Raw genomic sequence first — 141,850 nt, forward strand, 5'->3', positions numbered from 1 at the left:
ATTTTTTTTTTTTTGGCTGGGGCTGGGTTTGAACCTGCCACCTCCGCTATATGGGGCCAGTGCCCTCATGAGGTGCTTTTTATGTGCCAACTACTGCTCTAAGAGCTTTATGTACATTAACATTTAATTCTGACAAAACCCCTAATGAGATGGGTTCAATTGTTACATTGATTTTAAGTAGGAAGCTATCACAAGAAGGACTGCAGAGTAATAATAGATAGCACCATACGTACAATTAAAAAATCCTCGTATGAGGCCAGTGCAGTGGCTCACGCCTGAATCCCAGCACTTTGGGAGGCCGAGTGGGTGGATTGCCTGAGCTCACAGGTTTGAGATCTGCCTGAGCCAGAAGGAGACCTCGTCTCTAAAAATAGCCAGGCATTGTGGCAGGTGCCTGTAGTCCCTTCCACACGAGAGACTGAGGCAAGAGGGATCACTTGAGCCCAGGAGTTGGAGGTTGTTGTGAGCTATGATGTCATGGCACTCTACCAAAGGCAACAAAGTAAGACTTTGTCTAAAAAAAAAATCATCATATGAAAATATGATGTAGAGGTGAGGTTCCTGACTCCAAGTGTGAATAGGAGTGAGGAAATAGAGGAGTTTCACTTTTGTTGTGTGTGTGTGTTGTGTGTGTGTGTGTGTGTGTGTATATATATGTATGTTTGTTTAGATATTTCACAATGAGTATGCATTACTTTTATGGTAAAAAAAATTACTATAAATTAAAAATTTCTTCAAATTACTCCCCAAAATAAGGTAATAGAAACTCAGTGTAAAATTTTTGGAAGATGAAAACAAGCAAAAATGACAATATAAAAATGACATAATCTTACTGCACAGTGGATGTAAGCATTTAGGTGTCTTTCTCTTTCTTTTCTTTCTTTCTTTCTCCTGGGTAGAGTGCTGTGGCATCATAGCTTACAGCAACCTCAAACTCTTGGGCTCAAACCATCCTCTTACCTCAGCCTCCCTAGTAGCTAGGTCTACAGGTACCTGCCATAACACCTGGCTAGTTTTTTAGGAACAGGGTCTTGCTCTTGCTTAGGCTGGTCTTGAACTCCTGAGCTCAAGCAACCCTCCTTCCTGGGCCTTCCAGAATGCTAGGATTACAGGCATGAGCCACATGCCCAGCTCATTAGGTGTTTACCTTTCACCTGTTTTTTCTTTGTATAGATACATAGTTTTATCTTTACCCCTCAATTGGGCCGCACTGGGATGCTGTTGTAAAACTTTTTTTCAGCTTCAAACATTATCATGGATGTCTTTCCATGTCATTCCAGATCCTTCTGTGAGGTGGCACAGTATTGCCTTGTATGACTGTACTGTATTTTAGTCACGTTCTGCTAAACTATTCTTTTTCTATTGGAAGTGCAACATGGTGATGAATTGAACATTTAATGTGGTATAGTTTCATGATTGAGAAATCAGCCCTATCTGGTTTGCTGGGCTGTGGATTCTTCAGAAAAGAATGTGAAGCATTTTCCCCACATCCTCCCTCCCGAGAAGGCAGCCAGGGGGTCAGTCCAGGAGGTCAGAAAGGATGGAAGGTGGTTCTTCACTTGGGAAGGGAGAGTGGCCTTACCTGTGGGCAGTGACCACCAGCACCTGGAAAGAAGATGGGAAATCGTGAGCGTCCACAAATGGCAGAAGTAGGAATTGGAACTCCTCCCCCAGCTCCAGGGAGGCACATCCCTGGATGGAGTCAGGAGCAAGGAGGCTGGAGGAAAGGCCAATAGGTGGCCAGCTGCCGGGCGAGGCCACTGTGAGTGGGCAGCTCCCCCGCCTGCCTGGGAGAAGCTGTGTCCACAGATAGGGAAGACCCAGCTGAGCAGCTATTAACAGGAGTGTGCACCACCAAATCAGGACCAGCTGCCCCAGTCTTCTAAGACAAACAAAACAAAACAAAAAACCCTTTGTCTGCTTATTTGGAGATTGTTATTTCAGTTTTTGTAAAATCCAATGAATCAAGGGAGGAAGCCCTAATAATACTGTTAGACATCTCACCAACTGTAGATGGAGCTTAGGACCAGGTTAAATAACGAAAGCTGGCATTTTGTTCCCATCACGTGTCATGAAGCTATTCGTTCCTCCTTACACACACCACCATGAGGAACATTCCCATGGCTAAATCTCTGTGTTCCTGCAGAATTCACTTTGGAGTGATTGGTCATTTCATGCATCTCCTTGGCCCTCTCAGGGGTGGCAAGGTCTGTGGGGTCAGCCAGCTCCATGATTAAGCACACTGGATTCAGAGACTGGAACTGGTGGGAGAAGCTGGGTGTAGTCCCGGCTTTGTCACGAATGTGGTGTGATAGCTCCAAGCATGCTTTGTACCTTTCTGTGTTGGTCTGTAAAGCTCTGTAAACCAATAGCTATTTCCCATTTGGGAGCCCCAGACTACAGAGAGTCAAGATAAACTCACACATCCATGGAAACCGTAAGGTGCTCCATGTTCTCCCACATGCTCTTGTCAAACCTGATTGCTGGCCATGTTCCAAAATGTATCCTAAATTTCACACATCCATATTTTTGCTCTGGCTGTCCCCTTCATCTAGGATAAACGTCCCTCATTTCTGCCTGATGATAATAGCCTAGTCATCCTTTATGATTCAACAGAAATGACTCTCCTTCACCGACCTCATTCCTTCCAGGGGATGCGTCCTTCATCTTCCTCAGGCATCTCATGCCTTTGGCTACAGCCATCTGGGCACAATTTGCAAGCTCCCTGCAGGCAGGGCTGGGCCTCATTCATCTCTTCATTCCTCAGGGACCCACAGGACCCTGAAAGTTATAGTGCAGCCAAATGTTTGTGGAACTAAAATTGGGACCCGGGCCTAGACTTGGATGAAGTTTCAGGCTATTTCAGGCCCAGGAATGGGTGTGGTGATGAAGGGAATGTTGGGGCTGGAGATAAAAGTCCTGAGCCAGAATGTGGCCTGGGCTTGCTGACTGGAAAGTCCTCTCTGCCCCCACCCCTGATGCCTCCTCATCCAGCCCTTACCGGAACAGGAAAACACTGTGTACTTGTGCCTCTCTTCAGTCAGCCCCACGGGTCCCCTCAGGGCCTCACTCCACCCAGTCCTGTCCAGAGTCCCTCTAAGGACTGTAAAGGCCTATAGTGGTCTGCAGAAAATGGCTGGAGGGGGTCTGAGGAGAGGCCAAGGGCCAAGCTTCTGGCCTTTGGCTTGAGCTCAACTCTTGTTCTAGGTTGCAAATGTTGTGTTGACCCTCTGGCGGGTCTCTGTTTGGAGTGTGGAGGTGGCATGAGCTCATGCTGGAGGCTGAGGCACTCTGTCCTCACCGCCGCAGAATGGGACAAATGCTGAGGGTGGGGGTGATGGAGGTTAACTCTTTTCCCAGGCAAGAGATCAGGCTCACATTGGGTATGGCGGAGCTTTCAATCCTCAAAAGGCTGCCCAAGCGATCCCCTGGGTGTCACGGAGCAGAAGGGGGGTTTTCAAGATCGGCTCAGAGCAGGATGAGGGCAGCCTTGAGAATCCAGGTTGGTTGCAGGGAGGGCTAGGAGGGTGAAATGGTTAATGGTTTGTTGAAAAACAGTGAGAACCTCCTCCTCCAGGGGCCCAGCTGGCTGCAAAGCCAGGAGCAGAGGCTCCAAGGCTGACGCAATGGGGCCCGCCCTGCACACCAGAGAGGGTGAGAAAGGCGGGCTGCCACCCAGCAGGAGCCCACACATCCCAGCCTACCACTCTCTCCTCCATGACTCCAACAGACCATATCTCCTCCAGTTCCAGACCACTTCCAGTCCTGGGGGCAGCCCCTGACCCCGGCAGGCTGGCACCTCCACCTCACCTCCACTCGCCATTGTCTTGGAGGAGGACACTTGCCCAGGAAACAGTGTCCCAGAAGCTCCTAAAAGACTCAGGGCAACTTCAAGGGTGGGTGAGTGTCTCTGAACTCTGGAGACAGACTGCTCTTCCCTCCCCACCCTGAAGTCTGACACAGTCTCAAGGGCAAGGGGAGCGTGCACGCAGGACTGCTGAGGGTGGGGCACATGGAGACAGCAAGAAGGGGCTCTCTGAGGGCATGGGGGGACCTTGAGTTTCTGACACAGCTGCGCTGTTAAGTCTAAGCCCCATGAGGACAGGAACTGTGCGTGTCCTGTTTGCTGTGCCACCCGTGGCGCCTAGCACAGCTCCTGATGCAAAGCCGATGCTCCAAAAATGAGCGACCAGGCAGAGGCTGAAGTCCAAGGGCCAGTTGCACAATTTCTGCTTTTCTGGTAAACTCCTCACCCCCCAACACACACACGTGCACACACGCTACAAGGACAGAAAAATATGTAAAGTCACACAAAGAATCGTCAGAGCAGATCCCTTGAACACTGTTTACAATGACCAAATGTCTTCTCCGCCTTAATTTTAATGCACTGCAGCTTTGGGAACTGAAGAACACTCTATCGAGATTTCTGGTAGAATCCAGAAAAAAGCATTTGAGGAAATTTCAAGGGGCTGCTGGATACATGGTAGCCAGGCCCTGGGGCCATGCCAGGCCAGGGAGCTGCGGTTGCTCCTGGCTGGGGCAGTTTCAGCCTCCTTTTCAAGGAAGCACAACCCAAGCGTAAACAAGTACTCAGAACCAGCAACAAGGATCCTTTCCTGCAGCAAGCAGGCTTCTGCTTGTTCCTGCCATTCTGGGAAGCAGGGCACCCAGAGAGAATTCTCAATTCTCGACAATAGGTCCTTTCCTCTTCAAATTTTTTGCCTGGACCCACATCTTAATAACTTACGTTTGCCTAATATTTACAACTTGTTTAAGGCTCTTGTGTTATTTATTACCATGTCAGATTAGGTCATCACAAGCCCCAGATGGAGAGCTATTACCCTGTTTCGTATAAGGAAGTAGAAGTCCAGAATCCTGGTGGCGGAGATGGTTACAGAGCCAAGATTGGAGCCCACATCAGCCTCCCTCGGAGTCAGCCCTCAAGAGTTCCGGGTATAGGACCTCAGATCCCCTATGGCCAAAAAATGCCTTATTCTTGCCCTTGTTTACATCCAGCTCCATTACTTACAGTTTTGCTCCTTGTCTCTGCCAGAACCTGGTGCTGTGACCCATCTTTACCGTTTTGCTTGAAAGCCATCCTCACACGTACTCCCACTCACCCCCCCACTGCTCTGTTACATTGCACTAAGTTGGAAACAACCCAAATGCCCAACAATGGGGAAATGGTTAAGCAAACAAATGGTTAAGCAGTATGATGGAATGCTTGGGAAACATGAACAATGACAAATACGCCAAGGACCTCTCTACCTCTATGGGCAATGTGTTTTTGAAATGTAACTCGATCAAAGCAGAACACAAAATGACATGGATCTTCTGATCACAATGTATAAAAACAAGTTTCCGCAAATTGATAAGAACCAGAAGTGAACTTAGAAAGATTAAGAATTTTTTAATCTCTTGGGCGGCGCCTGTGGCTCAGCGGGTAGGGCGCCGGTCCCACATGCCGGAGGTGGCGGGTTCAAACCCAGCCCTGGCCAAATTAAAAAAAAAAAAAAAAAAGAATTTTTTAATCTCCATTGATCTTTCTTTCCTAAAATGTTCAAAGTAATAAGTAAAATAATAATAAAGATGATGATAAGGAACAGAGGGAGAGCTAGAGAAGGAGGAGGAGTGTTTCCCTATGGAATTGCAGAAAGGGAAGGAGAAGAAGCCGAGAGTAAGCGTCAGGGAGCTCAGAGGGAAGCAGGAGCCAGGAGGCTGGAGAGCCAGCACCCAGAGGGCCAGCAAGGCAGGTGACCCAATGTCAATGATGCCTCCCAGAGCTGTGCAAAGTGGTGAGTCCGGGACAGAAAGAAAGAAGGCTGGGGCTGGGAAGGGTTTGCCCATTTTGGAGAGCTGGAGACAGAGCCACTGCTCTCTTCTACTTTTGCTAGATTGCCATTGTCACCCAAGATCTCTGCAGACGTTCAACACGTTTCATTACAGAAGGCCTCGCCAACAGGAAGTGAAAGGCTTCCAAGGGGAGTACAACCTCCCTCTGGTGGGGAGCCAGGCTGGCAGGAGTAGGTGGATATTAAAGGCACCAACCTGGGCTCCCCTGAGACTTAGGACCAGTGTCCTCCACAGATGTAACAGACTCCACATGTCTCAAGCCGAATCCTTATTGCAGCAGCCCATTCCACCCAGGCCTGCTTCTCCTCTCATGCTCTCCAGCACATTGAACGTGACCAGCGCCCACTCAGGTCTTAACCAGGCCTTGCAGGATCTGGCTCTGGCTTCGGTGCCCACTCTTGGGAGGCCATCTTAAGATTGGGCTTGGGGTGCAGGGGATTATCAGTGGTTCTCTCGGATGTTATGCTGTTTCACTCCTTGGCTGGGTAAGCCTTTTGATCTCCAGCCCACACATGGTGGGAGCAGTGGCAGCCACCCATGCCCTCTTCAGTGGCTGGTTTCCAGGAATGCCCCAGGTCTGTGGCCTGAAAAATGTCTTTCCAACAGGGCAAGTGGTGTCACCTCTTCCCCCTTCCTTTCCAGTCAGAGCTCCCTGATTCTCTGCGCTCAGCTCACTAGCCTTCCCTCAGGCCAGGAACTCAGGTAAGTGGAGTCTGACCCACTAGTCTCCTGTTTGCCCAAACTGCTAAAGTACTGCATTATCCTCTAAGCCCCGTGCTGTTTTCACTATCTTCAGCAGGAGCAGCAACGGCAGCCAATGCCATGTGGCTGGTGCTCAGGCAAACCTGTTACTCCTGGTCCAGGAGGAGTAAAAGAAAGGCTGGACTTCAATCTCCAGGAAGACAGTCTGGATGCAAAACTGCATGGCAGAACTGTGGGACTGAGGCAGAAAGTGCTTGGCTAATGGGAGTTTTAAAATTCAAATCCAAAAGGCAAAAACACTGATGCTATTTTTAAAAATAAAAGTTTTCTTAAGTCACATGTTTTTCTATTTAAGGGAATTGGAGTTTTCACCCCTGGTTCCAATAAGCTCTGCCTCTGGTCTTTGAGCAGACAGCTCTGATCCCTGGGCTCTTCAATGGCTCGAGCAAACCTACAAAGCTGAAATTACTGTGGGTCTTATGTCCAGAGTCCTGAGTGGGCCAGAAATGTAGTTCATGACCCCCAGCTGGGAGATGAAGAGAAAGATGCCAGTCTGGCCCCTTATGGATGAATCCAGTATTCTGGTCTCCATCTCTCTGCCCCTTCAGCTACTGGAATGCCCCAGCCAGGGAAGCCTGAGTATTCAAAAATGTGGACAGATGAGAGTCCTAACAGTTCAGGATCAGGATCTGCAAAATGTGAGTCCTTCTAGACACTTCCACAGACAGCCTCATGAGGTTGGGAGGTTGAAACATGGGCCTTCTGACCAAGACTCTGGGACCCCGGAGGTGAGCATTTTGTGATCTCCCCAACTTTGAACACAAACCAGTGGAGAAAATGTCACTGCAATGACTACTTCCTTCTTGAAAGGGTAGGCCCTGTTAAAAACCTGGTGAGTTTCTGAATATAAAAAGGTGGTCTTGGTGGAGGAATTTAGGACAAAGGGCATAGGGAAGACTTGAATTGCTCAGCACAGTAGAGAAGAATCTGGTTCCCCAGAGATTTCAATCAAGGAAGGAAGGGGAGAGGGATGGGAAGGGGGTAGCAAGCAGAAGCTAGATTAGATGGCAGTGGGATAGGGTGGTGTGGGGCTGTGTGGCCACGGAGAAATCTTGGGGTGGTGAGATGACCAAAATAACTTTTCAGAACATTTCAGAAATGTGATTTTTAAATTGTTTATTATATGATGTAACCTCTCCCCTGTGACCCACAAATCTTTATTAAAAATTTTGCTACATCTTATAGCCTTATTTTTGTGATTTCTTTAGAACAGGGGTGGGGATTGAAAGGAGAAAGGGCTAAATTGACAGCTAAAGAAACAGTCACAAGACCAGAATAGTGAATACAATTCTAGAAAGGGCAAAAACTAGAGCCAGAGGCGACCATGAAAATCCAAGTTCTCCCAGCAAGTCACAAAAATCCTGGGGAGGGCACTGGACTTTCCACAGGACATGGGAATTGGAGCCAATGTCATTTGAATCACAAAGGATAAGCTAGCTCAGCTGACATGAGGTTACAAACAGGCTCTGCCTCTCCAGCTAAACTAAACCTTGCAAAATATAAAATGTGTCACATGCACCTTTGCCACCCAGGGCCGTAGCACAGGGACTGCACACAGTAGGACCCAGTAAGTGAGTGAAAGTCTATGAATACCCTGGATGCCTCCTGGGAGCTGCCAGAAGCTAAAGTGTAGGCAGAGCCTGCAGCAAGAAAGCCACCTGGCTGGGGGCTTCTCCAGCCCTCCTGCTTACTGCCCCTCTCATCAGCCCCATTCCAATGGCCATTGGACATTGGCCTCAAATAAGGCCCACGGCCAAGTGGTAGCAGAGGAAGTCACACGGGTTGTGCAGAAACCAGACATACTGCTCTGACTCAGTTCTTCCCCTGTGAAATCAAAGAGGCAAACGATGTCCCTTGGGAAGGAGCTACTGGTCCAAAGGGCCTGGGTCGGAGGCAGTGAGTGATTGGAACATCTTGGCATCGCACTTTTCCTAGGAATGGCCATAGGATGTGGCATGTAGAGAGCTCCGGTCTTTGTACCCGAGCACCCTTTCTTACGCCCCTCCGAGGCCTTGCCCAGAACCCCGCGGCTCAAAGACCCTCTGCTCCGCGGCTTTGCAGGAACTAGGCGCTACTCATAGGGCTAATGACGCCACCTGGTGGCGCAATGGGTCTTGCCACCCTGGGAATTTCACACGCCGCGAGCCGGAAAGGAGGAGGAGCGACACTTCTGTGGCTCAGCCCAACGTGGTGACGTCAAGACAGAGCGCCGGTTCTCCCCGTTCCCCCCAGCTGCCAGTACTTGACTTGGCGTCGCTGCCTTCTACCCTTACTTTGCGTGCGTGTTTGCGTGCAGCGGAGGTGGCGGCGCTGGCAGGTCGGATCTCGGCGCTGGTGTGTTTGGAGCTCCTGTGTTGGCTGTCGCTGTCCGGCTGTCTTGGGCTGCCGAGTAGAGGAGGCACCGGCCCAAGCACCTCGGCAGCCGACGGAGCTGGACGCGGGGCGTGGCTGGAGGGTGGGCGAGCGCGTGGCGGAGGGTGCCGCGCGGGCAGGCGGGAGGGCGCCCGTGAGGGAAAGAGGCGGGGGCGGCGGGTCAGCCGCGGGCCGGGCCGGCCAGGGGATGTCGATGCCTGACGCGATGCCGCTACCCGGGGTCGGGGAGGAGCTGAAGCAGGCCAAGGAGATCGAGGACGCCGAGAAGTACTCGTTCATGGCCACCGTCACCAAGGCGCCCAAGAAGGTGCGGGGGCTCCGGGTGGTGGCGGGGGCCTAGGACCTGGCCTCGCGGAAGCGGCGCGAGCAAGCCCGGGCTCGGGTTCCGGCTAGTTTGGGACTTAAGGGGGTATGGTTTGGGGTGTTCAGGAACAACTGACGTGGTGGGCGGGGGAGGCGGCTGAGCGGCCCCCGGCCTAACCCGGGCTGAAAAGGCCGACCCTGACCTCCCTTTCCTTTGTCCCTGGGCCCTACTTCTCCGTGATCTTTCTGAAACGCGACAGGGCCAGGCCTCAAATTTGCAGCTGACTTTTTCTGGTTGAATGGCCTTGAAGATGAGAGTGGGAGGGGGTGAACCAACTCAGCTGACCCCTGTGACCAACCCAGGGGATGGGGGTGTTAAAGAACATCTCCTTTCAGGTAAGTAGGTAAATCTGGGAGAACTTCCGTCAAATCTTTGGGGGCAGTGGCCGGTTTATCCAACAGCTACGTGATAGCTGAGTGGCAAGAGGAAAGAAAATATGGAGCTAGCTTTATGCAGGTGAAGGCAATGAGGGCAGCATGAGATTGAAAAGCTGGGATTTTTCACCTTGTATGGTCTTCAGTTGCATGAACATATTTAAGAAATTGACATTCAGAGGTTTGTGACAGCAGACACTGTCATGGATACAAGTTGATCCTAGAATCATGTGAATAGATCACTTAAGCATCCCTTGAGAAGGGAGCTTGGGTGGGTTGGAGCAGTGGGTGGTAAGGAACGATTGCTCATTCTTTACTGCACTTACTGAGGCAGAACAAGTTTAGTCTATTGTGTTGTGGGCTAGCTCAAAGGACACTCTGCCATTGCTCTTGTAAATGGTAACCTTTGGAGTTTTTCATATAACTAGCTCTCTGAGTGGTGGAATTGAGATCTCCAATGGTTTTTGATCATTTACTGCCAACCACATCTTGACTTTCCACATACTTGGCACCCAGTTAACAGATCAGAGAACCTTTGCAAAGACATGACCTTCCTGAAGCCAGTGAAAACCCAGATAAATATTTCCCTCATGTATAAAGACAAATATTTCGAAGTTCTTTCTGCCTGCAGTGTTTAATGGAATACAGGGATTGTATAAGGTTAACAGAGCAAGATTTGCTGGAGGCTCTTACACCTCAGCTAATTAAGCTGCCTTGAGTGTGAAAAATGCCTTTTTTTTTTTTAAGTGAATTAATGTACCACTCCAGAAATCAAAGGCAAGATTGAAAAGACAATCACCATGTGTGATGTAGTTGTTTTCTCACAAAATTAAGTTATTACCAACAATTTATTTAAAAGATTGTGGAAAGTCCCTTGATTCTAAAAAGGTCTGATTACTTTACGTTTAATGCTCAGTTCAGCTGACTGCTTTGTTATGGGAATAACCTTTTGTAATCTGCACAGTTCTTTGGAGAAATAGTCACAGTCCTCATAAGCAGAATGCTTAAGAGTGGTGCGTGAGATGAATTATGGGGAAGAATGTGAAAGCCCTGATACCCTGATTCCCAGACTTTTTCTCTCCCCCATTAACCCATCCTCTTTTGTCTTGTTGCTTCAGAGGACTGGGCATCTTTATTGTTGCTTGCCTTTATTTTAGTAAGCTTGTATTCTTCTAAGTACCACCGTTGATAAGACAGAGTCTGTATTATACGTTGTAAACTCCCATAAAGGCAGGAACTTTTGTTCACTATTGTATCTGATGCGCCTAGCTTTATACCTAGCATGTAGTAGAAACTCAAATATTAATTGCCCACCTGGCTAACTAGTAACTGAGATGTGAGTATGGCTCCCTACCAGGAATAAATATTCCTTTTCCTCTCTTCTACCAAGGGGGAATATTGCTACCGTGTATTATTGTCAGGCCAAGTGCTAATGATCTTAGACCCATACTCCATTAGATAAAAGAAGCAGTCTCTGCCAAGAGTGTGAGAAGACCCCATTGTAAGTTTCCATTTACTGGTAAATGTGCCCTTGTGTTTCTTATTGATCTTGCTGTGAGCTTTATCGTTTAGTGTTTATTATCACTTTCTATTAAAGAGGTTTACGATGACTAATTACCCTTCCCCTAGTGATGATGAAAGGCATTTATTTAGTTAATGGATCGGTTGAGGACTAGTCAAGGTCACATAGCAAGTCCTAGGTAATCTGTTTTTCACTTCAGTTGAATTGAACATTATGACTTAACTCATTTTTGTACTTTTGCCATGTGTTCATAATGTGAGAAATCCTGGGAAAAGAGAAAAAAGTCACTTGACATAGTACTGAAAGGCATGAGGAAAGAAACTCTTCAAATGCTATAGTCCTTTACCTATGAGAATTCCAGTCTTGCTCTAGACCAAGTAATCCGGGATCATTTCAAAGCCCTGAGGTCCCTCAGGTTCTGAAGACATTCCTAATGTCAGAAGATAATTCAGGGTGACCTTGATGATCCTCATTTAGCTCAGATCCCAGTATAATGTTTAGGTCAGCTTTTATTTACTTTGTTTGCTTTGAGATTGAGTGGCTGTCCGTCAATTAAAAGCATAGATATCTGGGTTCTTCAGCTATGATCATGACTTAGTTTTGTATGCCATTGGGTCTACTACAGTGCTGTGAACATAATAGGGCTTACTGGTTTGAGTCAAGGTTTGAGATGTCTGGGTGTCAAGCCATCTGAATGGGTACCACCTTAAACAATTAGCTTCTGTGCTTCAGTTTCGTCATCTGCCAAATAAATGCCTAATGTGGAAGTGGAGGTAGTGACATGTTGGGAGTTAAGATAGCAAAAGTGATTTTTTAAAAAATGGTCAATAATTTATACTCTTCTATTGAGCATTTGAGTTGGCTTATAACACAAGGCAGATATATGATATAAATAGGAAGTCAAAACTATAGAAGGAAAAGTTATTGTTAATCCTGAGGGCTAAGATAGCTGATGAGATTGATCATCACATGCAACTCTTAACTTCCTGGCAGCCACAGAATAAAGAGAAGCAGTTACTCTCCTTAACAGGCATCCCAATTCCTCAGAAAGATGACTTTTCCTGACACAAAGTTCTGAAAAAATTTTCACGGGACCTTATTAATGATTCACATGGTAAGGCTTGTTCATGACTGTCACTAGTGATTTCAGATGGTATGGACAGGAAAATTTGAGGTGAGAAAAGGAGACCTTGAATTGTAAGAAAGTGTACACTGTACCACAACTGAAGACCTTTTTTTAATGTTGACCGTTATCAGTCAAAACAAATAAGTCATCTAGTTCTCCAGGGGTGATAACTGTCCTTGACCTTTGGAAATTGACACTGTCAAGTTAGTTCTTTTTTCTTAGAGTAAACCCAAATCTCCAATTGGCTGATGAAACCTCCTGCAGTAGGTATGGAGTGTCTGTTGAAACATTTGTGGTTCTCTGAGCTTCTGAAGGTTGAGAGGACTGTCTGGAGCACTAGATGGGGCATTTGACCTAAAATCTGTGCAATCAGACCCTTACCACCAGGAAAATACAGAGAAGAATAAAAAAGAAACCACTTTTGTTTATGGGATATTCTTTATTTGAATGAAGCATATGTGGCACTAGTTCATCAAAAAAGTCAGCTGTAGGGTGGCGCCTGTGGCTCAGTGAGTAGGGCGCCGGCCCCATATGCCGAGGGTGGAGGGTTCAGACCCAGCCCCGGCCAAACTGCAACAAAAAATAGCTGGGCGTTGTGGCGGGCGCCTGTAGTCCCAGCTGCTCGGGAGGCTGAGGCAAGAGAATCGCGTAAGCCCAGGAGTTGGAGGTTGCTGTGAGCCATGTGACGCCACGGCACTCTAACCGAGGGCGGTACAGTGAGACTCTGTCTCTACAAAAAAAAAAAAAGTCAGCTGTAAGTTAGAAAGCCCCTAAATAGAGCCCCAGCGAGTACTGCATAGATGTTAACCTGATAGATGAAATCCAAGATGCTCCTTTGCTCATTGGGGCTATTGTATGGCTAATTTTTGGTGTAGTTTTATTTATGGAATAAATTTATGGAATTTACACCAGTACTTCTCAGGATCACTGAGAAGAGATTGGATAGGTTGACATTTCCTGTATTCTCCACATCATTAATATCTCTTGATTCTCTTTAAAATGCCAGTGTTTTAGTAGCAGACTCTGAAATAGGAATTGGGTACAAGAAGATCCTCTGTTTAAGATTTCTTCATAATGTTGATTACCTCTCTTTTTCTTGTTTTTAGTTTAGTTGCACTCTAGTTTCCCAATTACTTTGTTCCAAGTACCTTTAGACCAGCGGTTCTCAACCTGTGGGTCATGACCCATAGGAACTGTATTAAAGGGTCATGGCATTAGGAAGGTTGAGAACCACTGCTTTAGACATTTAACTCATAACAGAAGTCTGTTCATTGTCTGATCTTTTGTTGGCAAGATTACAAACGTGTACCTTTTGTCAGGAGGGTATCATTTGGATCCAGAGTGTATTAACCAATATAATTTCTTGTGTAGTCATCTGTAAATACCCTTTATAGATATTATAGGGGTTGTTTTAAAGGAACTACTTGGTAAAGGAGAATTATATCTGTTTGTTTTGCAAGTTTGGGGATGTATTAAATTTTTATTTGAAAGGACCATCTTTTTTATACTGAACCTATAATTCATAAATGAATAATAATTCAGAACACATCCTACTGAGGTGGGTCAGAAGCGTCCTCAGTATGTGTGAAGGATAATACATGTACATAGACCTCAGTTTTTTCCAACCTGAAATGAGTATCCTAAGTTGAAGACAGATTCTTACCACAATTTTTCCTTTGAATAGCTTACTATGTGAAAAGCACTAAAAATTCACGTAGAATTGTGTTTGCCTTTTGATTATGGTTTCCTTTGACTCGGCTAGTTGTCTTATTGCCCCACTGTTGCTTGGCTGTTATGTAAGACGTCCTTAATGTCTCCTTTTTGTTCCTAAAACTATGAGAAGTAGTACAATGTAAGTTAAGCATTTGATTTTTGGAGTCAGGTTTACCTTCAGTTTCTATCATCTAATAGCTGTGTGACCTTAGACAAGTAACTTAACCTGTTTGAGCCTCCATTTTCTCATCTATAAAATGAGGAATAATGGATTAGTTGAGAGGATTAACATTTAGTAAATATTAGTGTGTTTATTTCTTTATACCTAGAGTGACTGTATATCCTGATTTGCCTGGTACAGTTCTGGATATTTATCCATTATCCTAGCATGCTGATCGATGAGTGCCTTCTTACACTCTGAAAAGTACCCTGGTTTATGTGGTCACCCTATTTATAATTCTCTGGATGATGCAGTATGGTCATTCAAATGAGAGTATCTAATTTTGAAATATTATTGAAGAGCCAAAACAAAGATGTTTTTATTGGAATGTCTTTTTCAATAGGAGAACTTTTTTTCTAACAAAAATGTTATTTTATGTAGAACTTATTTGTTGATTACAAGGGAGTGCGGAGACAGTGAGAGAGCTTAGAGCAGCGGTTCTCAACCACGGCATTAGGAAGGTTGAGAACCCCTGGCTTAGAGCTTGTGGTGGAACTGAGATGTGCTCTACCTCACCACTCCCTGACCCCACCCCCCGTAATACATATGTACTTGTAAAATGTAGGTGTTTGTCAGACTCAAAGCTAGGCTCTTCTGAACTGTGACTTACCATGTTACATAGCTACTTTCAGATCCTGTCCCTATGTATGCCAACTCCCTTGCCCAGGTACTATTTCACATTGCTCTTAACAGCCTGCTCCTAATTATGTACAACTGATTTCCTCCTGCAGAAATATGTGGCCTTTGCTCCATGCCAGTTACAGAAATCCGGTGGAGTACCCATGCCTCTGTTGAGACTCAGACCGCTTTCATTTTTGTTTCCATCTCTGTTCATTTTACTAAAGGATTCACCCTGGTACTTTAATCTCAGAATGTGTAAAACAATACTTGGCAGTATACAGTGGAGCTTAATAATGTACTGCCCAAATAGGACACATGGTAAAAGGTGGTATTTGGAATCCTGGGGAAGAGATTGGGAAAAGGACTTGGAGAGAACCACAAGTTTAACCAAGCATGCTTCTGCTCTCTTGCCATGGAAGCTTCAGTGCCTCCGCTCGTGTGCCTGTGTCCTTAACCTGTGAGGCTTAATAGGCTTAGCATGTTCTCCTATACCAGCTCAAGCTAGTTTACTGCTTTTAAAATGAACACCCTGTACTTAGCCGTGTGATGAAAATGAGGCTTAATAAATTGGGGGGCGGGGGGATTGGAACTGCTCAGTGTTCCATGCTGTTCATCTTGGACTTGCCTCAGGCTGAGTTCTTCACAATCTGAAGAGTTGCCCAGCAAGAGCACACCCTATTGCTGAGATGTTTTTGTCTTCTTTCCTGAACCCGTGCACCTATGGTGGCATCAGTGGAATCCCGCAGAGCCTATGTGCCAAGGCAAGTGCTAATGTGCTGAAGCCGATGTGCTAATCCACAGTGTGCATGCCTCATGTGAGGTAGATGGTAATTTCATGAATGGCAAAAGGCAGCTTCAGCTGAAGGCCTAGAGGAGATGAGTGTAGCTCATTTCCATTCATTTAGGTCTCCTGAATGAAGCTGTTCATAATAAACAATGGAAGGATTTGGGAAGTTGTGATTTTAAGAAATGGCTCCAATCTCATGGTACTTATTAATTGTATTAAGGTGAACCTTTTGGGCACAGAGTTCCATGGACATAATGGGAATTACTTCATCCCTTTCCTCCAGGCCTAGCTTGACCTCAAGTTAAAGCTTTTTGGGCCAAGACCTGTTTCCTTTATGGTCCGCAAAGCCTGACATTAAAAGAGAGCAAGATATACCTATCAGATATGTTAATAGTACAGAGATTCTGATCTGCCCTCTTTGACCAGTGCCACTTCATCTCCTTCCTCAAAGACTTTAAGGAAAACTTCTTTGGGCTTTTGTGACTATAAACTTTATTTTGGAGATGTAGAAAAGAGACATCACTTTGAATTTTTAAAATGCACACTCCCATCTCTGTTTCCAGTTTCAGAAGAGAGGTCAGTAAATAGATAAATCTGTGTACAAGGTAGAGAATTGAAATAGACTTATTATTTTTTTTTTTTGAGGCAATGCTTTTAAGAGTCCCTGGATTAGAGACTCTAACAATGGTTCTTAATCTCTTGAGTAGCAGATCTTTTGAAGACTTTTATGAAAATCATAATTCTTTCCTCAGAAAAATTCAGGAGCACAAAAATTTGCATATACTTTTAGAGGATTTGTGGGACTCCTGAAACTCACTAATAGATCCTAGATTTAAAAAAAACCCTGATTTAGAAGGCCAGGCTTCTAAGCCACAGTCGCTCTTTCTAGTGCATGTCCGGAAACTGCTAAGAGATTAAGTTTCCAGCCTGCAGTTTGTTGCGGGGTTTGGAATAAAGCTGAGGTTGTTGGTATTGTCATCCCCCTCTTTGGGATGCTCCTCAGCTTCCCAAGGGACTCATTATAAATGCCTTGAGGGTTCAACTCAGGCACATTCAAAACAGTATTTCAGCCACTTTAGGGGCTTTTGTACTGTCTCAGGACTGCTGCTCTTCACATGAAGTGTGGATGCCCCTAAACCCCCCACAAAGTTTCCGTAAGAGTGTTTGGAATACTAGACTGAGTATCAAAACTAAACAAAATAATTTGCTTTCCTGTGCCTCTTAAAAATAGATTTCACTGTAGTATTTCTCAAATTATTTTAAGGGCTAACCTGATACTTGACTGAATCTTACTCTTATGATTTGATTTCTCTAGATGGAATATATTGAAGGCAAGAAACATGTCTCACATACATACATATATATATATATATACACACACACGTATGCACACAGTACTATCACTGTTTATTGAATAAAGTAATGTGGATGATCATCCCTAGGAGAAAGTAAGTTGGGCTGGTGGTGGCTTTGATTCGCTGGTGGTGGTGGCTTTGATTCGCTTTCCCTGTCCACTGGCATGAAGTGTTTTTCTTAGATCCTTCTCACATGGGTGATAAGAGAGTACCAAGAACTACAGGTAAGAAATTGATGAGAATTCCCAACACTTTAGTAAATCAGTTTATAATGCCAGAAGCAGGAGATAAGGCAGAAGACTTCTAAATACATGCCTCCAGCTGCTTAGCCCAGTAGTAGTAGGTTTAGGAATATACTTAGATGTAATGGAGAAGGGAACTTGAATTTCTCACCACTGAAACAAGTTTTTTGTTGTTGTTGTTTATTGGTGATTCATCGAGGGTACAGAGAACCAGGTTGCCCTGATTGCATTTGTTAGGTAAAGTCCCTCTTATAGTTGTGTCCTGCCCCCAAGAGATGTGTCACACACCATGACTTCCCCACCCCCCTCCCTTCTTCCCTCTCTCAACTCTCCCATTCTCCCACCCCCCACATGTACAAGGTCATCAATTGTCCTTATATCAGAATTGAATACATTGGATTCTTGCTTCTCCATTCTTGTGCTGCTTTACTAAGAAGAACGCGTTCCACTTCCATCTAGGTTAATACAAAAGATATAAAGTCTCCATCCTTTCTAGTGGCTGTATAGTATTCCATAGTATACATATACCACAGCTTGTTAATCCATTCCTGGATTGTTAGGCATTTAGGCTGTTTCCACAATTTGGCAATTGAAAATTGAGCTGCGATAAACAGTCTAGTGCAAATGTTCTTATAATAAAATAATTTTTTTTCTTCTGGGTGGATGCCCACAAATGGGATTGCAGGATCAAATGGGAGGTCTAGTTTGAGTTCTTTGAGGATACCCCATACTTCCTTCCAAAAAGGCTGTATTAGTTTGCAGTCCCCGCAGAATTGTAAAAGTGTTCCCTTGCATTGAAATAAGTTTTAAACCCTTAGATTAGAGATACTGCTCAAAGTTGAATCCAGTGCTCTGTTTTACACAAACTTTGGATTTAAGAAACAAGGAGGTTTTCACTTAGGGTGTTTGAGAGTTAGGGGCCAGTGATTAGTTGACCAGTTTGATCTTGGAAGGTATGTTGGAGCTCTGAAAGTATTAACAGCTCTGCCCAACAGTGCTGGGCAAACTTGTGGTTCATATCCTACAACCCTGGCTGCCCCTTCTGCGCCAAAGGCTAAGCTCAATGCTCAAAAGCTATATGTGCCCTTGTCTTTGAAACATACCTTCTTATAATTAGTTTTCTGGGAACTGGGCCAGTGTTTGTCCTAGCCAGAAGCTCAGGCTTTAGTTGGCACTACATTTTTTTGTGTTTTCTTTCCTTTAAGTACATCACTTAGGCAGTATTTAGGGGAAAGGGAGACCTTCAGAATTTTCCTGCTTTAGAAATTGAAACAGGTGATTTCGTAGAGACTTTTCTGGTAACTAATTCTGTTTCCTGTCAATAGGTAGTGGTATCCAACTTCTAATTCAGTACTTGAATTTTTATTGCCCAGCTTCTGAGCACCAGACTTCTTAGCAAGCAAGACATGAAGATTCCCAGCGTTCACTTATGGAGAGTAGCCCAGCTGGCTTGTCATGCTGGACTAGATGAATTGTGAATGTTAATTATACTGATCAATACAGTGGCCTTGGTAACAGACTTGTAGCTGCTGTAGAATCTGTTTACTTCAGGTTTGTAACTGAAAAGAGACCAAGCTGGTTGGGGACATGTTGTTCTCAGTGTAATTAGCTGCATTGTTAAGTCCAAAGAAAATGTGTCTTGGAGGGGCTAACCTTAGTACACCCCTTCCCCAGGATTTCCCAGAGGGAAACCATTACCATTACTCTGGGGGTAGTTTCTGTTCTTGTTTGCCAATTGATAATGAATTGAGGTTGGCAAGGGCTTGGTTCTTAGTGGAGGCAGGGTAAAGGATGTTTACAAATCATAAAGGTTAGAAGGAGAGTGCCTTTGTTGAGAAGCACCTTACTTTCATTTCCTTACCTAGTTTGTAATTAGGAGTGAATAGTCTATGAGTTCAGCCTATGCATTCAAGAGAAGGAACTCCTCCTATTTGGGGAGTAGGGGTTTCATAATTCTGCACATTCTTTTCTGACTCTACAGCAAGGGGATTAGCTGAGTTCTGGGCATGTTTGGAATGAGAGCACTTTGCCAGTTTTTACTGAATTTGGACTAAGCCATTATAAAAATGTAGTCTGTGTCTTCCTCAGACAGGCTCTTTGTCGTGTTCTCTTAACCCCTTGTGAAGAAGCTACCTGATGGATCGTCTGTACCTGACAGATGGAGTTGGTAAAAAAGGTAGATTCTCCACTTAACTTTGTCTTGTTTGATCTCTGAACAAGGCATATCTAACCCACATGTACCCTGTCTTCCTCAAATCACTTTATCATGAGCCTGGTAAACTCTGTGTTTGTGTTTGCTTTTTTGGATCCTGCTTAGATTTATTTCTTAAATCATTACTTCTCATGGGGTGAGAACAAATGGAAGGTATCAGTCACATAGGGAACTTTTTCAAAATATTTATTAACTGGGCTCTAAATTAGACCAACTTAATCACAGCTGGGGAGAGGCAAGTGGAGAATGGGTTGGCATTTTGAAACAGCTACCCCAGATAAAAATCCCAGATCCCAGATTTGGAACTACTCTTTTAGATTATCTAGCAAGGCTGCCCAAAGTTGTTACAAAATCTGATACTGGGATGGTAATAGAGCTACCCACTAAGTTAGATGACTTTGATCATGAAAAAAAATCTTGTGCCTTGTGTGAAAGGTCCTGCGTTTACTCTTTTTTTAAGGCATTCAGAGTAAGCCATGACCAGAAACCATGCAGCCCTGCCCACTTAAGACTGAGTACCTTCTGTGTTTTAGGACCTGTCTTAGGCACTTATGATGCATTAGTGAACAGAACAAAGATTCATACTGTGTAGAGCTTGCATTCTTACCAGATTAGTATTTAGATCATTTAAATCTGGTGTAGTGGTTCTTAACCATTTGGGGTTGGGAACCCTGTTAGAGATATGTTCAGATTCCTTAAAGATGCATATATAGTCATGTGCCACTTAACAGTAGGATAAAGTCTGAGAAATGTGTCCTTCAGTGATTTCATCATTGTGAAAAGATCACAGAGTATACTTATGCAAACCTGATGGGATGGCCTACTGCACACCTGAGCTACATGGGGTCTATCGTGCCTAGGTTGCAAACCTGTATAGCATGTTACTGTGTCAGTTGGAACAAATGGTATTTAAGTATCTAAACAGAAAAGGTACAGTAAAAATATGAGGGCCCATAGCTCAATGGTTAGGGCACCGGCCACATACATTGGGGCCAGCAGGTTCAAACCTGGCCTCGGCCTGCTAAACAACAATGACAACTACAACAAAAAAATAGCTGGGCATAGTGGTGGGTGCCTGTACTCTCAGCTACTTGGGAGGCTGAGGCAAGAGAATCACTTAAGCCCAAGAGTTGGAGGTTGCTGTGAGCTGTGATACCAGGGCTATCAACCAACAGCAACATAATGAGACTCTGTCTCAAAAAAAAAAAGAAAGGTCTGATAGTTAAGTTTGCAAACTCATCCTAGAAAAATACGTACCTCATTGTAGAATATCACTATAGTCACCTTCGAATTACTTTGGAGTACTCCCTTGGGAAGCTGTGCACTGATGCCAGTGCCTAATCCACCCTTAAAAGCAGTTTTGAAACCCTTTTTCTGGAATGGCTGTCAGAGCTGTTGTCTTATTACCCTTGATGTCTTGAATGTCATCAAAATATCTTCCTTTCAATATTTCCTTTATCTTTAGGTAAAGAAAAAAGTCACCAGAGGCCAGATCAGGTGAATTGGGTGGGTGTTCCAATAGTTATTTGTTTACTGGCTAAAACCTCTTTACAGACAGTGCTGTGTGAGCTAGCATGTTGTCATGATGCAAGAGCCACGAGTCTTGGGGCAAGATTTTCAGTTAATATTTTCCTAAGTGTTTCTCTCTCGCTGTTTGCTTGGTCTGCTGTGCCTCTCCCAGTCAGCTGATAATTTTGTCAGTTCTGCTGGTTACTGACCTCTTTTCATCAGTGACTTTCTCTTCCCTCAGAAATCCATATGTACACTACTGTTTTCTTCAGGACATCATCTCCATAAACTTGGATTAACATATCTCTGATTTTACTTCCACTCTTGCCAAGTTTAACAAGAAATTTATGAAGGTTTATTCCTTGCTCTAACTGAAGCTCCAACATTCCCACAGTGGCACACAAAAACACACAACAATGAATGCCACTAAGCAAGACACCACAACGCATCTACACGAACAAACACTGAGAACTGATAGACCAAGTTCATGAAACCTTATTGAGTTTTTTGTACAAGTACTGCTAACGTAACTGAACAGTGACAAGTTCACAAAATTGTCAAACCTTGTATGGTATAAAAGATAAAAAGTGGGCAGCACATGGTGGCTCATGTCTGTAATCCCAGCACTTTGGTAGGCCAAGGCAGGAAGTTGCTTGAAGTCAGGATCTGGATGCCAGCTTGGGCAACATAGCAAGCCCCCTTCTCTACAAAATAATAAGCTGGGCGTGGTGGCATGTGCCTATAATCTCAGCTACCCAGGAGGCTGAGGTAGGGGGATCATCTGAGCCCAGGAGTTTAAGGCCGCAGTAAACTACAATTGTGCCACTGCACCCTACCCTGGGTGACAGAGCAAGACCCTATCTCAAAAAAAAAAAAAAGAAAAAGAAAAAATAGTATGCCTCTATAGGGCACTTAACTATGAATGGAGCTTGTAGGACTGGATGTTACACTGGGTGAGTTAGTGGTGAGTGAATGTAAAGACAAGGATATTACTGTGCACTGCTGTAGGCTGTATCAGTGCTGTCTATGTGGTCTATACTAAATTGTTTTTAATTTTATTTTTAATAATTTACTTTAGCATGCTATAACTTTTTACTTTATAAACTTTTTAATTTTCTTTAACTTTTTGACTGTTTTGTAACAGTACTTAGCTTAAAATACAAACACTGTACAGCTGTACAAAAATATTTTCTTTGTATTTTTATTCTATAGTTTTTTTTTTTTTTTTTGCAGTTTTGGTCAGGGCTGGGTTTGAACCCACCACCTCCGGCATATGGGGCTAGCGCCCTACTCCTTTGAGCCACAGGCCCTACCCAAGGTTTTTGTTTTTTTTTTTTTAAGAGACAGAGTCTCATTATGTCGCCCTGGTTACAGTGCCATGGCATCATAGCTCACAGCAACCTCAAATCTTGGGCTCAAGCAGTTCTCTTGCCTCAGCCTCTCAAGTAGCTGAGACTATAGGTGCCCGCCACAATGCCCGGCTATTTTTTTGTTGGAGTTGTCGTTGTTGTTTAGCTGGCTCAGGCTGGGTTCGAACCTGCCACCCTCGGTGTATGTGGCTGGTGTCATAACCACTGTGCTACTATAGGCTTTTGTTCTTTTATTTTTTTAGAGGCAGAGTCTTACTTTGTTGCCCTCTGTAGAGTGTTGCGGCGTCACAGCTCACAGCAACCTCCAGCTCTTGGGCTTAGGTGATTCTCTTGCCTCAGCTTCCCGCGTAGCTGGGACTACAGGCGCTCGCCACAATGCCCAGCTATTTTTTGTTGCAGTTTGGCCAGGGCCAGGTTCGAACCTGCCACCCTTGGTATATGGGGCCAGCGCCCTACTCACTGAGCCATAGGCGCCGCCCTTTTTTTCTATGTTTAAAATTTTTTATTTTTATTTTTTAGACTTTAATTAAAAACTAAGGTACATCTCAGCTTAGGCCTACATGGGTTAGGATCATTAGTATCCCTGTTTTCCATCTCCACATACCGTCTCACTAGAGGTCTCCAAAGGTGACAGGCATGGAGCTGTCATCTCTAATGATAACAGTGCCTTCTTCTGTAATACTCTTGAAGGGCCTGCTGGGGTTGTTCTACAGTTAACTTTTTTTATAAGTATACTTTAGAATATTGATTAAGCTGGGCACGGTGGCTCACACCTATAATTCTAGCACTCTGGGAGGCCAAGGCAGGTGGATTGCCTGAGCTCACAGGTTCAAGACCAGCCTGAGCCAGAGTGAGACCTGTTCTCTAAAATAGCTGGACATTGTGGCGGATACCAGTAGTCCCAGCTATTTGGGAGCCCTAGGCAAGAAAATAGCTTGAGTCCAAGAGTTTGAGGTTGCTGTGAGCTATGATGTCACAACAAAGTAAGATTCTGTGTCTCCAAAAAAATAAAATAATGATTAAAAGTAACATATAGCAGTCACACCAGTAACACAGTCATTTATTATCATTATCAAGTGTTATGTACGGCACATAATTGTGTGTGCTAGACTCTAAACAACTAGCAACACAGTAGGTTTACACCAGCATTACCACAAATATGGGTAATGCAGAATGCTACAATGTCACTAGAGATGCTAGGAATTTTTCAGCTCCATTATATTCTTATGAAATCACTGTTATATATAGGGTCTGTCATTGACTAAAATGTCATTGTGGCACATGTGACTACATATATAACAATTCACATGTAAGGGGGGAGTTGGCAGCCTAAAGCCCAGCCACGGACCCTGCCCTAAGAACCTAGAATCTTGGCTTAGCACCTGTAGCCCAGTGGTTACGACATCACGCCAGCCACATTCACTGAGGGTGGCAGGTTCAAACCTGGCACAGGCCTGCTAAACAACAATGACAACTGCAACAAAAAAATAGCCTGGTGTTGTGGCAGGCTCCTGTAATCCCAGCTACTTGGGAGGCTGAGGCAAGAGAATTGCTTAAGCCTGAGTTTGAGGTTGCTGTGAGCTGTGACGTCACAGAACTCTACCGAGGGCGACATAGTGAAATAATATGCAGCCTTAAAGAAAGATGGAGACTTTACCTCTTTCATGTTTACTGGATGGAGCTGGAACATATTCTTTTTAGTAAAGTATGTCAAGAATGTAAGAAAAAGTATCCAATGTACTCAGCCCTACTATGAAACAAATTTAGGGTTTTCACATGAAAGCTGTAACCCAGTTACAACCTAAGAATAGGGGGAAGGGGGAAAGGGAGGGGAGGGAGGGGGGAGGTGGGTAGAGGGATGGGGATTGGTGGGATTACACCAGCGGTGCATCTTACAAGGGTATATGTGAAACTTGGTAAATGTGGAATGTAAGTGTCTTGGCACAGTAACTGAGAGAATGCCAGGAAGGCTATGTTAACCAGTGTGATGAAAGTATGTCAAATGGTCTGTGAAGCTAGTGAATGATGCCCCATGATCATATCAATGTACACAGCTATGATTTAATAAAATAAAATAAAAAATGAGACCAACTATGGAAAAAAAAAAAAAAAACCTAGAATCTTTGTCTAGAATTGAGAACGTTGGTGACTGAGATAAAGCCAGGACCTGGCTTGGATGTTGTGACTATTTTCTCCTAGCCACCCTGGGTTGTTGTTTCTTGATCTATATACAACTGAGGCAGTTTGCAAGGAAGTCCAGGGTGTCTCTAGGAAAAAGAGGGAATAGTCAGGCCTCCGCTAAGCCAACAGCATTTCTCAAGTCCATATTTTACTTGAAATGCTGAGAATCATTTCGACTCTTAGTCTTCATCCCCAACTCTAGTTTCTGGTTGGGTCTGCTTCCTGTACTCAATAGATTGAAAATTGGGTCAAAAAAGAGACTTCCCTCTACTATGCTAGTTTTTTTTCCTACCTTGCTAATGTATATTATCAGTTCCTGGACTAAAGTGATAGTAAAATTATGAAGATCATGACACGATGTTTTAGTGAAATTCTGGCTTCAAGAACACAGAAAATCATAGGAGTTGATTGAGGGGCTGACTAAATAGCCAAAATATAAAGATTAGAGGAAAAATGATAGGAAAAAGGAGGGTGGGGGGGCAGAATTCAAAAAGGCAGTTGACTAAGCTGGTAAGTCAGGTGGCCAGGAGAGGAAATTTCTCCTTTAGCCAAAGTAAGCAAACGTAAGGTCCAGACACACAATTCCTAAGTCTTGGGGGGGCGGGGATCCGTCATTGTTGCTTTACTACCAAATAGGACCCAAGATAAAAAAGGGGAGGGCAGATAAGGGTTAGTTTGAAGTATACTGATATTAATATGTCTCTGTCCCTAGAAAAGCCGGTGTTTGACTTGAAAGAAAGGTCAAACCCTGCCTGTCAGTAGTTGTGTAACGTGTTGGAGAAACATGAATGAAATTTCATTTGGGGCACTGGAAGAGGGAATTATATAGAAAGACAGCTAGATTTAGAGGTTGGAGCACATAGAGTCCTGTACCAAGTCTACCTTTATCTCCCTGAAATCTAGTCTTTATAACCACAGGCCAAGACCTCTTTACCTTGGTGGTCTTTACAGGGATATTCTTGTTTCTTTGCCAGAGATCTTAAAGGGGACCTTTCCATACTCACTGAAGGATAGCTGAATAAGGACTGTATTCAAGGCCTTCTAGACTAAACTCACATAAACTCAAACCTCATTACAACAGAGTTCATAATCTTCCCCTGAGGAGTCAGAGGTTCCAGTTATAACTGCTCTGCAGCATATAGAAAAACAAATCCGCTAGGAAACTTTGCAACTGGTTGTTAATACAAGGACATCTCATTGTTTGCTCAATGATGCCTTGAAGCTGAGGCTGCCTAATCTAGGGAATATAATCATGCCAATTACCTTGATATTCTGTTTTTAAAGAAACCTTTAAAATGATCAAAGGCATTACAGACCTTGGAATTTTGCAGTCCTGTTCAGCATGTGAAACATGCTTAAAATATATACTTAAAATATGTCTCAGTTTTTGTAAAAATTCTATTATTAAAAACCATATAATTGGAAATTTTTCTTCATTAAATCAGTACTTTATTTTACATTTTTCAGCTTTATTAAAGATAGTGGACAACTAAAGGTTGTATGTATTCAGGGTATACAATGTGATGTTTGATATATGTGTACACTGTGAAATGTTTACCCTAGTTGAGGTAATTATGCATCATCCACTGTACTCCAGCTAGCCTGGGTGACAGAGCAAGACACTCTCAAAAAACAAAAATCCATCACGTCACAGTTAACTTTTCTGTGTGGTGAGAATACTTAAAAATCTACTCACTTAGAAATTTTCAAGTATACAATGTATTAAGTGGGGTCACAGTGCTGTGTGTAAATTCTGCCCTTTAACCCGTATCTCCCCTTTTCTCTATTCTACTGAGTGCTGACCCTTCATATCTACCCTTCCCCTCCCTGTTTCTGTGCGTTTGATTCCACATATAAGTGAAATCATTTGAGTACTTTAAATAATCTGCCATAGTTATGAAACCAAGATTCAATAACCACATATGTTATTTAAATCCAGAATGCTTTATTAAAATTAATAGATTTATAAGAATTTTTTTTAGTCAGTACAATCAGCAAGGTGGTACCAAAAAGTGAAAATACATTAATAAGGAAATTTGTCTTTTTTTTTTTTTTTCAACTTGGGGGTCCCTATAATTAATGTAACTCTTTTGTATTGAGAAAATTTGACTTCACTAGATCTTTTAGATGAGTTATAAGAAATGACTTGGAGAAGGTGCTTTTTGAGTGGTATACAACAGAGGAGAAGGGAACCACCTAGTGGAATGTTTTCAGTTTACGAGCATGTTCTGTGATTGTGGTATTAGTGTGTAAATGAAAGAAAATCCCCCATTACCATTCAGTACATAAATTCCTTTTAAAAGGAACAATAATATTCTCTTGGCCAGGTGCAGTGGCTCATGCCTGTAATCCTAGTACTCTGAGAGGCCAAGGTGGGAGAGACCACACTATGCAAGAGTGAGACTTTGTCTCTACTAAAAAAAAAGGAAAAATTAGCCAGGCATCATGGCAGGTGCCTGAGTCCCAGCTACTCAGGAGGCTGAGTTAGGAGGATTGCTGGGGCCCAAGAGTTTGAGGCTACTGTGAGCTATAATGATGCCATGGCACTCCAGCCTAGACAACAGAGTGAGAGTCAGTCTCTCTCTCTCTCTCTACATATATATATAATTTATATATATAAATATATATATTATTTTATTTATATATATTTTACATATTTTTTTCTCTGTTTTTAAAGTATGGCAACTTCACATGAAAATAACCAGTGAGTTTCCCAGGTAGACCTCCCCATCCAGAATATATTGGTCAGTTTAACCATACCAAATTGAAAATCTCCTTATATAAATATAGGTGGAATTGATTCAAATAGGAAATTCTGAGTGAATTTCTTTTGTCCTAGTAAAAAGTTCAGAATTACATTGCCCATACATTCTTAAAGACAGTGGAATTGTCTTCCAGAATGGAACATTTTGCTTCCACAGTGTTTGGGCTCTACTATTCACTCCCCAACCTTTCCAAGCCTAAGGGGCAGTATCTTTCAATGGTGATTCATTGGCAACTTAAAAACATTATATTTTTGTCTGCATCATTTCACTTCTGTCAAAATTAATCAAGATTTCATTCCCTAAAGCTTACAAATGTTTATCCAGGATTGTAAGCTCGGAAGGCTTTAATGCAAAAGAAGATTTTTCTGTAAACAGACCCTTTGTAAATAAAGAGGAAAGCTCCTGTTTCCCCAGCCTATTTCAAAAGAAGAAAAATAGTACAGGGCCCATGGGTGCTTTTTGTGGTTTACTTTTTAAATCTCAGTGTTGGTAGCAAATTATCTTAAGCAAGTCATTTATCCCTCACCCCTGTTCTCGCCTCTGTGAAGTGTAGATGCAGCAAAGGTCTCCAGAATGTTTGGGAACTACAGGTCCTCTGTAAACTGTAAGTCACCAATGTTGAGGCAGAGCCCTAAAACTAGAAAGTCATAAAAATCCAGGCATTCAGGATCTTGATGATCACCGTGCTAATAAATGTGGATTTCAATCTTGGTTTCGAATCAGGTTTAGGTAAAAACCTTGATCTAATACTTCCAGGTGGTTTTCCCATTGAGGCTTGTTCTTTGTATGCCAAGAGTTCAACAAAAATGGTTTGAAATTGCATGACTAAATCAGTGATGTTCTAGCACTGTTATTTGTATTTATTGATAAAATTTGCCCAAATAACTTCCTATACAAAATTTAACTTTGACTTTGGGTTTGCCATATAGTATATAGCAAGAAATGTTTATCCTTATACTTCTGTCTATTTGTCAGAAAATAGCTGTTTAGAAAGTCATAGGTCAGGAAAACATAAACTTTTGTATTCTGGTCTTGATAGGTAAAGAGGATGGTGGGGAAGGGGTATCGTTGTTATTCACTCATTCTTGAGCAGTAGGTAACTCTTAATTTTAGATAGCTCCAGAGATGTCACAGTCAACAGTTCTTTTCAACCAGCTTGTTTCTTGTAAGTCATCTGAGGTCCTGATTTTATTCTGATATTTTACTCTAAAGTTGAACATATACATACTGAGCTGCTTTGTATATGTTTGCCTGTCTAGTCAAGAACGGCAAATAATGCCTCTGTGGAATGAAAAATATAATTAATGTTTAAAAAAATAGTTTGACTTGACTGACTGATAAATTGTTTTCTGTGTATCGTGTCTGTAGTCTCTTCTTCTAGAGGCCTAAATTTGGGGGTGGGGGTCACCCTGGGTAGAGTGTCACAGCTCACAGCAACCTCAAACTCCTGGGCTCAGGCTGTTCTCTTGCCTCAGCCTCCCAAGTAGCTGGGGCTATAGGTGCCTGCCACAATGCCCAGCTAGTAGATATGGGGTCTCACTCTTGCTCAGGCTGGTCTCCTGAGCTCCAGCAATCCCCCCATCTTGGCCTCCCAGAGTGTTGGGATTACAGGCATGAACCACCATGCCCTGCTAATATTTTTTGTTTTGATTTTAAGAACTGTGGAAACTAAAGTCAGCTGCAACTTATCTTTAAAGGGTGTTTTGCTTCTTCCTTTGAACTTGAAAATATTCATTCCCATTACAGAATGGATTTTGAAAGCCCCATTAACCCAATTACATTTGCAAACAATACCTATTACTGTATTGTCACTATTTAACTTTAGGATCTTGAAGTCAGATCTATTTAATGTTGAGTTTTGAGGGGTTTTTCCTTCCCTAAGCCCATACTTTATGGGAAGCAATGGATGGTGACTAAAAAAACTGATACAGTTCTCACTCATCAACATTTGTTGGATGTTAGCTTGGGGTTCAGAACTCGGACTGTCGTAGACTTAGCTGCTTGTGGTTCTTCTGCCAACCAAGTACTGCTTGGCAAGGACTTCCCATGTCTTTTACCTCTAGTTAGTCATAGCCTTGTCTCATAGCTGGTATTCACTCAATTATGGAAATATGTGAATTTAGTTTGAATTTATAAAATATAATTGGCTTTCAACCTCACTTGAGCTAGACTTCCAGATCTAGGAAGAAAGAACTGTATTTCTATGTTGCTAAGCATGTTCCTTTTTCATAATATGAAGAAATTATACAGATGGCATTTGCTTAATCAATGTGGCCCCCTGCCAAAATGCCAGAGATCTCATATAGAGCTGTCCACTGCTTGTGTTTGGTGTCAAATTTTCTTCCCATGGACAGATTTGCCTATTTATAAACAATTGACAAGTTACCATCTTGAAAAAGAACATCCCAGGATACCTTGAAGAAGTAGAATTTATCACTTCTTCTGAGCTTCATTTAAAATCAGATTGGAGCTGGCCTCTGTGGTCCGCACCTGTAGTGCCAGCTGCTCAGGAGGGCAAGGCCAGAAGGATTGCTTGAGCTCAGGAATTTGAGGCTACATACAGTGTGCTATTACTGTGCCTGTGAGTAGCCACTGTACTGTAGTCTGAAGAGCATCCACCCACCTTGGCCTCCCAGGATTACAGGCATGAGCTACCATGCCCTGCTAATATTTTTTATTAGAAAATAAAAAAGAAAAATTCAAGGTTGGTGTTAGAGAAGAGTACAAATTAAATCTAATTATCTCTTATTACAAACTTAGAAAGTACACATAGTAACTTGCCTTGGTCTATCCCAACAATCAAGAATTGTTATTCTTACACCCCATGAACCAATACAAAGTGATTTCCAAGTGAAAACGATAGGTACAGAATATAATAGCAAGCAATCTTTTGAGTAAGAGAGGGAAATAAGAATATGTTAATAAATACTGATTTTCTCCCACACACACACACAAAATGAAGCAACAAAAGAATAAACTAGAAAGCAATGAAAATGGGGGGCTGGATGTTTAGACACCTTAGAGCAGTGGTTCTCAACCTTCCTAATGTCACGGCCCTTTAAAACAGTTCCTGTGGTCACAACCCACAGGTTGAGAACCCCTACCTTAGAGAAATTGTTGATTTTAGGTCTGGAGCAGAGAAAGAACAAGGTGAGCCTGGTATATTGTGTCAAAATACAGAATAGTGGCTTAGCACCTGTACTCAGTGGCTAGGGCACCAGCCACATTCACCGGAACTGGTGGCTTCAAACCCAGCCAGGGCCTGCTAAACAATGACACTACAACAAAAAAATAGCTGGGTGTTGTGGTGGGCACTTATAGTCCCAGCTACTTGGGAGGCTGAGGCAAGAGAATCGCTTTAGCCCAAGAGTTTGAGGTTGCTGTGAACTGTGATGCCACAGCACTCTACTGAGGGAGACATAGTGAGACTGTCTTAAAAATACATATATATACAGAATAGTTTGAAGGAAGCTCTCAATGGCCCGATTTTGGACAACATGAACATTCAGCGCACTCTGTGTATAATTGAATATATTAAATAGCAATATAAATGACAAGAGAGAAGAAAAGCTTTTCCTTACAAAAGAATGCCAGCCAATATATGTGGAAAGAAGGATAGAAAAACATAGCTGTGATTTTTTTTTTTTTTTTTGACAGAGTCTTACTTTGTTGCCCTTGGTAGAGTGCTGGAGCGTCACAGCTTACAGCAACCTCCAACTCTTGGGCTTAAGCGATTCTCTTGCCTCAGTCTCCTGAGTAGCTGGGACTACAGGTGCCTGCCACAACACTGGGCTTATTTGTTGTTGTTGCTGCTGGTTTAGTTGGCTGGGGTTGGGTTCCAACCCGACACCCTCGGTTTATGGGGCCGGCACCCTACCACCTGAGCCACAGGCACTGCCCCCATAGCTGTGATTTTATAACCCCCCAATATTATTGATTCAGGCAAGGTAAGTCACTAGGGAGAAGGATAGTAACATGATGACAAATATCACCTCACAAATTAACCTTTACTTGCCAAAGAGAAAAATGTACCTTTCAATGTAGAGATCGATGGTCTCACTTTAACTAGGGTTCAATCATTGTTACTAGTGGGACAACTTGACATCCTATGTTCCCCAGTATGATGTAAGATGAAATATACATCATCTATGAAATACTTCTGCCAAAGTTTCATTTATGTATGTATTTATTTTGAGACAGAGTCTCAAGCTGTCTCCCTGGGTAGAGTGGTAGAGTGCCATGGCGTCATAGCTCAGAGCAACCTCCAACTTGGCCTTAAGCGATACTCTTGCCTCAGTTTTTCTATTTTTAGTAGAGACAGGGTCTTGCTCTTGCTTAGGCTGGTCTCGAACTCGTAAGCTCAAGTGATCCACCTGCCTCGGCCTCCTGGAGTACTAGCATTACTACCACCACAGCTGGCGCTGCCAAAGTTTTAATTACTTTCAAGTCTCAGAACAATTTAAGAAGGAAACAATATGAAAATTTCAAGATATTGGAGATTCCATAAAACAACTGGCCTGAATTCCTCAAAGAAGAGTCAATATTCCAAAGGGGATGAGAGAGTGGAAGGACTATACCAGATTAGCAGAGGCTAAAGAAACCTAACAAATGCACTTAGTGAATCTTGGTTCCAACCTGGGTTGGAGGGAGACTGTTGAACCCACAACTATAAAAAACATTCTTGGGAAAATTTGAGTATAGTCTGAATATTTTATATAGAATAATTATTAATATTCTTAATGTGATATGTCATCATGGTTCTGTAGGAGAATATCCTTATTGTTAGAAGATACATTCTGAAGACTTTATTGGTGAATGCTTGCAACTTTGTCTTTTTTTTTTTTTTTTTTTGCAGAGCCATGTGAAAATATGCATGTGTATGTGTGTATATGTACAGAGAAGAAAACCTAATATGGAAAGTGGAAAGATTCGATCTAGGTGGAGAGTATACAGGTGTTCATTATACTATTCTTTTAGATTTTTTTTGTATGTTAGAAATGATAATAAAGTTAAGAAAGTAAATAGGAAGTGTTAACAGTTGGGGGAGGGACTTCAGTGTTTCACAAAAAGTAATGGGTATGTTTCAGGAGCCAAGATTTCTTCAGTCACCGGTATGAATTTGTTTTTTAAAACCTAGAATTGGGCTGGGCATGGTGGCTCACTCCTGTAATCCTATCACTAGGAGGCTGAGGTAGGATTTCTTGAACTTACAAGTTTGAGACCAGCCTGAGCAAGAGTGAGACCCCGTCTCTACTAAAAATAGAAAAATGGAGGCAAGAGAATTGCTTGAGCCCAAGAGTTGGAGGTTGCTGTGAACTATAATGACACCATGGCACAGCTTGAGACAAAAAAAAAAAAAAAAAAACAGTTGATGACAGTTTATTGTTTAGGAGTAAAAGGGAGATGATTGGCATGTTTTTATATAATATTGGCAGTAGAATTGAGGATGAGGAAAGTATGGACAGGCCAGGTAACTGGCCAGGTAGATAGCTAAATAGGCATTGACACATAGTCTGGATGTGTGCTACATTCTGTTGTAAACTATGGTTTTCAGAACATTAGGAAGCCCTTTCCTACTTATCACAATTTTTTTTTTTTTTTTTTTACCTTTTAATTTTACCCTCTAGTTGGGAGGCCCAGATCACTCATATCAACTAGAGCACTTCAAACAATAATAGAAAGCCAGTGAAGTGTTTTGTTTCACAGGAAGAGAAGGGGTATAGCTGTCAAGGGTAAAACCACTCTTAGTAGACGTTTTCAAACTCTTAAGTTCCTTACCTTTTAAGTGACTCAGTAGCATGGGGCCTGGTATTGCCTCACCCCTTCCTCTCATCAGCATTGACTAACAATCAAGTTGAGTCCCACTTTGAAAGGAGTATTTCTTCTGACTGGAATTGGATTCTAGCAACATGTGTGTGTTATATCCTGTTACTGTTCAGACACAGAGAAGGGTAGAGTGGGGGAAGGAGATACGTGCTGTGATTAGTCAGCCTGCCACCACGCCCCCCCCCCCCCCCCCCAGAAACTTAGGCCCCAACTGGGGAGACTGAGAACTTAAGCAACTTGAGATAGGGAAGGAGGGAAGGGAGCAGCCAAAACCTGCTGAGTCTCAGAGGACTGGTTTCTGCACTAGGGAATGGAAGAAGTGACTGAAGGCGGCTGTGGATTCCACTCTGGCCTGAGATCGATTCCCCTGAGATAAGTTTTCTGGTGGGTGTATATGAAGGGAATCCCCTTCTTTGGAAAACTTCTTTTATCTAATTGAGATGAAAGGTATTCAGACTTATGTATTTCTTATACCAAGAAATTGGTACTTATTGTTAACTTTGGATTCATCTGAAATGGGAAATCAGCCTGATCGCTGGTAAATGTCAAGAAAAGATTGTTCAGGCAGCCAGATGCTCTTCCTTTCCTCTGCAAAGGAAATGGGTGAGTACAATCTGTAGAAGAAAGAATGTATTAGTCAGAAGACGTGTGAAAGAGGGCTCAGAAAAGATGTAGGAATCTTGGAAAGTGTTCTAGCACGCTGCTTAGTAATTGACTTTGTTAAAATTTCTAGCTTCTTACAGTCACTTTTTTGCTTAGTTGTTAAGTGTAAGCTAAGAAATATGCTGCCCATAATTTCTAAACAAAAATCTCTACACACAGTATGCTAGAGGAGATAATGAGGCAGAATATATAAAGTTTGGAATGTCCCAGGAAATCAGAGTACTAGAAGAGGGGATACTAGCCCTTCATACATTCCTTGGTGGTAAGGAAGACTGATTACTCACCCCTAAGGTATGCTTTCTTAATGATTTGTTTTCCTAATAATTGCTATTTTCCTTTGAGCCTGGTTCTTTACCCTTAGGAGGAAACCTTTCTGAGGAAATGAAAAGCTATTAGATCAGCATGTTAAATAACATGCTGATTTTAAATAAATAAAATTTAATAAGATAACTAGCCTAACCTCTGATATTTGGAGGCCTACGTTAAATAATATCCAGATAAGACCATGCAGACTATAATATCTAGTGTGTTCCTGAAGGAGCAGTAAAAGTCCATGGACAGAGCCATTTGCATTATCATTACACTGTGGCTCAAAACACATCTACAGATTTTAAGGGACCATATTTCCTTGCATCAGACTTTCCTGGAATAGCACTGGGTTCTTGGTTGTTTAGCAGTATTTGACTTTTCAGCTTACCCTTGTCACCAGACTTACTACTGTATGGTGGATATGCTGTATCCCAAGTTATTTGTTCAGTGGAGCTTTTCATTGCCATTCTCATACCACATGGAAGAAAGTCAACCATTGTACCTGCTAAGCTATTTGAAGAGTTGCTTTAAAATAGCACATTCACCTGGCTTGATAATTGAATTTTTTAAGTACAGCAAGTAGACTTCTGTATTTGGGTGTGCTATTTGAAGAATGGGTCAACCTGACCTTCTAGACTTTCTCAGATGTGCTGTTCAAGAATGGAACACTAGTTGGTGCCTATTAAGTTTTGGGTAAGACCTTTTATGGGTGATGAGTAACCAACCACAAAGTTGTTCTTTAACGTAAAACTTTTTGACTTTAAGGTACACTTTTTGGATTTCAGTCATCTTAACTCCTTTCCTCCCCTTCCCACCCCTACATTATATTTAGGCTAAGTATTCCTTGTAGATCTAGATTTGAAGAAACACAAAAGCATGACAATTGATACACATGATTGGAAGAAATCATGATGATAGGAATTAATATGAACAGAACACCTTTGCGTTCATCTTTTGATTTTCTTTTTACCCAAATTATTAATTTTACTCAAATGCAGTGAGTTCAACACAATCACAAGGCTGCAACTGAGATTTGGTTTCACTTGACAGCAAACTAGTGAAAAGTTACTTTTGGCACAGTATACTTACAAAGTAAAAGTGAACAACACTCCAGGGGAAAATAGCTACTAGGTGTGAATGCCACCTGTGCAGCTAGCAGCCCTGGAGGAAAGCTGGAGCATTCCACAGTAGCAGTTTGGTTAGAGGTTCTGTTTAGCATGTGGTTTGGGGTGGAAGAGAAGACCAGGTTATCATGCATCTTTGTATCTTGGGGCCACCTTTTAAGCAGTGAGAAGATCAAAGAGCTGCAAAAATAGTCAACCACCCATCCATGTTATGACTTAACATTCTGCCCACTTCAAATATGGACCATACTCATTTGAGAGATGGGGTAGCAGGAACACCACACAGATTAGTAAACTGCTTGCAACACAGTCTAATATTTTTAGATGGAAAAGATTTTGCTAAGCTTTGGTTACTCACGAGCTTTATTAATACAAGAGATTATGACTATTAAGTTCTTAAGTTGCTGAAGAAACACATTCTACCTTGCCACAGCCACCTCTCTATTTTTTATCTAAAAAACTGCAAATGTTATTGGAGTTCCCTCCCCTGCCTTACCTTCCACATAGGTGGTATCTGGGAACATGCCCAGAGCCTTTTGAAAAAGGAAAAAGAAAAAGATGAACAGGGAAAGGAATTGTAACAGTCATGAGAGGAGACTAGCTTCTGGATTGTCTGCCCATGCCAGCAGCAGGAAGGCTGGTAGAGGAGGGGCTGCCTCTTGTCTAGCAGCTATTAAGAGGCATTGATGGAGCAGGGCGTTGTGGCCTGTCATCCTAGCACTCTGGGAGGCCAAGGCCTGGAGACCAGCCTGAGCAAGAGCAAGACCCCTGTCTAAACAGAAAAATTATCCAGACGTCATGGCCTACTCCTTTAGTCCCAGCTACTCTGGAGTCTTAAGTGCTAGAGTTTGAGATTACAGTGAACTAAAATGATGCCATTGCACTCTACCTGGGGCAACAGAGGGAGACTGTCTCAACAATAACAAGAAAAGTGTTGATGGTCTCTTTAACTGTGCATTTTTCCCACTACCAAAATAACATCCTGGGTTGAAAGTCATTACTTTGGTCCTGGATTAATCTCTTCAGTAAAACTAGCTTTGCTGATTGAAGAAGTCATGTGATCATGCAGTGGGAAATCCTGTCTAGAAGGGCAAATGCTGACCTATAGCCATCTCAGTGACTTTTTTTTTTTAAGGTAGCTCTTTTGATGTTTAAGCTATTTAAAATTAAAGTTTTAGCACTGAAACTTTAAAAAGCTGTTTTGGGTGTATGTACAAAGATATTTGTTAATCAAATTCTTGTACAGTATATGTGGTTTAGCTTGAGTCTTCATTATTTACTCATCTTTGAAGCCTGATTGACTTGATCTTACTTCAAAGGACTTTGAAAGGTTCATTTATTCTACAGATACATGATGAATGCCTTCTTAATGTGTATAAGACCCTGGGCTAGATGCCAGAATGTGTAGCTCTTGCCCTCCCATGCCTTTAGGAACTGTTCTTAGACTCAATAAAACAGTCTGTGGACTCTGCTCCTAGCTTAGAGTGGACTCCACCCACTTGATGTTGAACCGGATGAGTTTGAAGTAGAAGTATTTCCAGCTTTTTTCTCTTGGGCCTATGATACAAATAGTATCTGTGGCTATCACTGCATGACTGCGCTCTGCTTTTATTGGTGATATGAACCATGCTAGATACAAAGTTGAAAATACAAACTTTTAGGGTCGGTGCCTGTGGCTCAAGGAGTAGGGTGCCGGTCCCATATGCCGGAGGTGGCAGGTTCAAACCCAGCCCTGGCCAAAAACCACAAAAAAAAAAAGAAAATACAGATTTTTGTTCCCCCTGATTACTGCTTCATTACCTATCGAGTTCTGCTAATTCAGTTTTCAATTTGTTTGTGTTAGCTGCTTGTGTCCAGGGTACACACTCAAGCCTGATTCTGATACAGCAGGCTGGTGCTACCCTAAGTGAGAGTACGTGTGATAGAGGAAGGGGAGGTTTTGCAGCTGTAGCTTATAGGTAGTTTGCTGTTCTGGCTTGCAAGTGGCTATACAATGTTGCTAGCATTATATAGAGATTTTAATCTGTAATGGTGTACATTAGCATATATAGTTTGCTAAGGACTTAATGGATTCTTTATGGGAACTTTGTCAAATTTAGGTTGTGGGGAGAATCTTAATTCAGATTCTCAAAAACCATCCAGCTTATTCAAGTCATTATTTTCTCCTTTAAGTTATGCTGAATTAGAATTTACTGTGGTGGATGTGGATTTTTCAGTTTTTCTGTATCATTGTATTCTGGTATTTAAAATTTTTGCTGGGTACAGAAGTTCTACATTGGCTTTGGAAAGCACTGACTTATGGTTGGGCTCTCAGTATTGGTGAACTAATGCCCATTATTATTTCTAGGCATCTCTTCATATTCTTTCAGAAAGCAAGATGATTGTCATCTTTAGAATAAGAATGTGCTACAGGGGAATACTCTGAAAATAAACTCCAAAAAAGCTAAGAAGCACCATGAGATGGTTTTTTGAAAGAGTTAGGAGGAAGGATAAAGAGTTTAATGAGTTAAAGTTGTAAGAGAAAGACAACTTTGTGGAATGTGATAAAGATTTGTAAAATTGGACAGATGCTAAAAGAAGTTAGGTCTTGACTTATCCCTGCCCCCCCAGATCCTGTTGGAATGGGAAGAGACAGTAGCTTCTGCCTTTCCTCATCTCTGGTGAGAGAGTTGGGGGCTTAGTAGGAGACTTGTAGTTACACTGGCTTTTAGGGAAGACAGTATATGGCCTTAAAAAATGGAACATTTCATACAATTCCCTTGTAAGTTGTAACTTTTGTCTTTCTTTTATAGCAAATCCAGTTTGCTGATGACATGCAGGAGTTCACCAAATTCCCCACGAAGACAGGCCGAAGATCTTTGTCTCGCTCCATCTCACAGTCCTCCACGGACAGCTATAGTTCAGGTGGGTATGAGTGAACTTCATGTCCTCTATGCTGTCTCTTCCCTGTCTACTGCCTATTGCACTTCACTCATCCAGACTCTGAAAACACCTCCTGTTAAGACTGTCGATCTTTATGTTGAGAGCTGTTTGTTAGCTCTCAATGGCAGCATTCCCAGTCTGGCTTATAGCTGGGAAGCTTTTGTCATCTGAAGACTGACCATCTCTGTGTGTGGTCTGTGGCCAGTGGCCAGGGTCCAGTTGGTAGTACTGGGCCAGTTTCCATTCCCACATTGATCCACACATGTTTCAAAGGGAGAGAATCAATGCTATTTTGGCTGACAAAACTGACCTTGAAAAAGAAGTATACTTTGAAGCATAATTTCTTTGTATAAAATATACCCTGTGGACTTAAGACTCAGAAAATATACATAGGTATATACATCTTACCATCTATCTTTTTCTTTCCTGTGCCCAAGACTGCTTGAATTGTAATAAAAAAAATTAGTATTTTGGTTCCTTTTATTTACTAGATTATTTTTGATGTTGAAATATCCTCCCCTGTTAAACTCATGGAGTAGGAAAGATTCAGGCTACTGTGATGTGACTCCAACTCTGTTTCATTTTAGTTCTACCCTCCTATGTTCGTCCTCTGTAAGAAAAGTCTTTTTTTTTTTTTTTTTTGAATTATGCCCTGCCCATCTATAGAGAGGATATTAAAAAATTAGCATGGAAAAGGATATAAAATCTTAGGAACTAAGTACTGGAGAAAACATTAGGGGCATCTGATACAACTCTCCCATTAGTCAATTGAAGAATCATTGTTGGCCAGGTGCAATGGCTTCTACCTATAATCTAGCACTCGGGTAGGCTGAGATGGCACATGACTTGAGCTTAGGAGTTTGAGACCAGCCTGAGCAAGAGTGAGACTCTATCTCCACTGAAAATAGAAAAATTAGCCAGGCATTATGGTGAGTGTCTGGTCCTAGCTACTCGGGAGGCTGAGGCAGGAAGATCCCTTGAACCCAGGAGTTTAAGCTTGCCATGAGCAAGGCTGAAGCCGTGGCATTCTACCCTGGCCAACAGAGTGAGACTGTCTCAAAAAAAAAAAAAGAGAAGAAGAATTGTCATCGTTAACAGATTAAAAGCCATGCCCAAGATCACAGACTGCTATTAATGTCAGCGAAGAGATTTGTACCAAAAGCCACTCATTGTCCTTTGCCAGAATATCATTTGCATTCTATTAAGATTAAGGACTCTTCTTGAGGTATAAGGAATGTAAAAAAAAAAAATTTTTTTAAGAAACTTATTTTCTCCCTTGTGCCACTGATAACCTAATATAGATAGGAAGATAAGAACAAACAGTGGTGTATAGGGTTAACTACTGAAATAAATGAATATATGGGCTTACTGTGGGCATAAGTACAAGAAGTAGTTCCAAGTGTAATGGCTATCATAAATGAAAAGGTTTCATGGAATGAGAGATAAAAAAGGCAATGGGCTAATTATAACTGAGAAAAAGAAAAATTAATTTTGAAAAATTGAATTATAAGAGGAAGAAAGAATGAATAAAGAAGGCTTTAAGAAGTCTTCAAAGATCTTTATGGCCATGTTACAGAAACCTATTAAGCCTTTTATAAAGCTTAATGATAGAGTTAAATTGTCAAAGTGGAGAACATAACCTTTAGTTAGCTGGATAAGAGGACCTACATACACAGGTGGAAGTCAGTGAGAGAGACCTGGTGCACTGGCAGAAACAGTAATGAGGAAAACTCAGAGAGGAAAGAGGCGATTTGGGAAGTAAGGAGTAATGATTGTTATATATCCTTTTGCATATCAGAGGGATAGTTTTAGCTTTTATGAGAAGCTGGGGTGGTTGGTTTTGTTGTTTTTCTTTGAGGTTTTTTTTTTTTTTTTTTTTTTCTTGAGACAAGGTCTCTCACTCTGTAACCCAGACTGGAATACAGTAGCCCAATCACAGCTCACTGTGATCCCTAAATCTAAGTAATTATCTTGGCTCATCTTCTTGAGTAGCTAGGTACACATGCCCCCAATGCATGGCTTATTTTTTAATTTTTTGTAGAGCCAGAATCTTGCTGTGTTGCCCGGGCTGATCTCAGACTCCCGAAACTGTTTTTAAAAGTTGATCATCTTGACAGACTTCTCCAAGGCAGGCAGTAGGACCAGCAATACTTGCTTTTTGTGTCCTTTCTTTCTGCTCTGTATTCCCTAAGCACAACTACTATAAAATCCCTTGTAAGACTGTCATCCCTTTCATCTACCATGTATATCAATGTTTTTCAAAGTGTGGTCCTCTGACCCACAGCATCAGCAATACCTGGGAACTTAATTAGAAGTATGAATTCTTGGGTATACTGGATACCAACACACCACCACATGGAAAACGTTAGCCATGGGGTCTAGCTATGTGTGTTTTAACAAACCTTCCATGTGATTCTGATATGTGTTTGAATTTGAGAACCAGTGATAATATAGAAATAGCATGCCTTCTCTGCCCTAAATTATTCTTCCATTATTGTCGAGTCTAGTTCCAATCCAGATTAGGAACAAGTGCCTCTGTTATCTGGGGTGACTATTGTTGGTTCAGGATTAGGATCTGTGACCCCTATCACAGGCACTAATGGCACAGTATTGTTAGGGTAGGCAAAAGAACTGCAACACTAGAAGATCCACAATCAGTTTCCTTCATGCCATCCTTTAGAGCCTGGAGGAGTAGAACTGGGAGGGACCAAGAAGGTAGACGTGTTCACCAATTAAGAGTGTTCACTTAAATAGCCGGGCGTTGTGGTGGGCACCTGTAGTCCCAGCTACTTGAGAGGCTGAGGCAAGAGAATCGCCTAAGCCCAGGAGTTGGAGGTTGCTGTGAACTGTGATGCCATGGCACTCAACCCAGGGCAATAAAGTGCAATAAACACTCTTTTAAAAAAAAAAAAGAGAGTGTTCACTTAAATTAGGAACTGTACTTTATGGAGTTGGGGCCATTGAGGTTTTCTATCCTCATTTTTTTCTCGGCTCCAGCTGCATCCTACACAGATAGCTCTGATGATGAGGTTTCTCCCCGAGAGAAGCAGCAAACCAACTCCAAAGGCAGCAGCAATTTCTGCGTGAAGAACATCAAGCAGGCAGAATTTGGACGCCGAGAGATTGAGATTGCAGAGCAAGGTAAAGAAAAGGAGTGGGTAGAGGACCAGAATCAGCCCTTTTCCTGGTTATCGGTTTCCACAACTACTTAAGGCCTGAAAGCTAACTTGAAAGTATCCTGGGAAAAGGTACTTTCTTGGATTTTTAGATAAATACCTCTCTATGTATGAAGCTTGAGCTTCACGATTCTTGTTCATTGCTGGGTGTGGTAGCTCACTGTAATCCTTGCACTCTGGGAGGCTGAGGCAGGTGGATTGCTTGAGCTCGGGAGCTCGAGACCAGCCTGAACAAGAGAGAGACCTTGTCTCTAAAAAAAAATAAATAATAACCAGGCATTGTGGTGAGCATCTGTAGTCCCAACTACTTAGGAGGCTGAGACAAAAAAGGATCACTTGAGCCCAAGAGTTTGAGGTTGTTGTGAGCTATGACACCATGGCACTCTGATAGAGTCACCCTATCTCAAAAAAAAAAAAAAAAAAATGGCATTAGCCGCATACACCGAGGCTGGTAGGTAAAAACCCGGCCCAGGCCATGTAAACACAATGGCAACTGCAACAAAAAAATAGCCGGGCATTGTGGTGGGCACCTGTAGTCCCAACTGCTTGGGAGGCTGAGGCAGGAGAATCTTTTAAGCCCAAGAGTTTGAGGTTGCTGTGAGCTGTGACATCATGGCACTCTACGGAGTGGCATAGTGATACTCTGTCTCGAAGAAAGTAGAAAAAAGATTCTTGTTCTTAGTTTCTCCCTTCTTCCTCTTCTCAGCATGTGGTAATTACACGTGGGTAGTTTTCTCTTTTCCTCCTTCCTGATACCATATTCAAAGATCTACCCTGCAGAATCAGCAAGTTCTTGATCACTACATCATAGTTAGTTATGTGGGATCTTACTGGAGCTATCAATCACAGAGATCCAGATTTTCCAGAAGCAGCTGACGTGGGAGAGTTTAAAGCTAAGGATATGGTGACCTAGGATCTTGTTTGGTTCTGAGCACCCTATGCTGGAGCAGAGCAAAAGTGACTGACAAGAGGTAAAATCATGGTTTCTCTACTCCACCCTGCCCCCAGTAAGGTGTTTTTTACCCTTTTTTGTTTTCATGTTGAGGGCATGTTCTATACTGAGAGTAGAAAAACCAAGCAAACTGACAGGATAGGGTCAGGCAGCATAGAAAACAGAAGCTAGCAAGTTCTTCTGAGGGTGAAGTCTTTTCTTCCTGGTCTGATATGTGAGTCCATTAGCCAATGCCATAACTACTTTCCTCTCCTCCCAAGTGAATGGTGAGATTCACCCTCCATTTTGATTAGTTTTGAATATTTACTTCATTCTCTGTTGAGTTTTCTGGGTATAAAGCTGAAGCAGGGGAGGAAGAGAAATTCTAGATGGTTGTATGACAACTCCCTATTGTTATACTGCTGTTGAAGCTGCCAGATCATCATGGAAATATGCTTATAGTTTCTCTGACTCGTCTTACCATATCTCCACAGATCCAGACTGGCCCCAGATGCTGCTGGGGGAGGAAATGTGATACTGCTAGTGCAGACCTAGCTCAAATCCTCTGTTCTTTCACAGACATGTCTGCTCTGATTTCACTCAGGAAACGTGCTCAGGGGGAGAAGCCCTTGGCTGGTGCTAAAATAGTGGGCTGTACACACATCACAGCCCAGACAGCGGTGAGTTTGCTGTAAGAAAAGGGAAGGGCTTCGGATAAGGGGAAGAATGAAGCAGAGTTTTTGGTTGTTGTTTTTTACTTTTCCTTTCTCTAGCTAGCCAACCTCCAAATGCTGACTTTAGATGGGATCTTCCTGTTACACAGTAATTGGGTTTTTTGCTTTTGTTTGTGTAAATAAACCCACTTTTAGCAAACCTGACCTAGGAAGATCTAGATTTGCAAAAATATGGTTGTTATTAAAATGTTACTAAGACTTTTTTTAAGAACCCATCTTTTGGGTATAAATACCAGTCTGCCATCTTATTGACATAGACCCTTTTATTACTTTCCAGTGTGGCACCTGTTGCTGCAGAATTGATGGGTATTGTTTTCTTACTGAGGTTTGCTCCCCACTCCTGAGTGGCCCTCCTCTTCCTCACCCTGTCTTCCCACACATCCACACAGGTGTTGATTGAGACACTCTGTGCCCTGGGGGCTCAGTGCCGCTGGTCTGCTTGCAACATCTACTCAACTCAGAATGAAGTGGCTGCAGCACTGGCTGAGGCTGGTAAGTTCTGTGTATTTCTAGCAACTTTAGCCTAAAATAATTGTCTAAATATGTTGTCTTTACAGTGTCATTTATGTCTAGGGACTGTACAATTTGAAAGATAACATCAATAGGAAGAAAATAAAGATAATAAAATTAAGGTCTACCTGCACAATGGAATATTATGTAGTCATTAAAAATGATCTTTGAAAATAATCTAATGAGGGCAACGCCTGTGGCTCAGTCGGTAAGGCGCCGGCCCCATATCCCAAGGGTGGTGGGTTCGAACCCGGCCCTGGCCAAACTGCAACCGAAAAATAGCCAGGCGTTGTGGCGGGCGCCTGTAGTCCCAGCTACTCGGGAGGCTGAGGCAAAAGAATCGCTTAAGCCCAGGAGTTAGAGGTTGCTGTGAGCTGTGTGAGGCCACGGCACTCTACTGAGGGCCATAAAGTGAGACTCTGTCTCTACAAAAAAAAAGAAAATAATCTAATGACATGGAAAAATGCCCAATTCTAACAAAGAAGAATATTGAACTTTATAAACTGTGTAAATGTAAGCTTATTGATCTCTTTTCACCAACAGTCTTGTCATTTTTGAGAGACACCACAAGTAAGAAATGCCTTTTATATTGATAGTTTGTTAAATAATTTGGTATTCAGTATGGCACTGAAAATATATGGGCTACTGATGACTTTTACTAAAGATAATTTTTATTGTTATGTTCAAAAGAAAATCAAAGTTGCTTTGAGGACTTCTCATCTTCCTAGGATTCTCAGAAAGCAACTTTACAGTACTTTGTTGTTTTTTTGTTTTATTTTTTGGTACGCGTTCATTGCAGAAAATTTAGAAAGTTCCAAAACAAAAAATTCACACTCCCACTGCACAGAGATAGTATTTGATAATTTTTCCCCCTTTTTCCTATCTGCTTTCCAATGACGAAATAACTCTTAGTATATATACAGTTTAATAATCTATAAAACATTTTCAGAGCTAGATTTCTATGTTACTGAAAATTTTGACAGCATCTTTTTTTTTTTTTTTTTTGAGACAGAGTCTCACTTTGTAATCTCAGTAGAGTACCGGGCATCATAGCTTACAGCAACCTCAGACTCTTGGGTTCAAGCGATTCTCTTGCCTCAGCCTCCCAAGTAGCTGGGACTACAGGCACCTGCCACAATGCCTGACTAGACAGCATCATTTTTAATACTCATTAATATGCCTATGCAATTTTATGTCACTGTTACCTAATGTTGAACATTTAATTGTTTCAAGGTGTTTACTTACATAAATAATGCTCCAGTGAACAACTTTATAGTGATTCCCATTTCATTTTATCTACTTAGGGTTGTAAATATAAAGTGGCCCAAAGAGAGTAACGTTTTAGGCTTCAAAATGCCTTATTTTTGGAGACAAGAGTCTCAGTTTATTGCTTGGGCTAGAGTGCCATGGCGTCATCATAGCTCACTCCCACCTCAAACTCCTGGACTTAAGTGATCATCTTGCCTTAGCCTTCCAAGTAACTGGGACTACCAGTGCACTGCCATGCCTGGCTAATTTTTTTTTTTGTATTTTTTATAAAGACAGGGTCTCACTATGTTGCTGAAGCTAGTCTCAAACTCTGTTTGCCTCAAGTAATCCTCTCATCTTGGCCCCCCAAAAGTGCTAGGATTACAGGCATGAGCCACCATGCCTAGCCACCAAATACTTTTAAAAACAAAAATCCCTTAATTTCTTAAGTAATTTCTAGAAATACTATATGAGCTGTATATGTGTATTTTGACATTTCTTAAGTTTTTTCCTTTGTGGGATAGTTTCCTTTCCTTCTTTTTCTTAGGAATCTGCGAAAGTGGCATTGGTATAGCACATTTTTCAGAGGAATAATCAGCTGACTTATTTCTTTCTGTCTCCATAGGAGTTGCAGTGTTTGCTTGGAAGGGCGAGTCAGAAGATGATTTCTGGTGGTGTATTGACCGCTGTGTGAACATGGACGGGTGGCAGGCCAACATGGTAATAATGTATATCCATCCTACACTTTGACAAGAGATTTATTTCCTTTTTTTCCCTCAAAGCATGGCTCCCTAAATATGTTTTGGATGTTTGGTCTCATGCACTGACTTCGTTGCTGCAGTGTTTAGCTTGATACCTATTCAGAGCAAGTCTGAGTACTGAATGAAAAAGTGGGGGAAGGGTAAGACTAGCCAAACACATGTGGCTCAAACACAACAGAACAAAGAAGGAGGAAATGATGTGGTACCTCTTTGGAATAGGATTCTGGTTTCTTTCCTTCTTGCCCCAGCTCTCCTTTTGCATTCAAAGGGGCTATGTATTTCAAGACTCCAGACATAGAGTCTGTGATTAGCCTAATATTCTTCACTGTAGTCTAGAACAAAGATAGGATTCCTTTTAACCATTTTACACCAACAAACTTGACTATATTTCCACTATCTAAGCCTGCTCTAAGGAGCTCCAAGGAGTGCTCTTCCAAAACATATAGGGCTCTCTTACTAGTGCAGAAAGTGGGTTCAAAGTTCCCCCCAGCTCTAGCAGCCTGAATGCCCATAGAAGTCTTCTGGCTGTTCTATAGATCCTGGATGATGGGGGAGACTTAACCCACTGGGTTTATAAGAAGTATCCAAACGTGTTTAAGAAGATCCGAGGCATTGTGGAAGAGAGCGTGACTGGTGTTCACAGGTAACAGATTCTGGAGTAGCTGCCCCTTGTGTCCTTGCCTCAGCAAATTCTCCTAGTGTCTGTTAGGCTTCAGGGCTGTGTTTCAAACTTGTAGTAACTAAGTGGGAGTTTCTTCATTAGATAAAAAATTACGTGTTTTTACTTTTGAAAATCAAGTCGACCCTAGAAGGAAATTATTTCAGGTTCTAGTTCACGCATTCTTCTCTCCCATTTATTCCACTGAATGATTCTTAACTAGTGTTTGGGCATGAGGGGTAGGGAGTGATTGTATCTTGAAAAACTGTATTCAATATTGTATTATAATTTTATATTTGAAATATGAAAACAATCCTATTGTAAAACTACATATTGCATATACTACAAAAAATAAAACTGGGCAAAATATTCTTGGCTTGTTGGAATACCTAAAAGATATGTGAAAGTGTTTCTCAGTTGAAGGCATATTGCACTTGCTTGCTTACATACACACGTGCGTTCACACACAGGGCACCATATCAGAATCATTAATAATCTTTGCTTATCAGAAGTGGGCATGGGTTTTTAAAGATTGAGAAATGTTGGTTTAAGAAAATAACATATCTTCTATGGAAGAGAAGTAAATTTCTTCAGTTGAAAAGGGGAGTGTTTTTTTTTTTTTTTCCTTTCAAAAGAAAAAGGTAGGGGGAGAAAAAAATGAAAAGACTTGTGTTTACCAATGTCCATGGCCAATAAATAAGACTGGGGAGGGTGGCATGGAACTTGAGAATTAGGCAGATTTTGCCAGATATTATGTTTTACCAGCTAACTTGGTTTTTGTTTTTTGTGGCCTCTTCTCCCTTTAGGCTATATCAGCTCTCCAAAGCTGGGAAGCTCTGCGTTCCTGCCATGAATGTCAATGATTCTGTTACCAAACAGAAGTTTGATAATTTGTACTGCTGCCGAGAATCCATTTTGGATGGGTAGGTTGAAATGTATATATATTTAAACTTAAAGGGGCATACTTGGGTTGGGTTACAGTGTGAATTGGCCATCATTCTGGTCTTGTCCCCTGGTCTTCCTTTGACTTTAAAAGTTTGCTAGAGGGGTGACCTCATGTTGAGCTCAGCCAGTTTCCAATGGAAGTTCTCATTGGCATTGTCCCACACTGTTAACTTTGTGCAGAGGGACTGAATTTGAACTAATAATATTTTGAATTGAGCCCTTGTCTGTTTCCACAGCCTGAAGAGGACCACAGATGTGATGTTTGGTGGGAAGCAAGTGGTGGTGTGTGGCTATGGTGAGGTAAACAGCTGCGCCTCAGTCCCTTTATTCTCACAGATTTACTAGAAATGTTGGATTGAAGGCTTGTACTGTTGATCTAAAGTCACTTATGCAGGGTTTTAAATTCTTTTAGATAATATATCTCAAAACAATAACAAAAGTCCTTCATTCACATCTATGAATAGAGACATGCAGAATGAATTGAGTTTTCAGGTTTTACCAGTTTGTGTTATGGAATGGAATTTCAGCATCATTTCCCTCCAATTATAATAATAACCTTTACTGAGACATATTTCAAGTGAATATATAGCATTTTAGTCCCAGAGGTAACTTTCAGTAGAATGAAGGGTAGAATCTGAAGTGGCATGTAGTTCAGTATCTCTAAACTGGAGTAGGTTATAGGAGATTCTGTTGCCTTCAGCAGTTCACCCACAGAAGTTTCCAAGCTGCTGGGCTGTCCCTGAGTAGCTGTACCTTAAGTGAGAGGTAACAGGTTTTTTTGAAATAAGAAATTAGAGGCTCTCAATCCCCAACAATTTAAAAAAAAAAAAAAATTAGAGGCTACTAAGAGCAAGTTGCTCTTACCAGGTCTTGTTTCCCTAATGATAACATTTTTATCCAAAGTCCCTGCCCTTGCTATGACATGTCTGCTAAATTACCTCTCTGATGTTCACAACATAATCTCGGGGTCCAAACATCCTGCAGGTAGGTGCTCACTACATAATTGATGATTTCATGAAGATTAATTCCTGTCTCCCAAAGAACCTGCCTACCCCTATGTCCATGCCTTAATGAACCTGACAACCTGACCTTTCTTATGTTTGGCAGGTAGGAAAGGGTTGCTGTGCTGCTCTCAAGGCCCTTGGGGCAATTGTCTACATCACAGAAATTGACCCCATCTGTGCTCTGCAGGCCTGGTAAGAACAATGTTATAATACTTTTAGATTCACTCCAGGTACTTTGTTTTTGAGAGTTCTTGATTTATTATATTGATCATTTTTGCAGAAATCTAGAGGAAGAAAAGGTTAGAATTTCCCTGTCACCCTCTCTCTAACCCTCGGGTTCTCCTAGAACCTCTTGGCATTTTCCCCTTCCTGAATGGAGTCTTGGGGACTCTGGAGAGGCCAGTGTATATAGTTTAGCACAGCTTATCACTTTCCATCCCTGTGAGGTAGCTTCGGATCTGACTTTACAAGGTGGTCTTGTCTCATTTTGTGACCAGCTTCCTTCACACTGCTCCTGGCTTTACTCATAATGTTCCTTCCTTTTCTTCCAGCATGGATGGGTTCAGGGTGGTAAAGCTAAATGAAGTCATCCGGCAAGTTGATGTCGTAATAACTTGCACAGGTAAGTATTGACACTTTGGTGTGCCTGGAGGAGTGATAAGTCAGAGGTTAAATCTTGAAAGTGGTCTGATGATTCTCATAGAAAGTAAGACCTGTACTCAGTGTAAAGGTCTCAGAACTTGAGTAAGCTGCCAGAACCTTAACGTTTTCCAGAGTAAAGAGCCTTTTTCCTCTGGTGACTTTTTTTACCTTGTGTGATCTTAAAACCTGGAGCTGTTACTAAGAGTTATGCACTTCTTTTCTCACAAAGTATACACGTTCTTTAATGACAGCAAAACTCCTTTCTCCCACATTCTAACTGAAAGCTAGTCAGTGCCTTTGTTTCTGACGTCTTTTTCGTCAGCCACTCATCTTAACTTTTAGGAAATAAGAATGTAGTGACACGAGAGCACTTGGACCGTATGAAAAACAGTTGTATCGTATGCAATATGGGCCACTCCAACACAGAAATTGATGTGGTAAGGCTTCTCTCATTTGTTGTTAGGCATTGTTCCTCTACTTTGTATTTTAGCCACGGTCAACTGTGCCTTCTTCCTTTTAGACCAGCCTCCGCACCCCAGAGCTGACATGGGAGCGCGTACGTTCTCAAGTGGACCATGTCATCTGGCCAGATGGCAAACGTGTTGTCCTCCTGGCAGAGGTACATACAGAAGGATTCTGACAGCCACTCAAGCAGTGTAGTTAGACCCATGGCAGGGAGGGGTGGTAGAGAAAAAATACTGGGCCTGTGTTTCTCTGATTCTGTCTTTGGACAGAGTATATTTCTCAAATGGGCTGGTCCTCAAAACAGTCACTCAAAAAAAAAGTCTACTTTTTACTAAATAACATTAGTAACATTCCTGACCATAGATGATTATTCAACCTTTCAGACTCAGAGTTGTAGAAAAGAGAATAAAACCTTAGAGTCCTGATTTTTAAACTGTAATTCTTCTTCCAACTGAGTGGAAGGCTTCTTAGGGGATATAAAGTCCTTTCCCACATTGGCTTTACTTGGAATCTGAGACAAAGAGAGAATAGCTCATCCCAAAGTTTCCTCTTAACCTTTCCAGGGTCGTCTGCTCAATTTGAGCTGTTCCACAGTTCCCACCTTTGTTCTGTCCATCACAGCTACAACACAGGTATGTGACAAAATGGCTGTTTGCCCTACACAGCAAGTTGTGGAACTGGGGTTCTAATGAATGGGGTGGTGCTTGTGGCTCAAGGAGTAGATGGCTCATCAGCCCCATATACCAGAGGTGGCAGGTTCAAACCCGGCCCTGGCCAAAAAAAAACTGCAGAGTTCCAATTGAATGAGGCTATTCTGTTTTCATGTAATAAGTTCTTGAGACTTGGGCTTTCTCAAGTACAGAAAACACTAGGTAGTGTTTGCGTCTCTTTGTCTTGGCTGTTTTAGTTTAAAATAGGTGTTCCAAAAACTGAACTGAAACACCAACAAATCTTCTTACGGTGTTTAACCTTTATCACAAAGTCCTAGGTGCTGAACTATGGTGGATCACTATAGTACTTACCCCACACCCTGTTAAACTTAGCTTTATTTTTATCTTTCTAAGAATTATATTTGTATTTCCCGGCCCTCTTTTCCCAACTTAGGCTTTGGCACTGATAGAACTCTATAATGCACCTGAGGGACGATACAAACAGGATGTATACTTGCTTCCTAAGAAAATGGGTGAGTGAAAAACAGTAGAAACCTATGTTGATCCCTAGCTGTAGGGTCTGGTAAAATGACTTTCATGAAGAGCATTGGACTTAGAGTTTTAATTCCTATTTTAGTGCTTGTGGTCTGACTTCAGTCCTAATCTCCATGAGCTTCAGGTTCTTGGTCAGTAGAGTAAGAATACCACTACATACAGTGCAGAATTGCAGTGAGAATTAAGCTAGTGACTAATAGTGCTTAGCACAATTGTTTAGGGTAGATGCTCTTATTCTAAATAGACTTATGAAATTCAGTAAGCTTCCTAGCACAGCTGAGTTGTGGACAAAAATGAGAGAAACAGAAACACATACAGGTTGTACTGTCCATTCTCTGTGTAGATATGCAGTTGACTTCCTACCCAACCTGCTGTCATTCCACAGGACAAACCATGCTGTGTTTGTGTGATGTAATACACCATCGCTTATCCTTTATCTTTCTGCACAGTGGTCCCCACCTCTCCTTGGCCCAAAATCCCTGACCTCCTAAAGCTAAAATTCTTATTATTGTCTCTTCCAATAGCTTGCCACATATTAGTTTTTAAAAAAATTCATAATTGTAGGAACATATTCTTCTTAGTAAAGTATCTCAAGAATGGAAGAAAAAGTATCCAATGTACTCAGCCCTACTATGAAATTAATTTATAGCTTTCATATCAAAGCTATAACCCAGTTATAACCTAAGAATATGGGAAAGGGGGAGAGGGAGGGGAGGGGCGTGGGGAGGATGGGCAGAGGGAGGGTGATTGGTGGGACCACACCCATGGTGCATCTTACAAGGGTACATGTGAAACTTACTAAATGTAGAATGTAAATGTCTCAATATAATAACTAGGAAAATGCCAGGAAGACTATGTTAACCAGCGTGATGAAAATATGTCAAATGGGGCGGCGCCTGTGGCTCAGTGAGTAGGGCGCCGGCCCCATATGCCGAGGGTGGCGGGTTCAAACCCAGCCCCGGCCAAACTGCAACAAAAAATAGCCGGGCGTTGTGGCGGGCGCCTGTAGTCCCAGCTGCTTGGGAGGCTGAGGCAAGAGAATCGCGTAAGCCCAAGAGTTAGAGGTTGCTGTGAGCTGTGTGACGCCACGGCACTCTACCCGAGGGCGGTACAGTGAGACTCTGTCTCTACAAAAAAATAAAAAAAAAAAAAGAAAATATGTCAAATGGTCTATAAAACCAGTGTATGGTGCCCCATGATTGCATTAATGTACACAGCTATGATTTAATAATAAATAAAATTCATAATTGTAAAAGTCAGAAGAGCTTATCTGTAGAAAACTAACAAATTTGTGTAACTATCTGACGACTCCATGAATCTGAGATTTGAAGCCTTTGTGGATCTTATCCTAGATAAATGTTAATGACACAAAGGTTTTGTGAACTTGTGTCCATTTTGATTTGTAATTTGACTATAATTTAATCCAGTTAAAGAGGTTGCTGCAGGAAGGTGGAAATCGTATGTGACATGTTAGCCACTGAGGTGAATCCAAAAGGTTGCCAGAGAAGGATAAGAAGCTATAACTCCACCGCCTTTTGTCACCCTGATAAATGGCTTTCCAAACACACTTGGATATACTGAGAGAAGTACCCTGCCAGAAAGTCAGCTTTCAGGTTTTTCTTACTAAGTGAATATTTGAAGTTGTGGATTTTTTCAGTTATTCCATTCATTGTCCTCTTTCCCAAAAAACATCAAATGAAAATGGGGGGGTGGTGGGGGATTATAACCCAGAGGCATATTTTAAAGTGTTGCATTCTTATTTTGTTCTTCCTAGATGAGTACGTCGCCAGCTTGCATCTGCCATCATTTGATGCCCACCTGACAGAGCTGACAGATGACCAAGCAAAATATCTGGGACTCAATAAAAATGGGCCATTCAAACCCAATTATTACAGGTAACTTGGGCGAAGCAAGTGAAAAGGTCTTTTCCTCAGTATTAAACCAAGCAAGCAGCCTAGACAGCTAAAATTAAGACCAGATGCTGCACCTGATTTTGAATAGTACAAGAATTCTGCTTCACATTAACAGAGTAGGCAGAGAAATTGTTTATTTACTGGTAGATGTAAAGAAATTTGAGTTTTCTGGAATTTTGGAGCTTGGGCCTCACCCTAAGATTCTGATACAGTTGGTCTGGGATGGGACCAAGCACAGTTATTTTGTAAAAGCTCCCCCAATTATTCTAATGTATAATCAGGGTTTGAAAACCACTGACTTTTATTATCAGGGAGCAGAAGTTAACACCAGAAATGTGGAAGAACAGGATGATGCCTTGGCCTGGGGAATGACTAGAGGGATCCCCAGCCTGGGCCAGGGAGGGACTCTGGAGAAGGGGCTCTCTTTCTAATTCTTCTCTTGGAACTCTCTTGTGGAAGATGCAAGTGTTAATCAATCAATCTCTTTCTTTACAGATACTAATGGACCATATTACCAAGGACCAGTCCACATGAACCACACGACTCTAAAAGAAATATTTTTTAAGATAACTCTTATTTTCTTCTTACTCCTTTCCTCTTGATTTTTTTCTATAATTTCATTCTTGTTTTTCATCTCATTATCCAAGTTCTGCAAACCACACAGGAACTTGCTTCATGGCTCTTTAGATGAAACTGAGGTTCAAAGTTCCTCACCCTAGTTACTAAAGAAGGATTTTACTCCTAGCCCAGAAAGCTGATTCTTTCTTTACTATTTCTGGGGACTTTAGTCTTAATTTAGGTACCTTATTAACAGGAAATGCTAAGGTACCTTCTATGTGGAACAATCTGCAATGTCTAAATCGCCTTAAAAGAGCCCATTTCTTAGCTGCTGAAATCAGTGCTCTTTCACTTCTTCAGAGGAGCAGGGATGCTACCTACCAGCCAGGTAGGTTAGATGTAGGTGGTGCATGTTCATTTCCCATAGAAGTTCCAAGCCCTGTTTCCTGTGTACAGTGGTATGTCTGGTTCAGAGATGTGTACTAGTGAGTGTTGCTCATTAAGATTCAGAAGGCTCCCTTGGCTTTATAGTACAGCCCTGCCACCATTCCCACCAGACTCTCATTTTTCTAGTTGTTAAGCACATTACACTCGATTAAGTTGAAGGTTGTCCCCTAGCATTTATTTCTGTTGTACAAAAAAAAAGGAAAAAAATTTAATATTAACTCTGGGACTGCTTGGGTGGTTAGTTGTTACCAATTTCTCTTTTGAACCTTTGGAACTAAGGTCACCAAGTTGAGTTCAGTGGAATGAAAAGTCTCAAACTCTACTAAGTCCCTCTGTTTCTAGCCCATAGTTTATAGCATCAATGAACTGGAGCCATAATAGCAAATTCTATCAGCTCTGACCTATACAGCTTGTGCTGAAGGCAAATTTATTAAGCCATTACTCAATATAAAGCACTGAGCTCTATCTTTAGGATTATCCTTTAAGAGCAAATTTCTGGTCAGCTGTGCTTCTGCAACCTAAAATACTTAAAGGAAGGTAGGTGTGGATGGGAGGAGGAATAATGCATTGGGCCAGGGTGAGCGAAATGTAGCTTCATACAATTTAGACATTAATTTTATAGCAGTGATACACTTTTGATTAAAACATACCACAAAAAGTTTATGAACTAAGATCTTAAAGGGCAGTTTATGTGTAGAGAAAGTAATCAGTACATCCTGGCTTGTGTGTTGAAGGAATCCCCAGAGAGTTTCTCTCGAAGATCAGAGAGACACGTTCTCATGCCATGCACCCTGCTTACCAGCATTTCTGCATGGTCAAATGAGCATTACGCTCATGAGATTTAAGTATGTAATTACCCAGGATTTGAAATCCTCAACTTGTTCTAGCTTGTGATCCTTCAAAGTTGGGTCATATATTACTGCTGGACACTGGAAGTTTTCGTTTCTCTCGTTCCATTGATTAGAGAGGCAGTAAAAAACAGGAACATAGAAAAGCTTTCACCCTGCAGCTTCCTAGCAGGGTACAATTGTCTTGCCAAAACGTTCTTCCCTTGTCCCATTTCTCCCTACCCAGTCCCCTCCTACTCCTTGCCTGTATGACCATGCTTTCTTCTCTATAGATGCTAACAGTCAAAGCCCTTTTTCCTAGGGCACTTAGCCAGCCAGTCAGAACACCACATCTGTTAAGGGAGGTAACCTGGCCAACAGTGTATCCACTGTGTCAGCTCTATTGAGGAAGGGGCCTAAGTTCTGCTGCCTCTGGCCTGCTCCCTGATTCCATGTCTGTTACTGTGTCCATAGGAATAATAGGTAAGGGCTCCGTCGCTGTCAAACCATGTAACAAAGGACACCTAGAAAAATGTCTGGCATCAGAGGGAGCATGTGGAGAGCAACTTGGGAGGAACACGTTCATTTTGTATTGAATGATTTTTAATGAATGCAATATTAATCCTTGCAGATGAGCAATAATCATTAAAGTCAATTAAAATGATAAGACCTTATTGGCAGTCTGTGTCATTCTTGGATGAACGGCAGAACTTCATTAGAACCTGTTTTCTAGTGGGGAGATAAGTCATAGGTCAGCAGTATTTATTTATTTATTTTTTATTTCTTTTTTTTTTTCTTTTATTTATTTTTTGGAGACAGAGCCTCAAGCTGTCACCCTGGGTAGAGTGTTCTGGCATCACAGCTCACAGCAACCTCCAACTCCTGGGCTCAAGCGAGTCTCCTGCCTCCGCCTCCCAAGTAGCTGGGACCACAGGTGCCTGCCACAACGCCTGGCTATTTTTCGGTTGCAGCCCTCGTTGTTTGGCAGGCCCGGGATGGATTTGAACCCGCCAGCTCAGGTATATGTGGCTGGCACCTTAGCCGCTTGAGCCACAGGCGCCAAGCTGGTCAGCAGTATTTAATAGAGATTTGTCGAAGACCTGTTAATGTAGAGGCTGAAAGCAGAGTTCTTCATTAATACCTTAAATTTTGTATGCCTGCTCTGTGTCCAGCATTGGGCCTAGGCACTTTCACTCTTCCTTTAAGAAGCAAACTTGAGGGCGGCGCCTGTGGCTCAGTGAGCAGGGCGCTGGCCCCATATACCAAAGGTGGCGGGTTCAAACCCAGCCCCTGCCAAACTGCAACCAAAAAAAAAAGAAGGAGCAAACTTGCTGCTTAAGCTTCAGGTCCCCTCACTTGCATAGTCCCCTTCTAACACCCTATACCTAATTTCTACAGAATGTCCCCAGAATGTCCTCAGCCTTCCCCACGTATCCGTGTCAGAAGTTGTCTCAATGTCTTCTGATGCAAATACATCTATCTTAGTCTGTTTTTGCTGCTCGAGCAAGAACAAACATTTATATTCTCAGTTATGGAGTGAAGAAATCCAAGCTCAAGATGTTGCTAGATTCAGTGTCTGGAGAGGGCTTCTCTCTTGGCACCTCTTACTGTGTCCTCACATGACAGAAGGTGGAAGGGCAAAAAGGTCCTAGCTAGTTCACTTCCGTCAGCCCTGTTACAAGGACATTTGTCCCATTTATGAGGGCACTGCTCTCATGATTTAAATCACCTCCTAAAGGACCCGCCCCTTAATAGTATTATCACACTGGCAATTAAGTTTAAGATGATACATTTGCAGGACATAGTATTCTACCCCTTGTTCCCCAAATTCATGTCCTTCATGATACATTCATTATATCCAAGTATCCCCCCAAATCTTGTTCTAGTACCAACTCAGAAGTCTAAAGTCCAGAGTCTTGTCTTAATCAGATATAGGTGAAACTCAAGATACAGTTCATCCTGAGACAGTTGCTCTCTGGCTGTGTACCCGTGAAATCAAATTACGGACTTCCAAAATACAGTGGTGTGCTACACATAGGACATACTGAGAGAAATAGGGAAGAAGAAAGGAGTTACAGGTCCCAACCAAATCTAAAACCCAAAAGGGCAAACACAACATCTTAAGGCTCCAGAATAATCTCAGACTCCAGGTCCCCACCTTCTGGACACGGAGGGGTTGGGCCTCAAAAACTTTTGCTTGGCAGCTCTCATGGAATTTTGTGTCTGTAGTTCTCCCAGGCTGCAGTTCCATACAGGCGGCTCTACAGTTCCAGGGTCTTGAGGCTACAGCGCTCCCACTGCTTCACTAAGCACTGCCCTAGTAAGGACTTTAGTAGACCTGGGACTCAGGGCTCTCCCAAGTATCCTCTGAAATCTAGGTGGAGGTAGACATGCCTCCATCACTTCTGCACTCTGCACCTGCAGAGTTAGCACCCCATGGACACTGCCAACATTTATCACTTGTGCCTTCTGGAGTGGCAGCCTGAGTTGCATCCAGGCCTGCTTTTGAGCCACAGCTGGGGGTGGTTATAGAGTGCTGCCCTGAAATGTGGAGAACAGAAACTTAAAGCAGCCCTAGGCAGCAACTCTAAGGCCCCATGGGTGCACTGGACCTCTCCTTTGAAATATTCTTACAGGAAGAATGGGGATCGAAGACTCCATTCTTAGCAGGGGAGGGCACCCCCAGAGAAAGGAAAAATTAAAAAGTAAGCTGAAGGAGTTGGAACAAAGAAAAGTCAGCTAGTTTACCTTTAAACTAGCCATTACTAAATTTCTTACCTAAACAAGTTTCGGACCTTTCCGGGAACTCCGATCTATTGGAAATACAGCTTAAACCAATACCCTGCTAAGTCTGTAAACACTCTGAGGAAGAAAATGGTCATAAAAAAGATAACAAAACCTGGAATAGTTACACCTTCTAGGTCCTTCCTGCCCATTAAAGCAGATACCCATTGTAGAGATTTATGTTTGGCTAGGGCAGAAACCAAGGAAATAACTGGAACCCTGAAATACAGGAGGAAAGCTTAACACCCCTTATCACAGAGGAAAATCCTCTGTGGCAATGATGAAAGAAAAATCCTCTCTCCCATTGATGGCTCAAAAGAGATTAACACCAGTGGTGTTTTGCTCCACAGTGAACTAACAGAGCTTAACACCTCCCTAAAAATCTGTGTGTGTGACTCCAGACAGGAGGCTTCCCACACACAAAACTCAAGTTTCAGATATTCTAAAACTACTCAAATCTTTAATGTTAATAATAACAAAAGCTGATATACTCACCCCCAAAAAACTGCTGGTGTCTTTGTTCCCTCCCTCAGCTTACCACCTGGGCAGATAGATTTCAATAAAAGCTGTGTAGAACAAAAACTCAGACCACTCACTGGAACCCACCACCTGTTCCCCTGAGCTCCCACCTCTGAAAATTCTATTCTGTGTGTCATGTCTCTGTCTTTATCATCGTTCCTAACTTTATATTTCTTCTGTCAGTTGCGCCAGTTCTACAGGTCTTAGTGGACCCTGCCCCTGGGGCGGGACCCTGACATTTGGCGCCCAACGTCTGCCTTCAAGGCCCTGGCACTCTGGGCCTCTGATGGGCTTGGCAGCCTTGGAGATCTCTGAAATGCTTTCAGGGTCATTCTTCCATTGTCTTGGTAAACAGCATGTGGCTTCCTTTTAGTCTTCCTTCCAAAGTTCACTTGGCCATACCCTTAATAATTTCTCCCCAGCTCTCCTTTTTATTCTTTACATCCTGGCCAGGCCAAGAGTTTTCCAAATCTTTAAGTTCTGCTTCCCTTTTGATTATAAGTTGCATCTTTAGGCTTGGTGCCTGTAGCACAATGGTTATGGCGCCAGCCACATACACCCAGGTTGGCAGGTTCGAACCTGGCCTGGGCCAGCTAAACAACAATGACATCTGCAACAACAACAAAAAAAAATAGCTGGGTGTTGTGGCAGGTACCTATAGTCCCAGCTATTTGGGAGGCTGAGACAAGAGGATCACTTAAGCCCAAGAGTTTGAGGTTGCTGTGAGCTGTGACACCATGGCTCTCTACCAAGGGCAACAGTGAGACTCTGTCTCAAAAAAAGAAAAAAAATTGCATCTTTAGTTCATTTCTCTCTTCTTTCATTTTATCATAAGCAGTCCAAAGAAGCTATGCTACACACTCAACACTTGCCAAGAGATTTCTCTTACTAAATGAATATTCTAGTTCATTGCTTACAAGTTCTACTTTCCACAAAACACTACAATAGGGACAGCAAAGGGCCTATCTAGTTCCCTCCAGTCCTTTTATAAAACATTATTCCCAACCTAGTCACCTCCTGAAGGCCCAAGTTCTTATAACTGTTATATTGGGATTGAGTTTTAGAGGGAACATAAACATTCACACTATAGCAGTATCTTTAAGAATATTCTTAGAAAGTAATACCCTTTCTATTTTCTTTTTGTTTGTTTGTTTGAGACAGTCTCAAGCTGTCGCCCTGGGTAGAGTGCTGTGGTGTATAGAGATCCTCTTGCCCCGTTTTTCTATTTTTAGTAGAGATGAGGTCTCATTTTTGCTCAGACTGGTCTCAGACTCCTGAGCTCAAGCAATCCACCCACCTTGGCCTCCCAGAATGCTAGGATTATAGGTGTGAGTCACCGTGCCCAGCCTCTATTTTCTTTTACTAAACTGGTCCCAAATAATGCTGGTGACTTTTATGTAAAATGGGCAAATGGTATCTTTAATTCTATGAGGCATTATGCATGCACTTAAATCCAAACTTAAGATAAATTTCATATTGCCCAGAGAATTTAAACTTTAATTGTCTTGGGGTTTTTTTGTTGTTTTGAGGCAGAGTCTTGTTCTGTTGCCTGGACTAGAGTGCTATGGCCTAGCTCACAGCAACCTCAAACTCCTGGGTTCAAGCCATCCTCCAGCGTCAGCCTCCCAAGTTGCTGGGACTACAGGCCTCTTCCACAATTTCTTTTCTTTCTTTCTTTCCTTCCTTTCCTTCCTTTCCTTCCTTTCCTTCCTTTCTTTCCTTCCTTCCTTCCTTCCTTCCTTCTTTCTTTCTTTCCTTTCTTAGTAAAGATGGGGTCTTGCTTTGCTCAGGCCAGTCTTGAACTTCTGAGCTCCAGGAATCTTCTCATCTCTGCCTACCAGATGCTAAGATTATAGGTGTGAACCACCACACCCAGCCTGTCTTATTAATCTATTTGATAACATTCCTGTTAAGTTGTCTATAATGGTGAGAGAATATCTTGAAGTTAAATATTTGAATACAAGGTATTTAAATGAACTGTAAACCTTATGGTTTCATAAAATTGATTCTTCAAAGGTTTCTTTTTTAATTGACTACTATGTGCGAAGGTCTATTTTACCTACTTGGGATACATCACTATAAATCAGAAGATCTCTTCCTTTGTGGAGTTGACCTGAAATTCCAACAAAATTCTGATTTCCCCTTCCCCTTTTTTTTTTTACCCACAATTAGGTAAGGCATCATCTGGATCTGCAGCCTGTGCATATGGGTGGGAGCTGTGTGGGAGCTGGACTCCCAGGCCTGGTACAGGGAGTCAGATCCTAAGTAGGGGAGGTAGGGCATACATGTAGGAGATGGACAGCAATGGCAGATTGGTTAGGAATAGGAGAACTAATCAACAAAAGGGAAAATACTAAGGGTAGTAGAAGCCAACTTTCTCATTTTTGGAGAAGGCATTACATATTGGAAAGGAAAACACTAGAATGAACTCTGGTGCTGAGTTTGAATAGGTATTGGTGTGTGCTTATAAATTTCTTTTTTTTTTTTTTGAGATAGAGTCTTACTATGTCACCCTTGGTAGAGTGCTGTGACGTCCCAGCTCACAGCCATCTCAAACTCCTGGGCTTAAGTGATTCTCTTGCCTCAGCCTCCCAAGTAGCTGGGAATACAGGCGCCTGCCACAATGTCCAGCTACTTTTTGTTGTGATGGTGGTGGTTGTTATTGTTGTTTAGCAGGCCCAGGCTGAGTTCGAACCCGCCAGCCCCAGTGTATATGGCCAGCATCCTAACCACTGAGCTACAGGCACAGAGCCTGCTCATAAATTTCAATATAAAGATATGTGAATGTATGTTGCATGTACACACCTCCCTAGCTCTGTCTACTAAGCATGCCTTGGAGCAGTGGTACCTCTCTTCCCCCAATGCAGTACACACACCTGCCTTCCAGTCTAGACACTACATTCACCACTGAAAAGAGCCAGGAGTCCTTGGAGAAATGACTGATTCCATAGCGGGTCAGGAAAAGTACACAATGAGCCAAAAAGCACAGAAATATTCAAAAAAGGACACACAAGCCAGCTTTAAGGAACTTAAACTGAGACAAATCTGAGACAATCTAAGCATCAAAATGATGTGTAATCCATTGAACAGAACAAGAAACAGTCTATGCTAATATAAATGAATGAATAAAAAAATTTTTAATGAGAAATGGGATAGGTATATAGCTTTCCATAAAATATTTCTTAAATACAACAGAGGAAACAGTAACTTCAAAGTGGAAAAGGCTGGCAACCCTGCCTTTGGTTCTATTTGGGCAGGTCCCTACATTTGGCCCTATCACAAACTACCTTAAGAGAAATCTGAATCCTTTGGCACTTGATAGGTTGCGCTGAGAACACAGCATTTCTTCTGTAAGATTTCTGCTAACGATACATAAACTGAATCTAATCATGAGGAAGCAGCAGACAAATCCAAACTGAAAGACATTTTACAAAATAAATGGCCTATAATCTTCAAAAGTACCAAAGTCAAATTGTAATTAAGGAATAAGAAAAATGTAACTAAATGTTATCCCAAACCTGTTCATTTTACTACATAAAGGACATCACTAGGACAATTCATGAAATTTGAAAGGGGTCAAAGGATGATATGGTGGTAACGTCTGTTCATTTCCTAATGTTAGGAGCTGAACTGCTGTTATATAGAATGCTTATTTATAGGAAATAAACACTAAAGTATTAGGAGGGATGGATCATCAGATCAATAACTCATTCTCAAATGGGTCACTTTTTTGTTTGATTATTTCAGAGTTCAATTTTACTGAATGAGAATCCTAAGATGAAAAACATCAGACTGTGGCTTAATTAATTCAGAAAATGTAAAAAATCAATTGTGTTATATTTAGGTATGTCTTAGACCACTGGTTCTCAACCTTCCTAATGCTGCGACCCTTTAATACAGTTCCTGTGGGTCACGACCCACAGATTGAGAACTGCTGTCTTAGACCAATGATAAAGGTAAAGCCTTTGGAGTTATAAAGAAAAAGAAAACAAAATCAATGGAAAAATAGTATTTTACATGCCTACACAAAGTATTTCACTAACAAGAAATCCCAATAAGGGGGTGCCCCCTAGCTGAGCATTGTAGTCCTAGCTACTAGGGAGGCTAAGGCAAGAGAATTGTTTGAGCCCAAGAGTTTGAGGTTGCTGTGAGCTCTGATGCCACAGCACTCTACAGAGGGTGACAAAGTGAGACTCTGTCTCAATAAAAAAAAAAAAATCCCAATTAAAATAATACACAGACCAATAGTTCAACAAGGAAGTGGAGAATGGGAGTGCAGCATGCTGTAAATGACTCCAGACTGCTCTCTGGCCATGGGTACTGAACAAGGTTTTACCTGCCAAATAACTTCTGTATTTGAGAAATTTCTAGAGAAATTTGTTGAATTTTGAAAGAATGTGAAACAAGAATTGACATTAGAACTTCTCTGCTCACTGGTGGTAAAACTCTGAGTTAGAATAATCGTTGGCAAAGTATAGCTCTCCCAGGAGCCAAGTCTAGCCCACTGATTCTCTTCCTATGGCTCATAAGCTAAGAATTGTTTTTACATTTTTTAGTGATTGGGGAAAAAAATCATGACTAATATTTTGTGACATGTGAAAATTGTATGAAATTCAAATTTCAGTATCCATAAATACATAGCAATACTCATTTATGTAATGTCCATGGCTACTTTTGTGCCACAAAGGTAGAGTTGAATAGTTGCAACTAAATGGCCCATAAAACCCAAAATATTTACTAACTGGCCCTTTACAGAAAGTTTGCTAACCCCAGGCATAAAGGTTGATTTCTCATTTAGGTAAGAAGAGGGAGTCTCCCTGTGAGAGCAGAACATAGAATTAAAGCATTAGGAAGGAAAGGATATTGAACAAAGAATCTTCCAGTTTAGGTTAGCAGATGCTAAAATCTACCTGTATCCTGAACAGGATTGACTCTGCTATTAAGAAATTTCATTGGCAGCGCTTGTGGCTCAGTGAGTAGGGCGCCGGCCCCATATGCCAAGGGTGGCGGGTTCAAACCCAGCCCCAGCCAAAATGCAACAAAAAAATAGCTGGGCGTTGTGGCGGGCGCCTGTAGTCCCAGCTGCTTGGGAGGCTGAGGCAAGAGAATCGCGTAAGCCCAGGAGTTAGAGGTTGCTGTGAGCCGTATGACATCATGGCACTCTACTGAGGGCAGTATGGTGAGACTCTGTCTCTACAAAAAAAAAAAAGACATTTCAGCAAACTGATAAAGCAACTACAAAATTACTTGGGAAGACATTTTTGTTCCGATTTAGAATGTGTAATTCAGTAATACATTTAGACCTGCAATTTTAAGTTGCAATGAATCTTACAGACGGTATCGTAAATTTATATTATGTATTCAAAACATTATACATATACAGTATTGGAACTTTTAGAATAGTGTTTTATTTTTATTTTGTTTATATTTTGTTTGCCAGACAACTGAAGTACTCTAAAAAGGAAAGCAAATGTATTAAATTTATAAACGCATTTAAAAATGTTTAAAAAGAGGTCAGGTTTAGGTCGCGCCTTGTAGCTCAAGGAGTAGGGCGCTGGCCTCATATACCAGAGGTGGTAGGTTCGAACCCGGCCCTGGCCAAAAAAATCTGCAAAAAAAAAAAAAAGAGTTCAGGTTTACAATATTCAAGGTTTCCTTAGAAGTCATTAACATTCAGGCAGGGCGAGGTGGCTCACACCGGTAATCCTAGCACTCTGGGAGGCTGAGGTGGGTGGATAGCTTGAGCTTACGAGTTCGAGACCCGCCTGAGCAAAAGTGAGACCTTGCCTCTACTAAAATAGAAAAACTGAAGCAGGAAGATCTCTTGAGCCCAAGAGTTGGAGGTTGCTGTGAACTATGATGCCACAGCACTCTACCCAGGGCAAGAGCTTGAGACTCTTGCCCCCCTCTCCAAAAAAGGAAGTCATTAACGTTAAGATTTAAAGCTGAACTTTAAAAAGCTTAAGTAGTAGATTTTACTTTAATAAACTGAATACTAATTTTTTTTTTTTTTTTTGTAGGGACAGAGTCTCACTTTATGGCCCTCGGTAGAGTGCCGTGGTTTCACACAGCTCACAGCAACCTCCAATTCCTGGGCTTTAGCGATTCTCTTGCCTCAGCCTCCCAAGTAGCTGGGACTACAGGCACCTGCCACAATGCCCGGCTATTTTTTGGTAGCAGTTTGGCCAGGGCCAGGTTTGAACCCGCCACCCTCAGTATATGGGGCCGGCACCCTACTGACTGAGCCACAGGTGCCGCCCTGAATACTAATTTTTTAAATTGAAGTAACATCTCCTGATACTCCTCAAGCAGTCCTTAAGGACACTTACAGGCGTCCTCAAACTTTTTAAACAGGGGGCCTCCCTCAGACGGTTGGAGGGCCGGACTATAGTTTAAAAAAAACTATGAACAAATTCCTATGCACACTGCACATATTTTATTTTGAAGTAAAAAAACAAAATGAGAACAAATACAACCATACCGCCTCATGTGGCCCGCGGGCCGCAGTTTGAGGACCCCTGCAAGGAATTGTTCTTTTTTTTTTTTTTTTTTTTAATCATAGCTGTGTACATTAATGCGATCATGGGGCACCATACACTGGGTTTATAAACAGTTTGACACATTTTCCTCACACTGGTTAACATAGCCTTCCTGGCATTTTCTTAGTTATTGTGTTAAGACATTTATATTCTACATTTACTAAGTTTCACATGTACCCTTGTAAGATGCACCGCAGGTGTAATCCCACCAATCACCCTCCCTCTGCCCATTTTACTTCCTCCCTCCCCTCACTCTCCCCCTTCCCCTTATTCTTAGGTTATAACTGGGTTATAGCTTTCATGTGAAAGCCATAAATTAGTTTCATAGTAGGGCTGAGTACATTGGATACTTTTTCTTCCATTCTTGAGATACTTTACTAAGAAGAATATGTTCCAGCTCCATCCATGTAAACATGAAAGAGGTAAAGTCTCCATCTTTCTTTAAGGCTGCATAATATTCCATGGTGTACATATACCACAATTTATTAATCCATTCGTGGATCGATGGGCACTTGGGCTTTTTCCATGACTTAGCAATTGTGAATTGGGCTGCAATAAACATTCTGGTACAAATATCTTTGTTATAATGTGATTTTTGGTCTTCTGGGTATATACCTAGTAGGGGAATTACAGGATTGAATGGCAGATCTATTTTTAGATCTCTAAGTATTCTCCAAACATCTTTCCAAAAGGAATGTATTAATTTGCATTCCAACCAGCAGTGTAAAAGTGATCCCTTTTCTTCATATCCACGCCAACATCTCTGGTTTTGGGACTTTGTGATTTGGGCTAATCTTACTGGATTAGCTTTGTAGTCAAAAGTAGTAGTAGTCAAAAGTAGTAGTCAAAAGTCAAATCAAAAGTAGTTTTGATTTGCATTTCTCTGATGATTAAAGATGATGAGCATTTTTTCATATGTCTGTAGGCCATGCGCCTGTCTTCTTCAAAGAAGTTTCTCTTCAAGTCCCTTGCCCAGCCTGTGGTGGGATCCCTTGTTCTTTTCTTGCTTATATGTTTGAATTCTCTGTGGATTCTGTTCATTAAACTTTTGTCAGAGACATAACCTGAAAATATCTTCTCCCATTCTGAGGGCTGTCTGCTTGCTTTATTTACTATGTTCTTGGCTGTGCAGAAGCTTTTTAGTTTGATCAGGTCCCAGTAGTGTATTTTTGAAGCTGCTTCAATTGCCTGGGGCGTCCTCCTCATGAAACACTCACCCAGACCGATTTCTTCAAGGGTTTTCCCCTTGTATTTTGATAGTTTCATGTCTTAAGTTTAAATCTTTAATCCAGTGAGAGTCTATCTTAGTTAATGGTGAAAGGTGTGAGTCCAGTTTCAGTCTTCTACAGGTTGCCAGCCAGTTCACCCAGCACCATTTGTTAAATAGGGAATCTTTTCCCCACTGAATGTTTTTAATTGGCTTGTCAAAGATCAAATAACGGTAAGTAGCTGGACTCATCTCTTGGTTCTCTATTCTGTTCCAGACATCTACTTCTCTGTTTTTGTGCCAGTACCATGCTGTTTGATCAGTATCGATTTGTAGTATAGTCTGAGTCAGGTAGCGAGATTCCTCCTGCTTTGTTTTTATTTCTGAGTAATGTCTTGGCTATTCGAGGTTTTTTCTGATTCCATATAAAACGAAGTATTATTTTTTCAAGATCTTTAAAGTATGACAGTGGAGCTTTAATAGGGATTGCATTAAAATTGTATATTACTTTGGGTTGTTCTTGATTGCCAGCAGGAGTGTCCTGTCTCTGATCCAGGCCTTTCTTCTCCTCCTGCTGCCCTGTGGACAGTTCTTCACTACAACCACCAGATGGCGCGTTTTCTCATGTGATCTGGTCAGTGTCTCAGGCTAACAAAGAGATAATAAAATATAAGTCCGCGATATGTTCTCCGAAACCCGTGTTTTGAAATTGAAAATTTTCCAGGTGTTTAGGAGATACATGATTACACAGTATATTACATAATACCTTTAACATAGTCTTTTTACTAATTCATGCTGTGTGTAAGAAAGCTGGGAGGTTATACGTTAATCTGACCCGAGACAGAGTTAAGCTGACTGATCCCTTTGGAAAACAGCATTGACTATTATTTGCCCCATTGGTTACCTGACTAAAACATTATCAATCTTTTCCTTTTCTCATAGGCATTAATGGAGAGAACCCCATGTGACACAGCAACTTCTATTACTAGAGGTGGAATTATTGAACCAAAACTTTCCCTATTTTGAAACAATGTAGGGTTTTAAAATAAGGTTTAAAATGTTTTACCCCAGGTGATAGAGCTTGTAGTAGGTCAGTCTTAGAACTTGACCAAGCTGTGGCCACTAAAACTAGATGTCATTTGTGTGTGATGTGGGATTTGCTGCTTGTATCTGAGAAGTCCCTCAGCATTTGTCCTTTTCCTGGAAATTCCTTAGTTGTCGCTATCAGCTTGGCCCAGAAGCTTGGATGCAATGTTACTATAGAGAGAGAGTATTACTGGATATAAGAAGAAACAGTAGCAAAGGACAGAAAGATGGTAAAAGTGGTAACTTTGAATTTATTCATTCATTTACAACAAAGACTTATTAAGCATATACTAGGTTGGAGCCCAGAAGTCATGTGAGGAGTTGCACCACAGGGACTTTTTGAGAATTCAGCCTGGATTAGAGCAGCCAAGATACAGAGTTGGAGAGAAAAAGATGGGTAAAACACCTTTAGGGAGTTCACAGAACAGGTAACTATAGCAACAGGTAACTATAATAGGTAATTATTATCTCTAAAATGTCTAATGAGCATCTCAAACTTCACATGTCCAAAACAGAAATCTTGATCTTCTCCCTAAACCTGTTCTTATTTCTAGGCTTCCTTTTTATTGGGGATGGGGGAGCGGCGCTGAGTCTTGTTCTGCCACCAGGGCTAGAGCGCTATGGCCTCAGCCTAGCTCCCAGCAACTTCAACCTCCCGGGCTCAAGCAATCCTCTTGCCTCAGGCTCCCAAGTAGCTGAAATTACAGGTGTGTGCCAACACATCAGCTAATTTTTCTTTCTTCCTTTTTTTTGGGGGGGGGGACAATGGAACAACAAAAACCTTTGTTTTATTTTCATGCCAGGAGAGGATCAAGGTGTAGCTCCTGTGTTAGCACCAGGACAACTAGGAAAAGTCAGGCACAAAGGGTAGGGCACAATCAGCAGATAATTCACAAGGACAACTTTTGCTTTTCCCTTCCCATTCTTCACAGTGCATACCTCAAGAGTTGCCACTGTATAACAGAGACGACTGCTTTCACAGCTCAGCATAACTGATTTTGCCAGGACTAATTTTTCTATTTTTAGTAGAGATGGAGTCTCACTCTTGTTCAGGATGGTCTTGAACTCCTGAGCTCAAGCAATCTTACTTTGGCCTCCCAGAATGCTAGGATTACAGCTGTGAGTCTCTGGGCTTTCTTATTTATTAAAGTGATACAACCGTGCACCAGTTGCTGGAGTCCAAAATCCAGGAGTCCTTCTTTATCCCTCCCTATATAGCTGATAGGATTCCAGTCTATCAGCAAATCACGTCAACTCTACCTATATAAGACAGAAATGTTATACCATTCCAACATTCCACCTTGGTACAACCACCATCATTTCCATCTCCATAGTCTCCTAACTTGTCTACAATTATCCACTCTCCCTTCTTCAAAAACAGCTAGTCTGATCTTTCAAACATCCTATCATGACATCTCCCTAATGGTTAGATGGTTAATACTCTAATGGTTTTCCATTTTACTTAGAATAAAATTCCAACTCCTATTACATCATAAATAACAAAAATACATTTCCTTTTCATATTGTCAAAGTTGTGCCTTCACGTTAATAAAAGCAAAAAAAAAAAAATTCCAACTCCTTTCCACTCCCTTCAAGGCTTCGCATTTTTCTGGTCTCTGCATTATCTGACTCTTATCAACTAATATGCTTCACAGGCTCTGCTCAATTCCAGCCACACTAACCTGAAGGCTTCTGCACTTGGCTGGTCCCTCTGCTTCTGTGCCCTCCCTGGAACTTTGCAGATTCTCCCTTACTTCATTCAGAACACATCCAGAATTGTACCCCCAGACCTGCCTTTGGTAGGGTCACCTAACTAAGCCAGTCTCACTCCCTCCATGACCTTCACCCTCAACCCCTACCACCTTCTAATCCCTTATATTTCTTTTTGTTTTTTCAAAGACTCTCTCCTTTTACCATAATTTTAGTCAGGCTCCTCTGAGTCCTCTGCCCTACTAGGCTGGATTTTGGGCTTCGCTCTCTTTGTTGAATCTGGTTTGTGCAAGAATCCTGCTAAATCTGTTTAGTGATCATGTCCCATCCTTGGTGTCTTAGTCTGTTTTCTGTTGCTGTAGCAGAATACCAAAACCTAGGTAGTATATAAAGAAAATAAATGTATTTCTTACAATTCTGGAGGGTGAGAAGTCCAAGGTCCATGTGCTGCAGCTGGAGAGAGCCTTCTTAACTGTGTTCATCATAACATAGTGGAGGGCACCACGTGGCGGGAGGCAGGAAACACGTCCACTCAGCTCTCTCTTCCTCTTCCTATAAAGTGTCTTCATGGGGGCCCTACCCTGATGATTTTCTCTAATACTAATTACCTCCCGAAGGCTCCACCTCCAAATACCATCAGCCTAAGAACTTAGGATTTAAGTTTTCCACATCCGAACTTTGGGAGATACATTCAAACCATACCACTTGATAGCTGACCACACTTGATAACTCACTACCCTGGCCTGCTTTCAGTAATAACCTTAGTATGTCAATTTAGCCAAAACCCCCTTCTTCTTGATGTTTCTCCCAGTTTTGGTTATAAACCCCCACTTGTCCTTACTGGAATCAGAGTGGAGCCCCCTGTCTCTCTTCCCCACTGCAGGACCTGGTTGGTGTGGTCCCTATACCTATGCCTCTGGGCTTCCTCAAATAACATCTGTCTTACCATCTTTAACAAGTGTCATGAATACTTTTTTCTTTAACACTATTTAGTACCTATTTCTCTAACATTACAATTGTTTGTGTTATTTGGCCCACTAGTGCAGAAACTTGTTCCCTATTCTGTCTCACTACTTGGAACACAGGCGACCTTTATAAAACGTTGTTGACTGAATGATGAGCACTTGTCACAAATGTTAACTTTTGAAGAATAAGATCTTATTTTGCTCACTGCAATATTCCCAAAGCCATTTATGGAGCGATGTTGGAGGAAGGAAGGGGTAACTAAACTGAAGGAGCTAAGGGAGGCCTCACAGATAAAATGACATCAAAACCAGAACTGGAAGGAAGGGAAGAACCTAAAAGACAAAGAAGGGAAGGATTGCAAACAAAAGTAATCTCGCGGGTTATTGGACAACCAAGATGGCCTCCACACTTGCCGCCACACTTAACATGGCAACCGAGAGCGTTCCCGGAGAAAATCTCGCGAGAATTGCATCACAGCCACTGTCCGCGAATTGAGCTGGGGGTGTGGAGCAGCCAAGATGGAGCCGGCAGCCGGCAGTCCGGGCCCGCTGATCATGAATAACAAACAGCCCCAGCCACCGCCACCTCCACCGCCCGCAGCCGCGCAGCTTCCACCCGGGGCACCGCGGGCCGGCGGGGGCCTTTTGCCTGGAGGCAAAGCTCGAGAGTTCAACCGAAACCAGCGCAAAGACTCGGAGGTCAGGAGCTTCGGGGGGCGAGGCTAGCACCGGCCGGCGGTGGGGGTCCGCTCCCGGGGACGAGCTGGGCTTCCTGGAGGGTTCGGCAGGGCCGGGCCGGACCAGGCCGGGGAGCTGTCACTTTACAGCGAAAGGAGCAGGAAGCGAGTCTGGCAGTTCCCAGGATCGGGGGCGTGAAACCGAGATCCTGCCCGGAGCTCGGCAGACTGGGAGAACTCCCCTCCCCAAGCCGGTGACCACTCCTTTGCTCCCTCGGGCCCAGGCTGTAGCGTCGCCTCGGGGGAAGCTGCCCCCGTCCCAGTTCAGGGGTGAAGAGTCGGTGGTCTGCGTGCGCTCCCGGGGACCAGGCGGCGTGTCCCCAGCTCTAATCATTTCGGCCTCTGGTGCTTGGCACGAGACGCCGGGTTGTGGGTTCCGCAGCGCGCGGGGGAGGTTTTAGAAGGCACTTGGAGCCGGACGGAGCGAATTATTGTCACTATTAGTACTGTGGCGCCCAAGGTTTGAAAGAGTTGAGTTAGAGGGGAAACGCCCTGTTCCTCCGACCTTAGCCAGTGAAGGTTCAGGCCCTGGATTGACAGACAGTGCCTGGTGGGCGGTGTGTGCCCAGCTCGCCTGGTACTGAATTGTAAAGATCAGAAATGTACATTTTAAACGTGCTTTAGGGGTCAGCATTCCCTTCTCTTGCTTCCGTTCCGGAGACACCACAGTCTGGAGCTGACTGTTCACCTCACCCTGAGTTAAAGAATTCCTCCCACTTCCTCCCTTTGCAGAATTCATGAATGAAGATACACTTGTCAAGGCGTTTTAGGGCTTTCTAATGAGCATGTTCCCAGAGCACTTACTATGCGGTCTCCGAGGCTAATCGGCAGCCAGGCGCTTGTTAAGGAGAGGAATTCCTCATTGAGCATAATACCAACTCATACCAAAGAGTAAAGATACTGTCTTTAGACCTGGGAAGTCAGTTCCCTTTAAACTTCTGATTTTTGTTAGCAAGCCCAAAAGCCTGATAAAATATGTCATAAATTGGGAACTCCAAAGTAGACATAATTTGAGCTCGAAGTGAATTATTTGAAAAAGTAAACCTTTACTGACCTTGTCAGACCTTGTCAGAGCCATTGCATGGTGGGGTGATGATCTAGCAGTGATGACTGCTTAATGATTTGTCAAGTGTGATGTAAGTGGAAAGCGATGTCAGCAGAAGTGAGGTAACTAAACTGACTGAAAGTGGTGGGGGTGAGTCCCCTTTCCTCATGACAGGAGTTATCCTTTTGAAAAATGGTTTAAAGTTTTCCTCAGTAGCTCTGAATGGTCAAGTAAATACCTTTTGATACATTTTAATTTCTCTTTTTTACCATTTAATTTTCACTTAGACGTAAGAAGTGAAAGGCCAGTCAGACGGACACATTTAAGAGAGACCTGTCTAAATCTGTTTCCTTAGAGATGCTGATGCTGTGTTCTTCCTGAATTCAGAGCTGAAATCAGTTGTTTGGGAGCCTGATCAATGCCTAGAGGTACAGGGAGGCTGACATTTGTTGAGAGTCCACTATGTGCTGCATAATTTTAGTCTTTAAACACCTTCAAAGTAGATTTTTGTCATCTCCCTCTCATGAGTGAAGAAACTGAAGCTCAGTAACTTGTGAAAGCAGACACTGTGTTATCTCTGAACAAGGAGTGGAGTTCTTGTTTGGGGGTATGTGATGTCATTTTGTGGGTCGTCTTTGTCTTTAAAGCAGATTGTAATTAAGCCTGAGGACTATACCCGTTTCTTCCTAACTTCTCTCTTCCCAGTGCTAGGCTTCCAGGATGATGTATTCTCAGTAATCACTTATCCCCAACAGTAGACACATTCTCTTTGTCATATTCTCTGCTATGTAGGGGAGGGAAGCTGATCTGTTCAACTACTGCCTTCTCTGTCATTTCTTACTGACATATGAAACAAGATCAAGAAAGCTGAGTGTTTCAATACTCATTTTGTCCTGAGCTATTGATGGCCCACTACCCAGAAAGAACTAAGGCTACTGGAATCTTAGCTTCACATGCTACAGTCATTCACTGCACAGAGTACATAGCAGCTTTGTGTTCATTAATTTAACAGATACCGATTTCAGTATAAACCATTCCCTTATTCATACCAAGTTCTATGCTGTGTGTTAGGAAATCATTGGTGAGCAAACAAAGTTCCTGGTCTCAAGGATCTTATAGTCTTGTGATGAGGCAGACAGTAAACAAATTACATTTCTGTGTAATTATAAGTTATAAGTGCTCTGAAGAAAAAGTATAAGGTGTTCTGAGAGGTCTTAATAAAGAGAACTGAGCTAGCCCAGGAGATAAGATACTGTGATAAAACATCAAAAAAGTGGAGGTGATGGTGTTTTTAATAGAGCAGTGTCTCTGGAATAGTATGTGTTTCTTCCTTTGGAAAACAATCAGCATGATCTTTTTCATAAAGCTTTCTTCTTTCCTCAACAGGGTTATTCTGAGTCTCCAGACCTTGAGTTTGAGTATGCTGATACAGACAAGTGGGCTGCAGAGTTGTCAGGTAAAGCACAGACTTTATGTTATTTGGGGGTAGTTTTTTCCTCATTGGTCTTTAAGAAAATTAAGAATGCCTATAGTCCCTGCTACTCAGGAGGCTGACGCAAGAGAATCACCTAAACCCAAGAGCTGGAGATTGCCGTGAGCTGTGATCCATGACACTCTACCGAGGGCGACGAAGTGAGACTCTGTCTCTAAAAAAAGAAAATTAAGAATGAATATCATTTTGCAGTTCATTTTTTCCCCTGGTTAGTTCTATCAATGATACATAAAAAACAGGTTAATCATTAGATTCCAGCAAGCTTTGTATATCTCATAACTGGGTTGTCCTTTACTTTCATGAAGTGTCTCTGTGGTCATCTCAGTTGGCTGGAGTCCAGTCCCAATGTGAGATAGTCAATGATGTTTCTTGGCCACACACTACGGCTCTGACACAGGTCTCTCCTATGGCAGTGGGTTATGATGCATGCCTGCATCTGTGCACATCTTTTGCTGCCACTGCCATTCATACTTAATGTGAGGTCAGAGCAAGTTGCTTCTCCAGCCTCTATGGTACAGTTCCTACTTGAGGTAGCAGCCATTTGAGAGCTGGGTGTTCTGGGAGGGGGTCAGCTCTGGCATGGCATGGTAAGTTGGATACACATCACACTGGAAGCACCCAGATGTGTTCCTCCATGGCATTCTGGGTATCTCCTGCAAGGCCAGTCAGCATTCTCTCTATTATGCACATCAGAGCATTACGATAAGACCCTCTGAGTAATTAGAGAGCATAGTCCAAGAGTCACAGTGACTTAGAGACAGAGTTGAGAGTGGAAGCAAGTGCCTTACCTCTCTGTCACATGTGAAACCTAAGGTGGAATGCAGACATGGAGCTGGCAGTGATGAGACTTTGTTCTTGACAGAACTTTACAGCTACACAGAAGGGCCAGAATTTTTGATGAATCGGAAATGCTTTGAGGAGGACTTCCGGATTCATGGTGAGAGGATTTCCCCCGCTTCTTGGTTCGTTTGCCCTGCATCACGGGAGTTGCAGGGTTTTTCTTAGGCATCTGAATGACCTAAGTCATCCTGGAGTAGCCTGTAAATCTGCCAAACCATGATTTTTCAGGGCCAGATATGATATTTAGGGTGAGCTTATGGGCACTTTAGTTGTGACTTTCTAGAATGTGAGTATTGGGTTGAGGGAGAAGCTTCTTGTGATTAAAATGACACCATAAATACCAGGTTTTCAATTCAGAAATTCAAATTCATCTCTTACATAGAGAGTAGCTTGTCTTTTTGGTCCTGTGGCACTCCTGAATTTGGTGGGCCAACACTGGGTGCATTTCATTGTGAGGGTTTTTCTGGGCTCGGGTGTAACTGGTGTTTTGCCCTGTAGTGACAGACAAGAAGTGGACTGAGTTGGACACCAACCAGCACCGTACTCATGCCATGAGGCTCCTGGATGGCTTGGAAGTCACTGCCAGGGAGAAGAGACTCAAGGTGGCTCGAGCAATTCTCTATGTTGCCCAAGGTACTGAGTGGGCCTCCACAGGGACCCCAGCACCTCTGCCAGTGTTATTGCCCAGCCATATGGGGGGAGGGGGTTGGTGAACTGTGCCCTGTGTTTGCAGGCACCTTTGGGGAGTGCAGCTCGGAGGCAGAGGTGCAGTCCTGGATGCGCTACAACATCTTCCTGCTCCTGGAGGTTGGCACGTTCAATGCTTTAGTGGAGCTTCTGAACATGGAAATAGAGTGAGCACTTCTTCGTGGGCGTGAATAGGGAAGAGAGGCAGGGCAGGGAGGAGATCAGGGGGTTGCACGACTTTGAGAGAGCCAAATGGGGCACATGGGCTGAGGGTCTGGTCCTGGCTCTGTGCTGACCATCTGGGTTGAGTAACAGGGGAGTTGCTCGCCAGTACCTTGAGTGCTAATGGAGACTAGTGATGGGTCCCTGCAGCTCCCTAACACCAGAGCTTTACACAGACAGTGCAGCTCCTGCCCAGGCCTGGGGTGCCCACTTGGAAGGAGGCTTCTCGTTTTGAACTTTTTTTGAACCTGCAGACTCCATTGTATATACCCTGCAGTTTTCCCTTTGGTAGTAAGTTAGTCACAAGCCAGTGTTTGCCCTAATGTGTGTTACTTTTGCCTTTTGTCTGGTGGACAATTGTGCTTCTGTTCATCTAAGGATAGCACCATCAGTAATAATAGCTGAGAACACTCACTGAGTGCTTACATGCCCCAGGCACTGTTCTAAGGACACTACATGTACTAATTCATGTTAATGACATAGGTACTGTTAAACCCATTTACAGATGAGGAAACTGAGGCACAGTTAATGCCAGGAATCAAACTGAGGCAGTCTGGTCCAGGGCCTGAGTTCTTAACCACTGTTTCCTATAGCCACTGTGTAGTTTAAGCCCGTACCACAGCATTTTGTTCCCCATTGGGGAGTACTTGTCGGGTATCACTTTCCTTCTGGGAAAAGGTGTCGACTCTCAAATCTCTCCTGCAGCAACAGTGCCGCCTGCAGCAGTGCAGTGAGGAAGCCTGCCATCTCCCTGGCTGATAGCACAGACCTGAGGTGAGGCCAGCAGCAAGTCTTAGTCAGAGACGGGGTCAGGGCGGGGCATTGGGGGTGTTTGGGTTACCTCACAGTACATACGTTCCTTCCTTGCACATTAACCTGCTTGAGGGGCTCGGTGGGAGTGATTCGTAGGCACTGCTGTAGGCTCTTCCTAGGTGGGGTTCTGGGCAGCCCGAGGTCAAGCCACTTAACAGAGGCAAGGTTACATGTGGGCCCCCTGCCTGCACCTCTGTTGGTATTTCATATTTGGGTAGAACACATGATGTTGTTCCTTGGACTCCCACTTTCTCATGAACACAGCTTGATCTCTCCGTCTATGTTGGGTTAGCCCTGACCTTCATAATGGGTTCATGGGTAAGCCCATGAACGTCATAATGTTCGTGGCTGCACGGGAAGTATTAGCAAGTGCTAAACAAGATCACCTTTTCATTTTTGAGGTTTGAAATCTGTCTCTTTTATGAATTGGAAGTTTTTCAGACTGGTGATGTTCATGGTGTTCCCTGTTAGAGTTAGGGTCTCTGAGGGTCACCTCCTGGCTGCTTGTTTCCCCTTCATCACTGTAAACTCTGTCCTTGTTCTCACTGGGACCCCATTCTGTTCTGCCGCCCACAGCCGACTACCACTCTGTTTTTTCTTTCCAGTTTCTTTCTTTACTTTCCAGGAAGTTTAGGGCAGTAAATGCTTTTGGCCATTGTCATTTGTATTTGTTCATCCAGTAACCATTTATTAAGCACCTGCTTTGACTCAGCACTTTGCTATATACTGGAGATACAAAAACAGAGTAAGGTCTGGCCCTATCCAGAGCAACGAGAGCCGGTGAAGGAAGCACTGGGGGGAAAGACTTAAGCATTCCTTTGCTCTGTGAGATGCTCAGGTCCTCACCTCTCTTCTCAGTGTTCTCTGCATTATGGCCTCCCCTCCACCAGTTAGTGTTTGCGCACAGGCTTTTCTCACATTCACTGGGAGGTGTGGAAACCAAGGGTACTCCCTTGATCCTCCATCCTGCTCCGGCATGAGCTGGCTCTTACCCTCAGGGTCTTGCTCAACATCATGTACCTGATTGTGGAGACTGTCCACCAAGAGTGTGAGGGAGACAAGCCTGAGTGGAGGACTATGCGGCAGACCTTCAGAGCTGAGCTGGGTAGGACCCTGGGGATCCTTGCTAGGGGCCCCACTTTGAGACTGGGACTGGAGGCACAGGGAGGGGTCCTTTTGCTGTCTGTGGTCTTGATGCCTTTGTGTTGCCTCCAGGCTCCCCGCTGTACAACAATGAGCCGTTTGCCATCATGCTGTTTGGGATGGTGACCAAATTTTGCAGTGGCCATGCCCCTCACTTCCCCATGAAGAAAGTTCTCTTGCTGCTCTGGAAGACAGTCTTGGTGAGCACCTCCTTACAGGGGAACTCAGGTGCTAGGGGAATGGGGCAGGAGGGAGACTTGTGCTTATATATCCTTTTGAATATTGACTTGTGTGACTGTATTACCACTTTGGTTAAAAAAAAAGAAATTATTTAAAAAGCTCTTGAAAGGAGATGACAAAAGAAGTGCCACTTTGGGGCCACTGCAGCCAGAGGACTTGGCCTTTGTGTCAGAATAGATTGTTGGCTCTCTGACCCCTGGAAGGTATTTGCTCAGTCGTAGAACAGCTCTCCCCCCGACAGGCAGCTTCCAGGTGGCTCTTGAACCTGGAGTTTATAAAGGGATTTGAGGCAAAGTTAGAACTGGTGTAATTGGGGCTCCTTGGTCAGGTGTCACTTGAAGAAAGTAAGAGTGAACCCTGAGCTGGCCTCTGGTTTCCTTGGGGTATGGTGTGAAACATGCCACCGTTTTTAGCAAGGAAGAGTGTGGGTGCTGGGGTCGGCTGGCTGCCACACTTGGCTTCCGACATTGTTCCTCAGGAGGAACAACCTGGGGAGAAATGGAGCTGACATTTGGACTCCTTTTGTCTTAGGGCTCACACTCCCTTCAGAGTGGATCAGCTCTGTGGAGCCAGAGCTTTGCAAGTTTAAGGCCCCTTAAGAGTCATCTACACACTCTATCTTGGCCACAAAGATCCCTCACAAAGCCTCACTGAAGCCAGAGAGGAAAGCTAAATCGCTCAGAAATAGTGAAACTAAGCAGTGCTTAGTGAAAATTGCTGTGCAGTGCTGGGGTTTAACTTCTAGGGAAGTGTTTAGATGAAGCTTTTTTTTTTTTCCTTTAAATTTGAGCAACCAACAATATATTTCCAACTTGGTTTTGAAAGACTGATGTGTACAACCTTTTGAAGCATGTGGATCTCACCATCTCTTCTAGGAACTGGGGCTTAGGTTCCTTAGGCTGCCTTTTAGAACTGGGGAGTGTATTGTCTGTGCAGAGTTAAAAGTCTCTGTGCATCAGGTCCAGTCAGCCTGCGTTTCTACTCTTCCCTTGCTCCTTTTTCTTCTCTTCCTTGCCAGGGTCACCGAATTCTCCTTTAGGGTAGCTTTAGTTGCTTACTCAGAGGTTGTGTGGGTTCTCTGTAAGGATGCAGGTCATGGTGTCATGGGTAGTTTCAAGCTTGACTCAGTGATCAGAGAGTGGCCTTGTGGACATGTCAACCCTGGCTCTGCACCCTTGTCTGTGACACAGTGTACACTGGGCGGCTTTGAGGAGCTACAGAGTATGAAGGCTGAGAAGCGCACCATCCTGGGCCTTCCCCCGCTGCCTGAGGACAGCATCAAAGTGGTCCGAAACATGAGGGCTGCCTCTCCACCAGCATCGGCCTCAGACTTGATTGAACAGCAGCAGAAACGGGGCCGCCGGGAACACAAGGTGAGGGTGACTGAGGTCCATGTGACTCCTGAGGGCTTTCAAGGTGCATACTCACAGCAGCAGGGTCCCTGGAGTGAGGAAGAGCAGAGCTGCTTGAAATTGTCTCTGGTCAGCTAGTTCCATCAGTAGGAACACTTTGTTCTCAGTCCTGTAGATGCTCAGCATATGGCATTTTTGAGGACTAGAGCAGGAATTAATTTATCATTTGGTCCCAATTTGACTCCTGTCTGGTTTCCACTGTTCTCTACCTAGCACCTTTCGGTGCTGTGTCCACTCTTTTCTTTTTTTTTTTTTGAGACAGGGCGTCAGGCTGTTGCCCTGGGTAGAGTGCTGTGGCATCACAGATCACAGCAACCTCCAACTCCTGGGCTCAAGCGATTCTTCTGCCTCCGCCCCCCAAATAACTGGGACTACAGGCGCCTGCCATGGCGCTCGGCTATTTTTTATTTTATTTTATTTTATTTTTGGTTGCAATCATCATTGTTTGGTGGCCCGGGCTGGATTTGAACCCTCCAGCTCAGGTGTATGTGGCTGGCACCTTAGCTGCTTGAGCCATAGGTGTCAAACCTGCTATCTCCACTCTAACTGCATTACCCTTTTCTGTTTCATCAACTGGCTTTTGTTTCATATTCCTTCCTTGTTTTTAGGCTCTGATAAAGCAGGACCATTTAGATGCCTTTAATGAGCGGGACCCCTACAAGGCTGATGACTCTCGAGAAGAAGAAGAAGAAAATGATGATGACAACAGCCTAGAGGGGGAGACGTTCCCCCTTGAGCGGGATGAGGTGATGCCTCCGCCACTACAGCACCCCCAGACTGACAGGCTTACCTGCCCAAAGGGGCTCCCGTGGGCTCCCAAGGTCAGGTGAGTCTCAGAATTCCAGAATACTCTTGGCTCCTAACGCTAGGAACCCCCCACCCCCAGTCATGGCATCTGCCCTGAGTCACCATGAACAGTCCTCTGCCAGGCCAGGCTTTAGGACAAGGCTCTCTTAAAGTGCCCTGTGCTAGACTGAGAGTTTCACATAAAGCAGCCCTCATATGGCTCCTGAATCAGTAATTTATACTAGCTTTTGATTAGACACACTAGTGAAAGGAGATAGAAAAAAAATTAAAACAAGGGCAGGCACTTGAGTGAAGCCATCCCCATTCATCCTGGCATTGTGTATTCTCACTCACCAGGCTAGAGAGCAATGGTGAGATCATAGGTCATGTGGCCTGTAACTCCTGGGCTTAAGCGATCCTCCCACCTTAGCCTCCTGAGTAGGTAGGACCACAGCCTGTGCCACCATACCCAGGTAATTTTTAAATTTTTCGTTGAGGTGAGGGTTTCACTATGTTGCCTAGGCTAGTCTGGAATTCCTGGCCTGAAGTGATCCTCCTGCCTCAGACTCTGAAAGTGCTGGGGTTACAGGCATGAGCCACTGTGCCTGGCAGGAAGTTTCTTTAGAACCATAATTAAGGTGTTTGAGATACATGGCAGATGAGGATGAATTGATAGATAAAAAGGTACCTAGAGATATATAAATGATATCTGTTTGATAAGCTTGAGCAACTTACAAATTAGGTGAACATGTGAGAGGACATGGCAGTCACTTTCTTTATCCAGGTGAAGCCTTAGTTTGCACCGATCTATGAAGGGAAAGTGATGTATCAGAAATGCAAGGTATGCCGATTGCTTGGAACAAGAAAATGTGACCCAGATGAAAAACTAGTAGCTTATAGCTTTGTTTAAAATTTTTAAATATTTAAGAAAGTCTGTTGTCATACTTGTTATTACTGTTTGAATGAAGTGTGCTTTTAAGTTTGATGTATCACCTTAATTTTTTTTTTTAAGGCACAGTCTCACTTTGTCGCCCTCCATAGGGCATCATAGCTCACAGCAAACTCAAACTCTTGGGCTCAAGTGATCCTCTTGCCTCAGCCTCCCAAGTAGCTGGGACTATAGGTGCCTGCCACAACACCCAGCTATTTTTAGAGGTGGGGTCTCGCTTTGGCTTAGGCTGGTCTCGAACTGGTGAGCTCAAGCAATCCACCTGCCTCAGCTTCCCAGAGTGTTGGGATTACAGGTGTGAGCCACCACACCTGGCCATCACCTTAATTTTGTGAATGAACTAGTTATATATAATATGTTTATAGGTTATTGGTCCAACAAAATTATAAAAAACATTAAAATATTCTGGATTTTTTCAGTTTTTTTTTTCTTTTTCCAAAGAGAAAAACCATTGCGGTTGAAACCATTGAGACTTTTTCTTCTCCTGGCTTCACAGTTTCTGGATCTTCTAGGTTTCTGTTAACTGTGACACTTTGAAATAGTGTGTGATAAAAAGCCTTTTTCTCTTTTTTTTCCGGCAGAGAGAAAGACATTGAGATGTTTCTGGAGTCCAGCCGCAGCAAGTTCATAGGTTACACTCTAGGCAGGTAAGTTCATCTGAGTTCATTTTGATGTTCACTATTCTGGCCTTTGGTGTTTCGGGTTCAGGTGAATTGATGTCTAGGCTCAACACAGGGCCTTCTTTATTCTCCAGTGACACAAACACAGTAGTGGGGCTTCCCAGACCAATCCACGAAAGCATCAAGACTCTGAAGCAGGTAAGTGGCTCTGGGTGAGCTTTTGGCCTGCTTTGGTCCCAAGTGAGTAAAGTGAGACCCGTCTGTTGGGAGAAGCCTTTCAAGACTATTGTTTGGCGGCAGAACCCTGGGGTGGAGGCCTGGGTAAACTGCAGACTACCTTCAAATACAGTTCTAACTCATTTTTGCTGAGTGTTTGTTTGGGACTGAGTGGGGGTTATTAAAGATTATACTACATATTACTTATAGTTGTTGGAGTTTTAAGGAGCCCAATAAATAACCTTTACTTTTCCACCCACGTTCTGAGGCAGTTGAAATAGAGGAGTAGACAGATGGAGACTGCAGTGCCAGCTTTATAATTCAGAGTGATTGGAGAAAGAGGCTTAAGAACAGAGGAACGTGCTAATATCATGGTGCCAGAATCAGGCAGACTTGCCTACGCCCCAGGCAGTGCCTGGGGCTCTGCTAAGCCTAGGCTCTTGGCAGGCAGGCAGATTCTAAGGGAAAAGAGAAGGGGCTCAGACTAAGACTGTGCTGTCTCCCTTTCTGTGCTCACCAATTCGAGAGGGGAGGACTGAGTGCAGAAGGAGCAAGGAGAGACTAGGAGCATTTGGCAAATTCCTGTCCCTCTGCATGGGAGGGAACATCAAGTGTGGGGGACAGGCATTACCCCTGGCAATACATTGTTTATATGTTTTTATATAGAAATATACTTTTGGAGTTTATAGTACTAAGTAGTCTCTGTGCAGTTAGGCTTTTTGAATACTTGATTTTGTTTTTAATAGCTTTCTTCCTGTCACTGTAGCTATCTGAAAACAGCTTTTCTTCCTTAATTTGCCTTTTTCTGATCTACTGGGGGCTTTTTATTCTGCTCATAAGAGGTGGGTCCCCACTTAGAAAAATATTTGGGGTTTAGGATGTTAGTTAGGGATCTTTGGTAACCCTCTTTCAGGAGATTGTGTTTGAAGAAAAATGCATGAGGTCTTTGCTAGGGTGCCAGGCAGTTTGGCCAGAGAATGAGGACTGTTTTCCCTTCCTGTCTCTTCCCAGCACAAGTACACGTCTATCGCAGAGGTGCAGGCACAGATGGAGGAGGAATACCTTCGCTCTCCTCTCTCAGGGGTGAGTGGAGGTTGTCTTCAGCTCATAGGATCCTCAGCTATTCTCAGGCATTGTGCTGGGCCTCGCTTCTGCCTTCAGAGAACTCCCCGTCCAGCTTGCAGGGCAGAGGGTGGTGCTGCCTAGTGCAGGGGTTAAGAACCTGCCTCTGAACCCACCCCACCACTCTAGGAGGCAACCAGGGATATTACTGGCTCTCTCCTTGCTTTATTTTCTTGCCTGCAAACTAGGAATAAATTCCTTCCTCACAGGGCTGTAATGAGGGTTAACTGAGTTATTATAAGTAAAATGCCCAGCACAGTGTAGGTATTCAGGCTTTGCTATTATTATTTACATGGGTATTTATAGATTCTCCTCCAGCCTCCAGCTGGCTCAGGAGGTAATAGTCTGGATAGACTTTTATATTTGTTCCCATTGTGTTAAAAGGGAGAAGAAGAAGTCGAGCAAGTCCCTGCAGAAACCCTCTACCAAGGCTTGCTCCCCAGCCTGCCTCAATATATGGTGAGTGGTACCTGCATTGGGGTCCCCTCCCCACGACCCTGACCTGGAGAGTATGCTCTGCTCCTCCCCTTCACCCCTTCCTGCCTCCTGAGCACCTACAGAAGAGCCTGTCAGGGCTCGATTATGGTTCTGGGCCCTCTGAGACCTATGTCTGAACAGTCTGCTCTTCCCAGATTGCCCTCCTGAAGATCCTCCTGGCGGCAGCTCCCACCTCAAAAGCCAAAACAGACTCAATCAACATCCTGGCTGACGTCCTGCCTGAGGAGATGCCGTGAGTGTCATTCCTGTGATTGCAGTAGGTTGCAGGCAGAGGGTAGACGGGGAAGGGCAGATGTTTTCCTTTTGCTGGGTTTGTTTCTTTATTAGCCCAGCTTCTCTGCTGGTTAGGTACAAGGTGTTTTTGACTCACAAAAGGACATTGTACTGGATTAAATAGTTTCACGGCTGGAGAAATGAGTTTCGTCCATTGGCCTGGATTCTAGTGTAGACTCCTCTGCTAAGTGAATTAATAAGTGAATTAGGGGACGTCATTTCTTCCTCTGTAAAATAAATGGGGCCATATCAGACATTTCCAAAACCCTCCCTCTAAAGCTGCCTGATTGGGATGCCCAACACATACAGTATTAAGCTTCTGGACAGTTTGCCAGCTGTCCAGAGCAGCTGAGCCTGAGCTGGGTGTGAAGTCTTTTCCTGTTCACCAGTGAACTGGCAGATGGAATACTGGTGAGCATCTCAGGGTGACAGTGAAATCCTTAGGGGTTCTTCTTCCCTGGGCCTTGACCTCATCTCTTTGATGTGAGTGTATAAACCAAGATTGTGTTCTACTTTGAGAAGGACCCAGGCCTTGACCTGATCCCCTGCCTGCCTACTAATATCGCCCAGCTTGAGTCTAGCTCCTGGGTGGCTATAGCCCTGGAGTATGGCCAGCTCCCAGGTGAGAGAGGAGGTAGGACTTGGCTTCTATCAAAGGGAAGGTCACAGAGCACTAGGCCATCATGATAGTTCTTAGAAAAGGATTCCAGAGTCAAATATTATATTTCTTCTTGTAAAGATTACTAGAGAGAAGTCCTGAATTAAGAAACTGATGTAAGTCAGTGCTGCCTAGATTTATCTGACTGCAAAACCCTGTTTTCCCCAAATATAAAATTTCTCAGTGTACTGGTATTCCACAGGTCACACTTTAGAGAACTTAAGTGAATATGGTGGCAGAAGCTCAGGGGACATCTTGAAAAGGAAAAGTTTATTTTGGGGGGAAAAGCAGAGAAAGAATGTATAAGGAACATCATGAGGAAGAAACTGTGCTGAGCTAGATTGCTTAGGAGGCTTGTGGGTAGAGCCCTGGGCTTGACCTCTGAGATGTCTGTGGAGTAGGTGAGGGGACAGGAACCTTTGCCTAGAGAGACTCAAGAAGCTTGTCTGCCTATGAGCTTAGAAAAGCTGCACATGCTGGTGGCTCACCGGGCAATTATGTTTCCAGCACCACAGTGTTGCAGAGCATGAAGCTGGGGGTAGATGTGAACCGCCACAAAGAAGTCATTGTCAAGGCCATTTCTGCTGTCTTACTGCTGCTGCTCAAGCACTTTAAGTTGAACCATGTCTATCAGGTACCCACAGGGCCTCCCCTCCTGTCCTCTGGGCTGGGGCCTCTCAGTGCTGCCCCCAGCCCCCATCTGCAAGAACATATGGCCTTCTACCTTATTTAACAGAGTGTTCTGAACTATGATCCTCCAACTAAGGCCTTTTGTCACTGGAGGAAAGAGGGCAAGCTCCCAAGGGGTGTGATTATTTTTTCTGTTGGTTTCAGTTTGAATACATGGCCCAGCATCTGGTGTTTGCCAACTGCATCCCATTGATCCTAAAGTTCTTCAATCAAAATATCATGTCGTATATCACTGCCAAAAACAGGTGACGAGGCCGGGGCCAGGGAGGGGTGCAGGGCTCCCCCGTGGTCAGTCCCACTGAGTCCCATCAGCTGACATTGTCCCAGGACCTATGAGCCAGCACTCTGCCAGACATCAGGCTTCAAAGGTGAACGAGACGAGGTCCCAGCTGTAGAGAACCCAGTGCGTCAAATCTGAGTCTAGTGGAAGGTGACTCAGTCTGTGCCCGGGCAGGAAGGTTCTTATCCTTGGCTCCAGTACTGCTCTGTCTGTCACTTCTGCACTTCCCCCACCCCTTTTTTTGAGAAGAACACAGGCCGCCTGCTCTTTCCAAGGAGCTCGGCCATATGCACTGTAAATGGTTTGTCTGCTGATCTTATTCTGGTCCCTGCCCGGTGCCAACTGTACTTGACAATGCCTGCTCATCAGGGCAATAAGGGACCTGCCAGCCAGATACCATCTCCAGTAGGACCTGGCATAAATTAATTTCCTTGAGCAGTCTCCTCCCAGCCCCAGATTCACTGCTGTGGGGAAAGCTGCAGTAGGGGCTTACTTGCGAGATTAGAAGTAGGTCTTTGGCTACAGGAGGATGTTATAAGTTCTCTCATAGCAGATGTTTCCTTATCTTATGCTGGGGACACTAGGGTGAGGCAGACCAGGTAGATTCCTGCTTCTGCTTCAAGTGAGGGAAGAGAGGCAGGAACCAACTCACTCCTGCCTATTCCGCCAGATCCCAGGCCTTTGCTCATGGTAGGCGCCTGGATTTTCTTCCCCTCTGTAGCATTTCTGTCCTGGATTACCCTCACTGTGTGGTGCATGAGCTGCCAGAGCTGACTGCGGAGAGCCTAGTAAGTGGCTGGGTTCTTAACCACCTGTACCTTTGGTGTGTGGGTGAACAGGTAGACAGCCTGCTTCCCCCAACACAGGGATAGAGATGTCCTCCACATGAGGGCACTGTTGAGTGCCTGGCTTTTAAAACACCAGGCGCCTGTGGCTCAAGGAGTAGGGCGCTGGTCTCATATGCCGTAGGTGGCGGGTTCAAACCCAGCCCTGGCCAAAAAACACACACACACACAAAAAAACCACTAGGTGTGTGGAAGGGCCAGGGAGAGGGACTTTGCAGAACCGAAGAGATTTGAATGTAGAGATTTGTCTGTCAGGGAGCTCACTTAGAGTTGTTTCCTTCCCTTAACACTGGACTCTAGGGTCACAGCTCTGGGGCAGCCTGAGACCACAGCCCCCAATATCATGGTCAATGTTTCCTGTAGGAAAGTCTAGGGAGGCCCAACCCACAGCCCCCTGCCAACTTCCAGGACAGTCTGTCCCTGGGCTACTCTGAGAGCAGAGGGCTCCGGGTAGAGCCAAGAAGACCTGGCTATTCTAAGATCATATATATGAGGGCCGTTTGGAAACTGTTGAGTACCCTGCAACTGTGAAGGTTATGATTGTTGCTGGGTTTACCCTGCAGGAAGCAGGTGACAATAACCAGTTTTGCTGGAGGAACCTCTTTTCTTGTATCAATCTTCTTCGGATCTTGAACAAGCTGACAAAATGGAAGCATTCAAGGACAATGGTGAGTCAGTGTCATCAGCAGGTATGGCACTTAGGCATAAAGAAGAGAGCCACACCCCACGCCTTCCCCTTCATGCTGGGAGCAGGGAGTCCCCAGGGTAGGGCCCACTGCTGATGCTGCTATATCCTCGCTTAACTTCGCTGTAGCCACATCCTTGTATTTTAAGGGCTGATTTCTGTTTCCTTGATAAGTTGAACTGGAAGCTAGAAGAGTCTCAATCACACACTGAAACAAATCCACACTTACAGGACTTTTTCTGTACCATCTTAGTCTTGATTGGTAATAAATATAACCAGGGTTCTTAACATCTTCCTTTACCCTACATCTGTGGATGCCTTTGTGGAGGGGAGGTCCATGAATCCTTTGAGATTATGTACATGTGCATAGGAATTTCACTGGAGGAATTCATAGCTTCCTTCAGATTCCAAACTGACCCATTCTTAGGGTGACCAACCATCCTGGTTTGTCTGGAACTCTCCTGGTTTTAAAGTCCCATGTACCAGGAAACCCTTCATTCAGTCAGAGGGACACTGGGATAGTTTGTCAGCCTGCACATAACCCCCAGAGGGTAGGCAGCAGTAGTGGTGTGTGGACTTATTTCTGTCCTCAACTGGGGCTCTCTTGTGCCCTTTCCAGATGCTGGTGGTGTTCAAGTCAGCGCCCATCTTGAAGCGGGCCCTGAAGGTGAAACAAGCCATGATGCAGCTCTATGTGCTGAAGCTGCTCAAGGTGCAGACCAAGTACCTGGGGCGGCAGTGGCGGAAGAGCAACATGAAGACGATGTCCGCCATCTACCAGAAGGTGCGGCATCGGCTGAATGACGACTGGGCCTACGGCAATGGTGAGGCTTTGCGTGAAGCAGGATTGGAAGTGGAGGACAGAGGGGAAAAGTGATACTTTTCACTCCCTGCCGTGCTACCTCAGGGGCTTCTCTGCCCTGAGTTCCCACTGAGGGACAGGAAGGAATCCAGATCCTGCTTTTGTAGGAAGGACTTTAAGAAGCTACCTAGGCTTGGCATTTGTGGTTATGCCCATTTCTCCCTGCCCCTCCCTCCAGGTTGTTACTTTTGTAGAACTTGTCATAAGACTTTGTCCCCTCTTTTCGTCCCCACTGCAGCTGTCTTAGTGCTGGCCATTTCAATTCTGGCAGTCCCTCACTGGCATCCCTGCCCCTAGTTTCTTCTCCTCCATCAGGGCCTCCAACTTTGCCCTTGTGATCTTTACAGCATGAAGATTCTATGATGTCACTTCCCTGAGTTAAATCCTTCACTGGCCTCCTCTTTCCCTTAGAATTAAAATTCAAAGTCCTAAACAAGGTGTGTGAAACCGCTCTCATTCCTTTCCTCCCCTCTCTGTCCTCTGACCCAGCTTCCTTTACAGACTCTTTCCCTGCCGTCAGCCCACCTCCTTCACACCCAGGGCCCTGGGCACTAGCCACGTCGTTTCCCACTCCTGGGCTAGGGCATGTACTATTTACTCCTTTTACCTGCATTGTGTCTCCCCTGCCCACCCCGGCCGGTCTGTATCTGCATGTCACTGCACTGTTAGTTCCTGGCATGTACCACCATGCCTGAAGGACCATGTCCTGTCCGTACTCCCAGTGCCTGATGAATTTGTGCAGTCCCAAAGTGGCACCTGATACCTGGTCAGGGAATTGAGAAAGAATGAACAACTTAGGGAATCTCCAGGTTCCTGCCTTTGACCCCAGAGAGCCAGGGAGAATGTCACTTTTAGAGAAGTGTATTGTACATGTGGCTCTCCCTCTCTGGGTCTACGTAATCTCTGCAGTATAAGCCTCTTTCTTGGTGCATCTGGCTTTTCTCCTTATACTTAACTCTCCTTTTTGCCTAGGAAAGCATTCCTGTTGGTCTTCCTGAGAGTAAGCTTGGTGATATCTTATTCCCAGTTGATAATCAACATTCCCGGCCTTGGCCAACCACATATCTGAGCTGCAGTGAACCTGTAGGGAGCTCCCACAGGGCTTGGCTCCTAACCACATTCTTCCTGCTTTGTTTCAGACCTTGATGCCCGGCCTTGGGACTTCCAGGCAGAAGAGTGTGCCCTCCGTGCTAACATTGAACGCTTCAATGCCCGGCGCTATGACCGGGCCCACAGCAACCCTGACTTCCTGCCAGTGGATAACTGCCTGCAGAGCGTGCTGGGCCAGCGGGTGGACCTCCCTGAGGACTTCCAGATGAACTATGACCTCTGGTTGGAAAGGGAGGTCTTCTCTAAGCCCATTTCCTGGGAAGAGCTGCTACAGTGAGGCTGCTGGACAGGGGACTAAAAAGGAAAGGAGTGATCTCCAGGTACAGGCAGGACTGTCCTAGTTTATGGATTATTGCTTCCCTCCTCCTCCAGGTGGCAGCATAGCCCCACTGTGTCCTCCACAGCCAGCCCTGGGTGTATGGATAAGACTAGGTTGACCCTTCTCCTTGGTTACCAGCGTCCTGCTGAGGAGTAGTCATCTCTCTGGTTGGGTTCCACTCTCCCTTATTCCTCTCATCCTCCTCTCTTAGACATGGTTGGTTGCAGCTCATTTCACAATCAGCCTAAGGCTGGGAAAACCTGGGATGCTCTGAGAACTCCACATTGCATCTAAATTTAAGGGGTCACACTGACCTCCTGAGACATACATACCCTTGGAGTGTCAGTTTATAAAGGAGGAAGGCTTAGGTTTAGGGCCAGGGCCAGGAAGTCAGCATCTTGTTTTTGCTCTGGGGGGCTCTGATATCGTTCCAGCCTCTTGCTAAGTTTTATCCAGAAGTAATTGCAGAGACAGTGTTGAGTCAGGAAGAGAAGCTTCCCTTAACCAGAGGTGCCATTTTTCCTCTTGGTTTGCCAGGGCCTGTAAATATCTATATATAAATCTGTGTATTCTCTTGTGTCATGTTGGGATTTTTAATGTGTTTGTGTATTCCGTTTTCATTAAAAGGAAGCAAAAATAATCCCCGTTGCCTTGCTTGTGGGAAACATGGCTCTGAATATCAACTCCAGGTCTGGAAAGTAGCTTTTCCAGCCAGGATTGGTAGGTCACCCACGTGTCCTTGCCAAACCAGAGTGCCAGCCTGTCCTATCTAAGTGGGAAGAGGCGGGGAGCTGGTGCAACTCTACATGTTAATCCGGGATTGCTCCAGCCCAGCTCCAGAGTGCTGATTGCTGGAGTGACAAGTTACCCTGTACCCCTGGGTTTAATGTAGTTTCAGTAGGAGCCGCATGTTCCTCTGGATCACATTATTGAACTGGCTTCAGCCAAACTAGTGTCAATGCCAGGGATGGAAAGGTAGGTCAAATGGAAGATCTACTCTAGGCCCTCCGTGGGGCAGGTGGTTAGCACTGAGAAGAAACTTAATGTGCCTAGAGCCTGGGAAGCAGACCTTCAGGAGTTCCAGCTCACAGTGGGAAAGACAGTGTTGGGGGGCCCAAGATTCCCCCATGGTTGAGGGAGAAGCAAGGAAAAAACCTTTGTGGTATGTGTCAGTTTAAGTCCCCCTGAACCCTATACTATAGGACTACACTACAGGTGCCTGCCACAATGTCCGGGCACCTGTAGTCCCAGGCTGCAGTTGTCATTGTTGTTTGGCAGGCCTGGGCTGAGTTTGAGCCCGCCAGCTCCAGTATATGTGGCCGGTGCCCCAGCCACTCAGCTACAGGGGCCGAACCAATTTTCACTTTCTTACTCCACCATGCAACACAGGTCACTGAACCTGCCTGACCTGAGACTTTGTCCCCCTTCCATTTTGACTTCCTCAGTCTCTCCTCTGACCTGCACAAGAGAATGCAAACTATCGAAGCTTCAGGGGCCATAAAGCATAAGCAAATGAATCCCTTCATCTGTAGGTTCCAGAGCTGGCCTGGGGAAGAGAAGGGCCTTCTCACTGCCACACAACATGTTAGCGACAGATTGGCCTTTTTATTGGGGGTGGAGAGAGACAAGTCTCCCTTTGTTGCTAGTCTAGAACTCTTGGTCTCAAGCAATCCTCCCACCTTGGCCTTCCAAAGTGCTAGAATTATAGGCATGAGCCATTGTGCCTGGCCTGGATTGACTATTTGAACCCAGGTCTTTGTATAGAAAAGTCACAGACGGGGTGGCTTGGTACAGAGTGACTTCTGTGACTTCTATTTCATCTGGCTCATGAGATGGGAGAGAATCTGAAGGCCCTTTAAATATGGCTGATTTACATAAAATGTTGATTATTGCCAACCATGCTCAGCATCCAGTGCTCTTTCAGTCTACCAAGGGATGGGTTATCCCGAGGCTGTGTCACTCTAAGGATGGGAGCTGTCCCTTATTAATCATAGCAGTTACCACTTAACTGTGTGCCATTAGGTACAAGGCACAATACTAGATGTTTTTGGAAGGCTTATTTTCTGCATAGTAGCCAGCAAGCATTGAGTACTTGCTGTGTGCCAGCCACTCTTATAGGCACTTCATGTGTAATACCTTATGTATGCCTTGTAATAACCCTAAAAGGTAACTACCATTAGAACCCCTGTTTTGTAGATGAGAAAACTGGCACAGGATGAGTAAAGAACCTGCCCCAAGTTTCCGTTTGCCATGGACGTGTGCTTTCCACTCCTCTGCACCCTGTTCTGTTACTCACTGGGAACACTTACAGCCAGCACATTCATTGCTCATTTGTTCACCTTGGCCAATTCTTAGTTTTTGCTCTAGCAAGATCCCAGCACAGGATATTCATGGCAAATGTCCCTCACTTTAGGCCCTAACTGGGCCACCTAAGCATAGCCTTGGCCTAACCTCTGGTGTGCCCTCCTGAAGGTAACTGGGGGGTGTTGCTACCATTTTTTTTTTTTTTTTTTAACTTTTCAGCCTGAGCCTAAATTTCTTTCTGGGTCCCAGAGGACTTCTGTGTTGGTTGTCCCTGCTATACCTGTCAGGTTTATCTCCCGGGAGGTTGGTTTCCTGTCTGTCCTGTAATGAACTGACTGCTCAGAGAAGCAATAGCTGTTATATTCATTTGGCACTTGGCACAGTCAGCCTCAGGCTGCTGGCTGTAAAACAAGAGGACTGTATCCAGACTCTGATATTTACTCACTGAAGGACCTTGAGCTAATCAAGCTCTAAGCTTCAGTTGGCTCATGTGTAAAAGTTGATTTGATAATAGTCCTATTGCAAGGGCTGAGTAAGATAATGGATAACGAACTTACACACCTATCTGCCAAGAGATAACAATAAATGGTAGCAATTATTAGTATTGCTAATTGTCCTTCCAACTTTAACCTATGAATTTGCATCCATTTCCCTAGAAAACAGAGATCCCCTTCAAGGACCAGCACCATGCCTTAGGTCTCCTTACATCTAGCTCACTGCTCTGAATCCAGAGGCCTCTCTGAGGAGTCAGTTGCTCCTCCAGCAACCCTGCCATTGCACTCAATAGCTTACTGTGGGTCAGGCCCCATGCCTGGATTCCCTGGATGTCCAGGTGACTAGGATACCACAGTCTCTCACTTCTCTTGACAAGTTCGAAGTCGATGGAGAGACAGCCATCAAAGCAAGTAAAAGCAATAATGTGGTAGATAGGGCCCACCACAGGACCTGTTGGTCTCAGCCCCCTCTTCCTGGAGAAGAGACTGCTGGGGGACCCCGTAGCCATTGAGTGGGAGGGAGGGGCTCCAGCATCATCAGCAAAGTCTTTTTAAAAAGATGTTTCAGGCTCATTGCCCTCTAGGTAAAAATGGCTAGGAGGAGACTGAGGAGGGGTAAGGTATGTGCTTCCTCTGCTGGATAAAGGAAATGTTATGGTCTTTCCAGTTTCTGGCCATGCTGGCCTCTGTTCCTATGTGGAGCTGCAGAGGGTCTACACTTTAGGGTTATCACTCAGGTTGATGTGTAAATGGTTGGGGGAGATGGGGAAGGAGGATCTAATACCTCCAGTGAGAGGCATTCTCCATTGCCTCAGGAGGTGGGGGTCCTGAACTGATTGGTCCCCTGGTTATGGCCCTCCAGTCCTGGCCCTTGTGTCCATTCCTCTGCCAGGAACAAGATTTACTGTTCTGGCATCTACTCTGAGTAGGCCTCAATGGGCAGAGAGCAGCCTCTCCAAAGGGAGATTGAGCCTAACAACTCCCTTAAAGTTGGAATTCCAGGTAAAGCCACTTCCCCTTTCCTTTCCCAGATGGAGTGAGCAGAGCTGTAGCTTGGTCTTGGGGATCCACAGGGCTGAAGTCTGAGGTTACTTCTGAAGTAAGGCTGAGGGTGGGGGCATCTGGAGACATAGAGCTGTGTCTTAGAGGTATAGGGGGTGAAGAGGGACACAGCTAATGGGAAGCAGGTGAAAGGACTCCCATACCCAGCCACAGGACAGGCCTGAAGGGATGGCCCAGTCAGTGGGAGGACCTGTCAGCTCACAGATAATCCCATGGTACAGGCTCTAGGGTGCCCATTCATATTCATTATGTGTGAAGTGGGCAGTTGTAAAGTTAGCTTTCTCTTCATTTAGCTGTCACTAGACAGAAAAATATGAGCTGTGGGTAGATGCCCCTGGAAGGGAGCCAGTAGCCAGTCTCTGGCCTCCCTGTGCCCTCCCCGAGCAGGGCCCCCACCACAGATCCTCTCCTACTCTTGCTGCATTGAACTGTGGCTTGACTTTATTTTCTTCTGTCTGCTTCTTTTGCATGGGCTTTGACATATCCTTTCCTCTTCCCTCCCTCCATCTTTCTTTCTAAACAAAAAGAAAAAATCACGTTTTTTTGACCATCGCTCTATAAATTTCTGGTATCCACAACGCCTTGCAGAGGAGGCACTCAGTAGATGCTTCTGCATGTCTCTTACTTTTGTGAGGCAGAAGGTCCAAAACTGCTATTCACACCTCACTTAGGTGAAGAAACTTCTAGTACAACTAGTTCCATTACCGACCAACTGGGTGAGGGTGGTTCTGTCCATTAGTGGCATCCGGGTATGCCTCTCCTACCTGACTCTCCTCCCTTCCCAGTGTGTCCGTCCTCCTGCTGATCACAGGGCTCAGACCTGCATCTCAGAGTCAGCATTGGAAGAGACAGAAAGGAAGTTGCCAGAAGCCAGGCTCTTGAATTGAGGGAAGAAGAGGAAAGAGAGAAGACACTAACTCCCTTGGGGATACATGGCCTCATCGCATTGCCTGGCTTGGCTGGGAAATCTGATCTGATGGGGGACCGGCTCTCTCTTTGGGAATAAGCTCGGCCCTGATGAATCTTTGCGGGCTTGAGTTTCTCTGTGCCTGAAAGCTGAGTGTGGGGTGGAGGTGCCTGGGCTGCTGCTTGCTGGCTGGGGCTGAATTCTTCTAAGCAATGTGGTTGTGTTTATTGGGAGGGCCTCTTTTTTTCCTGCCTTCCAGCTTCAGAGATAAGGCAGAAAGTGGGGATGAAGGATAGAAAGGGTAATACTCTGAAACCACAAGAAAGAGTTCTGGCTTATGTCTCTGCCCCACAGCTCAGACATGCTCCTGGGATGTCTGGGAGAAGGGAGCCACCCCACCCCCACCACTCTGGGGTCCCAGCACATGGGCAGCTCTGTCTTTAGTGGGTATCCCATTCTTCCATTCTGCTTTCATTGTCAATTTAGCCACAAAGTTACTGCCAAATGAGCCCAGCCCAACAGTCACTCTTCTCCCTGACTCTCAGCAGCAGCCAAAGCTACAGAGACCCCAGGCAGGTGATAGGACCCGGCATGGCATGTAGCAGCCTAGCTCTGCTGCAGGCCACCTTCCCCTCGCCTCTGGGATCCTTGTTAGGAGGAGGGCCTGGCCCAGCCTGCATTCCAGACACTGATGGGCCCTAAAGGGCCAGATCCCGGGGATATACGATCACCTGGTATTTAAAAAAAAAAAAAACACCATTGCCTTTATTACTATGTTGGGTAGCACTTTTTTTTTTTTTTACACAAAAGTATGTTTACGAAAATGGGGGTTGGGATCTCAGAATCTATGGAAATCTGTTTTATTCTGAGCAAAACTCAATACAGTTTCAATAGCATAGCTCTGGGCTGAGAGAATCCAAATATCTGGTGGTTTCTGATGGCATTTCTGCCCATTTGGAGGGGAAGATGACTCCATAGCATGTTCTGAGACAGGGCACAGGGCAGGAGGAAGGCAGGGCTGGAGCCTGGGAGGGGCCCCTTTTACTCTGACTTCCACCTTGCAGGCCCCCTGCTGGTGGGCAGGGGGAAGACTCGGTGGTCACCAGGCTCTTTGGTTTCCTTCCCCTCTCTCACAAAGAGCTCCTCCCAGTTCATTCTGTGTCCTCTTCCCATTTTTCTGGGTTCCCTCAATGAGGAACCAATTAAGCCATTTCAGCTGGAGACATAACCATTGGGCAAAGTCTTGAGGAAGCAGGGCAGTCTCTCCCTCCAGCGTGGAGTCTAGGCTCAGGGAGTGAGTTTGTGGAAGAGTCCTTTGAGGCTATTTCTTTCAGCCCCACCTTATTCTAAGAGAAAAGACCCTGTAGCATGTTCCCTTCTGGGGTCCCAACTGCTCTCCCAGGCTCTGGAACCATTTGGGGCTTGGAGCAGAGGTGTGTCCTCTCTGGCATCCAGACAGGGGTGGGCTGAGAGCAGCTGGAAATGGGTAAGGGGGTGGACAGCAGTCTGTGAGTCCATGTGACAAATCACGTGGTCCAGTTCAGCAAGCTGGGTGGCTCCTTGGGCTTCACCCTGAGTGACACGAGGCTTGGAGACTTATAGTCACAGTCTGGGGAGGACTCAAAACTATGGCCCCCCAGGGCAGGAGTAAAGCTGTGGATGGAGTAGATGCCAGGGTGGGGTGTAGGGGAGGCTGGCACCCCCATGAAGCCAGCCACACTGCCATGGGTATGGGAATATGGAGACATGCAGGGGGAGGGGATGCCCTCTGGAGACACGAGGCAGGGGCCCCCAGGGCTCCCAGATCCTGGACTGGGCCACAGAGAGTTCTGCAGCTGAAAAGAGAGGAAAAAGAAGGCCCATGAGCCAGTAGCCCCAGAGTTGCTGCCCTTACCCAGAGGCTCACTCTTTGTCTTTGAGGCCCCAGAAACTTTCCAGGAAACCTCCCCTTGACTCAGGTCTATCCCCTCCTATCCCCAACACTGGCAGTGGCATCTCAGGAGGCCCCTGCCACTCCTCACAAAATAAAATTTTCTTCTGTGATTCCTTTGGGCTTGGCAGGCTCATTCAGAAACCGGTAAGAGTCCCAATTTGCAGAAGAAGTGAAGTAATTTGCCCAAGGTCACATAGAACCCTGATGCTGCTCCTGGTCTCCCCGGGCCAGAGCTTATATTCTTTCTTGCAACCCGAGGGGAAATAGTTGGGTCCTGACCTAGGTGGGGTTGGGGTCTCACCTGGGGGTGGCTGTCAGTGCGGGGCAGCACAGAGATGTCATAGGCAGCCGTGAAGGGGTTCCGCCCCTCCTGCATCTTCCCGTATCTCTCACGCTTCCGCCACTTGGCTCTGCGGTTCTGGAACCAGACCTGGAGGCAGGTTGGGAAAGGTTGGGGGTGGGGGTGGGGTAGGTGACAGAGCAGCCCTGAGGAATGGAGCCTGCTGGAGAGTGTCATGATTATGTCCTCCTGTGGGATGGGAAGCTAGCTCCAGGCTGGAGGATCTCAAACTGCAGGGGATTGTTAATCCACGCTATTCTCAGGCCCAGGGGAGCCTGGGAAGAAGCCTGGGAGAGGCCCAAGCCCAGAGGGGGTTAACTGGCCCTAAGGGCCCCAGCTAGCAGTCTTTAGGCTGAGTCACTCTCTGGTTTTCCAGCCTGGCTATGTCTGGAAGAGGTGTCTTGGGGGTATCTATAGGTCTCAGAGGCCCTGGCATGTCCTTACTGGAACGTGCACAAGTTTTGGGTTCCTGGTCCCCCTGCCTCACCTCCTTTTCCAGTCTACCCACTTCACAGCATCTGAGGAATCTTCGAGACATTTCTGTTCAGGTCAGCTCCCTAGAGACCTTGGCCCTGAGCCCAACTCCTTAACAAGGCCCTTGCCTCTTTCCATAGCCTCACGTCCTGCCAGGCCACAATACTCAATTCTTCCCAGTTGCTTCTCAAGCTCCCACACTCCAGCTCTCCTTTTAAATACTCTGCTACATTGCTTTTTCCTGCTTCGGCTTAGGTTTCCCTGCCGGGTTACCCATCACCCCAACATACATCTAAGCTGAGCACCCTCCACTGGACTTCCACAGCACTCTGGACCTCTCTCCTTGTACTTAGCCCACTCTATGACCATTATCTGTTCATTTTCATGAGTCATGAAAGTTTTGAGATACACAAAAATCAAGAAACATAAAATCCACATGGAAGAAAACAAATGAAGCCCTTCCAGCAACACCAGTAAGCCCAGCAAGTTGAAACCTGCACAGGTGAATCAGAAAGGACATTGTTGACTATGTTTCTTAAAACTGAAATAATGGACCATAACAAAGTCTGTCTCAAAACTTTCGCAATGACACTATGTATAAGCTCTTGGCAGGTCAGGTGGCATTTCTCTGTGTTGTGCACATATCTATGATGAATTTGTTTGGTGTATGCCCTATGCCTGTTAGATTTGTGTGTTTTCTTGTGTGTGTTTTGCATTTCCTTTACTTAATCAACATTTATGTCAGGCTCTGGCCTAGATGTTAGCAATATCAAACAAAATCAAACAAACAAAAACAACTGCTTTCCAAGGATCTGGGTGGGAGCCACAACAGAAGCTTCACATGTGTGTTTGCACATTTGTGTATAAGTAACCCAACTACCCTGGCTGGAATGAGAAATCCCACCTCAGCCCCTTACCCTCCCAGCTCAACATGGCCAGTCCTACTCACGCAGGCAGGAGGCACTGACAGTTCAGTAAGTGTTCATACCATCAGCCCTCTAGCTCCCAGGGCACAGAGATCCCAGAGCAGCCCTGGCGCCTGGTCAGGGATAGGTCACCCCCACCTGCCCAGAGGCCTGGATTTCCTTTCTCTCCTCTGCAGGAGGATGAAGGAGCCTGGACCCAGCGAATCTGATTGTTGGAATTACTTCTCTGTTTCTATCCACTTTCCTTTAGAGTTCCCACTATAGACCTCTGCCTGAGCTCTGGACCTGCCCTCCGCATTGTCCAGTGTGAGGTCTTATTATCCTCCACAGGACAGGGTTTATGAATGGGTGTCAGAGAAAACACCCAAAGTCTAGTGCCTCAATCATCCAAAAAGCTTCTAGAATCTGGCTGGGGCCTCATGGCTACCCATGCTCCCTTCTAGGGTTGACAGGGCCTTGGAAATGAGTGATGAACTGTTCTCCATCTCCCCCAAGTACTTCCGTAGGGAAGAGCCATTTGGACTCCCCTCTGAGGCCAACTGAGATATTCTGGAGATTCTACATTCCCGATTGCTATGGCTTATATAATCTGGGATTGTCTTGAATGCTGGGCTCTTGCCCTGTGGTGCCTTGGGGGACAGTCCTAGAATGTTTTGCTGGCTATCTAGGAGGAGAAGGGGCAACAGCCCAAGCCCTCTGGTCCTGTATTGGATGGCAGGGCCTTCTTTGCTAGATGGTAGTTGGCCTCTTTTATAGACAGGCCTGTGAGCCCCCATATCCTGCCAGAGCTGGCCCTTGTCCCAGCGCCTTCAAAAAAGTCTCTGGAAGGGTCCCTTGCAGGGTGTGATGAGCATGAGCTTTGCCCCAGCTAAGTCTTTTCTGTGGTGGGAGAGGCAGTCCAGCCTGGCCCTGTCACCTCCCGAGAGCTCACCTCCTCCGCTTTTTCTGGTACCCCAAACCCACCCCTCCCGGCATCTCCCACTTGGCATCAGGGAGCCTGCTGTGATCAAGCTAGTTCAAAGCACGGCAACACACAGCCATCTTCCTCTTGGGCAAGACTTACCGAACCTTCTTCCCCCAGGAGGAGGCCAGCCTGCTACCCACTTTCATGTTCTTTGTCACTTCCAACATGCTTGGACATGGACTTCCTTTCCCCCTTTCCCAGCAACTCCCCACCTACCCACCCCTTCCCCACAGGCCGGACTTATTCCTAAGTGAAACTGGCCATAGTCCTATCCAAGAGGCCCTGGAGCCCGATCTCAGTGGGAAAGTTTTTTAGGATGGGGAAGGGTTCCCAGCCAGGCTCTCTGATCCTGGGTCTGAAATCTGGCAGGGACTGAAGGTCACTGGCTCACAATGACTTTGAATTTCACTGACCCTGAGACCCCCCAGGAGGGGCCATCTCATTCTAGACAGCCACCTTTGGAGCAGCTCCGATGTATGTTCAGTACTTTGCAGCTTCCAAAATGCTGCCACACTTGTGATCCTCTAGATCAGTGATTTTCAACTAGTGTGCTGCGGCACGCTGGTGTGCTGTGAAAGGATCCTAGGTGTGCCATGAAAATTTTTAAAGATCATTAATTAAATTCTTTTCAAAAGGAGTTCAAAGCACAGTAAGTATATTCTTTTTTGAACTCTTTTTTTGATCGACATAATTTAAGTGCACCATGGAAGTTTAACTACAGGTTCAAGTGCCCTGTCAGATAAAAAAGGCTGAAAAACGCTGCTCTAGATACTCCCTAAGCAGCTAGTACATCATTCCCTTTTTCTGAATTGGGAAATAGATTGGGAGATTCAATGACATGCCCAAATCACCTGACCAGCTAGTAAGTAGAGTCCAGCCTCCCGCATAGGGCTTCAATTGGAAGAGGCCATTACCTTACACCTACCCATAAGCCTCAACTTGAGCTGGAAGAGCCTGTGGCTGAGGCAGAGCTGGGCATGGAGCAGAGCCCAGGAGGGAAGGCGTGGGGCAGACACATAGGAGAGGCAGCTCTTTGAGGCGCTAGCACCTGCCTCTCCCAGCCCTTCCAGGCTGTGGCCACTGTCTGGGTGACCGGAGCAGCCACAGAGCCCTGTGCCCACAGTGCCCTCACCTGTACCCGGGCCTCAGTCAGGTCTGTGCGCAGAGCCAGCTGCTCCCGGGCGTATACATCAGGGTAGTGGGTTTTCTGGAAGACCTTCTCCAGCTCCTCCAGCTGGAACGTGCTGAAGGTGGTGCGGTTACGGCGCTTCTTGCTCTTGTTCTTGGCCAACTCCATGGAGTCAGGGAGTCTCGGGGAAAGAGGGAGACGCAGGCTGGCCAGGCAGGGGCCCGGGGAGCCTTGCAAGTTAGAGGGTCCGTCTCTGGGTCCCCCTTGGCAGTCCAAGGGCAGCTGGGGGAAGCTGGCAGCTTTGGAGGCCTTCTCCTCAGCTGCAATGGAAAACACAAAAAGGAGGATGGAAACCGAACCAGGGGCTTTTGTGGGTGGAATGGAGGGAGGGGGGAGAACACTTTAGTCTCCGCCTCCCCCTTCCTTTCCCTTCTCTTCCTCCAGCAGCCACCCTCCACAGGAGCCTGGCATTCAGAGGCCTGCCTGCTGAGCCTCCGGCTGGGGAGGGGGCCCTGGGGAACCATGTGCTCTGTGGTCTGGGCGGATCTGCTGGGGCGGGGGTGGGGGTTCATTTCGGGGAAGTGCTCTGTGGTGGCCATTCCACAGGGGGTGGAGGTGCCAGGATTGGCGCCACAGCAGGGACCACCATCCTGGCAAGGCCAGGAATGGGGTGGGGGTGAGGATAGGATGGCTGACATCTCCTACCCCTGCCAGAAAGTTCTTCCTTGTTCCTGACTCTGCAGGCCTTGGTTCTCAGGTCCTTGTGCTCACTCCTCTGCTCCTAGGACCAGGCAGGCAGTGGATAGGGATACTCAGATCACTTTTGGGAGCTAGTCTGGCTGTGTCACATTATCTGAATCCCAAGTCTCAGGTCAACATCAAATTCCCTAGCTCTGGTGTATGAGGGAAAAGGATGGGACAAAGAAGCTTCCAGGGGGGGAACTCCTCTCTCTATTCCTCCCAAAATTATGTCTGGGAGAGGACTTAAGCTCCAGCAATGGAGAAATGGAACTAAAATAAGTTGTGCTAAGAGAAGGAGAGTTGGGGGACCAGTCCAACATCATTGTCATTATTGCCTGTGCTCTTTCCTCTGGAGTTTCTGGCTGCTCCCCCAGTGCCTGGGACTAACAGGCAGGGAGCACTCTCTTGCAGACTGGGAACAGTTTCTAGCAGCCCCACTCTGATGTGCTTCACTCAGAAAGCTTGGAGGAGTGCCACCATGGAGGACTGAGAGATGGGCATGGTGAAAAATAGGTCAGCCTGATCGCCCCTGCTCTCTCCCTCTGACAAGGACCCACTCAGTGGCATCCTCACAAAATTTCTCTTCAATAGTCCACTGGGATGGCAGACGAGACGCCACAAAGACGCCCCACTGACTCACACAGCCCTTTCTCTGGCCCTGGGCCCATCTCCAGTGGGAGCCTGGCCCCAAGGAGGCCCAGCTAGCGGCACCAAGAAAGAGGCAGTTTCTTCCCTGGGATGTGGTCTTAGGATCACAGCTGTAGTTGGGGGAGGCTGGGATCAGAGAAATGGGCTTCTCAGGATCTGGTTCTGATGAGTCCCTGTCTGCAAGGTGGGGGTGTGCAAGTTGGGCAAGGTCCCCCTTAACTATAAGGTGGTCAGTGACCTCCCAGGACTGCCCAGGGTGTGAAATAAGCTCCCTTTTGTGTGTCGTGGACACCTGGGAGAGTCAGGCAGGGCCTGGCCTTGCGTTATGCCCCACCTTTTTATCGGTGGCCCACAGCAACAGCCACAGGCACCAGGTTTCCTCCATTCAGGTGGAGCATGCGGAGAAAATGTTCTGGTCCTTCACTTCCATTCTTGGCCAATAAATTTTGGTTCTAGGGGTAGTTCCATTTGGTAGAAGCTTGGGAAGAACTCATGGAAGTTGAACCAAATAAGTAAAAATGGTCAGGGAAACCAGGGAGACTGGAAGAGTATACTCCACACACAGCAGAACCTCAAAATATGTGATCTGAGAGGGAACAGTGTTGGTGTCTTGGGTTTGTAAGGAGGCAGTGCTGGACTCAGGGTGGGGTCCAGGAAGTACTGACATCACTGAGGAGGCCCTCCATAGCCCTGGAGCTTGCTGATCTACCTCTTGGACCCTCAGTGTCTGCTCCAATAGGACCTGTCCAGAAGAAGTGACAGAATCTGGGGCCCTGAAACTTGCCTTCCTGACCTGGAGCCACCCAGCTGCCAAGGTCAAGGGATAAAAGTGCATCAGAACTTCTCAGGACAGTTTCCCTAAAGAAAAGGCCAATCCCACTGGCCACTGCTTGTCTCCCAAGCCTGCCCAGGGAACTGCTACCCTCCTTGTTGCCATCTCCCCGAAACCTCCTTGATTTGCCTGGAGGATGCCGGGGAAGTGTAGCAATCCCATTTTGGGGACACAAGGGCACTCCTCAAAGAACATGGAACAGCCTCTTGAGGAGCAAGGCATAGAAGACAAAAAAGAGAAGTGGGAGAAATGGGGGGAGGTAAGCAAGGAAAGAGACCAGGAATGGAAGCCAGCAGTTTGAGTCTACATTTGCCAAAGGGAAGGCTGCTCTATGAGGGACTGGCACATTCAAAGTGTGTATAGGCTGTGCATAGGAGTCATCACACCTGCCCCAGACCCGGGGTAGTTAAGGAGAAGTACTCATGCCGGAGATTTGGAGCCTGGGACTAAGCTCCAGGGTGTTCCTGGCCTGCATAACCTGCAGGACCACAGCAGCAGGGGCTGGGCATGGAGCCAGGACCCGGATTTTTAAAGTGGCAAGGAGTTCTTTGCCCCTGACTCAGCTCTCAGGCCAGCGGGAACTTCTAACCCTAAGGGGTGCCAGAAACCCTATTAGGAGCTGCCTCTAGTCACTATGCAGCCCTGAAACTGCAGGTCTTGGGCCGCGGACTGAGTGCTCCACTGTCCCCAGAAAGCATCCACTTATGCCGCGGGACCTCGGTGGGGTTTCACCTTTCTCCACAGCCTCGCTCAGTGAGATGCCATTTCCTCTCCACGCTGGGGTCTCTAAGCGACTCGCAGAGCTGGCTGAGGACTGAGCTCTGGCAGCTCTGGCTGAAAACCCAAATCCTGAACATTAACACCGCGGGTAGGATCCCCCGCCAGGCCTCGATGCTCTTCCTAAAGGTCCTCAGCCTAGACCTGGGACTCTCCTCGAAGTCAGTAGTCGGCGGGGTCATCTCAGAGACAGCAGCCAAACTCTAACGGGAGTCACTTCCTGATAGTGCGTTCCAAGGTCAAGAAGCCAAGCTCAGGGAAAGACTGGCCGCCTTCTCGGTAGGGAAGGAAGGAACCGTCGACCACCTCTCTGGCTCTCAGAGCAGACAAGCGCAGAGGCTGCGAGGGTGACCCGCTCCGCTGGGACGCAGCGTGGGTCCAGAGCAGGGCTGGGCGCTCTCGCACCAGCGCCGCGCGGGTGACCGGTAGGAGAGAAGCGCGATGCTCCCGGCTGCGGGGCGCGCAACTGCCCGGCCTTGCAAAGATCGCGCCGCAGATGGGGCGCAGCTGCTCACTCACTGGTCTCAACTGGAAACGCTCTGAGCCCGTTATTTTAAAAGCCGGGAAATAAGGAGGGTTTCCCCCCTTGGCCCGCCACTTCTCACCCAGTAGGGTGCGCTCCCCCAGGCTGTCTCTCCCCAGCAGCCGGGCTCCCCTGTGTTACTGGGACTCGGGGCCGCCGGACACGCTCGGGCCAGGGCACCCGCGAGGCGGACGGCGGCCAGGAGCTCTACCCAGGCTACGCTAGCACCCGCGGTGCCTCCTTTCGTTTGGCATGTTCTCGGCTCAATTAGAATCGTTAATTTTTTAAAAATCTCATTTGTACTCTTTTTATGTTCTAGTCTTTCGGGGTGGCCCTTTTCTTTCGTTTTATTTGCTGTCTCCCTCTTCGTCCTTTCTCTCCTTCATTTACCCGCTTTGTTCGATCTTCCGCTTGCTTATTTTTTCCCCTTCGTTCTTCGTTTACTACGTTCCGTTCTGCCCACCTCACCGACTGCCACTTCTCGTTCTCGCCGCTCTCACCCCTTGTTTTTATTTTCTTTTATTTCCTTTTCCATTTCTTCGGTTATTGTTCACACACTGGTTTTCTTCTTCAGCATTTCGTTGTGGACGACACCCTCGCCGTCGGATCCCAGGTTCCTCCCAGCCGCTAGCTCCGCGCCGGCGCTCTCTGCAGTCCGCTGAGCGCTGGAGCGGTCCCGGCGCCTGGGCCGTCTCTGCGGGATGCGGCGCCCAACAGGGACTCTGAACCACAGGGTGGGGCCGGCCACCCGTCCCACGCGGCGTTGAGCCAGGCCGGGTACCTGTCCCTGGCGGGGCTCACCGGGCTGCGCGGCCGCTGCGGTCTGGCTGGGATCAGAGGAGCCAGGCCAACTGCTTCTCATTAAGTCCCAACTGTGGTTTTTATCAGGAAAGCCTCTTTCAAAAGGCACAGACAAGAAGCTCCGCGGACTATTTCATTTCCTCCGCTGACCCCCACACGCCCTCCTCCCCTACATTCCCACCGCCAGGGCTGGACGAAGGCCCGAGATGTCCGGCCACTCCGTGGAGGCCCGCGAGGCGCCAGCAGGGCGGCGGCGGTGGCGGGTTGAGGCGAATCTCAGAGGATCCACCTCTGGGCCTTAGCTGTGGGATGTGGCACCACAGACAGGGTGGGCGCGGGCGCCTACTGGTCAGCGGGTGCAGTGGGAGGCGGGAGGGCTGTGGATCTGCCTGCCAGGCCCGAGCCTTCAAGAGCGTTCTAGGGTGATGGAGCGGTCCAACCAGCCTTAGCATAGGGCGCCTGCCCAGGACCCCAAGGCACCCTGGGGTTAGGCCTGCCCAGAGCGTCTCCCGACGGCCCAGCAGTGACGATCCAGTGCGGGGAGAGCCAAGACTGCGAGAAGGGCGGCCATCACCACGCAGGAAGACGGGGAGGCCAGGTTAGTCTGAGAAATAAGAATACAGTTATTCCGTTTTGAGAATGGCCCCGGCACTGCAAGACCAGTTGCGGCCACTCTGCTGAGCGTCTAGCGCACAGGCAGCGCCCTTTCCGCGGAGGCTAGGCCCAGGGAGGAGAGGTGTGCCAAGAACAGGCCTCTGTACTCAGCTGAGCCTGATGTGGCCACTCTAGGTCGAGGCCCAGCCTCTGGGCTCTCAACCGGCGACCGACACAAAAGCCTCGCTTCCGCGTCAGGGCTCAGTGTGGCTCCCGGCCCTGGGCCAGGTCTGGGCTTCAAGGTCGGTGGCAGTTACTGACCAACTCCAGCTAAGCATGAGTTCTCTCTCCCGGCTCCAACCACTTTCAGGCCCGCCTGTGACCCGAGCTGTCTAGCCTCCCTCCACCTCCCGCCTCCCATCCCCGGCCGCCGGCCGTTGGGGACACCGGTGCTCTGCCTCCCGCACTGCACTGGCTTTTGCCTGGCCCGGGCCAGAGCCAATCCGGCTTTCGTGAGAGCCGTGTCAAAAGGTGAGAGGAGCAAAAAGTTGACAAACAGGCAAGCAGGAGAGTTAAGCAGGGAAGTCCGGGTGGGCCCCGGTAGAGAAGAAGACAGAGGGTCGGGCTGTGCGCTCTGCTCCGCGCCGCGCGTTACCTTCCGCGGGGCCCTCGTAGAAGTGACCGCCGTTGAGCACCGGGCCCGGTCCGAGGTCCTGCAGGTACTTGGCCGGCGGCTTGGCCGGCTCTGGGAGGTAGGGCTCCAGGGGGCCGCAGGCCGGAAAGCCGGTCAGCCGCGGACCGCGGGGCGGCGCCGAGTGCAGGTGAGGCGAAGTGGCGGAGGTCCCCTGAGGGCCCGGAGGCTCATCCCCTGCGGCCGCATAGGGTCTGGGTGCAGGCCCTACGCCGAAAGGCGCGCAGCGCTCAGGGTCCATGCCGGCTCGGGGCGCACAGGCCTCCGGGGCTCCCGGGCTCGCGCTGCCCGCGCGGCCTGTGAGCGCCCGCCAAGAGGGAGGGACCTGGGAGCGGGGGCGCGGAGCCCCCGGGAGCAGCGCGCGCCGCGGGGGGCGGGGGGCAGAGGAGGGGGCCTCGCCTCTGACTTAATGCTGGAACCATCCACGTCACGTGTGGTCCCGCGCAGGTTAACCCCTCGGAGCCCGAGGACCCCCTCCCAGATTTACTCGGAGCCCGGTGTCCCTGGCCATCTGAGGAGAGGATGAAGCAGCTTCCTCTGGAGGGCAGGATCCTTTTGTCTACCCAGCCAGGTGAATCCCTGGCGCAGGGCAGCACCCTTAGTCCGGATATCCAACCTAGTGGCTGGAGGGGTGAGGTAGCCTCCAGCAAATCACCTCCCTTTGAGATCTATTGTTTCTCAGAGGAGAGAGGAGTCACTGGGAAGGTGTTGTGTGGAAACAACACTAAGCTGGGAATGAGGCCTGGAAGCTGGGGCCTGGCCACTATCATTAATTAGCTGTGAGGCCTGGAGCCAGTCACTCAGTGTCATCTAACCGTGGAGGTTGCACCAAGTCAACTTTCAGAGGAGACTCCCCAGTGGCAGCTCAGGACTGAAGAGAGTCCAGCAGGGGCAACCTCTGGAACAGGTGGAGAAGGAGGAGAAGGGCTCATGTTCCCTTTGGGCAGCAGGCCTGGAGTGAATGCCTTTCAATGGGCACCTGACCCAAGTGTCTAAGGACCCACTGGAGAGAGACTATCTGCAGTTCAGACCTCAGGGTTCTGCTACCTTAGGCCTGCCATTTTGGAGGGGATGAGGGTACACTGCATCTCTAAGAGCTGGGTCTCCCCACCCAAAAGGAAACATAGGATTAGGGAAGTAGTTTTTATAATAATTCCTGAAAAGAGAAACAACCTCTACCCTACCTCAGTTCTGGGAAGAAATACCCAAGGATCCTAGGACCCTGCTCACTTCTGGTGGATTGAGAAACCCTTGGGTCTGGGTAAAACTTTTTCTTTGCAATGCCTTCAGAGACTAGTAAGAGAGTTGGGGAGTCAAACAGCATTTGTAATTCATTTGAGTTCTCAGTTTTTAAAGGAATCCAAGAGGATTCCTGGTGTGAACACCTCCTTCTTCCGCTGGGGGCTTAGAGGGGGTTTCTTGGCTGTCCTCAGCCAGGGTTGGGCTGTAAATCAAGGCCAAACAGGAACCAGAAGCCTTGCATCTCACAAGGAGTCATTAAGCCATTATTAAACATACCATAACTTCTCTGAAGCCTTATTGGTTTAAACACCACATTGGAGGCATTATGACCATTAGGGCCCCTAATCACAGACTGCAGGCCCAGCAGAGAGATGGGAGCACCTGGAGCTGGTATTTCCAGCCAAGAGGGAGGCTTAGCCTGAAATTAAGGGTCCCCTCTGGCCTCACCAGGGGAATCTATTCTCCAGGATCCAGTAGATCGCAGCTCTAGGCAACCAGCTTGAACTAATCACCTATGTCCATTAATAAGATTTTTCAATAGTTGTTGATTGGATCTTGTTGACTTTCTAGGAGGATGTTAGGGTCATTTCAGGACACTATTCAACAAAGTTATCAAGCAGCTTACTGTGGAGGATCCAAGTATGATGACAAGGAAAATGTCATCAACAATTTAAACAAAGCAGCTTAGATTAAATGCTGGGCCTCTTGCCTCTGGTAGTAACCTTCCTGAGCCTCAGTTTCCTCATCATAAAAATGGGCCATACACATGGAGGATATTTGAGAAGCATTCATGTTTTGAATTACTGTGCTAACTTAAGAGATGATGATGATTATGATCTCCAGAAATGGTAGCCCAGGTTTCTTGGTTCCATCACTAAATTGGTGGAAGGCTCCTGACACCAGACCTAATGAGACTTAAGGCAGGAGCTGAGCAAAGGGATCCAGGGACCTACAAGCCTTTTCAAGTCCAGAAGTTTCTCCTGACATTCTCCCACTATCCAAACAGCACAAATTTCCATGCTAGATTGGTATTACCAATTGAACTGAAGAGACAGGAAGCCCCAGGTTATATGGGAGGTGGGTGGGTAATTGGAGTTGCCCCTCCTGGGAGGGTCTTCATGCAAGTCAGGACACTGAGAGGAGCCTCCATGTCCCTTTCCACTCCCCTTTTAAACTACTAGTGCTAACTCTTAATCTTTCCCGGTATGTGGTCTGGGAAGAGTTTGATGGTGCAGAATAAACACAAAAACAGCAACCCGAGAGTTACTAAAGTTTCCTTCTTAGGAGGGGCAGAAGATCATGGAGACCCTTGTTACATAGATAAAAATGATAGCTAACACATAGTACTTATGGTGTGGAATGTTATCTCATATAGTCTACATACATGGACTTGTTTAATCCTGGCAACCACCCCATGAATAGGCACAGTTAGCTCTTGTGGGGTTTTTTTGTTTTTATTTATTTATTTATTTATTTATTTATTTTTGAGACAGAGTCTCAAGCTGTCTGTCGCCCTGGGTAGAGTGCTATGGCATTACAGCTCATAGCAACCTCCAACTCATGGGCTTAAGCAATTCTCTTGCCTCAGCCTCCCAAGTAGCTGGGACTACAGTTGCCCTCCACAACGCCTGGCTATTTTTTGGTTGTAGTTGTCATTGTTGCTTAGCAGAACCGGGCCGGGTTTGAACCTGCCACACTAAGTGTATGTGGTCTGTGCCCTTGCCAACTGAGCTATAGGTGCCACCCAGTTAGCTCTTGTTTACCAGAGAAAGAGCCTGAGGGCAGAAAGGAGTCATTTGTTCTGGTGGAACAGCCAGTTAGTGGCAGAGCCAGAATTTACACTCAGACCAATGGCCCCCTGCCCCACATGACCCTCTCTCAATCCTTCTTCAGCTGATATAACAAAGTTGAAATTATTCCCCACCCTCGTTTTTGCAATAGGAAGGCTTCTTCCTTAACGGGAAGTTGAGGCCATAGTGGATTGAGGACACTGCCTGGCTGCCTTCATGATCACCAAGTGGCAGTTTGGCGAGACTTGTGAACCTCTCTTTGGTGACCAGCACAGTAGGTCCAGAGTAGCCCTTGCTAAGCTGAAACCAAATGAAACAGAGTGTTTGACACCTGAGAGGCTTTACAACCCAAACAGCCAGATGTGGGACAGAATTTTAAGAGGACTTGAGTTTGCCAACAATGCTGTTTGATAATCAGTTTGTCACTGAGATATTGACCTTGCAGTAAGAGATGAGCTGAGGGCATGACCCAGATAATTTCCTATAATGAAAAACAAACAAAAACAAAAAAACAAACAAACAAAAACACCTCTCCATCTACTGAGAAAAACTTTTTATTATTATTATTATTTTTTTCTATCTCACTATGTTGCCCGGGCTAGAGTACTGTGGTATCAGTGTAGCTCACAGCAACCTCAAACTCCTGGGCTCAACTGATCGTTCTGTCTCAGCCTCCCAAGTAGATGAGACTGTAGGTGGCCATCATTACACTTGCCTAATTTTTCTAAGTTTAGTAGAGATGGGTTCTTGCTCTTCCTCAGGCTGGTCTCAAACTGCTGAGCATCAAGGCATCCACCTTGGCCTCCCGGAGTGCTAGGATTATAGGCATGAGCCAGAAGCCACCAGTGCCTGGCCAAAGCTCCTTTTAAAAGGAAATGATACCAGCTGTTTTATACTCACTGATGGCTTCATTCATTCATTTATTAGGAGGCCCTACCGTAGGACCTGCATTTGTTGGCAACAGAAAACAACATAGAGTGAGACCAACATGATCCCTGCTTTCATGTACTGTGTGCGTGTACTTTGCTGGAATGGAAATGTCTCATCCACATTGAAGAAAATCATTGTTTGGATGTGGGTTAAAATCTGATCTTGAGAACAGAGTTCTTGGATCTGGGCTTAACTGTAAGGTCAGTTCCTCAATGGACAAACATCAGAACACTCTTCTTTTTCTCCTTGTGGATATCCAGAAGGGGTCAGGACATGGGAGAGAGGTAACCTCAGATGTGACATTTGCACGACATCTACAAAACTTCCTTCCAGCCAGGACAAACTCAGTCGTTCTTTTTCTTCGGAGGGAAGACAGTCTTGCCCTTGTCCTGAAAACATACATTGATCCCTCTGAAAATTCTGGGTTTGGGAGACTAAGTAAATTGTTTCTCATTAGTGACATTCTTCCTGGAAGGTCAGGCTAAGGAATGGTAAATAAACCTTCAGATCCGGTGCTTCCTCCTCACCCATGATATTTTTAAAAAAGAATGAAAGAAAAGAAAAAAAACTTTGGGCTATGGATGCCCAGAGTCCTTGGCTGTGATTCTAACTTTGCAGACTAATGTTTGTTCTTTGGGGTGAAATTTCTGGGAAATTAGGGAGTTATTTTTTCCCTATTTCATTGATTTGTCTGTTTATTGAGAAAGAAACTTCACAGTGCCTCAGTTTCTTCACTGGAAAGTTAGGAGGAATGATTCTGTAGCCCAGCTTTACTGGAATCAATGAGATAGTGTTTATACAGATGTTTCTTGAGCTTGAATCCACCATTGAACCCATATTTTTCTGCTCTTTCTGTCCAGCTCACTGGGGATGGGCCAGAATCGGGGCACAGGAAAGTGGAGCTATGTCTTTGATGTGGCAGTGTCCTCAGGGCCTGAGTTTGTCCTGGCAGCTGACTTATTGCCTTTGTATGAAGTGGCAAGGGCCACCATGGACTATAGAGAAGTCATTTCATGGAGGAGTTTTGGATGAACTCATTCTTAGTATAAAACAGAAAGGGGCACATTTAGAATTCTTGGCAATTTTAACACTTTCATTGATTAATTTTATGCATTCGTGTATCCATCAAGTATTTATTGAGTGCTGGCCAGTGGGGCCACACAGCAAGGATAGAGCCTAAGACAATAGCAGCACTTACTCTCAGGACTTTTCTAGACTAGCAGGAGAGAGACGCAAAGCAACAGGCATTGACACCATAATTGATTGCACTGACGTAGGAGAGCATGGGGAATGCAGGGGCCATGAGAAGGGCATCTGTCTAAGCCTTAGGCTGGGGACAGCTGGTCATGAAACACTCCAAGGTTGAACCTGGGAATCAGAAAGTTGAGTGGGGGCTCCCCAGGTGAAAGTGTGTGGAGGGGCAGGGAGAGAGAGCATTCAGGAGAGAACAGCCCAACGCTAAGAAAGAGGAAGCCAAGTTTGGGGAATTTGATTTGTTGGGTATTGCTGGAGCCTGGGGAGGGAAGAGCATCTGCGCTGGGGTGGGGAGAAGGAGACAAAGGTGGAAGAGTCCATGGCAATGTAGAGAAATTCCAGGTAGTGGAAAGGAGGGCTCCACAGTCTTTGGCATGTCTACCATGTCTGCCAAGAATAGCCTGAAGCACTGCGTCCTCTAGTAGGAGATAAAGAGGAAACCCAGGCTCTGGGAAGGATCCCTACTCTAAGAGGAGGACCCAGGACCCGTATCAGCAGGCAGACATTAAGAAAACATGAAAGGGTGGTGCCTGTGGCTCAAATGAGTAGGGCTCTGGCCCCATATACCAGAGGTAGCGGGTTCAAATCCAGCCCCGGCCAAAAACTGCAAAAAAAAAAAAAAAAGAAAGAAAGAAAACATGAAAACAATAAGAACAAAAAGTACATTTGCTCACTTGGAGCATGAGGTAGGGAGTTGAATGGAGGAACAAAGACATGTGATGTCAGCCAGATGGGGTGGTTTATAGTCTATGAGGCCTTTTGGAGCAGTATTTTGGCTCTTACAGGGAATGCTGGTCAGGGCACCCCTTGAACTCATTTCAGCAGGAAATCCATTGGTTCCAGAGTGCAGATTCCAGATCTGTTATTTTACAGGGCTAATAAGTATGTAATTATGACATTTGGGGCCCTTCAAAGGAAATGCAAACACACACCACTAAATACCCCGAGCAATGTGAGTGGCACCCACACCAGAGTTCGAGAAGGAGCTCGCCACCACGTCACTGATACATCCACTCCAGCCTAGAGTCTGTTCCTGCACTGGGAGAGAAGAGAGGGAACGCCTTGAACTTTACAAGGAACTGATAGAAAAGCAAAAGAGGATGGAAGGGTCTCTTGTCAGCTTCCTGTGGAGTCTCCAGGGAAGTAGATGCAGTGGAAAATGCCATCTCATTTCATCTTTACAGTGTTATAAAGTTGGTGTTAATATTCCCATTTTATAAATGAAGAAACAGAGACTGGTCTTTGTGTTAGTTCTCCAATGTTGCGGAACAAAACACTCCACGACTTAGTGACTCACAGCAATAATAGTTACTGTGGGTCAGGGATTCAAGTAGAGCTTGGCTGGGTAGTTCTGCTTGAGGTCTCTCAGGATCTGATGTTGGGTATTGGCTTGAGCTACAGTATTCTGAAGGCTTGCCTGGGGTCAGGAGATTTCCTTTCAAGGTGGCTTGCTCACAGGGTAGTTAGCTTGGTGTGGGGCCATTTCCTGGAGGTCTTTGTTCTTCCTCTCCCCATGGCTGATTGAGTGTCCACACACACTGGGGATTGGCTTCCCCCACAGAAAATAGTCCAAGAGACCAAAATGAAAGCCACAGTGATATTGATGGCCAGGCCTCAGGACTCTCACACCACTACTCCTGCTATAGTCTACTGGTCATACAAGCCAGCTCTAATGTAGCATGAAAGAGGATTATATGAGGTGAGATTCCTTGGGGGTCATTTTGGAGGCTGGCTACCATAGACCGATCCCCTAAACTGCCCATACCCCACCACTGCTGAGTGCTGCTGGTATGCAAACTCAAGCTGCCTCACTCCAAAAGTAATGCTAAGTGTTGGGTCAGAAGGAGTGGCTATATTGATGGGTTAACAGGACCTGAAGGGGCACAAGGGGGTGCCTGGCAGGCAAGTGTCAAATCTCACTGGGCAGTGAGTGTCACCCTGAGGAAGATGGGGGAGACCCTGGCAGGACAACAGGGGTACCCTGCTTTTCTCTGTACTAGTCATTCATTGTCAAGCAGGCAAACTCCTAGGGGGTCCTTAGTACTGAGAAATGATCTCAGGACTCCAGGGGGTCTCCTACTTCATATGGGTAGAGGAAGGAAACAGATTTACCTTTTCTTTGTGCTTTGCAGAGGAGAGGAATGAGAAGTGCCTTAAAACTCCCTGTTTATAATTCTGTTAGCTTACCAGAGGAAACCCTAGCCTTAGACTGGAACTGAGTGATGGGAAAAGGAGATGTTGAGAGCTTGCTATGACATAACAGATCTAGGTACTCTACACTTTAAATTTTCATATAATGCTCTTAGGAGGTAGCTATTATTATTTCTACTTCACAGATAATGCAGACTTCTGAGAAATTAAGCAAGTTGTTCAAGGTACCACACTCATCCTAATTGATGGAACCAAGCTGGACCCCCAGGTGGCTGGCCTAGTAGACTTGCACCATCGCCCGTGTACCATGCTAACTTGAGTCACCTTGGATAGACAAGGCTGTGCTTTCCCTCAAGCCATTTAGGGGATCTGAGCATTCGGGGGCGGGGGCGGGCAAAGACTGTGCTCAGCAGAATGAAAGGGCTGAAAATGTACCTACATTCCAAAGCTTGGGTGGATGCTTCTTAACTAGACTTTTTTTTCCCTCCTTGGCAGACAAGTTTGGGACCTGTAAATAATTACCCAAAAATACAACATGTTTGATAAGTGAGATGACTTGCCCTTGCTGAGGAACAGACAGGAGCAGGAAGGGTCTGGTACTCACAGGTCACTTCCAGATGGAGAAGGAAACTACCATGTAGTCACGAGCATGTCAGCTCCAATTCCTGGACTCCCAACTGTACAACCATCAGGACCAAGGTAGAGGGCCATTCCCCCTTGCAGGGAATCCCTGGAGGTCTCTGAGCTGTACCCTGAGAAAATGTTAAGGGCTAGCAAAATGTGAGCAGATGGAGAGAAGTGCATGCTGGCTCCTGGTGAGATGGACAGGGATGTCGGGCAACAGGCAGCTTGCTGCCTCCATCACAGGGTTCTGTGAAAGAGCAGCAGAGATGGCAATAGCAGAGACAGACAGACAGACAGGGTGGGATGAGAACGTGGCAGGTGTGAACAATGGAGCTTACTTTCTTTTCAGCAATGTCGAACCATTGAAGAGTGTTGAGAGGCACCTGGAGCAGGGCCTGGCACATAAGAAGTGTTTCATAAGTATTATTAATGCTTTTGATGTTATTTAGCAGGAGAATGAGAGCTGTGCTTTGGGAAGATAATTCTGGTAGCTTGACCAAAATAGAATGGTGATACACCTAAAATTTATTGATCATTTATATGCCAGACCCTTTAAGTACATTATCTTATTTAATTTAACCTATGAGAGGGATAGCATTATTTCCATTTTACAGATAAGAAAACTAAGGTACACAGAGAGTGAGTAACTTGCCCAAGGTACCCAGGGTGCATAGGAGAAAGGGATACACTCTGCAGGTAAGAGATTGGTCTGGACATGAGGTGACAAGGGCCTGCACTGGGGTGTGGCTGAGGGAATAGAGAGAGATGGCTGGAGGGAAGGGGTATTAGTGGGAATCAATGACCAGAATTATTGTCAGATCAGAATACAGTGGGGTGCATACATAATCAGTCGCCCAGAGAAGGAGGTTCCCAAGCTCTACATCTGGCATCAGGAGGAGGAATAACTGACTCTCTGGAACCAGGGTACCATAATTTGTCTTCAGGGGACATTTTGAACCTCTGAGCCAGATTTCTATGCAGGAAGTGGGGTCTTGCAAACTCTGGGCATCTGCAAAGTCCCAGGCTACCCTCTGGATTTGGGGATCTCCTTAAGGGAGCAGAGAGACGAGGGCTCTGAATAGGCTTTCGAAGCTAAGGAATCCTGTGACAGGTACTATCCTGATGACAGCACTGGGTATACTGGGTGTGAGTGAGAATGGGCAGACTGCTGTCTCTCTTGTCCCACAGAGTGTGAGCCACCCCTAGCCCAGGCAGAGAGGCCTCAGACAGGGGTAGAGGTAGAGAACACAGCACCTGGGATTGGCATGATTTCTGGGGAACAAGCAGGATGCTGGGGGGAAGGGGAGGGAGAGGAGGAGGGAGACCAGGCCTGTGGCTGCCTTGAGTCTCCCTGTGGAGGTTATGATATACCTAGTTCCTTTAAAGGAGTGGGGAGGGCACAAGCCCTGCACTGGATGGGTGGAGGCTTTCTCCACAGAAGTCTCAGACTTTGGGACTGAGATGACAGTGATGGTTTTAGAAGTAGCTCCTGCCTTTGGGAAAGGCACTATGCCAGGCCAATTCGGGTGGGGGTGGAGTAGCAGGAGGCAAGCCTGCCATGGGAGAAGGGGCCCTCTTGGTGGGGTGTGAACAGAGTGCGTGCATGTGTGGAGTACGTGTGTCTGTGTCTCCCTACTGGGGAGAAGCATACATCTGCTTTGGGGGCCCCTTGCAGTGAGAAGTAGGAAAGCCCTGAAGCTTGCAGGGTCCTTATGAGGAGGGTATCTGTAACCATACACAGACTCTGGGACGTCTGGGGAAAAGCAACTCTGTAAGCACATTCACACCAGATCTATTGGACAAAGAGACCGGATATTTTGCTGTTTGATAAACTTCATAAAACAGTGGAGCTGAGTGATTTTGCTGTTGCCCGAATGGAAGTATTCTAAGAACCCATGCCAAGAAGATAAATAAGACTGTGGCTCCAGGAGAGGAGCTGAAACAAATGTGCAGCGAGAGGTACATCAAAGTAAAACTAGTGCTCCTGACGACTGGGGGCTCTGTGTGTGGCAAAGTGTGTGTGCATCTGAGCACGTGTGTGTGCATGTGGCATGTGTGTGCATGTGTGTGTGTGTGCTTGTATGTGTTGGGGCAAGAGTTGGACAGACACGTAGGCCACATTGAGAGGCCCGGAGATGTACCCTGGGCTGTTGCCAACCCTTCTACAAGCAGCCTCTACAAGGGCCTGCCTGGGATTTAGCTAGGATTAGGCCCAGCCCTACTTAACACAAAGGGAAACCACCATTAACCACTGTTGGAGGATTAAGGCTCTATAGTCAGCCAGCTGAGGGGGGAATTCAGACTGGAATATTTGCACTGAGAGATCGGGAATCCTTCAGTGGGCAGGATGACCAGCCCCTGTTGGCCTGCTGAAAGATTTATTCTGCATTGATGACAGGGTACAAGCTTGAGTGTAAACACATCAGCCTTTTCATACTCCAGAGAGTGCAGAGGAAATGTAGGACATGGAATAGAGAAGAACATTAGATCTGGATGGGAACTAAACATCTAGTTCCAAGGTGCTTAAAGTGTGGTCCTCAGGCCAGATGCAGCAACAATATTTAGAAACTTGTTCGAAAGGCCAATTATTGGGCCCTACCCTAGACCTACTAAGTCAGAAATCCTTGGGCAGTGCCTGTGGCTCAGTGAGCAGGCCACAGGCCCCATTTACAGAGGGTGGTGGGTTCGAACCTGGCCCTGGCCAAACTGCAACAAAAAATAGCTGGGCGTTGTGGCAGGTGCCTGTAGTCCCAGCTACTTGGGAGGCTGAGGCATGAGAATCCCCTAAGCCCAAGAGCTGGAGGTTGCTGTGAGTCAATTACTTTTGGGTGAGTAATTCTTCAGAGCGACAAAGTGAGACTCTGTCTCTAAAAGAAAAAAAAGAAAAAAGAAATCCTTGGGGTGGGGCCCAGCAATCTCTGTTTTCAGTTTCCAGGTGATCTTGAGGCCTGCCATCTTCACTTGGAAATGAGTGAGGCCAGCACAGTGGCTCACACCTGTAATCTTAGCATTCTGGGAAGTCAAGGCAAAAGGATCACTTTAGTTCAGGAGTTCAAGGCCAGTTTGAGCAAGAGCAAGATCCTATCTCTACAGAAAGTAGAAAAATTAGCTGAACGTTGTGGCACACGCCTATAATCTGAGCTCTGCGGGAAGCTGAGGCAAGAGAATTGCTTGAATCCAGGAGTTTGAGGTTGCAGTGAGCTATGATGATGCCACTGAACTCTAGCTGGGGCAACGGAAAGAGACTCTTGTCTCAAAAATAAATAAATTTTAAAAATTAAAAAAAAAAATGAGGGAGTAGAGGCCTGGAAAGAGAACTTTTATAAAGAGCACACAGCTAGTTAGGACACAGCCACTTTCCCCCTCACCCATATGGTCTCAGCTATTTATTTTGCAAATAACATGGGGGGATTTTAATAAATTTTTTCTTAGGGGCAATTGTGTGTTTATGTATTTTCTATTTTTTAATAAACTACTTAGATCAGTGCTGTCACTGGGGCCCAAACTGTGGAATTATTTGCTATCAAGTTCAGACTCTGTGAAGCGGGCGTGGAGCCCAGACAGACAAGTCATACTCCCGTAACTGGCCTGCAAGTCAGTGTGTCTGTGGCACAGTCCTTCCCTGCCTTTCCCTGGCTTGTCTCCTGTAAGGACACCAGCAGGCACCACCAGCCCCATAGTCTCTGTATGGATGTTTTAGTCCATAATCCCTCCCTCAATTTGCCACGCCAAGTGGGGAGGTGGCAGGATTAGTTTCTCCCACTGGCCTTCGCTGCCTTCCTGAGAAGACCTGCCTCTCCTTTCAGCTCTCTCAGTGGGCCCAGCACTTTGCATAAGTGGTTTTCCCAACAGACTAACACTTTCATGGGGTGGATTTGTTCTTGGTCTGGTAAACATGTGGGCCCTTCTTAGATGGCATTGTTAGAGTGTGTTGCCCTCTGCAATGGCCATCAAGTCACCTCTTGGTGCTTCCCTAACTGGGCTCAGGAGAAAGGCAAGTTTCCTAGATCCGGTGGTCTGAGGGGGTAATTCTTCTCCAAGAGCAGAGCCATGCTTGAAAGTATATTTCAGCTCAGATTCCTAGGAAATTGATATAAAAAATTCTCTTTCCTAGCAAACGGGAAAGAAACCAGTTTACTAACTGGACCTAACTGAAGGCTTTTAAATGCAGATGGAAAAGAGAAAACCAGCTCCCTTCCTCCTCCCAAGGGATGGAAACAGCTGGCAAAGGGATGAGGAAGCCCTGGGTAGGGCAGCGCCCTGGTCCCTCTGGTCAGAGAGAGCCTTCCCTGGCCCCAAGCCTTAATACACCAAGCCCGCACCTTCCTGGGAGGGTTGATTTTGTTTTCTTGTGCCCAGATATTTTTCCTGAGCCCCCCAAATTTCGGGAGCAGGCATTCCTCACCTCCAGGGAGCTGTGACATCCTGAGATGGTTTGTGTGATTCACTAACATCCTCTGCTTCCTCTGCCCAATCAGGGGTCAGTTAAATAATAAACGTTTATTTCATTTTGACCATTTCACAAAACCCTGGGAGTGCTACAAAACCAGGTTTGGAAATCTTAGATGAAGAGAACGCTGGCAGTGAATGAGGGAGACAAAGGAGAGGGAGGGAGAGGCAGAGAAGCACCAGGGAGAGATGAAGCTTTTATTAAATGTTTCCACCGGGTCTCCTGTTGGCCTCCAGGGTCTGACCAGTTTAACAGTGATTCCTCCAAAAATGGTGGATTCTGTGCTGAGGTACAGAGAACAGAAGTGGAAAGGGACACCGAGCAAGTCTCTTGGATCTCCCCACCCAGCCAATGGCACCACCACCTTGGGAAGAGACACCCTCTGTTCCTGCCCTCCTTCTCGCCCCACCCAAACTGCACGGATTTTAGGGGAGGCATCTCTTTATGCATTTGAAGTCTGCTGTTTTGAGTTTGGTCCCTAAAAGCTTGCCTCCTGCCTCGGAAGACTTATTTTATTAAGTGGTCCACACCTGAAAGTAATTGAGTCTCGGCGTGGGTGCAGGGAGGGCCCAGGCGCGGCGGCTCTCTGCTTCTCTCAGCTCGCTGCCCTGCGCCTCCCGGAGCTCCTAGTCTCTCTGCGACGCCGCAGCTTTGCCCAGAGAGGCCCAGGGCGCGTGTAGGGGAAGGAGAGAGAGGTACGTGGGGCGAGGGCGAGTTCAGCGAGGATGAGGGGAAGGGGCTGCATCCTGTGTCGCCACCGATCTTCGCGTCGCGGGGCGTCTGGTCCCAGGGCAGGGTCGCACACCCTCGCCGGCCCGCGGGGAGTGTTCGCCGCTCTGGCACAGAAGTCCTTCACAAAATGGGAATAAGAGAGGCTGAACTAGATAGAAAGCATGCAAAGTTTAATGTCAACCTCAAGTCTCTATAAAACCAGATCACAGGGAACAGGCGCTTGGTTTCTTCTTGAATCGCTGGGCCTGGGGTTTCGGGGAGCCCAGGAGTCGAGCCCGTGGCCGCACAGCGCGTTCTTCTTTCGAGCCGGGACTGAGGGCTCAGCACCGCCGGCTGGGGCCTGCCTTGGGCTGGAGCTCACCAGATCGGAACTGGCACAGTGCCCTTGAACTTGGGGCCTGGTAACCCGACAGCAAGCCGCAGGGTGCCGTCGCGCGAACAGGCTTGGGGGAGTGGAGCGGGAGACAGCAAGCCGAGGAAATGCGCTTAAACCGGGCGCACTGTAGGTGACCGACAGACTGTCCGACGCGCGACTCGACGGGCAGGCGGGTGCTGGGTGTTTCGTACCCGCCGCTGCAACTGGCGGCCCGCGCTCGTCCACACCCACCGGCCTGGTGAGCCGAGGGGCAGCGAAGCGCCCCTTTCTGTCGGTTGTCCAGGCTTCCCGGAGACTCCCGCGCCGGCCCAGGCGGTTTGGGCGTGTGCTTTCATTTTCTCCTGTAGTTCTTCAAGTCCTCTCTTGGATAAACATACGTGGTATCTTCCTCTGTCTTTCCAAAATGATTCGTCAGGGCGAATAACTCAAAATAGAGGTTTCTTCTAACCCAGTGCGGTGATTAACGTGTTCCCAGGACTGAATGAAACCCCCCTGGGTTTCCAGTGAGACGTGAGAATTGGGCTCTTTTTAAATTATTAACCTGCAACAGCCTTCAAGGTTATGGCCACGAAAAATGTGAATGGAGATAAACCCCTTCATCTTGAGGATAAACACAGAGAACTTTATTAGTAGCAAAATTATAGTCTCTTTCTCTCACCCCACATAAAAAGGAGTTGTAAATTACGGACATTCTCTATGTCAGTTTTACGCCCTGTAGCATTCCACTCCTCCGGACATAAATTTCCTTGTCTGCGGAGCCTGCGCATGGGTAAAACCACACGTCTATTTTCTGTGCTTGCACGTGCTGGCATAGTTTTAACGTGGCACTGGACTGGTGTTGGCGATGGATGTTGGGAGGAGGGTACCTAGATAAGTGTGCCTGGAGGATCCTTTGTATTTGGACACCTGGGAGAAATACCCAGAACTCACACTGGTAAATAAACCAGCCAAAGAGAACTTTTACCTCCTATGTAGTCTGAAACACAGGAAATTCACAAGCAGAATAAAGGCAGAAAATTTAAGGGGACACCAAGGAAAAGAGGTCATGGCTGAGAGAGAGACAACAGAATATAGAGACAGACTATATAATGCCAAAAGACACAAAAGGAACAGAAATGAACAAAAAACAAATTCTGAGTGGGAAACAGTAAAAGGAGGGAGAGAGGTGTAACGCTGTTAGAAAAAAGATTAATAAAGAGATATGGAAGGAGAAGAGAGACAGATGGGAGGAGAAAGAGAAGGCACAGAAAGATGTGGAAGAAGAAATGTGCCAGGAGAGATGAAGAGGTAAAGAGCCAGGCGGGGGTGAGCGGGGCGGGGGAGGAGAGGAGAAGGTACCCTGGGAAGCAGGGACCCTCCCTAGGCCAGCCCTCCCCAGGGCCTCTCTTCTCAGGTTTCCCCTGCTAGGAAAATCCAGAGAAGCCTTTGTGGGCACCATTTGTTTGCACCAGACCCGGATCTGATGATGCAGTTGATTTGGTTTTTAAACAGTGGGTTTGCAGCCTTCTGGGCTGGGGCAGGGGTCTGCTAGCCAGTCCCTAAACCTTCAGGTTGGATTGAATTTCGGCCACTTTGATGGTCCTGTAATCGTCTCCCAGTTTTCCAATTTCCAATCCCCTCCACCCGGCTAGGGGTTGAAAGGGGACTTTAAAGACGCCTTTGATAACGTCTCATGGTTACATATTTCCATAACAATTTTCTCTACCAGATCATTATGTTTGATGCAGCCACAGATGTTCTGGGGGAGAAAAGGGAACCAGTCCCCTCTGTCCCAGCCTGCCCGGCATGGAAACAGGCATGGGGAGGCAAACTCAATGGCTTCCGACCAGACCCTTCTCCAGGATTCCTCTCCTCTGGCCACCCCTCCTCCATTTCTTCCTCAGCCAGGCTTTTGGACTCTTTCTCAGGGCCAGAGATCTATCCCTTGCAAGTAGCTCTGGCACCACTGGGGCCCTAAATGTCTCTTTCACCAAAACTTCCCTGTCCTGGGTCCCTTTCCATGCTCTCTCCTTGTGACAGTTTGCAGAGTCAATAAACTACTCTGCACTAATATAGGAGGTCAAATTGGTTCCAGCTGCCCTCTTGGAGACACGGTGTCCTGAGGAGCATCAGGAGACCTTTCCTTCTTCCTCAGACATTTACTGAACATTATTGTGGGAAGACACTGAGAAAGATGCCCAAGTCAAACACCTCTAACCTCGAGGCCTGGCAGTGTCCATGTCGCTGGGGAAAGGTGACATAAGAGCAAGGAACTTAGGCATGGAACTTATCCTGAGTGAGTGTGAAGAACGCAGGAGGGAGGTGTAATCAAGTAGCTACAGTGTTCAAAGGCAGAGAGAAGACTCTGGCTGGGGACATCTGGAAAAGCTTCAGGGAAGGAGTAGCGTTCACTTCAGATCCTACAGGACACGCAGGGTTAGACTGCATAAGGGCAGTGCTTAGGCTGATGGAGAATGCAGGGGCAGAGACACTTTTTAGTGCCTCCTCCTCAGATCTGACCTGGTTGTTAGAGCAAGTTTGTCCCATTCAGTACATTTCACCCAACATTTGTTGAAATGGGGCACAAAACTGGGCATGTGCTGGGACTGGGGCATAGGAAGGGAGGAGATAGTCCTTTGCCTTCCTGGGCACTGTTGGTGTAGTTCATGTTCTTCAGAATTCCAGGGGCTACTCAGTGCTGCTGGGGCACAGAATGGGGAGGCCAAGCAGGCAGCAGCCGTCTCCCACCTGCTTCAGCCAGACCTGTTTCACATTTTATGTACTGAGGTCCCATGCAAAGTTTTCCTTTAGAAGAAAAGGGCAGCAGTGCTGTTAAGGAAGACAGAAAATCCCTGGTGCATAGGTTTTTGTGCATTATGAAAACTAGCTAAGTGAATAATTAACTAAATGATTTGGTCAGGAACTGAAGACTAGTATTAAGCCATAATCCAGTTATGGACCCCTGAGTTTGAATCCCTTCCACCCCAAGGTGCTTTCTGTGCCTTTCCTGTCCATCTGTGGCCTGTGGACAAAGTGTGCACAGGTTCTATGCTGCCCTTTCCTCTGGCATGGTGTTCCCACATCCTGCTTTTTTCTCCTAGTCCCCAGATGGTTGGGAGAAGCTGGGTTTCAGGTCTTCCCAGAACACTCATGGGAGCTCCATCCTAATGATGCAGATCCCCCAAATGGGGTGTCCAATGGGCTGAGCTTGGCCACAGTCAGAAATCCCATACTCCTACTTTTGTTAAATCCCACTGAGTTGCAATATGATAAGATGCCACCAGGGTGCAGGACAGAAATGTGGGGGCTCTGCTCTCTGAGGGCTAGGCTTAACTGTAGTGGTGTCCATAGCCAGTGCTGAGCGCCGCCTGTCAACATTACCCTATGGGGTACACTGATGAGTGTGTATAGTTCCTACCTGCAAGGAGCTTACAGTGCCAGGATCCCTTTGATGATTCAATCCTCTACTCCCAAAGTGGGCAGAGGAGTCTGTTGGAGCTGGAATCCCCAGTCTGTTCTAGCACCTGCCTCACTGCCCCAAGCCCCACCAGTCTCCTATCTGCCCAGCCTCTGCCCAGGGTCCCCATGGGCTGCTCCAGCTGCAAGACCGATGCAAAAGGAACCCAGGCATGGCTCTGCCTCCCCAAGATGTTCCAGGCACACATGGGGCACATTGACAATTGTGAGATCCCTGCAGGTGGGACCCCTGAGAGAACAGGATGCTGGAACCCTGGGCAAAGATCTCTCAAGGGAAGACAAGCTAGCTCCCATCCCCCATCTCAGTTCTGGGGACCACCCACCCCCAAGCCAGGCTGAGGTCTGCCCACAGGCCTGTCTTGTTTCTCTCTCCTGCTCCCCGCTGAGGAGAGGACAGGTCAACACCCTGTGCTGGGGCCCGAGAAGGCCCACATGCTTGTGTGTGTGTGTGTGTGTGTGTGTGTGCTGGCCGGGGAGGGCGAGGGCTGTGAGCAGTGACAGATTATTAAGGGTACCACCTGCAGCCGGCCCTCAGCACCTTAGCTCCTCAACCCAGAGACATGTATTAGCCACTTCCCTGCTCAGGGCCCTGTGCTAGGCACTGTGGGAGGCTGGTCAGTGGCATAGACAATCCCCACGCCTCAGGGAGGCTTCCTGGAAATATGCCCAGAGGCCCGGGGCATGTGGCAGCAGCGGAGGAGGGTTTCTTGTGGCTTTGAAGGATGCATCATCTCTTAGTCCCGGAATGGCAGGGGGTATGTTTGTCCTTTTGCTGCTCAATTCCCAGAGCCTGGCAGCAGATTGGCACATAGTTCTCATTTCATTAATATTTGTTGAATGAATGAGGGAAGGGAGAAGTAAGAAGACATTTAAATAAGGTGGTGGGATAGCTGGGTTCAGATAGTCCGCCAGCTAAGGCTGCTCTAACAGTGACCACCCATTCTAGTTTTAAAACTAGAAGTCCACGTCAGGGAAGTCCAGTCATAGGCAAGCCTGGGTGGTTGGCCACTCTGTCTGTTCCTCCCCTTGGGAAAGGGCCATTCAGTTCAGTCCTTGCAGGACCTTGCCTCCCTGGCCCTCCCCCTTTCTCTTCTCTGCCCAGCAGGGTCTCTCTCCTTTCAGGTCTCCAGGGCCTAGCCCTGCCCCAGCCATGACCCCCCAGCCTGACCTCTGGGGCTGCCCACTTCCCTTTCACTCGGCCACTCCTGATAAGGAGACTAGAAACAGGTTTGCCCTTTCACCTCTGCATATCTCTCCGTGAGCCTGCAGGTCCCTACATCCTGGGTCACATCCTGCAGAGCAGTGTGCACCCCTCCCCCAGGTTGCAGGCCACCAGCCCAAGGCTTTGGGTGGGAGAGGAGTGTGGGATGAGGGGACATCAAGGGCCATAGCCCTTGGGAGACAGGCTTCTCCCTGTCCTGGCTGAGGACAGTCCAAGTGTCTGCTCCCAGGACACAAGAGCTGGCTGGACAGTCCAGGATGGCTGCGCTGACCCATCCCTCCCTGGGCTTTTGACTGACATTCTTGATGGAATTGGCCGGATGTTTCTCCTTCACAAGAGACACAGCCTCAGGCAAGACAGCTGTGCCTTCCTCAGCCCTGCTGCAGCTGGAGGAGCTGAGAACCCAGAACCCACACTTCCTACTTTTGGGATAACATCGCTGGGCCAAAAGGTCTCTAGAGAAGGGGTGAGGGAGCTTCTACAGGGTCCCCGAGGGGCAGCAGAACTGGCTACCTCCTGCCTTGGTTCCTCCTGAGCTCTGTTCTCTGCTTGGGTCTGTGGTGCTCTTATCTGACTCCAGCAGGCAATGCTGTTCGTGGACCACCTAAGACCCAGACAGCTTTCAGGGTCAGCGCTGGGCCGGGCACTGCTCTAGGCGCTGAGCCATGCCAAAACCCATGACTGAACCCTCCCCTGAGGGCTGACCCCTCCTTATTTTTAAAGAGTGCACCATCTTGGGACAGTATTGCCCAGAACCTCTATTTCCTGAGTTAGAAGAGTGATCAGATGCAGCTATTATTTAAAGGGGTATTTTGTAATCTTAACTGATTCAGACACCATTTCATGAATTTGCAGCATTTGGGGGATATCATTGGTAAAAACATCAACTGTGTGGCCTTGAGATAGTAAGAATTGTGTATCAGCAGATTTCTCCCTTTGGCTGTCATTTGGGACAGCAAAGTCCCAAAATGACAGGTAAGAGGGGAAGTTATCTATCTGTGGCCTGCAAGGGGCAGTGAAGGGAAGGGGGATGTTCCCTCCCTTGATCCCGGGGGTTTGCATGATTATGAACTTTGTGTGTGAACTTGAGGTTCAGGGCTCATATTTTTGTTTCTGCATCCGTTTAGAGCCATATTTTTCAGACTTTAATCATTTGAGTAGAACCTTTGTGATTTTGGCCACATCTGAGTGCCACTTGTACCATAACATTTTTCTTTAGCTCACTGTGAGCATGCACACACACAAACACACACATGAATATCTTTGAAAAGGAAATTTTACATCCTTACTATAAATGGAACACTAGTAGCACTCCTTATAAACAGAGTAGCTATAAAAATAAATAAAATGAAAAACATAGCAATTTTATTCTATTGTAGCTAGAGTTGCCTGTGGAGGGGAGGCTTTGAGTTTTAGGTTTGCTTTCTTTTCTTTTTTTTTTTTTTTTGTGGTTTTTGGTCAGGGCTGGCTTTGAACCTGCCACCTCCGGCATATGGGACCGGCGCCCTACTCACTGAGCCACAGGCGCCACCCTTGCTTTCTTTTCTTAAAGAGGAATGTTAGCAAGTGTTAGAGGAATGCTAACCTCCTTTCTGCATTTGTCATATCTTGGTGAGCAGAGGCAGCTATTATTTAAAAGACATGGTATTATCAGATAGGAGAGAGAATACAGAACAATTTCCTCACTCTGTGTTCAGGGTGCCAGCTAGATTACCTCAAGCTCTGCCCAGGAGCACTAACTAGATGGTTCCCTGGGCCTTTCCCTGGCCACTGGCCTGAAGTGTCCCTCTCAGTTAATTCCTGGTCATCGCTTCTGCAGAGCACTCTGCCCTGAGACAGTGGTTCCACTGCGGTCATGTTCTCAACCCACAGGGGACAACTGATGGAGTTGTTGATGCTGCCCAGAGTATTCCAGTTTTAATGAGACAACCCTAGAAGGCTCCTTTCCACTTTCGTCAGTGGAGCTCTAGGGAACTTTTCCTAATGACTAATGAGACAGCCCCAAGTATAAGGACAAGCAAGGCATCTGAGCTACCTGGATATTCTCAGTGATATTCACACTCCCATGAGTTCTGTCTAGACTTCTTAAGTCCAGCTGTCCATTTGTCCTGTCCACCTGCAGGCCGAATGGGCTGACTTTGGACAAACCTGTCCAAACAAAGCAGAACCCCTCCCCCACACACCTGCTGCTTGTCCCAGTCCCATCTCCATTAAAAGTCACTCTCCAGTTGCTCAGGCCACAAAGCCCACAGCCCCTTTCGTGTCCTTACACTCCAGATCCAACCCATCCATCCGTCCTGCTGATTTCATCTAAGATATCCAGAATCCAGTGACCTCTGCCACCCTCTGCTCCACGTCACCACCATGTCTTGTCTGGACTATCCCAAATTTCTCCTAGTGTGTCTCTGGCACCTTCTCACTCTACCTTCACCAAAGCCAAGAGTGATCTTTTGAAGACTTAAATCTGATTGTGTCACCCTGTGGCTCAAAATTCCACCATGGTTTCTCATGATATGTAGAAAAAAGTCATCAAACTTCTCCCACCTCTGGGCCTTGGCTTGCCTTCTTCCTCTCAGCATGCGTCAGCCAGGACGGCTGCTTTCCATGGCCCTAACACTCTGTCCCACCTCTGGGCATTTGCGCAGCTGTCCCCTCTGCCTGGAACTCTCTCTCCCCAGCCTCACCTGAAGGAGCTCCCACCTGCTCCTTCACTTTATCCAGGTCTCTACTGAAATGGCCCCTCCTCCAGGGGTGACCTGACCCTCGGAGACACCACCTTCCCCTTCATTCTCTACCCGCCCTCAACTTTGTTTTTCCTCAAATCGCTTGTTGCTATTGATGTTGTCTGAGAAAGTCTTCCTTCCCTTTTAAAGGATAATTTCACAGGATACAGAACTCTAGGTTAGTGGAGTTCTTCTCTTTTAATACTTTAAATATTTCACTCAACTCTCACCTTGTTTGCATGATGTCTGAAGAGAAGTTTGATATGAATCTTGTCCTTGTTACTCTGTAGGTAAAGTGGCTTTTTCCCCCATGACTTTTTTCAAGATTGGTCCTTTGTCTTGATTTTCTTTTTTCTTTTTTTTTTTTTTTTGCTGTTTTTGGCTGGGGCCAAATTTGAACCTGCCACCTCCGGTATATAGGGTCGGTGCCCTACTCCTTGAGCCACAGGCACTGCCCCCTTTGTCTTGATTTTCTGTAGTTTGAATATGATAAGTTTAAGTGTTTGCTATTTATCTTGCTTAGTATTCTTTGTTGATGTTATATTATATATTTATTTGTTTATTTGTATACTGATTGTCTCCTACATGAGAAGGTAAATTCAGGGACCTTGTCTAATTCCCATTGCCTGGAACAATCTTTGAAGTTAGGGGCATTCAATAGATATTTCTTGGATAATGAATGAATAATCGAATATAGACCCTTTGAATGAATTACTTTGCTTTCTTGTACAAGAAATTCATACTATAAAATATTTTATGTTTTATTTTCTTTAGAAAAATTTCTTTATTGAATCTATACTTATATATAGATATAAAACGGTCAGCTTGACTTGGTTAGAATAATAATAGTAGTAATGACTAACCACTTACCAAGTAGTGACTACATGCTAAACATTGTTTAATGGGTTTCATACGTGTTAACTCACTCCTTGCAAGAACTCTTTGAAGAAAATGCAATTATTATCTTTATTTTAGAGATGAAGGAACTGAAGCACAGAGAGGTTAAGTAATTTGGTTGGAGCTGCACAGAGACTAAGAGTTAGCTAGAATTTGAATTTATGAAATGTGGCCCCCCAGTCCATGAGTTTAATATCTGACTTCTGCTTTTATTTATGTTTTCACTGAATGTTGTGTAAGCTAAGTGCACTAATCCCAAGTACACAGCTCAAGGAATTTCTGTGTACATTATACCTGTATAACTACTTCCCAGACCTGAAGCTGAACTTGACCAGTGCCTCTGGACCTCCTGTGTTCCTTTTAGGTCCCCAAGGTGACCCTAGTCTAACCCCTGTCACTATTGATTGATGTTGGGGAGGACTGACTTTTATTTAATCCTCTTTTTTTTTTTAAGTGCTAAAATACCCTTTCTTTAATGTCCCTGCTTGATTAAATGAAAAATATAAAAATGAAAGTCTAATTTCATGTTCTGTTAATACCAAATTTGGGAACCAACAATTTAAAGCCGCCTTCCCCACCCCACCCAGCTCTGAAGTACCTTCCTGAGTCTTTTAGATTGAAGGAGAGATAGGCAGTTTGGGGACAATCTCGCAGTGCTGGGTCCATGGCAGGTATTTAGAACACTGATGGATGGAGGGAATGATTGATCATCTGCAGTAGGTGGTGCCTCCCTGACCTTGGGAGGTTCTGGAGATTGGTATTCCTTTCTTTGGGGAGGAGGCACCAAGCTGCCAGCTGATAAGGTCAGATGTCCCCAGCTGCAAGCCTGGTGCTAGGAACTGTCCATCACCTTCTGGGGTCCATAGCTAGATTTCCATTGCCCTAGTCCAAACTGACACAGGTGCTCACCACCCTCCCTCAGCCCCATCTCCATCTATACCCTGTATCCCCTTCCCACATCCCACCAGGCCTGCCTCCACCTCTGACCTTCCACTTTCTCCTGCCTGGGGCTGAACTGGACCAAAGCTATAGGGATGTCACAGTCCAGGACTGAGGGCTTACATCTGAGGGTAGGAGTGCAGTTCAGAGGGGAGAGAAATCCACAGATGTTTCTGTGCAAGCAGATTGAACCCAGCCTCCTGTAAGTGTTGCCCTTGAAAGCCCAGAGTGCTCTGTGGCCCTGGTCATTCCATCCCAAACCTCCCCAGCACCTGCACATGGACAAATACATGCATGCACACATGTGCACACACACATATAGATAAAAAGAGTGACCCTAGACACACGTACACACGCACTTCCTAGTGAGAACAGAGCAGGAACACTAACATTGCGAGGATCTCAATTCCCAGTCTGAGGTTACCTCCCCACTTCCTGCCATTTACTCCTACCCACTCTCCAGTTTCTCTCCAAGTCTTTGAAATACTCACAAGCACCTGGAATCCAAGGCATGTTTTTATTTTGACAAATGTAGCATAGAGAGACAGCAGGGGAGTATGGGCACAGAGCAGGCTTCCAGGCTTCCATGGGACAGAGTCACACCAGGGAAAGACACACACTCCCCGAGCAAAAGCTTCCGGGGGACCTTCAAGTATGGCTGGGCCAGCAAGGATGGGGCAGCCCTAGCTTTGCCCTAGCTTTCTCACTAGGAAGTGTGTGATACTGAGGGGCAAATTTGTGCGACTTTGGGTCCAAAGGATGTGGAGGGGTTCATGAGCCCCTCAGACAGTGCTAACCCTTCTTCTCCATCTTCATCTCACCTGCACAGCCAAGCTAGCCATAACCTCCAAGGTTCCCCAGCTTTCTGGGGGCCCCCAGCAGGGAAGGACCAGCATAGAGGTTCAGGGGCCCAGCCCTGCATAGCCAGGACCTCCCTCAGACCTACAGCTATCACTCCTGTCCCAGCCCTGTCTAGCACCCCTCAGAACTTCAAGAGCTCAGACTTCACAATCCCTGGCCTCCCCATTCCTGGGGCCCTTCCCCAGGTGTCAGCAGCAATTTCCTGGTAGGCCTGGTGACAGGAGCCTGAGCCAGCCCTGGGGAAACCCAATGCCTTAGTGTCAGCAGCGTGTGTCCCTGGGTGTCTGGGGAATGGGGCTGAGACTGTGCAGGCTGAGCAGCCTGGTGGGGATGGGGGGGACAGCCACTGCCCTTCCTCCATGGCTCCCTTGCCCCTTCTTGCCATGCGGAGGCTGCTGTGCCCGCTCCTGCTGCACAGGCACCCTGGCAAAGACACTGCTTTCCCACTTCATAGCTGGACCAAGGCTGGAAAGAGTCACCCACACCTGAGAAACAATGCCTGGGGTGGGCAGGACCCTGCTCTGGACAGGCACATTCTTTCTCCCCACAGTGGTGTGTGAATGGCCTTAGCCTCTCCATTCTCCATTCTAGCCTAGCACCAGCATTTAGAGAAACATCTCCATCCCAGGATGGCCTGGAGTTCACACCTTCTGCCTTTGGTTTTACCTTGTTGCTGCATCTGTGCAGGGCACCTACCTTCTCTGTGTGCCAGAAGGCTCCCTGTTGGAGGCCTCAGTCTCTCTCTCCTCTGTATCCCTGTCAGGGTCAACGCGGCTACTTTCCCAGGACTGGCCTTTGACGGTGCTGACTGGTCACACTCCTTTGTTATCTGTCCCCCGTACCTCTCACTTTCTTTCGTTTTGCATCTGAATATGCCCTCTGTACCCAGAGCTCTAAATACTGGACACAATCCCTGTTCTCAGAGGAACCATAATGTAGTAGGGGACTGAGACTAGAAATATACTGTAGAATGACAGAAAGGCTGTAATGGAGAAAATGCTGGCTTTGGGGCCAAGTATTCACCTTGTAACATTGTGAGACTGGGACATTAGTCAATGGCACACACAACAGTGTGCCCCAATGAAATATTTTATTCAGTCTAATTGCTTCTTAACAGATTTGGATGCAGTAGATATATAAATACATATATTCTAAGTTTAAATTTTTTAGCAGTAATGTATTCACCATTTTCCTGGGTAATGCAGGTGTCCCCCACCCTTAGCACAGAGCAGGGGCTGAGTCAAGTTTTGCAGCATTGGGTTGGATTGACTTCCCTGCAGGGGTTTCAGTGACTGATGATTGGAGGAGATTCTCCGAGAAATGAGACCAGTGCCAGCCTGGAGTGGGCTGGGAGATGCATCCAAGGAGCATCTTGGGACATGGGTAAGGGGCCATTGTTTGGTCTGAGCCTAAGGCCTGGCCAATGTCAAGTTAGCTCTTTTCTCATGTTTGGCAGACCTATTGTGGTGGTGGTGGTGTTGCTATTAGAAAGTCTCTTGCATAGGGTGGGTAAACAAGTGCACCCCCCACCCATTGCCTTCTTAAGGTCTCTGCCTGGGGCATAGCTATGTGTGCTTACTGCCTGTCTCTGTTTTCTGGAGATTCAGAGTCATTATTCCTGGAGCTGTGGAAAGTTGCTGCTGTGATTCATCTCAGGGGTCACCCCACAGTCTTATCTCCTCCTTTTATGGAAGGGGAAACTGAGGCTAAACATGCAGTGATTTGCTCAAGCCTGCCCAGCCATTTGAGGTTCTAGACTCAAGATCTCCAAGTCCAAGTCTCTGTAGACCCCAACTATGCTATTGCCCAGGAATGTCATTTTTCTCCCAGCCTCTTGCCCTGCCAGGCCTTTATTCCCTCAACCTGGCCCTGACGTTTATTAAGTACTTGTAGCATGCAGAGACCTGGACTTTGCATCAGGCAAGAATGTCTCCAAATAAAATAACACAGTTGTTCTTAAATTTGAGGATTTTATGGACCAATAAAAAATTTTTAATTGAAGAATGGACATAGGGTTGACAGTTTTTATTTTGCCAAGAAGACTTTTTAGAAGGCCTACTTTCATCATGTTTTGTAACAAGAAAGCATTTTAAATCAGAAAAGGGATGATACCATTTCAAATTTTTAAACTAAGATGTAGCCATATAAAGAATTCATTACTTATTTCCCTCCTTTACCTCACATTGTTAAAAGCATTATCATAGAACAAAACCCTTCTGTGGGCCTGGATTACACCATCTAGATCTGTCCCAAGGAGCCCATGCTCTGGGTTAGGGCAGGAAGGGGCTGGCACAGACCCCCAGTCATCATTGTACAGTCTCCTCAGGGAAAGGGTTATACAGAGTGTTGGAGTCAGGCCGGAGCATGGTGGGGCTGATCCAGACCCTCTGGAGCCTGGTTATGGGAACAGAGGTTCTGGGAAGGGCCTTGAGGAGCTCTTCTCTCAATTGTCTGATCTCTCAATTGTCTGACATCTTGTTTCCTTCTAATGCTCTGACATGCGCACTAGCCTGAGGCTGTTCAATCCTGGGAGACTGGGGCCCTGGTCAGATATCCTAAGCCTTGGGCACTTGTACTAGCTTCTCTCACTGGCTGTGTGGCTTTGGACTGGTCTCTGATGCTCTCTGGGCCCCTTTCCTTGGTTCACTGAGCTAACATGAGCATAATCACTAATGTAGCAAGGGTACAATTTTATGGTACAGGGTCTTCTTTATAAGAAGTTGCTAAATGTCCCAGCATCCTGTGTCCCATCAATCCATTGTACAGGTGAAGAGACAAAGACTGGAGAGGGGAAGTGGCCCCTGAGGCCACACAGCAAGCTGGCAGAGTTAATGCAGGGCCCAGGTTCATGGCTCTCACTTCGGAGCCCTTCCTGCATACCCCACAGACTCCAGGCCTTCATCCAACTGATATCTGCCCAGAAATGTCATTTTTCTCCTAGCTTCTTGCCCTCCAGGTCTTTGTTCCCCCAACCTCCCACTTGCCACTGGATTCTGCAAGTTCAACTTGTAGATAGCACCTGCCCCTCAGGTGCTGGATCATCTAGGCACAGATCTTGAGAGCAGAAATCATTGCGCAGGCCGGTGGCAGATCCTGCCTCACTCCAAGACAGGAACTGTGGGCAGCCCTGGTCCTTCTGACTCTCAACAAAACTTGTGTCTTCTCCCGCTCCTTCTCATCCTTCTCATCCTCCCTCCACCCTTGCCCAGGTCCTCTCCCCCTCAGCCTTATCTGGTCTGGGATCTGACCTGCAGATGCACTCGCTGCTCTGTTGCTTCTGACCCTGAGATGGCATCACCGCCCAGCCTGCCTGCCCTGGGGCCAGCTCCGGCCTGTTCTCCTTCCCTTTAAAAGCCCCCATGTCTTGAAGCTGATTAAAACAAACAAAGCTCATATTTTTGTTCTTAATCCAATTCTGCACTGGGCTAGGGTCGGAGAGGGAGGATAGGATGACAGAAGCACATTCCTCACCATGCCAGGGGGGAGAGGCAGGACCCAGTACCCGCCAGGAAGTTTCCAGTGGCTTGGGAGGCCATGATCCAAGTGCAATGTTAGTGGACAATGGTAGGTGGGCCCCTCCCTGGCAGGACTCCAACTGCTGCTCCCCAAGAGGGTGAGGAGGAGCAACAGAGTCAGAAGTTCTCCAGGGCCTTCCCAGAAGGGGAGGTGACAGGCCTTTCCGGGAGCAGCCAGCTGGGGATGAGGGCTCCCAATAGAGGCCTTCATTCTCTCTGGTCTGGGAGCAAGACAAGATCCTCTTGTCTCAGGCGACCCCTTCCCGTGACATTCTTCTTCAACACTTGACCTTGGAGTTCTTCAGACACATAGACCCAGATACATGCCATGGATGCCTTCCCATGCCATAGTCAAAGCTCATGAGGCTCTGAGAACCACCCTGAACTACCTGACGAAGGAACCACCTGCCATCAAGTGTGGAGGAGGGGGAAAGTCCTGAGATGGTGCATGCAGTCTGGAGGCCGAGTGACTGGGTTGGAATCTTGTTCTGCCACTTGCCAGTTGTGTGACTGTGGGAAAGTTATTTAATCTCTTTGTCCCTCAGTTTCATCATCTGTAAAATGGGGGTAATATTAGTACCTACCTCATAGGATTGTTATGAAGAAGTGCATTCTTGGAACACAAACGCTCAGGATGGCATGTGGCCCTGTGCTCTATACTATACTCACTATGCAGTTCCACATCTACCAAATATGAACTGCCCAATGCTGTGCCTGGCGTGTGTTGATCAGATCTGAAAACTGTGATTGTGATTTCATTGCTAAATGAGACCTTCAGAGACAATCTTGTCCAAGAGAGGAGGGGAGAAGATAACACAAATAAAAAGAGGAAAAGAAAAACGTGAAAACAAAATAGAATGGTCTAGAGAATAGAAGTAAGTGTAATGAATATAAAATAAGAGGAATGAGAAGGAAGAAAAACTGCCAGAAAGGAAAGAAGGGAGGGGGAAAGGGGAAAAGAAAGGGGGGAAAGGGAAGAAGCTAGATAAGAGTGAAGAAGGGAGGGAGTTGTGGGAGAAGGATGGGAAGGGGCCCAAAGAGAGGGGACTGCTGGGAGGGGCCTTGGTGTCTGCCTTAGCGGTCTGCAGGGCTAGAATTTCTTCCCTGTCCACCAGAACACAGGATATCTCCTTCCCTGTCTACCTGAGCAGCCCCATGCCCTACCCTCTGCCCTCCACCCTGCCCTGCACCCACAGGGGTGAGAGATCTCTGGACAAGCTAGCATCAGAGGACCAGATGGAAAAAAACTCTCCTGGACTGTAAGTTTATAGTAGGTTCATGTAGATTCCTAGAACTGTAGGTTCACAGACCTTCAGGGCTAAAAGGATCTTAAAGATCCATTATTTAAATCCTAGTATAGATAGCTTGCTTACCTGGCTACCCCTGGAGTGACCCAAGTGCCTCTTAGGACGGGCCCTCACTACCCCTTCAGAGGTGTTTCCTGGGCCCCTTCCAAGGCTGATCTGTAGCTTCCGTGGTTGCAGATCAGTCAACTGATAAACAAAAATTTTGTGAGTACCTGTGTTGTGCCCAACCAGAAGGACAGAGGGCAAGTCAGAGAAGGACCTTAGCAGACCCCCGGGCTGACATCGGGTGTGTGCATGGTCAGCCTGTCCGTCCCTGGTTGTCATCGTCTCCCAGGTCCCAGGGCACTCTCATCCTCCTTCTGTGCCCCTATGTCACTTGGCTGGGGCTGTGACAATTCCCCACACCACAGCTAGAAACCAAGATGGATCAGTATGTCAGGGAAAGGGGGATGGAGATGGCCTGTAAAAATCTCGGGCTCCCTGTAAATGCAGAGAAGGCCTTTGAAAGCCCAAAGCACTTTTATGTGCCAGTTAAAGAGCCTTCCTGTTGTGTCACCAGGATTTACAGGGAGGTGAGTGGGGGAGTGGGGGAGGTGAGGCCAAGTTCAGCCTCCACCCACTGACACACCTCACTTCCCAGGCTTTTGGAGCTGCCACCCTCTAAGTTCCAGAGAAGGGAGGAAGAGAAGGTTTAGCAACTTCTTGGCTGCCACACTCCATTTACCAAGCAAGGACTATGAGGCTCCTCTTGATGCTGAGAGATCCTCCCCCAGGCCCCTGGGAGCAGTGCAGATGCAGTACCGGGGAAGGAGGAGCTGAGACAGCGGCAGAGGCTCCGAGGTGGGGACCAGGCTACCCGTGGGCATGTTAAGCATGCAGGATAGGAACGATCCAAATGGCTTCATTAGGAGATACTGTCCTGCAGCCAGTCTTGCCCATGCCCTGTGTCTGCTGCCAGCACTCAGGGACCACAGGAAGTGAGTGAGGTGTCTACCCATCTCGGCCCCATGAGTCAGGGATGCCCATCCATCAACCTGCTTCCCTGTGACACCTGGTAGGAATGTGATGTCCGTGAATTTAAACTTAAAATAAAAGCCCCACACAATCAGTGTGTTACTCTGATCCGGAATTACAACCTATATTGTTGACTTTTCTCTCTGGGAGAGGTGGACCTGGCAAGTCAGAGCTGAAAAGGAGCTTCCCTGACCGGTGTGGAGAGAGGAAGTTGCCCCTCCCTGCTTTCCGCAACACCCCTGCAGGGCCTGCCACAGTGACACTTAAATCCACAGGTTCTCCCTCGATGACAGCACTCACTGCCACCCATGGAACCAGGCGTCATTCTGGGTGATCTTCGAATGTGGTCCCCTTATACCCTCCCTCGGGATAAAGAGAACTAGCATTTGCTGACCTCTTCCTCTTTATCAGGCCTTTTCAAGAAACAGGCCCTTCTGCATGCTCTTTTTAACCGTCCTGTTTTCCCCAATGGTAATGTCCACCCTAATTTATAAATGAGGAAACTGAGGCCCATGGGAGTCCACTAACTGGGGGGAGTCCCAGCCAAGTGGTGCCCAGCCCACAGCGTTTCCTTGTTCCTTTCTTTCATCTGGTCTGAAGGTCTCCTGATCTCATCACAGGATGCCAGGATGTGGAGAGAATCTCTGCTCTTGGCCTAGGTCAGAGGTACCTCAGGAGTTGTCTCTCAAACCTGACTTGTCTCTGTCTCAACAGCCCATTCCCTAGGCTACTGGGTCTGGCTGCCCTCTTCCGGGCTTACCTCCCCCTCATGGTGGTGCCCCCATCTCTTCTGGGGAGCAACAACCGGAGCCACACTCAATCTCCTAGCCTGGGACCCAGGGCTCTGTACCCAGGCAGGGGGATTCCTGTAACCTCACAGTGACCCCTGTCCCCTGCATGCTGGCCTGAGGTGCCCATCATGGCCCCTAGGCCTCTGGCATTCCTCTCTGACGCTGCAATTCCCCTCTGCTCCTCTGTGACCCTATTGAGTTTCCCCAGGTCCAGCCAACCAAACACTGCCATATGGGGGAGAGTTACATTTCCTGTATATGTGTCAAAATATCTGAGCGGATGTGAAATAGATCAGACATGTATAAAAATAAACTTTTACAGGGTGACTGACTACTCCCATCCAGGGAGTACCAGCGATTCACTCTTCATCTGGGGCCCAGAAACTTGGCTGGGGCCTTGGGGACCACTCCCCATGCTTGGCTCCCCAGGGCCATCCTGTCTCACTTCCTTGGGCTTGGGGCCAGCTCTTCTCTGGGAAGGCATTCTCCCCAGGGGTCCATGGGCATGGAAACCCTTCCCAGTGGGCCTGGAATTAGCAAGTTACCTCTCAGGGCCAAGTCTCCTGATGGGGGTGGGAGGGCTTGCTCCTTCAGTTCCCCTTTCTCTCTGACAATCTATGACTATATAATCCAGCGGTCCTCTGTCTAGGCCAGAGTAGGACCACCTGATGACCTCTTTTCTTGATCAGAACATGATGATTGCATCTCACTTGGTTTTTTCCCATTGTGTTAGTGTGAGCCATGGTGGACAAGAGGGCAGGGGTCTTTCTGACAAGGCACCCCTGCCTGAGTTTACTACAAAGGCTTATCAAGGTCATCTGCCTATCAAGGTCATCTTGTCCATCCCCCTGCTTCCAGCTAACTCCACATGTCACTTGGTTAAATTAAAACGGGTTTGTTTCCTTTATTCTTAATGGTTTGCAGGAAACATCATCCTAAGCCTCATATCAGAAATTTCTTCCTAAATGTAATTCTAAATCCTTCCACACTCAGACTCCACTCTTCTCAGAGAGGCGGGGAGGGATCAGATATAAGTGAGAGCTTGAGAGTGTGCCTTTTGGTTTTGGACAGCTCTGGAGACTCTTGCATCAACCACTCTGTGCCCATGAAGCAGCTTGGCCTATCTGCCAACCCATGTGGTTCCCAGATACCATTCTAGGGCCACAGGTTCCTGTCTGGCAAAAAACTCAGCCTGGCCATGACATCTGTCTTTGCCCACCCAGGGGCCAAAGGGTCTGAGGCTGAAGTCAATGCCTGGTACACAAGTTTAGTGAGTACTCAGAAGCTAGGAGCTCATTTCTGTTTCCTCATAGCCATTCAGGCTGGAGGGCTCCTGTCCTGTCCTTTTCCAACTAGACTACCAGCAGGCAGAAAGGGAGCCCAGGGTCACCTCACACGCCTCTCACACCCTGATTCCTGACCTCAGTGAAATTACAGCACGTGCCCCACTAGCAGCAGAGACTGGTACCTGTCATCCTGCCAGGAGCTGGTGTTCAGAGCTTGGGCTGTGGGACTGGCCCTCAGCCTGAATTTGTCCAGGCCCTCCCATCACCTGACACCATCTCACTGCCTGCCGGGACTCTTTTGAGCACCTTATGTCTAGACTATTAACAAATACCAGCAGTTACTCAATCTGAGGTCCAGGGTTCTGGGTGGGAAGACACAGGTGCGTTCAGGGTATCACAGGGAAGCAGAGTTTTGGAAAGGCCAAGGGAGAGGCAGTGTTGACAGCTGGTTCCCTTAATTTTCTCTAGATCTCTTCTGGGCAGACTCCAGTCCCATTCTTGCAAACCCCTGCCACCCTCAAGTCTAGTCCCAGATACTCTACACTCCCCACTGTACCATGATACCTGTTCCTTCTCAGACACTTGACTCTTAAATAGGTCCTTACTAGTGAAAGTAATGGGGTGAATTGTCTATGAGTCCTAGGAGCATTTATTACTGATAGACGTACTGTTCAAAAGGTGGTCAGTTCAGCGTGGTATTCTTGCCACTGAAGAGGCACTGAAGGGCAGACATTCTTATTGGTTACCTCTAGGATATCCATCAGCTAGGATTTCAGGCTGCTGGTCCCACAGCTAGTCACTTGAGTTACAATACTAGGAATGACCCAATTGAAGTAGTTCTGATGGTCTACTATGGAGCCTAAGGCAGCCTCTGATGGGGCCTGTGTTTTTCCATTGGTTGATCTGGTCCATGCTGCTCCTAGGAACATCCAATTAGCTGTTGTTTGGATTTGAATTTTCTCCCTCTTGCTTTTGGATCCAGCCTCTTCCAGTGACTGAATGTATGTCATTAGTGCTACCAGCTAGAAAAGCAGAAAGTCAAATACCAAAACTCTAACCCTAGCCCAGCATCCCACCTGCCAACTGGACCTCCTAGTTTACTGGCTCCTTTGTTCAACTGTAATCCAGCGTCTCTTCTGAGAAAGGTCTGTCTCATAGGTATTTTAGTTCCCCTAAGCCCAGCTTCACTCTGTCTGTTCCAGCTTTCTTTCCTCTTTTCCCTCTGCCTCTCTGTTTTGTTCCCAGTATTCTCGGGGCAAAGGTCGTGCAGCTTGTTACATTCCCTCTCCCTGGTAGCAGACTGCCTTTCCTTGACTGATGAATGGAGTCTTGTGGGCTAGAATCTCATCCAAGGACTTGCTTTAGCATCCTTATGCCAAGAGCCAGGCCTAAAGAATGGTGCAAGCTGCGCTGTTGAAGGACCAGCCTTTGTATCTCTCTAGGAGCAACAAGGGATCTCTTTGGTCCTGCATAATCAATGTGGCAGCACCTTTAGGTGGCCACAGGCTCCTCCATTCAGACCCGGCTGTGGCCTTGCAAGAGCAGCAAGAACAGGAGGTGTTCAGAGCAGGGCTCTGAGGGCCCCTCCTCTGTCCTAGCTTTGAAAACATCATGTTTTATTTTTGTTGCATGGTGGAGGGCTCCTTCCACTCTGGTTGATGACGCAGATCTTTAAGGAAACAGTCACCCCAGAATAAGGGGAGAGTCCATCAGAGCCATTCCTAGTGGGGTGCCTGCCAGTGCCAGCCCCTCAGCTGGGTCTCTGTAGCTGCCACCATTCTGCCTGACTCAGGAGACCCTTTGCTTCACCATTTAACCTGGCCCAGATGTGAATAAATCTTTTTTTTTTTCCTTACTATTGCACAAGGCAAGATTATAGATTTTTTAGGAAACACTTTAAAAAGAAGCTAAAGGGGAAATAGTCTTCAAGAACTAGAAGAACACGTGATGAGTTAGAGCGCACCAGTCCTGATGGAAGCACAGCCTGCCCCGTGATGCTCTGCCGGCCTGTCAGACAGCCCCTGGCCCCAGCCACGGGGCCTTCAGCTCTCCCGCTCCCTGCCCCCACATAAGGAAGGCAGTTTCCTACGTGGCCCCAAAGACACCTCCCCAGGCCTCTATCCTATCTGTGCAGATGCTCCCCACAGCCTCCTGGAGGACTATCTTAATCTGGCCTAGAAGGAGGGTTTTCATGGTTAGCCCTTCCATCCTGTCCTGAAAGACACTGCTGAGCGTCTGTAAGGCTGGTTCTGCCTGAGCTTTCCTCCCAGAACTTTTCACACCATCTCCTTTTGTGAGTGAAGGAAACCGCTTCTCTCTGGGTCTCACTTGCCGTCTGGTGCCATACCTGCCAAGTCTGATTCTAGTCCGAACACTACATCTTCTTCATGGTAGTTCTTCAGAGCAGAGGTGAGTCTCCAGATCTGGTGCACATGTGGACACCTATTTAGCATGTAAGGAATATTTGTGGAATGTAAACGTGGATGCATAACCGACCCTGGGCCCCAGGTATCTCAGCCTTCCCTTTGTCCCAGTGCTCACTGATGGCTCCTTCTCTGAGGAGATGTCTTGCTGAATCCCAGACCAAGGGTTTATAATACACTACTCTCAAATTCAGAGTACGCTTAGTCTATTCAAACGCACGTTGCTGTGCTACAGCTACAGGCTGAAGCAGAGTATTTTTTGTCAGCTAAAATCACACAGCTCACAGCTCGGGGTGCAGATGGGCCCAGGAGACAACGCCCCTGTGTTGTGCATGGTTGAAGCACCCCACCGCCAGCCACACCACATGCAGTTTCGCTTTCAGGGTGCGCCAGACCAGGCACGAAGCACCAAGGGAGGAAGAGCTCGGGCTTGGCAGGGCTACACTGCTGGTGCTGGTGATCCTGAAGCCCTGGTGGAGCTCACAGACAGAGTGGGAAAGAAAGCCCTTTGCTAATCCCCCTTATGGCAGCAGGACACTGTGTGTGTGTGTGTGTGTGTAAGAAGGAGTGAGCAGTAGCTGTGACTGCTCCTAGGAATGCCTGTGCTTGTGCAGTGCAGGGATGTGGCATGTCTGCCTCCAAAGTCTTGGCTCCTGTGACAAGGTGACAGCCCTGCCTATTTCATCGCTGCCTCACCTCTCCCTCCTGTGCTGCGCCCGCTGACCAACTCCCACAGCCCACAGGGGCTTGTGGGGGAGGGGCGTTCAGCTACAGAGTCCTTCATAGGGGCAGCTCCTGTTCATCCTCAAGGCCACCCAAGCTCCCTCCCTGGTGAAGCCCTCTGTCCAGGCCCAACCTCCTGGTACACTTGGGAGTTTCTTTGCCTCCCCAGTAAAGCTTATGCCTGGTGCTGAAATGACAGATTTGTGTGTCCTCCCACACGTCTGACTAATGCTGCTCATGCCTTAGCACCTTGTACCACACCCAGCTCTGGGTGGGCACTGGTATCTGCACCTGGAGTATGACCCCCTGGAGGTTTGCAGGAGGAGGGGGCTGGACCCAGTCTTGCTTGGCTGGCATCGGGCACTGGGCTGGCCAGGGAGGTCACCAGTGACATCTAGTGGTCACAGTGGGCTGTAGCCCCATAAAAGTTTTCCAGGAGGCGAGAGTCCGTCCTTCTGGGCCACCCACAGGTGGTGTCTGTCTTCTCCAGGACTCCAGGATGGCAGCGCAGTGCAGGACTTAGGTTGTCGGGTGCAGGGACCAGCCCCATCAGATACTGGGCTACCCATGGTCAGCTAGGGCAGGGCTGGGACTGGCCCTGGCATCTGCAGGGCATGGGAGCAACCTTAAGAGATTCCCTCCTCAGAGGGGCAGGGGGTCTTGTGGGACAGTTACAGGAGGTGGCACAAGCAGAGTGAGGTCTCCAGCATCACAGTGGGGGCCTGAGGGCAGCCCCTGCCACAGGGCTGTGTCTTGGGGGCCCACCAGTTCCCTCCAGGCCCTTGCAGAGTACAGGCAGACACACTGTGAGTGCCCGTGACACGCCGTTGAATGGAGAGTTGCATGGGCTGGAGGTGATGGGGTGTGTAACACAGCTTCAGGCTCTCAACTCCTTTGTTTGATAAACAGCTTCCAGATTCCCTGAGCCATTCCAGACCATAAGGGCGGGGAAGAGGGACTATTCTTAGAAGGGAGGCTTGCAGAGATGTTGCCTGTACTTGGTTTGCATTAACTGCCCCTTCTTGCTTCTGCTTCCCCCTCTTTCCTTTCTACCCTCTCCCCTAGAGCTGCCCCACTGTCCTGCCCCTTTTCTCCTGTTCCCTTTTCTGTGTGTCCTCTGCAGCTCTCTCTCCGAGCCCTTCCTGTGCTCAGCGTTCTTACTGTCCGTCCCATTCCCTCTCTCATCATTTCTCGGTCTTTGTCCCTTCTCTCTGCCTCTCCCAGTTTCTGTTCGCCTGGCATTTCCCCTGGAAGGCCAGTCTGACACCACTGAAGTGAAACAATTTGATAACTTGCCAGGGAGTAATGGGCCTCTCCTGTAGCCCCTGGGAATGAGCATAGACTCCCCACAGCCCGGAGCCTCTCAGCTGCCAGCATGTCTCTGCCCCTTTCTTCCTCTTGGCCAGTCAGCCCTGCAGAAGAGCATTGGCTGCCCACCTGCAGGCAGCAGGGCCTGCCCAGCCTGTAGGGAGTCACACTGTGGGCACAGGTCTAGGCACATCGAGATCTCCCCTGACGGTTAGGGGTGACAATAAGAGCTACTGTTTACATTTATAAACTCAGTCCATAGGTCTGGATGTTTTTGTGGGTCAGATACTGTACTGGGGGACCTCTTTGGGCCCTCCCAGCAACCAAGCAAGGGAACTGGGCAGGGGTTTGCATTAACCGCCCCATTCCTGTTTCTGCTTCTTCCTTGTTCCTTTCTACCCTCCCATTAGCCAGAGATGGAGAATGAGACTCCAGGACCAGGCCTGCTGTAGGCAGGCACCAGGCTGGAAGCTGGGCACCTGGCTTTTACCCTACAGAGTTTACCCCTTCAGTGTACCAATGTCCGGGCCTCCTGTTCAAGGACCCGGATGTTCACAGACCTGCCCCAGAGCACTCTCCCAGCCCCACTCATCTTCCCCACCAGACATACGCTTGCTTCCTAGTGACACAAATTGCACTTGTAGTTGTATCCAACGGGGGTCTGAGCCTATTTGCCCTCATTTGTTCCTTTCCCCCACATCGCCAAACCTACTCATTCTCAATAATCTTCCCCCCAATTATGGCAATCATTGTCTAATTGCATGCTCTGATTACACAATTACATATTCTCATGCTAATTGCATAATTAAGACAAACAATTACATGGGAAAACATAAAATTTCAGGCTCCAAATATGGTTTGAGAGTCCAGCAAGGTGCTGCCTCTGTCGCTCTTGGGGAGGGTGGCTCCCGGGCACAGACGCAGGAGTTGGGTAGTGGTAATTTCTTTCAGCTATTCCAGACACCACTAATCTGAAGCTTCTGTCCTCATGGCCCATGGGACACTTGGACTATCTAGATCAGGCAGCCTGATTTGGAAAGTGTGCCCTAGCAGTCATGACCCTTAAAACCACCCTCCCAGGGACATCTACCTACACATGGACACTGGCCTCGGAGGGACAGGACCTGAGCTGTGGCCATCATGTGAGTCTAGGAGCCCAGGACTTCTTTAGTGTCTTCTCCAGTATCTTCCAGTGTCCTGGGGGAGTCCCCTGGGTAGATGGGTCTGAGGAGGAGAGGCAAAAGGCAGGCAGCTGATTCTCATCTTCCTGTGTGCTCAGAATCTGGCTCTTGTTGCTTTCCCCCAAAGTCCCATATCCTGGGAGAGAGGTCACAGCCCACTCTCTTCCCCATCTCATCTTCCTTCTGACTCTAATCTCAGCCCTCCAGGAAGCCTTCTGGATCAGCTCTGATCGTGCAACCTCCTTTAGTGTGGCCTCAATCCTGTCCATATCATGGATTGTCCACCATAGAGGCCTGGAGCTCCCAAATGGCCAAGGAGAAACTGCACCCCTCCCTCTGCTCCCTCTGTGCAGATGCTCCACGGCCCCCCTACACTGCATGTACAGGAACATTTGCAAATTCTGTCTTATTTCAAATGCACCAGGGGAGTTGGCTATTTAAAGAAATACTATAGAAGATCCTTTGGTAAAGACTGGAATTACTTTCAGATTTATTTTTTTTTATGTAATTTCATATTTCATCTCTCTAGGGAAGGAGATGGGGATGAGAGACGGGCTGCAGATGGGTTTATATCTTTCCACAGCCTGGTGTATTGGGCCCATCCTGCATGATTCTGCGTGGCTCAGCATGTCTCAATTTTATCTTCTTCACTTAGCAAGCATGTATTCAAGGCCTTCTGTGTACCAGGCCCAGTGTGCTAGTGGTGTGGGGTACAAAGGTAGAGAAAGCCGAGCCCCTGCCTCTGAGTGTTGGTGAGGGAGACACAGACATATACTAGGTGCATTCACGTAAGTGTGTTTAAGGGGAGTAATGATTGCACAGAGGGAGGTGGCATTACCTCTGTCCAGGACTGAGGAAAGTGGGGAAGACTTCATGGAGGAGGTGATTTTAAGCCTGAGTCTTGAAGGATGGATTGGATGAGTTCAGACAGGACAAGCAAATAG

At 46.2% G+C, this 141,850-nt stretch overlaps 3 protein-coding genes across 5 annotated transcripts; 2 read left to right on the forward strand and 1 right to left on the reverse strand.

Annotated features, from left to right (window-relative positions):
* Positions 1 to 8,822: 8,822 nt before the first annotated feature.
* Positions 8,823 to 54,891, forward strand: AHCYL1 (adenosylhomocysteinase like 1). 2 transcript variants are annotated; one of them, XM_053590502.1, is made up of 17 exons: positions 8,823 to 9,295; positions 38,064 to 38,175; positions 41,191 to 41,334; positions 42,880 to 42,980; positions 43,424 to 43,526; positions 45,418 to 45,512; positions 46,090 to 46,196; positions 47,018 to 47,134; positions 47,393 to 47,456; positions 48,264 to 48,352; positions 48,712 to 48,782; positions 49,145 to 49,239; positions 49,323 to 49,421; positions 49,831 to 49,899; positions 50,372 to 50,450; positions 52,247 to 52,367; positions 52,881 to 54,891. In XM_053590502.1, exons 1-17 carry the CDS (start codon positions 9,176 to 9,178, stop codon positions 52,885 to 52,887), a joined length of 1,593 nt encoding a protein of 530 aa, XP_053446477.1. In that variant the 5' UTR covers positions 8,823 to 9,175; the 3' UTR covers positions 52,888 to 54,891. The 2 variants fall into 2 exon arrangements, with proteins under 2 accessions (XP_053446477.1, XP_053446478.1); XM_053590503.1 differs by having other exon boundaries at positions 8,887 to 9,687.
* A 14,625-nt stretch (positions 54,892 to 69,516) lies between these two features.
* STRIP1 (striatin interacting protein 1) lies at positions 69,517 to 88,211 on the forward strand. 2 transcript variants are annotated; one of them, XM_053591705.1, is made up of 21 exons: positions 69,517 to 69,726; positions 72,196 to 72,265; positions 73,164 to 73,238; positions 73,640 to 73,774; positions 73,875 to 73,995; positions 74,756 to 74,824; positions 75,862 to 75,968; positions 76,079 to 76,206; positions 77,437 to 77,619; positions 78,267 to 78,484; positions 79,975 to 80,040; positions 80,148 to 80,211; positions 81,241 to 81,312; positions 81,736 to 81,810; positions 81,984 to 82,081; positions 83,288 to 83,414; positions 83,615 to 83,715; positions 84,472 to 84,538; positions 85,159 to 85,263; positions 85,900 to 86,104; positions 87,282 to 88,211. In XM_053591705.1, exons 1-21 carry the CDS (start codon positions 69,547 to 69,549, stop codon positions 87,527 to 87,529), a joined length of 2,514 nt encoding a protein of 837 aa, XP_053447680.1. In that variant the 5' UTR covers positions 69,517 to 69,546; the 3' UTR covers positions 87,530 to 88,211. The 2 variants fall into 2 exon arrangements, with proteins under 2 accessions (XP_053447680.1, XP_053447681.1); XM_053591706.1 differs by lacking the exon at positions 69,517 to 69,726 and adding an exon at positions 70,877 to 71,237.
* Positions 88,212 to 92,701: 4,490 nt separating this feature from the next.
* On the reverse strand, positions 92,702 to 104,034 carry ALX3 (ALX homeobox 3). Its single transcript, XM_053591281.1, has 4 exons — positions 103,676 to 104,034; positions 98,108 to 98,424; positions 94,573 to 94,701; positions 92,702 to 94,173 (listed from the first exon to the last, which is right to left on the reverse strand). The coding sequence occupies exons 1-4, from the start codon at positions 103,950 to 103,952 to the stop codon at positions 93,865 to 93,867; spliced, it is 1,032 nt and encodes a 343-aa protein (XP_053447256.1). The 5' UTR covers positions 103,953 to 104,034; the 3' UTR covers positions 92,702 to 93,864.
* Positions 104,035 to 141,850: the final 37,816 nt, after the last annotated feature.

Source organism: Nycticebus coucang, chromosome 5 (genome assembly GCF_027406575.1).
Source record: "Nycticebus coucang isolate mNycCou1 chromosome 5, mNycCou1.pri, whole genome shotgun sequence".
Classification (NCBI taxonomy): Eukaryota; Metazoa; Chordata; class Mammalia; order Primates; family Lorisidae; genus Nycticebus; species Nycticebus coucang.

Bases quoted from the DNA above. Each gene is read 5' to 3' on its own strand.
- AHCYL1 (XM_053590502.1), top strand. From the start codon at position 9,176: ATGTCGATGCCTGACGCGATGCCGCTACCCGGGGTCGGGGAGGAGCTG. The intron at 9,296-38,063 runs GTGCGGGGGCTC...TTTCTTTTATAG, and splicing joins TCACCAAGGCGCCCAAGAAG to CAAATCCAGTTTGCTGATGA. The intron at 49,422-49,830 runs GTACATACAGAA...TAACCTTTCCAG, and splicing joins GTGTTGTCCTCCTGGCAGAG to GGTCGTCTGCTCAATTTGAG.
- STRIP1 (XM_053591705.1), top strand. From the start codon at position 69,547: ATGGAGCCGGCAGCCGGCAGTCCGGGCCCGCTGATCATGAATAACAAA. The intron at 73,775-73,874 runs GTACTGAGTGGG...CTGTGTTTGCAG, and splicing joins AATTCTCTATGTTGCCCAAG to GCACCTTTGGGGAGTGCAGC. The intron at 81,811-81,983 runs GTGAGTGGTACC...TGCTCTTCCCAG, and splicing joins CCAGCCTGCCTCAATATATG to ATTGCCCTCCTGAAGATCCT.
- ALX3 (XM_053591281.1), bottom strand. From the start codon at position 103,952: ATGGACCCTGAGCGCTGCGCGCCTTTCGGCGTAGGGCCTGCACCCAGA. The intron at 94,702-98,107 runs GTGAGGGCACTG...ACCTGCCTCCAG, and splicing joins TGACTGAGGCCCGGGTACAG to GTCTGGTTCCAGAACCGCAG. The intron at 94,174-94,572 runs GTGAGACCCCAA...CTCTCTTTTCAG, and splicing joins GCACTGACAGCCACCCCCAG to CTGCAGAACTCTCTGTGGCC.